This window comes from Salvelinus alpinus, chromosome 18, assembly GCF_045679555.1.
Source record: "Salvelinus alpinus chromosome 18, SLU_Salpinus.1, whole genome shotgun sequence".
Taxonomy (NCBI): Eukaryota; Metazoa; Chordata; class Actinopteri; order Salmoniformes; family Salmonidae; genus Salvelinus; species Salvelinus alpinus.
Genome location: NC_092103.1, coordinates 38,204,020 through 38,347,478, shown reverse-complemented (window position 1 = coordinate 38,347,478; position 143,459 = coordinate 38,204,020). Strand labels below are relative to the sequence as shown.

At 43.0% G+C, this 143,459-nt stretch overlaps 6 protein-coding genes, 1 long non-coding RNA gene and 4 other non-coding genes across 21 annotated transcripts; 8 read left to right on the top strand and 3 right to left on the bottom strand.

Moving 5' to 3' along the window:
* The first annotated feature begins 42,327 nt into the window (after positions 1–42,327).
* Positions 42,328–46,957, top strand: ntmt1 (N-terminal Xaa-Pro-Lys N-methyltransferase 1). Of its 4 annotated transcripts, none has more exons than XM_071351241.1 (5): positions 42,328–42,488; positions 44,352–44,492; positions 45,024–45,187; positions 45,431–45,683; positions 45,921–46,957. In XM_071351241.1, the coding sequence occupies exons 2-5, from the start codon at positions 44,408–44,410 to the stop codon at positions 46,175–46,177; spliced, it is 759 nt and encodes a 252-aa protein (XP_071207342.1). In that variant the 5' UTR covers positions 42,328–42,488; positions 44,352–44,407; the 3' UTR covers positions 46,178–46,957. The 4 variants fall into 4 exon arrangements, with proteins under 4 accessions (XP_071207342.1, XP_071207344.1, XP_071207343.1 ...); XM_071351240.1 differs by having other exon boundaries at positions 42,364–42,478; XM_071351243.1 differs by lacking the exon at positions 44,352–44,492 and having other exon boundaries at positions 42,351–42,488.
* Positions 46,958–47,030: 73 nt separating this feature from the next.
* Positions 47,031–58,190, bottom strand: ndor1 (NADPH dependent diflavin oxidoreductase 1). Of its 2 annotated transcripts, none has more exons than XM_071351238.1 (15): positions 58,038–58,190; positions 56,156–56,295; positions 55,280–55,357; positions 54,998–55,095; positions 54,579–54,677; positions 54,278–54,379; positions 53,961–54,164; positions 53,640–53,767; positions 53,272–53,489; positions 52,952–53,059; positions 52,611–52,725; positions 52,245–52,391; positions 48,040–48,158; positions 47,868–47,962; positions 47,031–47,653 (listed from the first exon to the last, which is right to left on the bottom strand). In XM_071351238.1, the coding sequence occupies exons 2-15, from the start codon at positions 56,288–56,290 to the stop codon at positions 47,509–47,511; spliced, it is 1,791 nt and encodes a 596-aa protein (XP_071207339.1). In that variant the 5' UTR covers positions 56,291–56,295; positions 58,038–58,190; the 3' UTR covers positions 47,031–47,508. The 2 variants fall into 2 exon arrangements, with proteins under 2 accessions (XP_071207339.1, XP_071207340.1); XM_071351239.1 differs by lacking the exon at positions 58,038–58,190 and adding an exon at positions 56,883–57,019.
* An 80-nt stretch (positions 58,191–58,270) lies between these two features.
* On the top strand, positions 58,271–76,570 carry fkbp15a (FKBP prolyl isomerase family member 15a). Of its 5 annotated transcripts, none has more exons than XM_071351245.1 (26): positions 58,271–58,419; positions 62,366–62,472; positions 62,783–62,852; positions 63,052–63,121; positions 63,831–63,905; positions 64,004–64,102; positions 64,729–64,878; positions 67,833–67,901; positions 68,185–68,325; positions 68,480–68,619; positions 68,721–68,769; positions 68,911–69,039; positions 69,272–69,353; positions 69,447–69,547; positions 69,678–69,756; positions 69,866–69,975; positions 70,186–70,287; positions 70,488–70,582; positions 73,253–73,355; positions 73,465–73,633; positions 73,809–73,945; positions 74,302–74,439; positions 74,616–74,738; positions 74,829–74,939; positions 75,339–75,446; positions 75,659–76,570. In XM_071351245.1, exons 1-26 carry the CDS (start codon positions 58,373–58,375, stop codon positions 76,034–76,036), a joined length of 2,982 nt encoding a protein of 993 aa, XP_071207346.1. In that variant the 5' UTR covers positions 58,271–58,372; the 3' UTR covers positions 76,037–76,570. The 5 variants fall into 5 exon arrangements, with proteins under 5 accessions (XP_071207346.1, XP_071207348.1, XP_071207345.1 ...); XM_071351247.1 differs by having other exon boundaries at positions 68,908–69,027; XM_071351244.1 differs by having other exon boundaries at positions 68,908–69,039.
* Positions 76,571–76,950: 380 nt separating this feature from the next.
* On the bottom strand, positions 76,951–92,927 carry lrsam1 (leucine rich repeat and sterile alpha motif containing 1). Its single transcript, XM_071351250.1, has 24 exons — positions 92,448–92,927; positions 91,770–92,015; positions 90,972–91,028; positions 90,620–90,664; positions 90,355–90,432; positions 89,748–89,816; positions 89,182–89,266; positions 88,875–88,996; positions 88,676–88,766; positions 88,257–88,366; positions 87,932–87,961; positions 87,691–87,813; positions 85,021–85,160; positions 83,595–83,639; positions 83,267–83,337; positions 82,988–83,087; positions 82,541–82,628; positions 82,035–82,109; positions 81,407–81,487; positions 80,536–80,730; positions 80,109–80,240; positions 79,354–79,429; positions 79,060–79,235; positions 76,951–78,986 (listed from the first exon to the last, which is right to left on the bottom strand). Exons 2-24 carry the CDS (start codon positions 91,839–91,841, stop codon positions 78,864–78,866), a joined length of 2,184 nt encoding a protein of 727 aa, XP_071207351.1. The 5' UTR covers positions 91,842–92,015; positions 92,448–92,927; the 3' UTR covers positions 76,951–78,863.
* A 3,168-nt stretch (positions 92,928–96,095) lies between these two features.
* On the top strand, positions 96,096–99,011 carry rpl12 (ribosomal protein L12). 2 transcript variants are annotated; one of them, XM_071351251.1, is made up of 6 exons: positions 96,096–96,289; positions 97,551–97,624; positions 97,924–98,022; positions 98,125–98,206; positions 98,529–98,615; positions 98,856–99,011. In XM_071351251.1, exons 1-6 carry the CDS (start codon positions 96,253–96,255, stop codon positions 98,972–98,974), a joined length of 498 nt encoding a protein of 165 aa, XP_071207352.1. In that variant the 5' UTR covers positions 96,096–96,252; the 3' UTR covers positions 98,975–99,011. The 2 variants fall into 2 exon arrangements, with proteins under 2 accessions (XP_071207352.1, XP_071207353.1); XM_071351252.1 differs by having other exon boundaries at positions 96,115–96,405.
* On the top strand, positions 97,304–97,425 carry LOC139544714 (small nucleolar RNA SNORA65). The gene has a single exon (XR_011668951.1). It is a non-coding gene; the product is annotated as a small nucleolar RNA SNORA65 (small nucleolar RNA).
* Positions 97,696–97,819, top strand: LOC139544713 (small nucleolar RNA SNORA65). The gene has a single exon (XR_011668950.1). It is a non-coding gene; the product is annotated as a small nucleolar RNA SNORA65 (small nucleolar RNA).
* Positions 98,294–98,419, top strand: LOC139544711 (small nucleolar RNA SNORA65). The gene has a single exon (XR_011668948.1). It is a non-coding gene; the product is annotated as a small nucleolar RNA SNORA65 (small nucleolar RNA).
* Positions 98,669–98,790, top strand: LOC139544712 (small nucleolar RNA SNORA65). The gene has a single exon (XR_011668949.1). It is a non-coding gene; the product is annotated as a small nucleolar RNA SNORA65 (small nucleolar RNA).
* A 2,616-nt stretch (positions 99,012–101,627) lies between the features above and the next one.
* On the bottom strand, positions 101,628–106,296 carry pole3 (polymerase (DNA directed), epsilon 3 (p17 subunit)). The gene is made up of 4 exons (XM_071351253.1): positions 105,509–106,296; positions 103,741–103,826; positions 103,428–103,546; positions 101,628–102,782 (listed from the first exon to the last, which is right to left on the bottom strand). Exons 1-4 carry the CDS (start codon positions 105,572–105,574, stop codon positions 102,598–102,600), a joined length of 456 nt encoding a protein of 151 aa, XP_071207354.1. The 5' UTR covers positions 105,575–106,296; the 3' UTR covers positions 101,628–102,597.
* Positions 104,765–110,554, top strand: LOC139544298 (uncharacterized). 2 transcript variants are annotated; one of them, XR_011668843.1, is made up of 2 exons: positions 104,765–105,384; positions 109,589–110,554. It is a non-coding gene; the product is annotated as an uncharacterized lncRNA (long non-coding RNA). The 2 variants fall into 2 exon arrangements; XR_011668842.1 differs by lacking the exon at positions 104,765–105,384 and adding an exon at positions 106,359–106,732.
* The last annotated feature ends 32,905 nt before the right edge of the window (positions 110,555–143,459 follow it).

The following is a 143,459-nucleotide window of genomic DNA, read 5'->3' as shown; positions in this document are numbered from 1 at the left end:
GAGGGATAGAGAGAGAGAGGAGGGATAGAGAGAGAGAGGAAGGATAGAACAGGGAAAGGGTGTGGGGAGGGAGGGAGGAGGGAGGGAGGGAGGGAGGGAGGGAGGGAGGGACAAATGAAAAAGAGTAGGAATCAGCAGAAGGGAGTTGGAGGTCCCTGAGCTGGTGGGAGAAATCAATAACTCATTTCGGTGCTGAGCTGCAGTGGGACTGTTTTCCAATAAGCCCTGGACATAACGAGTTAGCTTGAATAGCTGTAGTCCTCCTTTCCTCCTTCCTTCCCTCTTTTTCTCCCTCCCTTCTGTCTCCCAGGACCGGGGCTAGCTAGCTACCTCTGGCTGGATCGATACATCCACAGGCCTGGCTCTGAAATGAGAGGCAGGGGCCTCACCTACTCTGTCTGCCTCATAAGAGGTGGGCGGTCGTTGGGTAGCACAACTGTCCATACAGCCTTTACAATAAATGGAAGAGACTTATTATATCATCGCTGTCTGATGAAAACCTCTTATCTCCAAAATAGAAATTGAGAAAAATACCATGTTTTCCCTTTAACGAACATAGAATTATGAAACTTCAGAAGCTATGTTGAATAGATTTTCTTGTTCCTAGAAACATGAAATGTTCAGAGTACATTGAGGTGAGTTCCTGCCTTCAATAAATGTAAAAAAAAATGTTTTGGCAAAAATGGAGTTACCGGGTTTTCATCAGACAGCGACAATATGTGGTTATTGGTGTGTGTGTAGAGAGAGAGGAACTAACTGTAAATTAATGGGATTAGTACAATGCATCCTCGAAAGCCCCCCTCCCATCTACATGTGCCCCCCCCCTCTTACCACACACATGTCTGCCACCCTGGGACAGCCAGCCAGTCGCACCAACAGACGTCCTGAGACAAGAGGGCAGGGCCTGGTGCCAGACCCTCCAACCTCACCCTGACACACACACACATCCTGTGAAGCCCCTGTACCCAGAGAGGGGGGGTGCCAGCTCGGGGGGCTGGCATTGGGACCACAAGGCTCAAGAGACCTGACAAGGTTGTTTGTCCTCTGGCAAGTTGCCAACATGAACACCCTCCATGCACACAGTCATTTTTATTTAACCTTTATTTAACTAGGCAAGTACGTTAAGAACAAATTCCTATTTTCAATGACTGCCTACACCGGCCAAACCCAGACAACACTGGGCCAATTGTGCGCTGCCCTATGGGACTCCCAGTCACGGCCAGATGTGATTCAGCCTGGATTCAAACCAGGGACTGCAGTGACGCCTCTTGCACTGAGATGCAGTGTCTTAGACCACTGCACCACTCGACCACTGCCTAGAGCCTCCCAAATACTTGCTTATGGTGTATGTTGAGACGTGTTGAGACATGTTGCGACACGTTGTATCATCAATGGTCCTCTTAGAGATGGGTGGTTGTATCAAAAGGACAACTTGTGTGGATACATTTTCGGTTCTTTGGTTTTCAATGGTACAGGAGCTGCGATGTGTTAGTGATGGGTTAGAACAGGAATGTTCACCCACCGCAGGTCCCTCAGGAATGGATTGAGAGCGGATTCTCTTTGGAGGCTGCTAACTGCATCCACCAGTCAACCAGTAGGGGCTGATACACACAGCAAACACAGGGCTCCATCCCCAGTGCTAGCGGTCCGCAGCGTAGGCTTGGTAACATCTCTAGCTGCATGGCTCACCAGAAAAAATAATGGGAGGAGGCCAGTTGGGGAGAGGGGGAGCAGGGGTGCAGACAGAAACAGCCGATGCCAGAAAACCTTGGGGCTCCTTGTCTAGTCTGGTACCAGGCTGGCGCTCGCCCACTATGCTCTCTGTATTTACCACAACAAACAACAAAATGGTCCTGTGGAGAAAGAGAGAAAGGCGGATGGAGGATGCTCAGTGCTCATCAATTACAGCCATTTGCTTCTGCAGGATATCATGCTGTGAAACAGGTCACGGGCACAAACCATCCATCGGTTTTCTGAAAAGAAATTACAATCATGACTTGCAAGGAATTGAAATGGGCCCTCAGAGAGTTGGGCTAACGTTGGGCTAATGTTGTGCTCACGCCACAGAGAGACAGATGACAGGGCAGATAAGAGGATAGCCTGAGTAGCATGTGAGACAGTCAGACAACAGCTGCTCTTCCTCAATCATCCCAGAACTGGGTAACCTAGCCAGAGAGCAAAGAGGGCTAATTCTAAACCTAACCCTAACTCTAACCATAATCCTCATCCCAGAACTGGGTAACCTAGCCAGAGAGCAAAGAGGGCTAACCCTAAACCTAACCCTAACTCTAACGCTACCCCTCTTCCAAGAACTAGCCAGAGAGGAAAGAGGGCTAACCCTAATCCTAACCAGAGAGGGAACAGGGCTAACCTTAATCCTAACCAGAGAGGAAACAGGGCTAACCCTAATCCTAACCAGAGAGGGAACAGGGCTAACCCTAATCCTAACCAGAGAGGGAACAGGGCTAACCCTAATCCTAACCAGAGAGGGAACAGGGCTAACCCTAATCCTAACCAGAGAGGGAACAGGGCTAACCTTAATCCTAACCAGAGAGGGAACAGGGCTAACCCTAATCCTAACCAGAGAGGGAACAGGGCTAACCCTAATCCTAACCAGAGAGGGAACAGGGCTAACCCTAATCCTAACCAGAGAGGGAACAGGGCTAACCCTAATCCTAACCAGAGAGGAAAGAGGGCTAACCCTAATCCTAACCAGAGAGGGAACAGGGCTAACCTTAATCCTAACCAGAGAGGGAACAGGGCTAACCCTAATCATAACCAGAGAGGAAACAGGGCTAACCCTAATCCTAACCAGAGAGGGAACATGGCTAACCCTAATCCTAACCAGAGAGGAAACAGGGCTAACCCTAATCCTAACCAGAGAGGAAAGAGGGCTAACCCTAATCCTAACCAGAGAGGGAACAGGGCTAACCCTAATCCTAACCAGAGAGGAAAGAGGGCTAACCCTAATCCTAACCAGAGAGGGAACAGGGCTAACCTTAATCCTAACCAGAGAGGGAACAGGGCTAACCCTAATCCTAACCAGAGAGGGAACAGGGCTAACCTTAATCCTAACCAGAGAGGGAACAGGGCTAACCCTAATCCTAACCAGAGAGGGAACAGGGCTAACCTTAATCCTAACCAGAGAGGGAACAGGGCTAACCCTAATCCTAACCAGAGAGGGAACAGGGCTAACCCTAATCCTAACCAGAGAGGGAACAGGGCTAACCCTAATCCTAACCAGAGAGGGAACAGGGCTAACCCTAATCCTAACCAGAGAGGGAACAAGGCTAACCTTAATCCTAACCAGAGAGGGAACAGGGCTAACCCTAATCCTAACCAGAGAGGGAACAGGGCTAACCTTAATCCTAACCAGAGAGGGAACAGGGCTAACCTTAATCCTAACCAGAGAGGGAACAGGGCTAACCCTAATCCTAACCAGAGAGGAAACAGGGTTAACCTTAATCCTAACCAGAGAGGGAACAGGGCTAACCCTAATCCTAACCAGAGAGGGAACAGGGCTAACCTTAATCCTAACCAGAGAGGGAACAGGGCTAACCCTAATCCTAACCAGAGAGGGAACAGGGCTAACCCTAATCCTAACCAGAGAGGGAACAGGGCTAACCTTAATCCTAACCAGAGAGGGAACAGGGCTAACCTTAATCCTAACCAGAGAGGGAACAGGGCTAACCCTAATCCTAACCAGAGAGGGAACAGGGCTAACCTTAATCCTAACCAGAGAGGGAACAGGGCTAACCCTAATCCTAACCAGAGAGGGAACAGGGCTAACCTTAATCCTAACCAGAGAGGGAACAGGGCTAACCCTAATCCTAACCAGAGAGGGAACAGGGCTAACCCTAATCCTAACCAGAGAGGGAACAGGGCTAACCTTAATCCTAACCAGAGAGGGAACAGGGCTAACCTTAATCCTAACCAGAGAGGGAACAGGGCTAACCCTAATCCTAACCAGAGAGGGAACAGGGCTAACCTTAATCCTAACCAGAGAGGGAAGAGGGCTATTGTATAAAAATAAGGTATTCTCCTTTTTCCTTCTGTTTTTCTTTAAGCAAAGGTTTTTTCCACCTCTAGAGTTGCGGTACGGACCATTGGCTAGCTTTCTCTTTGCCTGCAGTCCTACAGTACAGATTCTAGCGTGGTGGCTGCTAAGAGGGAGTTTGCCTCTGCAATATTAATGAGAAAATGGGCCATGCATTTTTAACAATGCACCAGCCACCACTGGAGCCCCAGCCTTCTCTCTCTCTCTCTCTCTCTCTCTCTCTCTCTCTCTCTCTCTCTCTCTCTCTCTCTCTCTCTCTCTCTCTCTCTCTCTCTCTTTCTCTCTCTCTCTCTCTCTCTCTCTCTCTCTCTCTCTCTCTCTCTCTCTCTCTCTCTCTCTCTCTCTCTCTCTCTCTCTCTCTCGCTCTCTCTCTCTCTCTCTCTCTCTCTCTCTCTCTCTCTCTCTCTCTCTCTCTCTCTCTCTCTCTCTCTCTCTCTCTCGCGTATTCTTTAATTTACTCTCTTTTCCTTATTCTTCTGTTTACTCTCTCTCTCTCTCTCTATTACTTTACACTCTACCTTGGATAAGAGCATCTGCTAAATGACTCAAATGTAAATATCTCGCTTATTCTTTCCTTTACTCTCTCTTTTACTCCCTCTCTTTATTTTACTCTCTCTCTCTCTCTCTCTGCACCAAGGCCATTACTCTGACTTTCTCTTTCTGTGTGTCTCTCTACAGTCGTGGCCAAAGGTTTTGAGAATGACACAAATATTAATTTTCACAAAGTCTGCTGCCTCAGTTTGTATGATGGCAATTTGCATATACTCCAGAATGTTATGAAGAGTGATCAGATGAATTGCAATTAATTGCAAAGTCCCTCTTGCCATGCAAATTAACTGAATCCCCAAAAAACATTTCCACTGCATTTCAGCTCTGCCACAAAAGGACCAGCTGACATAATGTCAGTGATTCTCTTGTTAACACAGGTGTGAGTGTTGACGAGGACAAGGCTGGAGATCACTCTGTCATGCTGATTGAGTTTGAATAACAGACTGGAAGCTTCAAAAGGAGGGTGGTGCTTGGAATCATTGTTCTTCCTCTGTCAATCATGGTTACCTGCAAGGAAACACGTGCCGTCATCATTGCTTTGTACAAAAAGGGCTTAACAGGCAAGGATATTGCTGCCAGTAAGATTGCACCTAAATCAACCATTTATCGGATCATCAAGAAATTCAAGGAGAGCGGTTCAATTGTTGTGAAGAAGGCTTAAGGGCGCCCAAGAAAGTCCAGCAAGCGCCAGGACTGTCTCCTAAAGCTAATTCATCTGCGGGATCGGGGCACCACCAGTGCAGAGCTTGCTCAGGAATGGCAGCAGGCAGGTGTGAGCACATCTGCACGCACAGTGGGGCGAAGACTTTTGGAGGATGGCCTAGTGTCAAGAAGGGCAGAAAAGAAGCCACTTCTCTCCAGGAAAAACATCAGGGACAGACTGATATTCTGCAAAAGGTACAGGGATTGGACTGCTGAGGACTGGGGTAAAGTCATTTTCTCTGATGAATCCCCTTTCCGATTGCTTGGGGCATCCGGAAAAAAGCTTGTCTGGAGAAGACAAGGTGAGCGCTACCATCAGTCCTGTGTCATGCCAACAGTAAAACATACTGAGACCATTCATGTGTGGGGTTGCTTCTCAACCAAGGGAGTGGGCTCACTCACAATTTTGCCTAAGAACACAGCCATGAATAAAGAATGGTACCAACACATCCTCCGAGAGCAACTTCTCCCAACCATCCAGGAACAGTTTGGTGATGAACAATGCCTTTTTCAGCATGATGGAGCACCTTGCCATAAGGCAAAAGTGATAACTGAGTGGCTCGGGGAACAAAACATCAATATTTTGGGTCCATGGCCAGGAAACTCCCTAGACCTTAATCCCATTGAGAACTTGTGGTCAATCCTCAAGAGGCGGTTGGACAAACAAACAAAACCCCACAAATTCTGACAAACTCCAAGCATTGATTATGCAAGAATGGGCTGCCGTCAGTCAGGATGTGGCCCAGAAGTTAATTGACAGCATGCCAGGACGGATTGCAGAGGTTTTGAAAAAGAATGGTCAACACTGCAAATATTGACTCTTCAACATCAACTTCATGTAATTGTCAATAAAAGCCTTTGACACTTATGAAATGCTTGTAATTATACTCCAGTATTCCATAGTAACATCTGACAAAAATATCTAAAGACACTGAAGCAGAAAACTTTGTGGAAATTAATATGTGTCATTCTGCACGACTGTACTTCTCTTTCTTTCTCTGCAGCACAGACTGGACATGCTGTAAAATATCACTTTTACATTCAGAGATCACAGACACCCCTGAACCATTTCCCCCTGGTAGAGAGAGATCCCAGACACCCCTGAACCATTTCCCCCTGGTAGAGAGAGATCCCAGACACCCCTGAACCATTTCCCCCTGGTAGAGAGAGATCCCAGACACCCCTGAACCATTTCCCCCTGGTAGAGAGAGATCCCAGACACCCCTGAACCATTTCCCCCTGGTAGAAAGAGATCCCAGACACCCCTGAACCATTTCCCCCTGGTAGAAAGAGATCCCAGACACCCCTGAACCATTTCCCCCTGGTAGAAAGAGATCCCAGACACACCTGAACCATTTCCCCCTGGTAGAAAGAGATCCCAGACACCCCTGAACCATTTCCCCCTGGTAGAAAGAGATCCCAGACACCCTTGAACCATTTCCCCCTGGTAGAAAGAGATCCCAGACACCCCTGAACCATTTCCCCCTGGTAGAAAGAGATCCCAGACACCCCTGAACCATTTCCCCCTGGTAGAGAGAGATCCCAGACACCCCTGAACCATTTCCCCCTGGTAGAGAGAGATCCCAGACACCCCTGAACCATTTCCCCCTGGTAAAGAGAGATCCCGGACCCTCCCTGAACCATTTCCCCCTGGTAAAGAGAGATCCCGGACCCTCCCTGAACCATTTCCCACTGGTAGAGAGAGATCCCAGACACCCCTGAACCATTTCCCCCTGGTAAAGAGAGATCCCGGACCCTCCCTAAACCATTTCCCCCTGGTAGAGAGAGATCCCCGAACCCTCCCTGAACCATTTCCCCCTGGTAGAGAGAGATCCCGGACTCTCCCTGAACCATTTCCCCCTGGTAAAGAGAGATCCCGGACCCTCACTGAACCATTTCCCCCTGGTAGAGAGAGATCCCAGGACCCTCCCTGAACCATTTCCCCCTGGTAGAGAGAGATCCCCGGACCCTCCCTGAACCATTTCCCCCTGGTAGAGAGAGATCCCCGGACCCTCCCGGAACCATTTCCCCCTGGTAGAAAGAGATCCCAGGACCCTCCCTGAACCATTTCCCCCTGGTAGAGAGAGATCCCCGGACCCTCCCGGAACCATTTCCCCCTGGTAAAGAGAGATCCCGGACCCTCCCTGAACCATTTCCCCCTGGTAGAGAGAGATCCCCGGACCCTCCCGGAACCATTTCCCCCTGAGAGAGGGGTTTGGCAGGGGGTCTGGGGGGGATCATTAGCACTGGGAGACCTAGCACCCCATCCTCTCTCTCTCTCTCTCTCTCTCTCTCTCTCTCTCTCTGTCTCTGTCTCTCTCTCTCTCTCTGTCTCTCTCTCTCTCTCTCTCTCTCTCTGTCTCTCTCTCTCTCTCTCTCTCTGTCTCTCTGTCTCTGTCTCTCTCTCTCTCTCTCTCTCTCTCTCTCTCTCTCTCTCTCTCTCTCTCTCTCTCTCTCTCAATTCAATTCAATTCAAGGGGCTTTATTGGCATGGGAAACATGTGTTAACATTGCCAAAGCAAGTGAGGTAGGTAATATACAAAAGTCAAATAAACAATAAAAATGAACAGTAAACATTACACATACAGAAGTTTCAAAACAATAAAGACATTACAAATGTCATATTATATATATGCAGTGTTGTAACAATGTACAAATGGTTAAAGCACACAAGTTAAAATAAATAAACATAAATATGGGTTGTATTTACAGTGGTGTTTGTTCTTCACTGGTTGCCCTTTTCTTGTGGCAACAGGTCACAAATCTTGCTGCTGTGATGGCACACTGTGGAATTTCACCCAGTAGATATGGGAGTTTATCAAAATTGGATTTGTTTTCGAATTCTTTGTGGATCTGTGTAATCTGAGGGAAATATGTCTCTCTAATATCTCTCTCTCTCTCTCTCTCTGTGTCTCTCTCTCCATCTCTCTCTCTCTCTCTGTCTCTCTCTTTCTCTCTTTCTGTCTTTTTCTCTTCTCTCATTCATTGCTCTCTCTACCAATCCCTTAGTACTCTCTTTCCATTGACTATCTTCATTATTTATCTCTCACATTTTCTCCTCTTCTTTAACCATCTATCTCTCTATTTATCGTTTTCCAATGGAGGTTCCCAGGTTTAGCTCTTTCATTCCCAGGTTTAGCTCTTTCTTCTTCTTCTTGTTTGCCTATCCATATCCTTACTCCTTTCTCTCTCTCCCTTCATCCTTCCCCCTCTTTTTATGGCATGCACACAGTCAGTCATCTTCATGACTTTGAACAAGCCATTGACTTTAACCTTCCACTGACTATGGGAGGTTAACTAATGCATAGCACCTTGCATTCTGATAACGAGCACACAATGGCTGGAAAGTAACAAGATTTGATGTAGTGATTTCACTACTTCCGGTTCCATGTGAATAACAGGCAGCCTAGGGTGTAGTTCTAATGGTTCTATGGGTTTCATGTGAATAACAGGCAGCCTAGGGTGTAGTTCTAATGGTTCTATGGGTTCCATGTGAATAACAGGCAGCCTATGGTGTAGTTCTAATGGTTCTATGGGTTCCATGTGAATAACAGACAGCCTATGGTGTGGTTCTAATGGTTCTATGGGTTCCATGTGAATAACAGGCAGCCTATGGTGTGGTTCTAATGGTTCTATGGGTTCCATGTGAATAACAGGCAGCCTAGGGTGTAGTTATAATGGTTCTATGGGTTCCATGTGGATAACAGACAGCCTATGGTGTAGTTCTAATGGTTCTATGGGTTCCATGTGAATAACAGGCAGCCTATGGTGTGGTTCTAATGGTTATATGTGAATAACAGGCAGCCTATGGTGTGGTTCTAATGGTTCTATGGGTTCCATGTGAATAACAGGCAGCCTATGGTGTAGTTCTAATGGTTATATGTGAATAACAGGCAGCCTATGGTGTGGTTCTAATGGTTCTATGGGTTCCATGTGAATAACAGGCAGCCTAGGGTGTAGTTCTAATGGTTCTATGGGTTCCATGTGAATAACAGACAGCCTATGGTGTGGTTCTAATGGTTCTATGGGTTCCATGTGAATAACAGACAGCCTATGGTGTGGTTCTAATGGTTCTATGGGTTCCATGTGAATAACAGACAGCCTATGGTGTGGTTCTAATGGTTCTATGGGTTCCATGTGGATAACAGACAGCCTAGGGTGTAGTTCTAATGGTTCTATGGGTTCCATGTGAATAACAGGCAGCCTATGGTGTAGTTCTAATGGTTCTATGGGTTCCATGTGAATAACAGACAGCCTAGGGTGTGGTTCTAATGGTTCTATGGGTTCCATGTGAATAACAGGCAGCCTAGGGTGTGGTTCTAATGGTTCTATGGGTTCCATGTGAATAACAGGCAGCCTATGGTGTAGTTCTAATGGTTCTATGGGTTCCATGTGAATAACAAGGAGCCTATGGTGTGGTTCTAATGGTTCTATGGGTTCCATGTGGATAACAGGCAGCCTATGGTGTGGTTCTAATGGTTCTATGGGTTTCATGTGAATAACAGGCAGCCTATGGTGTAGTTCTAATGGTTCTATGGGTTCCATGTGAATAACAGTCAGCCTAGGGTGTAGTTCTAATGGTTCTATGGGTTCCATGTAAATAACAGGCAGCCTAGGGTGTGGTTCTAATGGTTCTATGGGTTCCATGTGAATAACAGACAGCCTATGGTGTGGTTCTAATGGTTCTATGGGTTCCATGTGAATAACAGACAGCCTATGGTGTGGTTCTAATGGTTCTATGGGTTCCATGTGAATAACAGGCAGCCTATGGTGTAGTTCTAATGGTTCTATGGGTTCCATGTGAATAACAGACAGCCTATGGTGTGGTTCTAATGGTTCTATGGGTTCCATGTGGATAACAGACAGCCTATGGTGTGGTTCTAATGGTTCTATGGGTTTCATGTGAATAACAGGCAGCCTATGGTGTAGTTCTAATGGTTCTATGGGTTCCATGTGAATAACAGGCAGCCTAGGGTGTAGTTCTAATGGTTCTATGGGTTCCATGTGAATAACAGGCAGCCTAGGGTGTGGTTCTAATGGTTCTATGGGTTCCATGTGGATAACAGACAGCCTATGGTGTGGTTCTAATGGTTCTATGGGTTCCATGTGAATAACAGACAGCCTATGGTGTAGTTCTAATGGTTCTATGGGTTCCATGTGAATAACAGGCAGCCTAGGGTGTGGTTCTAATGGTTCTATGGGTTCCATGTGAATAACAGGCAGCCTAGGGTGTAGTTCTAATGGTTCTATGGGTTCCATGTGGATAACAGACAGCCTATGGTGTGGTTCTAATGGTTCTATGGGTTCCATGTGGATAACAGACAGCCTATGGTGTAGTTCTAATGGTTCTATGGGTTCCATGTGAATAACAGACAGCCTAGGGTGTAGTTCTAATGGTTCTATGGGTTCCATGTGAATAACAGGCAGCCTAGGGTGTAGTTCTAATGGTTCTATGGGTTTCATGTGAATAACAGACAGCCTATGGTGTGGTTCTAATGGTTCAATGGGTTCCATGTGAATAACAGGCAGCCTAGGGTGTAGTTCTAATGGTTCTATGGGTTTCATGTGAATAACAGACAGCCTATGGTGTGGTTCTAATGGTTCTATGGGTTCCATGTGGATAACAGACAGCCTATGGTGTGGTTCTAACAGTTCTATAGGTTCCATGAATTGCACAATAAAATATACTGAACAAAAATATAAACGCTACATGCAACAATTTCAAAGATTTTACTGAGTTACATACAGTTCATATGAGGAAATCAGTCAATTGAAACAAATTCATTAGTCTCTAATCTATGGATTTCACGACTGGAAATACAGACATGCATCTGTTGGTCACAGATACATTTTTTAAAAGGTAGGGGCGTGGATAAGAAAACCAGTCAGCATCTGGTGTGACCACCATTTGCCTCATGCGGCGCAACATATCTCCTTCGCATAGAGTTGATCAGGCTGTCGATTGTGGCCTGTGGAATGTTGTGCCTCTCGTCAATGGCTGTGCGAAGTTGCTGGATATTGGCGGGAACTGGAACACGCTGTCGTCAGGGCCGTCACCAGAGTTTCATAACAATCAGGGCTCAGTCCTGAAGACCATGGGTTTGTGGTTCCGGAAAAAAATGGCCTTTTCTAAAACAATTTCCTGCTATTCCTGGATTATATAATTTGGCAAATTTATTTCAATTAATCTGCAGCACTTCCTGCAGCGCTATGTTTTCTTTCATGTGCTGTGCTCTCCCCATGGCCAAATTAATTAATTAATTTTTTTTATTATTCATTCAATCGATTGTGGTCAAAAACCTCATATGATATTATTGTGTAGGTAGGCCTACTGTTACAATCATATTTCAAATAATCTATCAGCTGGTAGCCTAGCCTACATTTACGAGAATAAATTCAGTAAGTCAATGAAGCCAATGGTGACTTCAGCTACAGTACCAGTCAAAAGTTTGGACACACCTACTCATTCAAGGGTTTTTCTTTATTTTTACTATTTTCTACATTGTAGAATAATAGTGAAGACATCAAAACTATGAAATAACACATATGGAATAATGTAGTAACCAAAACTGTGTTAAACAAAACAAAATACATTTATATTTGAGATTCTTCAAAGTAGCCACCCTTTGCCTTGATGACAGCTTTTTCTTGGCATTCTCTCAACCAGCTTCATGAGGTAGTCACTTGGAATACTTTTCAATTAACAGGTGTGCCTTGGTAAAAGTTAGTTTGTGGAATTTCCTTCCTTCTTATTGCATTTGTGCCAATCAGTTGTGTTCTGACAAGGTAGGGGGATATACAGAAGATTTCCCTATTTTGTGAAAGACCAAGTCCATAAGCATAAGTCCATAAGTCCATAAGCAAAGAGAAACGACAGTCCATCATTACTTTAAGACATGAAGGTCAGTCAATGCGGAAAATGTCAAGAACTTTTAAAGTTTCTTCAAGTGCAGTCACAAAAACCATCAAGCGCTATGATGAAACTGGCTCTCATGAGGACCTCTGATTGCAGCCCAATGGTCGAATTGCTGCAAAGAAACCACTACTAAAGGACACCAATAAGAAGAGGAGACTTGTTTGGGCCAAGAAACCCGAGCAATGGACATTAGACCGGTGGAAATCTGTCCTTTGGTCTGATGAGTCCAAATTTGAGATTTTTGGATCCAACCGCCGTGTCTTTGTGAGACACAGAGTAGGTGAACGGATGATCTCCTCATGTGTGGTTCCCACCGTGAAGCATGGAGGAGGAGGTGTGATGGTGTGGGGGTGGTTTGCTGGTGACACTGTCAGTGATTTATTTAGAATTCAAGGCACACTTAACCAGCATAGCTACCACAGCATTCTGCAGCGCACACGCCATCCCATCTGGTTTGCACTTAGTGGGACTAGCATTTGTTTTTCAACAGGAAAATGACCCAACAGATCTACAGGCTGTGTAAGGGCTATTTGACAAAGAAGGAGAGTGATGGAGTGCTGCATCAGATGACCTGGCCTCCACAATCACCCGACCTCAACCCAATTGAGATGGTTTGGGATGAGTTGGACCGCAGAGTGAAGGAAAAGCAGCCAACAAATTCTCAGCATATGTGGGAACTCCTTCTAGATTGTTGGAAAAGCATTCCAGGTGAAGCTGGTTGAGAGAATGCCAAGAGGGTGCAAAGTTATCATCAAGGCAATGGGTGGCTATTTTGAAGAATATTAAATATAAAATATATTTTCATTTGTTTCACACTTTTTTGGTCACTACATGATTCCATATGTGTTATTTCATTGTTTTGATGTCTTCACTATTATTCTACAATGTAGAAAATAGTAAAAATAAAGAAAAACCCTTGAATGAGTAGGTGTGCCCAAACTTTTGACTGGTACTGTATATTGTTATTGAAATGATGTAGGCCTAATTACCTTTTTATGCAATAAAAGAATATGTAAAATTACTAGAACAGCCTTTGGGAAAAGTGTACAAATGTGTATTCACATCAGTAGGAAAACATCAGGGAAGCTCATCAAGTAGGCTATAGACCTAATGTGTATGTGTGTGTGTGTGTGTGTGTGTGTGTGTGTGTGTGTGTGTGTGTGTGTGTGTGTGTGTGTGTGTGTGTGTGTGTGTGTGTGTGTGTGTGTGTGTGTGTGTGTGTGTGTGTGTGTGTGTGTGTGTGTGTGTGTGTGTGTGTGTGTGTGTGTGTGTGTGTGTGTGTACAGAAGATCTGCATTGCTTTCAATTGCTAGACTAATGATCATGAGCACTCACCTACACTTAGATAACATTTCCCAGCTTCATTGTAAGCAAATATACAACCGGCCTAACCAATCCAATTCTAGAGCAGATGGAGTTTAACACAGCCACCGCAGGAGAAAAAAAATATCTAAATTTCAGTACAATCATCCTAAATTGAAAGAAATGACATGGTGTTTTTGGTATAACAGTAGCCTGGCATTATCTTGCTATTATATTCAGTTTGTTATGTAGAATACTAATGAATAATGAAGTGATCTTGGGAGACACAGCCCATTCTGCACCGACAGCACTACACCCCTGATTATAACGGCTGGATGACTTCAGGAGTTTCACGTAACAACAGCTCTATGAATTAAGTGGCGCATTCTGTTGATTATAATTTTCTTTACACTGTTGCAGCAGCGATAAAGATTTGGGGCTGACCCAAAATCGTTTGGGGCTAAAGCCCCGAAGCCAGGTTCTGGTGACTTCCATGGCTGTCATACACATCGATCCAGAGCATCCCAAACATACTCAATGGGTGACATGTCTGCTGAGTATGCAGGCCATGGAAGAACTGGGACATTTTCAGCTTTATTAGATGTCCTAATTTTACCAGGTAAGTTGACTGAGAACCTATTGTCATTTACAGCAACGACCTGGGGAATAGTTAGAGGGGAGAGGAGGGGGAATTAATGGGCCAATTGGAATTCCAGGAATTGTGTACAGATTCTTGGAACATGGGGCCGTGCATTATCATGCTGAAACATGAGGTGATGGCGGCGGATGAATGGCATGACAATGGGCCTCAGGATCTTGACACGGTAGTTTTGTGCATTCACATTGCCATCAATAAAATGCAATTGTGTTCGTTGTCCGTAGCTTATGCCTGCCCATAACTCCACCGCCACCATGGGGCACGCTGTTCACAATGTTTACATCAGCAAACCGCTCACCCACACAAAGCCATTCACGCTGTCAGACATCTACGCTGTACTGTTGAAATAGAGATTAATCCGTGAAGAGCAAACTTCTCCAGCGTGCCAGTGGCCATCGAAGGTGAGCATTTGCCCACTGAAGTCGGATACAATGCCGAATTGCAGTCAGATCAAGACCCTGGTGAGGATGACGAGCACGCAGATGAGCTTCACTGAGACGGTTTCTGACAGTTTGTGCAGAAATTATTTGTTTGTGCAAACCCAGTTTTTTCAGCTGTCCGAGTGGCTGGTCTCAGACGATCCCACAGGTAAAGAAGCCGGATGTGGAGGTCCTAGGCTGGCGTGGTTACACGTGGTCGTGAGGCCAGTTGGACGTACTGCCAAATTCTCTAAAACAACGTTGGAGACGGCATATGGTAGAGAAATTAACATTCAGTTCTCTGGCAACAGCTCAGGTGGACATTCCTGCAGTCAGCATGCAAATTACACACTCCCTCAAAACTAGAGACATCTGTATCATTGTGTTGTGTAACAAAACTACACATTTTAGAGTGGTCTTTTATTGTCCCGAGCACAAGGTGCACCTGTGTAATGATCATGCTGTAATGATCACACCTGTCAGGTGGATGGATTATCTTGGCAAAGGAGAAATGCACTAATTTGTGCACATCATTTGAAAGAAATAAGCTTTTTGTGCATATGGAAAATAGCAGGGATCTTTTATTTCAGCTCATGAAACATGGGACCAACACTTTACATGTTGTGTTTATATTTTTGTTCAGTGTAATTCAAGAATGCTACTGAGGCTGTATATGTGAATATTTTGCTGTTACTCAATGGCTCATGCATGTTCCACCATTTCAGTCTGTGACAAGTCAACCTGGGTTGATCATCTTCATGGCCTATTTGGGGGAGAAAGCTGCCAATGTAAAAACACTAGCGTGTTTCCCCCATTGTCACCCATGGTTAGAGCGTTGGACTAGTAACTAGTAACGAAAGGTTGCAAGATCGAATCCCCGAGCTGACAAGGTACAAATCTGTCGTTCTGCCCCTGAACAAGGCAGTTAACCCACTGTTCCTAGGCTGTCACTGAAAATAAGAATTTATTCTTAACTGACTTGCCTAGTAAAATAAAGGTAAAAAAAATATATAATAATTTGTGGTAAATTATCATTATACCACAGCTAAGGGCTGTATCCAGGCATTCTGCGTTGCGTCGCGCATAAGAACAACCCTTAGCCGTGGTATATTGGCCATATATCACACCCCCTCTGGCCTTAAAGCTTAAATACAATACTTAAAAACAGGAGATACTTGTAAGTGAAGGTCCATGCATTGAATGCTCACCGGCAGAGGGTTGAATCCAAGAACTGGAAACCCGCAGCAGGATATAATAGTATGCTCACATCACCCAGCAATCCGAAGCCAATGATTATAATTTAAATTAAATTATATATATTATATAAATTATAAATGTTAAAGCATGATGAAGCACAAAAACTCAGGCTTCGTGGTTCAAAGGGCAACAGACAAAGCTGGGGATGAGTGATCACTCCACGATGCTTAGTTAGCTACTACAAATTAGCCTTCGCTAAATCTTGGGGGATTCATAGTGGGACGGAGGGTGCACGTTAGGTTCAATGCACTAGTTTACAAATAAGGAGCACTAAGCGGACACTGTCCTTACCTTGACCACTTGATTTACCATCCCCTCTTTCCTCCTTCCCATTGGTTTCTCCTCCCCTATTTCCCCTGTTCCCCCCATTCTCTCCATCTCCAAACCCTCACACCAACTCTCCCTGTTATTTATTTATCCCATTGATCTCCTCCCACTTTCTCATCTCTCTCTCTTTTGTTCCATCCCTCTTTCACTCTCTTTGTAGCTACCTCTCTCTCCCTTCCCTGTCTCTTCTCTCTCTCCCTTCACTGTCTCCTCTTCTTTCTCTCCCTTTTCCTTTCTCTTCCCCTCTTCTGTCCTCTTCGTCTCCTCATCTCCCCATTTCTCTCGCTCCCTGTCTGCCCTTCTCATCTCGCTCTCTTTTTCTTTTGGTCTCCCCCACTCTCTCTGTATTCACCTTCTCTTAACTTCTCTCCATTTTACTCTGTCTTCTCCTCTTGTCCCTCATTCTCACCCTAACTGTCCCTCTATCTGTCCCTCTCTCTCTCTCTCTCTCTCTCTCTCTCTCTCTCTCTCTCTCTCTCTCTCTCTCTCTCTCTCTCTCTCTCTCTCTCTCTCTCTCTCTCTCTCTCTCTCTCTCTCTCTCTCTCCCTCTCCCTCTCCCTCTCCCTCTCCCTCTCCCTCTCCCTCTATCATTGTTTGGGCTGTAATCAGAGTGTGCTGGGCAGATTAGAGCAGACAGGAGAGTGGAGCGCGTCCTCAGCCCGCCTCCGCCTGTGACCTAGAAAACATCAGCCTCCAGCCTGAGAGAGAGACAGTGGAAGAGAGAGGGAGAGAGAGAAGGAAGAGGAGGAGAGAGGGAGTGTGTGTGTGAGAGAGAAATGGGTTAGACATGCACGCTGGGTTGAGGGCGGGGTTGAAATATTGTGTAACACTCTGTCCTATTTAATCCTGTAAACACGAACACGCACACAAACTCATGCTACCTCCCATTCTCTGTATTGCTTTCACATAGACACACACAAAATGAACCAGACACCGATCTTACACACAGCTAGGGCTGGGTCCAGCAGGTTGAAACAAAACATTGCAGATAGACTTCCTCACATAGAAAGAATGCGATTGCTCTAGGTATTCCAAATCTGGCCCCAGGGGTACGCGCAATGGCGTCGGGGGTACGCCAAATAAAATAGTGATTCACATAATTGTTTTGTTTTTTAAGACAATTTTTGTAACATTTTTCTTTCTTCACATTGTCAAACAGTCCATTAATATTTTCCAACAGGGCTATACATTTGGGTGAGTTTTCTTTATCGCCTGAGTAGCCTTGTTTCACTGCCAAAAATTAAATTAAACCTTCTAGTGTTCAGCAAAATAACAACACAATGTCAAATACAGGTAGCCTAGTCAAATAATTAACATCCAATCACATTAATCGTTACTCTCTCGTGGGAATTCCACTAACGGTCCGTATGTAGCCAAACGTAGCTGCTGCTCACGTTGTTATCTGTACTGATGGCGCAAAAGCCATGACAGGGAGACATAGTGGAGTGGTAACGCACGTGCAAGCAGTTGCTCCCGACACCAATTGGGTACACTGCAGCATCCACCGAGGGGCTCTTGCTGCCAAGGGAATGCCTGACAGCTTGAAAGACGTTTTGCACACTACAGTGAAAATTGTTAACTTTGTTAAAGCAAGGCCCCTGAACTCTTGTGTATTTTCTGCACTATGCAATTATATGGGCAGCAACCATTTAACACTTTTACAACATACGCTGGTTATCAAGGGGCAAAGTATTGACACATTTCTTTTAAATTGAGAGCCAAGCTTAAAGTTTTCTTTACTGACCATAATTTTCACATGTCTGACCGCTTGCATGATGACAAGTTTCTCACACAACTGGCCTATCTGGGTGATGTTTTCTCTCGCCTGAATGATCTGAATCTAGGATTACAGGGACTCTCCGCAACTATATTCAATGTGCGGGACTAAATTGAGGCTTTGATTAAGAAGTTGGAGCTCTTCTCTGTCTGCATTAACAAGGACAACACACAGGTCTTTCCATCGTTGCACGATTTTTTTGTGTGCAAATTAACTCAAGCTTACGGACAATGTCAAATGTGATATAGCGAAGCACCTGAGTGAGTTGGGTGCCCAATTATGCAGGTACTTTCCCGAAACGGATGACACAAACAACTGGATTCGTTATCCCTTTCATGCCCTGCCTCCAGTCCACTTATCGATATCTGAACAAGAGAGCCTCATCGAAATTGCAACAAGCGGTTCCGTGAAAATGTTATTTAATCAGAAGCCACCGCCAGATTTCTGTATTGGGCTGCGCTCAGAGTATCCTGCCTTGGCAAATCGTGCTGTTAAGACACTGATGCCCTTTGCAACCACGTACCTATGTGAGAGTGGATTCTCGGCCCTCACTAGCATGAAAACTAAATACAGGCACAGTGTGTGGAAAATGATTTAAGACTGAGACTTTCTCCAATACAACCCAACATTGTAGAGTTATGTGCATCCTTTCAAGCACACCCTTCTCATTAACCTGTGGTGAGTTGATTCACAATTTTCGATGAACAAATAAGGTTTTATGTGTAAGATTGATTATTATTATTTGTGCCCTGGTCCTATAAAAACTATTTGTCACTTCCCACGAGCTGCATTCTTGTATCGTATAGTGTATGTGTGTGGCAGGCTTACAATGATGGCAGAAAACAACATTTGCGAGTGCGCTGACCCTGGTGCTAGAGGGGGTACAGCTGGAGTGTGCTGACCCTGGTGCTAGAGGGGGTACGTAGCTGGAGATTGAATGTTTGAAGGGGTACGGGACTATAAAAAGTTTTGGAAACACTGCTCTAGACGTTACATTTCCATCTGAACTATTGGAAATCACTCTCATATCAAATGCAACTAATTTCACTGTATTGAAAAAGTCTTAAGAACAAAGCAGAAGGCAACTTTCCAATGTAACAGTTGGCTTGTATACATACAGTACACACACACAGTGGAGTTAGATCACCGGTAGCATTGGCTGCTGTTGTGAGGTCCTCCGTGGTCTTCAGCCTGACGTACAGCTCAGACTCGGGTACCACAGTGTGAATATAGTGATACAAACCCTGACACACACACACTCCTACACACACACATCAGTGGCGATCGGTGCCGTTTAAGATGAGGGGAGGACAAGTTGTTTTTTTATGAGCATGGCCTTATTTCTATTACAGCATATTGGATGACTGACATTCTTATTCCATTCATCCAGTTCAGTGTAACATTGATAGGTTTAGGCTACTACATGATACTCACATTTTCCCTGTACCCATGATGAGGTTGCTACAACCTAGCCTATGAACGAGAGTTTACAACGTACACTAGGAGCACAGGTCGAGAGAAATTTGAGCAATCAAGGTGACAGACATTGAATCTAGCCTGCATCTAGCTGATCTAGGGTGTAATATTTAGTCCAACAGTTGCAAATGAGAGTTTTTATTGGACATATTCAGGTATGTTTATCCCAGTTTCGTTTAGTTTGCTTCCATAAAAAACGTTTTTCAACAGAGTCGGCGGATTGACTACACCCGTGATCACACACAAACACAGTTCACTTTCATAGCAGCCACATACAAACAGCATGGATAATTCCTTCTCACATCTATGCCGTCTCCTCCTCTCACCTTTTCCCTTCACTTTTGGACTTTAGTGCACAAAACATTAGCTGATTAGCTGTCTGTGACCAGGCAAAAAAGCCTTTCTCAGCAAAACCTTCATATCATAACTGCTATCCGCTACACACAGCCTACATTGTTGTCATCATATCAGCTAACGTCAAGTCAACATAGCTATTAGAACTAACACATTAGTAAACCCGCTACAATCATACAGTACAGTGTGCATTTTGCGGGCCCTGGTGGCAATAAATTAATAAACCCAAAAGCTTACCTTATCTTGGAAGAGTTCCAGTGTTGAATAGCCATAGCCAGCTAGGTAACATTTTTATTTATTTATTTCACCTTTATTTAACCAGGTAGGCAAGTTGAGAACAAGTTCTCATTTACAATTGTGACCTGGCCAAGATAAAGCAAAGCAGTTCGACACATACAACAACACAGAGTTACACATGGAGTAAAACAAACATACAGTCAATAATACAGTAGAAAAATAAGTCTATATACAATGTGAGCAAATGAGGTGAGATAAGGGAGGTAAAGGCAAAAAAAGGCCATGGTGGCGAGGTAAATACAATATAGTAAATAAAACACGAATGGTAGATTTGCAGTGGAAGAATGTGCAAAGTAGAAATAGAAATAATGGGGTGCAAAGGAGCAAAATAAATAAATAAATAAATACAGTAGGGGAAGAGGTAGTTGTTTGGGCTAAATTATAGATGGGCTATGTACAGGTGCAGTAATATGTGAGCTGCTCTGACATCTGGTGCTTAAAGCTAGTGAGGGAGATAAGTGTTTCCAGTTTCAGAGATTATTGTAGTTCGTTCCAGTCATTGGCAGCAGAGAACTGGAAGGAGAGGCGGCCAAAGGAGGAGCTGGCTTTGGGGGTGACCAGAGAGATATACCTGCTGGAGCATAGCATCCCTCTCTGTTTGATCCGGGTGTTTGAGCAAGCTAGCTAAGTAAGTGAAAGTGAAATTGAAAAAATGTAATATAGCTAGCTCTCTCTCTCTTGCTTCTCCTTCATTTTTGAAAAAATAACTAACTATTATCTTTCTCTTTCTTTGAGTCAACTACTCACCACATTTTATGCACTGCAGTGCTAGTGTAAAGGACGTCACGCCGGTTGCTTAATGAGTACCATTTCCTCCCGATTCGGCCCATACCTGGTGCAAACTCGGGACCGCTGCCTCACAAACACACATGACCGCCTTCCTCAAACGTCTTAGCCGATCGCGCCACCTCAAAACCTAGCTAATGATGTGACGCAAGCGGGACACTTAATGTTGAGGAGTAAGTTTCACACATCTTCATGTGCTACACTAACTAGCTGTAGCTTATGCTTTCAGTTCTCCGATCCTTTGATTGGGTGGACAACATGTCAGTTCAGGCTGCAAGAGGTCTGATAGGTTGGAGGACATCCTCCAGAAGTTGTCATAATTAATGTGTAAGTCTATGGAAAGGGGTGAGAACCACAGCCTCCTAGGTTTAGTATTGAAGCTAATGTACCCAGTGCAGAACAGAAGCTAGCTGTCCTCCGGGTACACCATGGTGCTACCCTACAGAGTGTTGCTGAGGCTACTGTAGACCTTCATTGCAAAACAGTGTGTTTTAATCAATTATTTGGTGACGTGAATATATTGAAAATATGAAATTCACTTAGGAAGATGGTCCTCCACTTCCTCCTCTGAGGAGCCTCCACTGACACATGGCTTTATACACACACACACACATTTACCCCCCACAACCCCAAATTATCCCCAAAACACACAGCACACTTACGTAACTCAAACACCCAGACAATGCCACAAGCACACATATGCCTTAAAACACACACACACACACACACACACACACACACACACACACACACACACACACACACACACACACACACACACACACACACACACACACACACACACACACACACACACACACACACACACACACACACACACACACACACACACACACACACACACACACACACACACTCAACCCCACTCATTCATATATAATTTCACTCCACCATGCGAATACCCTCTGAATCCCTCTCCCTCTCTTTGGTACCACATTCCTTTCCTGTTATTCCTCCCCATTCCACAGCATCAAGGCCAGGTGCCCCCTCCACTCAGCCATGATGTAATGTCACGGTAATGCTGCACATCAAACGAGCGCAAGGCGCCGCAGACCTGCCCAGACACTGTGCGTGGGGGGATCTGAGACTGACACACACACACACACACACAGGCAAGCAGGCAAAGTGCACGCACGCATGTTTTCGCAGGCACACACACTCAGTCCTCTACTCTGAAGAATGGAGTTGGGTTACTATGTTGCTTTAAATGAGCTGGTAAGGCTGTGGAGTAGTGGGTAGGCCGACAGCCATTGCTTTTTGGGCCATTAACATGAAAAGCAACACTTCTATTGAACTTTCGATCATTAACTTCAATAGGGAAAGTAGCATGATGTTTTACTCACCAAAGTAACAACACAGTGTGGTCAAAGACTTAATAACTTAGTTGTAGTCACGATCTGGTTGGTTATAAGTACAAACATAGTTATGTTTTTGGGGTTATTACAAATGTATTAACTTATTTCCGGATATCTTCTAAACTACCCACAATGCATTATTTCTCAACATCATATGGAGGACCTACTCTGTGCTACCGAGTTTGTATGCTAGTTAGCTAGCTCAAGCTGGCTAATGTTAGCCACTAACCATGCTAGCATGTAATTAAGATACAAATCAAATTAAGATTAAGATTAACTTTATTGGTCAATTGCACACAAGTTCCAAGGACTTCCGCTTTTTACCCAAACACTCCGAAAGAAACACATGCATGTTTTGGAGAGGTGTGGGGGCTGCTACACTTGATGCCCGGGGAGCTGTTGTTGTGGGGGTTTAAGTGCCTCTGTCAAGGGCACAACGGAGGCAATGGCATCTATGATTTTCTACCAGCAACCTTCCGGTTGCCAGCTCACTTTCCAACAGATTTTTCCGGTGGGATCCAGGATTTGAACTGGCAGCCCTCCGGTTGCTGGCTCGCCTCTCTAATTTATAGCTAACGTTAGCTGGCTGGCTAACTTGCTGGCTAAAATAACTGCATATACAGTGTCTTCAGAAAGTACTCATACCCTTTGACTTATTGCACATTTGTTGTGTTACAGCTTGATAAATTTTTCTCTCTCACCCATCTCCACGCAAAACCCCATAATGACAAAGTGAAAACATGTTTTTGGAATTGTTTTGCTAATTTATTGAAAAAGAAACACAGAAAAATCTCATTTACTTAAGTATTCACAACCCTGAGTCTGTGAGTCTGTGAGTCTCTAAGAGCTTTTCATACCTGGATTGTGCAACATTTTCCAATTATTATTTTCAAAGTTCTTCAAGCTGTGTCAAATTGGTTGTTGATCATTGCTAGACAACCATTTTCCGGTCTTGCCATAGATTTTCAAGCAGCTTTAAGTCAAAACTGTAACTCGGACACTCACAAACATTCACTATCTTCTTGGCAAGCAACCCCAGTGTAGATTTGGCCTTGTGTTTTAGGTTATTGTCCTGCTGAAAGGTGAATTAATCTCCCGGTGTCTGGTGAAAAACAGATTGAACCAGGTTTTCCTCTAGGACTTTGCCTGTGCTTAGCTCCCTTCTGTTTATTTTTTATCCTGAAAAACTCCCCAGTCCTTATTGATGACATGCATACCCATAACATGATGCAGCCACCACTCTGCTTGAAAATATGGAGAGTGGTACTCAGTAACGTGTTGCATTGGATTTGCCCCAAACATAACACTTTGTATTCAGGACAAAAAGCTAATTGCTTTGCCACATTTTTTGCACTACTACTTTAGTGCCTTGTTGCAAACAGGATGCATGTTTTGGAATATTCGTATTCTGTACAGCAGAGGTGGGACCAAGTCATTGTTTTACAAGTCACAAGTAAGTCTCAAGTCTTAGCACTTACAAAGTTGGAAATTGTTGCGCCTCCGTCTGTAATTTTCTTCCCGCATGTTTTGCAAGTTGCAATCCGTTTTTTGTTGATACAGCGTCGTCTTTATATCCCAAAAAATATTATTTTGGGTATCATCTTACCAAGGGCTCCATCTGAATTCACCCCCCAACGTTCCTCTGCACCGCCACGCAAAACTTTTTCTCAGCTGGCACAATTTGATTGGCTGCTGTCCGATTCAAACTGTAATCCGTTAAAATGAAGAGTTGATGCGCTGCACACTTTTTTTAATAGCATAATTTTTCATATTTGGGCTTGGGGAGGGTATCAAGTCAGGTCAAGTCATAAGGCTCGAGTCCAAGTCATGTGACTGGAAAGTCACGAGTCCACACCTCTGCTGTACAGGCTTCCTTGTTTTCACTCTATTAATTAGGTTAGTATTGTGGAGTAACTAAAATGTTGTTGATCCATCCTCAGTTTTCTCCTATCATAGTCATTAAACTCTGTAACTGTTTTAAAGTCACCATTGGCCTCGTGATGAAATCCCTGAGCAGTTTCCTTCCTCTCCAGCAACTGAGTTAGGAAGGATGCCTGTATCTTTGTAGTGACTGGGTGTATTGATACACCATCCAAAGTGTAATTAATAACTTCACCATGCTTGTCACGTTCCTAAGCTTATTTCCTTTGTTTAGTCTTTGTTTAGTTGGTCAGGACGTGAGCTGGGTGGGCATTCTATGTTTTGTGTTTCTATGTTGGGTTTATTGTTTGGCCTAACATGGTTCTCAATCAGAGGCAGGTGTTTGTCATTGTCTCTGATTGGGAACCATATTAAGGTAGGTTGTTTCTCACTGTTTGTTTGTGGGTGAATGTTCCTGTTCGTTGCGTTCATTGTCTCTATGTTCACATGTTCAGGTCTGTAGCGTCGTTAGTTTCATTTTCTGTTTATTGTTTTGTTCGTGTTGTTAAGTATTCCAATAAATATGGAAACGTACCACGCTGCAATTTAGTCCCCCTCTCTTCCACAATACGACGATCGTTACAATGCTCAAAGGGATATTCAATGTCTGCTTTTTTTTTTTTTACCCAACTAACAATAGGTGCCCTACTAGCTGGCCTGAAAAATACTTTTAGTTTTTTGAAAAATATAACATTCCTAAAGAAAATCAGAAGACTGGATAGTAATTTGATTTCAATGTGAAGCCATGAGAGATTCTGATGCGTTTAGACAATATTGATATGGATAGAGCAATGACAAGATAATCTGGCAGCCCTGTTTTGAGTGATATCTTTCTTTGCTGCAGATGACCATATAACTGGACAGTACTCTAAGTGTGATAGGACCAGGGATTGACCATTTAACCGGACAGTACTCTAAGTGTGATAGAACCAGGGATTGACCATATAACCGGACAGTACTCTAAGTGTGATAGAACCAGGGATTGACCATATAACCGGACAGTACTCTAAGTGTGATAGGACCAGGGATTGACCATATAACCGGACAGTACTCTAAGTGTGATAGGACCCGGGATTGACCATATAACTGGACAGTACTCTAAGTGTGGTAGGACCAGGGATTGACCATATAACTGAACAGTACTCTAAGTGTGGGAGGACCAGGGATTGACCATATAACTGGACAGTACTCTAAGTGTGATAGGACCCGGGATTGACCATATAACTGAACAGTACTCTAAGTGTGATAGGACCAGGGATTGACCATATAACTGGACAGTACTCTAAGTGTGGTAGGACCAGGGATTGACCATATAACTGGACAGTACTCTAAGTGTGGTAGGACCCGGGATTGACCATATAACTGGACAGTACTCTAAGTGTGGTAGGACCAGGGATTGACCATATAACTGAACAGTACTCTAAGTGTGGTAGGACCAGGGATTGACCATATAACTGAACAGTACTCTAAGTGTGATAGGACCAGGGATTGACCATATAACTGAACAGTACTCTAAGTGTGGTAGGACCAGGGATTGACCATTTAACTGGACAGTACTCTAAGTGTGATAGGACCCGGGATTGACCATATAACTGAACAGTACTCTAAGTGTGATAGGACCCGGGATTGACCATATAACTGGACAGTACTCTAAGTGTGGTAGGACCCGGGATTGAATCACCTGATTCAGAGTGCTAGATGTTACATACTCTGAACATTTTCCTGTGTCTAAAATGATGCCTAGTAGTTTCATTTTTTTACTTACTCTACATGCGATAAATTCATCGACACATCAGCAAGCATATATCTTCAACCAAATACAATACATTTCGTTTTAGAAATGTTCAACACCAATTTGTTCATATCAACCCACTCAAGACACCATTCTTAGTTCACTGCTCATCTGTTAGCTCATTACATTCTGATGCTGCGCTATATTGTAGAGTCGTCAGCATACATTATCACTCTTGCTTTGTTCATTACTGAAGGTAAATCATTAGTAAAGATAGAGTAGAGAAGTGGGCCTAGGCAACTTCCTTGAGGGACACCACAGTGTATATCTTTACTGTTTTAAAAGCTACCATTAAATAACAATTTTGCTTTCTCCTGGATAGATAGCTTTCCATCCATGATAGAGCTGCAGACTTAAAAACATAACATTTGGGTTTACCTAGTAACAGTTCATGATCAATTACATCAAAAGCAGCACTGAAATCTAGCAACACTGCACCAACTAACCTCATGTCATCCATACTCTTTAACTCTTTATGTACGACAGTGACAAAAAACATCTAAATTGAATCCATTTTAAATTCAGGCTGTAACACAACAAAATGTGGGGAAATACCTTCTGAAGGAACTGTTGCTAATATTCTTTGATAACTGGTTAGATGGAGTTACATATTTCTAAAGCTTTGGTTTACTTTAATGTAGCTGTAAGCTAGGTGTTGATAGCAACTGACTGGCTGAATCATTCAGCGTTAATGTAATGTTAGCAGGCTGGTAGGGCTAATGTTAGCAGGCTAGTTGGTTAGCAACCTTACAAGTTGATTTGTCACAATAAATTCATAAAATATTTGCTTGTAAGTTGACTGAAAATGTACTTGAAACCAGTAGTGATCAGTTTCAGTTTCATTTGAAGTTATACATTTGAAGTTATTTCTGTTGCAGTTTACATTATAGGGAATAGGCTGGCTTGCCGGGTCCTCTATATTACTTCACACCCCGGAAAATAATTTTCCAACATGACTTAGGCATTCTTCGGAATTCTGATCGGTTTTATGTAATAACTCGTAAAATAGAAATGTGAGGTGTAACTTTGTATTGGGATGTTGATGTGTATACTAATGCAAATCCATATGTTACATGTGGTTACGTTTATGCTACTTACCCTTTAAGTTGTCTTTACTGTGTCATAAGCATGGCATTACTGATATAATGCTATATACTGTATTAACACTTTACCCAACTTTCAACTGAGTCATAATGCTTTACAATGGAGCCATGAACGCCACATACTTTGCTGCAGTATATGACAACTGTCAATATCATACGACACTGTGTCATAGTGCATTATACAACGGGTGGGTCTAATCCTGAATGCTGATGGGTTAAAACCGCATTCCAGCCTGTGTCTATTCCACAAGTTACCACCGGCTAAATCTATGCCATAATGCAACAAAACATATAGGTCATGACAGGCAGTTATATAAGTCATATCTCAGATGACAATAATCATTTACAACATTTTTAGTCACATTTTGTCATGTGTTATGACACTTTATGATGCGCTTATGACATTGTTATGGATGCATCATGAACAACACTGAGTATTACCGTCAGTTGTCAAAACCTGATATCAGTTATGACTGCTTATGAAATGCTATGTCATGGTAATGACAGTGCATAGACAGATTCATGACAGGGAATCAATAAAAGTAACAGTTACTGAACAATATACAAATAAATATGTCTGAACATGTCTGCCAATATATTTTGCTATTCTACTCCCACTCCCTTTTTATACACTGATAATAAAACATCTTATGTGGATGATACAATGGTGTCTATTTAAATCCTGCCATAGAATGTCAGCTTGTAGCTGTATAGAGCCTACAGGGGCAAACTGGAACAGCTCTATATTGTGTGGGAAGAGAGAGGGAACATTCTAGACTCAAAATGCTATGTGCTGCAGACTTGATGTGTTTGTGCTCAGCTGTAAAAATGGATAGACTGTGTGTGTGTGTGTGTGTGTGTGTGTGTGTGTGTGCGTGCGTGCGTGCGTGCGTGCGTGCGTGCGTGCGTGCGTGCGTGCGTGCGTGCGTGCGTGCGTGCGTGCGTGCGTGCGTGCGTGCGTGCGTGCGTGCGTGCGTGCAGGGTAGCAGTGTGTCAGTGATTTGCCAGCTTTCTTGTGTGTGAACAGCGCTAAAATGTTTGATACTTTCATACTTCTCTCATGTATGTGGGTGTATTGTCTATACATGTAATAACTAGACTGGCCAAGTAAATATGCAGCAATATATGCATTTATAGCCGCCGTTTTGTTTTTGAATTTTATTGAAGCATTTTTAATGGTTTTGGAGAATTTTGAATTGTCTTGAAACATTTTGGATTGTGTTGAAACATTTTGAATTGTCTTGAAGAATTTTGAATTGTCTTGAAACATTTTGAATTGTCTTGAAACATTTTGAATTGTCTTGAAGAATTTTGAATTGTCTTGAAGCATGTTCAATTGTCTTGAAGCATGTTTATTTGACTTGAAGCATTTTCAATTGTCTTCAAGATTTTGAATGGTATTGAAACACGTTCAAATCAAATCAAATGTATTTATATAGCCCTTCTTACATCAGCTGATATATCAAAGTGCTGTACAGAAACCCAGCCTAAAACCCCAAACAGCAAGCAATACAGGTGTAGAAGCACGGTGGCTAGGAAAAACTCCCTAGAAAGGCCGGAACCTAGGATGAAACCTAGAGAGGAACCAGGCTATGAGGGGTGGCCGGTCCTCTTCTGGCTGTGCCGGGTGGAGATTATAACAGAACATGGCCAAGATGTTCAAATGTTCATAAATGACCAGCATGGTCAAATAATAATAATCACAGTAGTTGTCGAGGGTGAAGCAAGTCAGCACCTCAGGAGTAAATGTCAGTTGGCTTTTCATAGCCGATCATTGAGAGTATCTCTACCGCTCCTGCTGTCTCTAGAGAGTTGAAAACAGCAGGTCTGGGACAGGTAGCACGTCCGGTGAACAGGTCAGGCGTCCATAGCCGCAGGCAGAACAGTTGAAACTGGAGCAGCAGCACGGCCAGGTGGACTGGGGACAGCACGGCCAGGTGGACTGGGGACAACTTTGAATTGTCTTGAAGCATTTTGAATAGTCTTAATGCATTTTCAATTGTGTTTAAACATTTTGAATAGTCTTGAAGCATTTTGAATAGGCTTGAAGCATTTTGAATAGTCTTAATGCCTTTTCAATTGTGTTTAAACATTTTGAATAGTCTTGAAGCATTTTGAATAGGCTTGATGCATTTTCAATTGTGTTGAAACATTTTGAATAGGCTTGAAGCATTTTCAATAGTCTTGAAGCATTTTGAATAGGCCTGAAGCATTTTGAATAGTCTTAAAGAATTTTCAATTGTGTTGAAACATTTTGAATAGTCTTGAAGCATTTTGAATAGGCTTGAAACATTTTGAAATGTCTTAAAGCATTTTCAATTCTGTTGAAACATTTTGAATAGTCTTGAAGCATTTTGAATAGGCTTGAAGCATTTTGAAAATTCTTAAAGCATTTTCAATTGTGTTGAAACATTTTGAATAGCCTTGAAGCATTTTCAATTGTCTTCAAGCATTTTCATCTGTCTTCAAGCATTTGTTTTCTTGAAACCCCATAATGAGTCCTACATACTGTAACCCTGTCATAGTGACATAACATAGGACATCAACAGTCATTAGAAGTGTAAAAAAGATCTGATGTGGAGAACAGTTTGATATAATGTTGAGTTCTTATTATCTTATAAACTCAATCAATCAAAATGAATATGTTGTTGTTATCCAAACAGACTAGATGTATAGAGAGAGGATTTCTATTTCGGTCAATGTCTATTTCGTTCCTCTCCCATATCTCTTTATTTCTCTCTCTTTATCTGTCACACACACACACACACACACACACACACACACACACACACACACACACACACACACACACACACACACACACACACACACACACACACACACACACACACACACACACACACACACACACACACACACACACACACACTAGTGGTGTGAGGGTTAGCTGTTTCTTCATCCGCACCCGTCCGCAATTGCTAATAACCCATCCGCAACCGCCCGACTATGTGATAAAGTGGAAATCTGAGGCCCATACCCAACCCTAAAATGCGCTGTAGGCTATAGTCAGAAACAGTGGCCATTTTTTTGACATTGGGTGCAAGATATTGTTTTGACTAATGTTTCTGCTTATAGTTTCCATGATTTTGGCAGGATATTTGTTAGTCAAAGTGTCTATAGTTAGATACATGCAGCTTCTCTTCTGTCATTCATTATATGTTGCCCTAGACGACTAAATAAACCATTGTTCACCAGAATAATGTCATAAATGAATGAATGAATGAATGGTTCAATTTCTCTGTCATCTCTGTTTCCTTCAGGCAGCAAAAACATTTAGGGACCAGGGAGAAAATGCAAGCCTATTTGAAGATGCAGTCTTGTGACTGTCAAATTTGTATAGCGCCTGACAATCATCACACATAACAGAGGCATTGCTATCATCCTCTTTTACCCCTTCACCAAATATTTTCTAAACATTACTTTTCTGGCCCTCCCTTCTCTTTATTTTAAACTCTTCATTACACAGCTTTTCTCTTTTCAAATTAAATTCAGACATTGTCCTTTTTGCCTCAGTGGATCAACATGAACTTTTTCTGCCTGTTCCCAAAAGCATTTGGCGATTGGCGTGTAGGCTATTTGGAGTAGGTAAAGTTAGGCTCTAAAGCCTCGTTCACATTACAGATAAGCCCTCTATTATATTGTGCCAGATGTCATGCATTTCAATGGGAACGTCCACAGCGGAGTGGAAACGCAACGCCCCCTTGTGGTTGAAGGCTCCGTTGTGAGACGGACACCGCATACTTTGACATTTTTCAAACTTTGCTTCGTCTTCAGTCCAGCCAGAGTCCATCAAAGAACAGGAAGTTACCAAACCACAGAAGAAGATGAATGTGGTGGTTTTCGGTGATGGCTTTATGGGATAGCTAGCAACTTGTAAACAATTACCTATTCCTTTAAGTTAGTACTATTTTAATAGTAATGTTAAATAAAATACATTGGCTGTTATGCCAATTGTATTATATGTGTCACGTTCGTTGAAATGAGCGGGCCAAGATGCAGCGTGGTATGTTTCCATCCTTTATTTCGGAAGAGAAACTATAAAGAACAAAACAACAAAACGAACAAACGAAACGTGAAGCTATAAATAATGCTCACAGGGAACTATACATAGACAAGATCCCACAAAGCACAAAATGGCTGCCTAAATATGATCCCCAATCAGAGACAACGATAAACAGCTACCTCTGATTGGGATCATACCAAGCCAACATAGATATATAATTGCCTAGATGACCCACCCTAGTCACACCCCGACCTAACCAACATAGAGAATAACAGGCTCTCTATGGTCAGGGCGTGACAATATGACTGTCGCCTCCCGTTTAAGTTTATTGTGATGGAAATGACGTTTGTTTTTTAGTATAATTACTAGGCTAGCTAGCTGCTCTGCAATGCAAGCCAATGTTACTTGCTATAAAGTTATAGAAACAAGTTGTGGAAAACCAACATGTTTTATTAGCACCTGAAACAATATATTTATCCTGCCTTGAATGAAAAAGTCATTTTTTGAAATCTCTCAAAACAAATGCAATCTCTGATGAGACATGTTCTCCTCCAAACACTACACTTCTTCATTCAGTAGCTTCGCAAGACTCTGTGAAGATGATGTATGGCTTAATGAAATACTTCACAATGATAACAGGGCATAAAACTAAAGGCGTCAGCATGCTTCAGTTCGGCTGGTGCCTAGCCGACCCGAACGAGTGTGCACGCATACTCCCTTAAAAGCGGAAATAGTACTGTTTGTCCATTTTGAGACACCGTAACCAGTATGCACTTCCTCAAAATAGTCAGAATGAATCTAAGATAACTCAAGAAATCGGTCATACATTTTTACACTTTTGACGAAGAGATCTTAGTCGGACAATTTTACGCAACTAAGATGTTTGGTGCAGTATTTTTCAATAAAAAAATGTGCATGAAAACGAGTCGTTTGTAACGTTGATCGTCGGAATGAGACCAAAGCACAGCGTGGAAAGTGTTCATGATTTAATGTTCACAAAAACACTCAAACAAAATGACAAAAGGAGAAAACGAAAGCGCACAGTTCTGTCAGGGAACCAACCTAAACAGAAAACAACACCCCACAAAATCCAAACGACAATGACAACTTATATATGATCCCCAATCAGAGACAACGATAGACAGCTGCCTCTGATTGGGAACCACACTCGGCAAAACAACAAAGAAATAGAAAACATAGATTTTCCCACCCGAGTCAAACCCTGACCTAACCAAACATAGAGAATAAATAAGGATCTCTAAGGTCAGGGCGTGACAACGTTTCTCGTTGAATGACAACAAAGACTTTATTGAAGAATCCTTACTGTTGACCAATCACCGACCAAGGGGCTTAGACTTCGGCTCCGAACTTCGGCTTGCTTGGCTTGCCTCCATTAAAAAAATTGTCTGCCCGAACAGCCGGGAAAAAACTCACTGAAGTCCAAAACAAACAAAAACATCACAAAATAGTGTGACAATATATGTATGAACTCTACCTGTTTGGGCTGGCAAGCATGCAGACGCCTTTAGGCTCATGCACTAATGCCAGATAGCCTAAAAATAATGAAAGAAAAACCTCATCCACACAATGTATCATGACCCTCCACCCACCCGCCCTTCACCCACACAATGTATCATGACCCTACACCCACCCGCCTTTCATCCACACAATGTATCATGACCCTCCACCCACCCGCCCTTCACCCACACAATGTATCATGACCCTACACCCACCCGCCTTTCACCCACACAATGTATCATGACCCTACACCCACCCGCCTTTCATCCACACAATGTATCATGACCCTACACCCACCCGCCTTTCACCCACACAATGTATCATGACCCTACACCCACCCGCCTTTCACCCACACAATGTATCATGACCCTACACCCACCCGCCTTTCATCCACACAATGTATCATGACCCTACACCCACCCGCCTTTCATCCACACAATGTATCATGACCCTACACCCACCCGCCTTTCATCCACACAATGTATCATGACCCTACACCCACCCGCCTTTCATCCACACAATGTATCATGACCCTACACCCACCCGCCTTTCACCCACACAATGTATCATGACCCTACACCCACCCGCCTTTCATCCACACAATGTATCATGACCCTACACCCACCCGCCTTTCATCCACACAATGTATCATGACCCTACACCCACCCGCCCTTCACCCACACAATGTATCATGACCCTACACCCACCCGCCCTTCATCCACACAATGTATCACACTCCCCCTCTAGCGTCATAAGAGGAGCGAACACACTCCCCCTCTAGCGTCATAAGAGGAGCGAACACACTCCCCCTCTAGAGTCATAAGAGGAGCGAACACACTCCCCCTCTACCGTCTTAAGAGGAGCGAACACACTCCCCCTCTCGCATCATAAGAGGAGCGAACACACTCCCCCTCTAGCGTCATAAGAGGAGCGAACACACTCCCCCTCTAGCGTCATAAGAGGAGCGAACACACTCCCCCTCTACCGTCTTAAGAGGAGCGAACACACTCCCCCTCTCGCATCATAAGAGGAGCGAACACACTCCCCCTCTAGCGTCATAAGAGGAGCGAACACACTCCCCCTCTAGCGTCATAAGAGGAGCGAACACATTCCCCCTCTAGCGTCATAAGAGGAGCGAACACACTCCCCCTCTAGCGTCATAAGAGGAGCGAACACACTCCCCCTCTAGCGTCATAAGAGGAGCGAACACACTCCCCCTCTAGCGTCATAAGAGGAGCGAACACACTCCCCCTCTAGCGTCATAAGAGGAGAGAACACACTCCCCGTCTAGCGTCATAAGCGGAGCGAACACACTCCCCCTCTAGCGTCATAAGAGGAGCGAACACACTCCCCCTCTAGCGTCATAAGAGGAGCGAACACACTCCCCTTCTAGCGTCATAAGAGGAGCGAACACACTCCCCCTCTCGCATCATAAGAGGAGCGAACACACTCCCCCTCTAGCGTCATAAGAGGAGCGAACACACTCCCCTTCTAGCGTCATAAGAGGAGCGAACACACTCCCCCTCTAGCGTCATAAGAGGAGCGAACACACTCCCCCTCTCGCATCATAAGAGGAGCGAACACACTCCCCCTCTAGCGTCATAAGCGGAGCGAACACACTCCCCCTCTAGCGTCATAAGAGGAGCGAACACACTCCCCCTCTAGCGTCATAAGAGGAGCGAACACACTCCCCCTCTAGCGTCTTAAGAGGAGCGAACACACTCCCCCTCTAGCGTCATAAGAGGAGCGAACACACTCACCCTACACACACATGCTTTTACTGTGTTGTACAGCACACGCACACAGTAGCATATGTCTAATGGCTGGGCAGGCAAGGTTGAATACACACATGTGGAAGCACAGACAAAGACACATACACACACACATAGGAGCACACACACGTAAGAGCACACACACACGTAGGAGCACACACACACTTAGGAGCACACACACACGTAGGAGCACACACACACGTAGGAGCACACACACGTAGGAGCACACACACGCGTAGGAGCACACACACACGTAGGCGCACACACACACGTAGGGGCACACACACATGTAGGAGCACACACACACGTAGGAGCACACACGTAGGCGCACACACACATGTAGGAGCACACACACATGTAGGAGCACACACGTAGGCGCACACACACACGTAGGAGCACACACACGTAGGAGCACACACACGTAACAAGAGGACAGTTGGGTGATTGTAAACATGAGTTCCCCCATTGAACCAATCATTGCTTTAACTAGAAATAGTTAAATAAAGGTTAAATAAAAAATACAATAAAAAATGTTTATGTTTACATTTTTATTATTTAGCCTTTATTTAACTAGGCAAGTCAGTTAAGAACAAATTCTTATTTACAATGACGGCCTACACCGGCCAAACCCTAACGGCGCTGGGCCAATTGTGCGCCGCCCTATGGGACTCCCAATCATGGCCGGTTGTGATACAGCCTGGAATCGAACCAGGGTCTGTAGTGACGCCTGATACCGCTGCACCACTCGGGAGCCCATGTTGCAGGTAACTGGCCTCCATTTGCATATTACACTGTCTTCAGGGTAGGCCTTGTTCCACGGTAGCATTCTAATACGACTTTCCAATGTAAAGCATGGCATTGTGAAGCTAGTCAAAAGTTGGAAACTAGGTAATAAGCAATCATGGAATTGCTTATGACAGAGTGATATTTCCATCGTACATCAATGATAAAGACAAACTGTAGAAAAAATGCAGGCACAACTCCCATTCACATTCACATCCAATTGAATCCTAATATGCATAGTGTCCACTCCCCAGCAGTAGCTTATTATCATTCATATGCTATGATATCAGCAAATGTATACATAGCCTATGACATACAGTCCCTTCAGAAAGCATTCATACTGCTTGACGTATTCCACATTTTGTTGTGTTACAGCCTGAATTCAAAATGGATTAGATAGATTTTTTTCAACTATCGACATACAATACCCGATGATGACAAACTGAAAATAGTTTTTAGAAATTTCTGCAAATGTATTGAAAATTATATTCATAAATATCTAGTTTATGGAAGTATTCACAACCCCTGAGACAATACATGTTAGACTCACCATTGGCAGCAATAACAGCTGTGAATCTTTATGAGTACGTCTCTGAGATCTTAGTACATTATAATTTAAAAAATTATTCAAACTCTGTCAAGTTGGTTGTTGATTATTGCTAGACAGCCATTTTCAAGTCTTGCCATAGATTTTCAAGCTGATTTAAGTCAAAACTGTAACTAGGTCACTCAGGAATATTCAATGTTGTCTTGGTAAGCAACTCCAGTGGATATTTGGCCTTGTGTTTTAGGTTATTGTCCTGCTGAAAGGTATATGAAAGGTGAATTTGTCTCCCAGTGTCTGTTGGAAAGCAGACTGAACCACATTTTCTTCTAGGATTTAGCCTGTGCTTAGCTCTATTCCATTTCTTTATATCCTAAAAAAACTCCCTAGTCCTTGCCGATGACAAGGATACCTATAACATGATGCAGCCACCACCCTGCTTGGAAATATGAAGAGTGGTACTCAGTGATGTGTTGTGTTGGATTTGCCCTAAACATAACGCTTTTTATTCAAGTTAATTTCTTTCCCATATTTTTTGCAGTATTACTTTAGTGCCTTGTTGCAAACAGGATGCATGTTTTGGAATATTTTTATTCTGTAGAGGCTTCCATCTTTTCACTCTCTCATTTAGGTTAGTATTGTGGAGTAACTACAATGTTATTGATCCATCCTCAGTTTTCTCTTGTCATTGTTATTAATCTCTGTAACTGTTTTAAAATCACAATTTCGTTCCTCTCCAGCATCTGAGTTAGGAAGGACGGCTGTATCTTTGTAGTGACTGGGTGTGTTGATACACCATCCAAAGTGTAATTGATAACTGCACCATGCTCAAAGGGATATTCAATGTCTGTTTAAAAAAAAATATCCACCAATAGGTGCCCTTCTTTGCGAGGCATTGGAAAACCTCCCTTGTCATTGTGGTTGAATCTGTGTTTGAAATTCACTGCTCGACTGAGGGACCTTACATATAATTGTATGTGTGGGGTACAGAGATGAGGCAGTCATAAAAAAATCCTGTTAAACACTATTATTGCACACAGAGTGAGTCCATGCAACTTATTATGTGACTTGTTAAGCACATTTTGACTCCTGAACTTATTTAGGCTTGCCATAACAAAGGGGTTGAATGGTTAAGACCTTTAAGTTTTATATTTTTTATTAATTTGTACAAATTCCACTTTGACATTATGGGGTATTGTGTGTAGATCAAAATATAAATTTAACCAATTTTAAATTCAGGCTGTAACACAATAAAATGTGGAAAAAGTCAAGGGGTATGAATACTTTCTGAAGGCTCTGTATGACAGATACACGTTTTACTTTTTTTATGAGGAAGGCCATCCTACTCTTCCTTCCTGGATGAGCCTCCTCTGTTGTGTGGTAGACTTTTAGCCTTTCTAGTGTATGCCCCTTACACATCGTAGATAAATAAGCTGTATAGTGGTCCGAATGACTATCCATGTCCTTTCAAAGTCCTCCAGGTAGAAACGTCAACAGTGCAACCAAAGTGGTGCCTAAATGAGCATTTAAATTTGGTCCAAAAGGGATTTAGCCATGTCTAGCCAACATGGAAAATGTGTAATATCTCACAGTTATGGTGGTTATGACTAAAACTTCTGAAAGTTAGAAAATCACTTAGGAGCGCAGTGCTACGTTTCAGTGCCCTCACCTGGCCTATTTGCCAAAGTGCAATTCTCCTCACATTGATTTGATAAGCATTTGTTGTTCCCCCACCGGTGACTTTTTCACTACAATGACCTTACAGCAATCTAGGGGTAGAACATAAGTACTTTCATTACCGAGAATAATAGATAGTACTAATATACACTCCTAAGTTTCAATGAACCACGGACAACTACTAATGATGTTGACCTTTGCCCTCTGATGGCTATTGTGGGTGGATTGAAAATCTTGTAAAAATGTGAAGGTTGAAAACTGAAAGTGATCGCCTCACAACTTCTTTTAATTGGGTGTTCGTAGACTTTTTCATTTTTCAGTGGGACAAGAGGGGAATGTTTAATGTAGCCTACCAAAAGCATGCAAATCGATACATTTAGGAAATAGGTTTTGGAGTCTTAAAACCTATTTGACACATGTAAGCATAGGTCTATATTCAATAGGCTACAGACACTAAAGTGACTTTTAGATGTACACAATAAATGGTTCAGTTCTTCTTTTTCAGTGGGAGAAGACAGTTTTACTAGTTTACAATCAGTGGAGGCTGGTGGGAGGAGTTATAGGAGGAAGGGCTAATCATAATGGTTGGAATGGAATAGTGGAACGGAGTCAAATATGTGGTTTCCATATGTTTGATGTGGTTGATACCGTTCCATTAACTCCATTCCAGCCAGTACAATGAGCCCGTCCTCCTATAGCTCCTCCCACAAGCCTCCAATGTTTGAAATGTCCCAAATTCAACATTCAGTGCACAAACTGTAGATTAAGCTCTAGTAGACACCAGGGATGCATTGACCGAGAATACCAACTGCATGAAGCACAACATTGCCATCTAGCGGTAGCCTGGAAGAAAGCAGATAGGTTGTTATTATCTATTAAAGATATAAGCCTGTATTATTCTCTGATCTACTTTATGTCATTTTCTTTTATCAAAAGTTCCATCCATATCCCTCTTTTTTTATTTTTACAATTCACCCTCTTCCTTGTCACAAAGTCAAATGTGTCACAATCACATAGACTCTTTCAAGCTAACTCCAGCCTGGACAGTGCTGTTTTTTAAAAAGAGCTATGGTAGAATCTCAATGAGGTCTTCACTGCGGCATCAGCTAGTGAATTGATGCAGATTCCTATACATTTCATTTAATTGATATTATCTCTTCACATAGAACATAGAGGCATCCTTGTGTGATGATACTGAACTAAGAATTCTGATACTGAATGGAATTGCGTTTGGTTTTATTATTTCGAAATGCCACAAAATGAAGAAAAGATATTCCACATCAAGCTCTCAATTGAAAGAGGTGCAGCAAAATTTCTGTGTAGCTCATTTCAGTTCATGTGTGTCAGGTGTTGCTAGAAGCAGTCCCCTCCACAGTAACAGTAACACAGCATAACCCTTCAGAGGGACCAATCACATTTAGGGCTGGTCGGTGGTTGGGACATCATCGTCTGATAGACCTAGGCCTGTATTCATAAAGCGTCTCAGAATAGGAGTGCTGACCTAGGATAAGGTCCCTGCTGTCCATATAATCTTATTAATTATAATCTAAAATGCTAAACTGATCCTAGACCAGCACTCCTACTCCGAGGCACTTCATGAAAACGGTCCCAGGTAATGCAGACCTCTTGGAGTAGCAGCTAGGGTGTTGGACTTTGACCGACAGACATCAGTAAGATTTATGAATTTAGCCCAGCTACAAGACATAAACAATGGACTAGAACAGACTTAGATACTGGATTATGATAGGATAAGACAGTCGTACTAAACTCTAAGGCATTCATAAGTTATATTCTTCAAGAATCAAATTACCGTTGAACAGCAGAAAATATTGTAGATTTTGGATTTAACCAGTTTAGATCGTCTTCTTGGAGTTACCGAAATGCCTTCAGAGAACATTTAGATGACAGTCCCACAACATTGTACAATAAATTACACCTAGGAAGACCACAGTTATGTTCTGCAACCACAATGTTGGCAAAACATTTCTAAAATATTAATATCTCAGTATTAGGTCATGGCCTTATTACAACATTAAGAGAACGTTATTGTTGGGTTGCCATACTAACCTGGGCTGTATTCAGAGTTGAAATATTGAGAATGTTGCAGAAAGCACTGTAATAGATCTGACACAATGTCAGTCAATCCTATCTGTTCATATGCATTTCTTTTTGAACGTTCTGTAACGTTTCACCCTCCCGAACAGGCCCTTTATTGGCAGACAGTATTCTTTGCCATTAAGTTTGATTGGCTCCGAGTTTTCCTGCTTCCCTCTAATTGAACGTCTTCCAGATCTCAAGCAACGAGACTGTAGATCTGTCAAAGCTCAGTGTAATGAGATTTTTATATGGAGGAGACACAAATAAGTGTCACCTATATTGATGAGGCCTCTGCACTTCACACGTATTTCACACTGCATTGATAGTCACGTAAACCATAAGGCAGCACTTTGGTTTATATTTCAGATATACTTCTCGTGTATTATATGGGAGTCTAGTATATTTCTCATGTAAATTTGGCTCTGTGATATTGGTAATACCCTTGGGTTGGAATTTATTTTGCCTGTTGTAATATTTAAATACAGTCTGAGCCCAAAATTCATCTAACTACGGAGTATACTACAGACAAAGAATGGATTTGAAATGAGTGTGCAACTAGAAATACTGTGATTTATACCTAATTATTGTTGATTTATTTATCAACAAAACAAAATACTTCAATTTTGGATTCCAATCCTCAAATCGAGGGTTGAGTGAGTCACAATGGGGCATATGACACTTGGGGAAAAATGTGTATTCTGTAGTAATAGAAAGCTCTTGATGAGATCTACCCAATAGCAACAAATCTACCATAACATCAATCACATGAACTCAGCAAGGTGTGGGACAGGGGCTTAGTAGTCTTGGCATGTTGGTATGCATCCGCCATGTGAAGTGACGGCGTCGTATGTAAGTGTTTCCCGTGTAAGCGAGTGTGCGTTTGTAAGCATGTACAGTATGTAGATGATGGCCCGGCAAGGCTGTGACCTTGTGCTTATGTGGATGGTGGGGGGATGAGGCGAAGGTCCGGATGTGATTAGGATGATGAGTGTCGCCGACTGACCTCAACCCCTAGTGAGCACCAGCTTACCCATCAGCTACCCCCTACCCAACCCCCTTCTCTCCATCTGCCACCTCCCAAACCCACTACCAGCATTCTAAAGATGGTGACCTTGGAGAAGTTCCTTGTAAAGTACTCTTTCTCAATTCATCTTTCCTCGATTCCTTGCATCATCTCTCTTCACCTCCTTTTCAAAAAGCATAGAAAGAGAGGTGGGACCTTGGACCTTCTCTTCCAGTACTGTTGAGAAGGAGGCAAGGACAGGAAGGGATCGCGGAATCTCACATTGAGATTGATTTGTCAGCATGTTGATCTGCCCAGACCTAAATCATCGTCACACAACTTCAATAAGTCACATAATTTCTATTTAATTCAGGACGTACAGTGCAGAAATATACTAGCAACCACCTATAAAATGACGTGGAAGATGCAAACAATCAAGTCGAAGACAGACACCGCGAGACAACAGGAGACACAGAAGGACACAAGAAAGGACAATTATTTGAAGAGGATGTCTGTCGAGAGAGCAGACGGAGAGAAAAGCGTGGAGAGAGGAAGGTAGGGAAGGGATTCTCAGGCTGGCGTTGCTGACTAAGGACTATCTGATAAAAGTGTTGATTTCCTCTCCATTTCCCTGCTGCTGCTTTGTAATTCTAATGAGCAGGGAGAGTGTCAGGCAGAGACAGAGAGAGCAGATCAGATTAGATATCGACTGACTTGGGGCTGTCCAACTTCCTGACAGGCAAGCGTTGCACTGAGTCATCAGTGAGCACCGCCAACAGCTGGTGAGGAGGACAGAGAGAGAGACGCAGAGACAGAGAGAAGCAGAAAGAGAGATAGATGGATAGATGAATAGATGTACGACAGACCATGTATACACCCTGCACACCCATTGACAAACAAACAAAACAAAAGCAAAGTCTCCTTCTCATGCTTTGTTGATTTCAAAAAAGTTTTGACTCAATTTGGCATGACGGTCTGCTATAGAAATTTATGGAAAGCGTGTTGGGGGGAAAACATATGACATTACAAAATCAATGTTCACAAACAACAAGTGTGCAGTTAAAATTGGCAATAAACACACAGATTTCATGCCAATAAAGCCCCTTTGAATTGAAATTCAATTGAGAGAGGCAGGGTGAGAGACCGAGAGTGAGGAGAGTGAGAGACCAAGACAGGGAAATTCAGAGAGAGAAAGGGATAGAAAGAGAGAGAAAGCGAGAGATAATTTCTGATTGCTCAAGCAAGTGAAATAAACAATGTAAACATTTCCCATGCCAATAAAGCCCTTTGAATTGAATTGAGAGGCAGAGAAAGAAAGCAAGCGAGGGAGAGAGAGAGAGAAAGAAAGCAAGCGAGAGAGAGAGAGAAAGAAAGCAAGCGAGAGAGAGAGAAAGAGCAAGATAAAGAGAGCAAGAGAGAAAGCGAGAGAGAGAAACCAAGAGAGAGAAAGGGGGGGGGGCTGATTTAAAGTGGAGAGAGGTGGTGGAGAGCATAGACAACAGAGAAATGGACCAGAGGGAATGGGTGGAGAAAAGGGTGAGAATAGTGGGAGACAGAAAGAGAAAGAGGGAGGTGGAATAGAAGCAGAAGTAAACAGTTATAGTAGAAAGAAGATATGGAGGCAATGACTGATAGAGGGAGAGATGACCATAAGAGAGGGTGATGGAGGGACTAGGGAGAGAAGGGTAAGGAGAGACAGGCCAGACAAACCCAGCTTCTACACGACACAACCAAATTCTCATGAATTATGATGTCTGCTGATGCACACACATACTGTAGCCCAACACATAGTCTACCTGTAATTCCGCGATAAACCACTGGGTGGGGACAGTGAACTATCTCATGCCACAAGCGCAAGCCAAATAAGGAAATTACGTGTACTGCAAGGCGTTTGGCAGTGTGGTGTACAGGGATGCTTTCGGCAAGCAGAAAAAGCACGTTGGCACTTGATTTGTGACATGATCGAGGTGTTTGGTGATTTAGGACTAAGACGTACGTGAAGGTAAATTGCCGCATCCCAGTTTGTAAAGATTAGCTTTGATTGGGGTCAGATGTTGGGCGCATTCAACTTTACAGCCTTGTCAACTCACTGATTCAACATGCTACCTACCGGTAGCTAGCTAAAGCTACTACGTGCTAGCTACTTTATCATTGATGGCTAAGTCAGTGGTTATCAGTCCTCGACAACTGTCTGCTTCCAAAAATAGATCCTTAAAGTAAAGTGCCTTGCTGTCATAACCACTTTGCTTGCTAACCTCCCAAATAGCTAAACTAGAAAACTATTGGCATTGCACTTCAACAAACAAGCTTGCTTCCAGCTAGCTAACGTAGCAGTTTCAACGTGCACATTTGTTACTAGTTAGATTTGTTTTCAACCCAGTAAGCTTTCTTCAATATTGGTGCATGTCACTAGTCGTGTCTGCCTTGTATATTTTGTTAAGGTTGGCTTGATCATAGACCCTGATCTGCGGAGGTTCGCCAACCCAGCTAGACCAGCGAGCTACACTACTTGGCAAAAAGTATGTGGACACCCCTTCAAATGAGTGGATATATCAGACACACCCGTTGCTAAAGGGTGTATAAAATCGAGCACACCGCCATGAAATCTCCATAGACAAACATTGGCAGTAGAATGGCCCGACTTTCAACATGGCACTGTCATAGAATGCCACCTTTCCAACAAGTCAGTTTGTCAAAATCCTGCCCTACTAGAGATGCCTGGTCAACTGTAAGTGCTGTTATTGTGAAGTGGAAACGTCTAGAACAGGGCTGCCCAACCCTCTTCCTGGAGAGCTACTGTCCTGTGGGTTTTCAGTCCAACCCTAATTTAACACACCTGATTCTACTAATTAGCTGCTCAACAAGACCTTAACTAACTGAATCAGGTGTGTTAAATTAGGGTTGGACTGAAAACCTACAGGACAGTAGATCTCCAGGAAGAGGGTTGGGTGGTCATGGTCTAGGAGCACAATAACTGTTTGTCAGAATCTGGGTTTCCATGGCCGAGCAGCCTCACACAAGCCTAAGATCACTATGCACAATGTCAAGCGTTGGCTGGAGGGGTGTAAAGCTCGCTGCCATTGGACTCTGAAGCAGTGGAAATGTGGTCTCTGGAGTGATGAATCACGCTTCACCATCTGGCAGTCCGACGGATGAATCTGTGTTTGGCCAATGCCAGGAGAATGCTACCTGCCATAATGCATAGTGCCAACTGTAAAGCTTGGTGGAGGAGGAATAATGGTCTGGGGATGTTTTTCATGGTTTGGGCTAGGCCCCTTTGTTCCAGTGAAGGGAATTCTTAACGCTACAGCATACTATGACATTCTAGACTATTCTGTGCTTCCAACTTTGTGGAAACAGTTTGGGGAAGGTCCTTTCCAGTTTCAGCACGACAATGATTTGTGCACAAAGAACTGACCTCAACTCCTTTGAACACCTTTGGGATGAATTGGAATGCTGACTGCAAGCCAGGCCTAATTGCCCAACATCAGTGCCCGACCTCACTAATGCTGTTGTGCCTGAATGGAAGTCCCGCAGCAATGTTCCAACATCTAGTGGAAAGCCTTCCCAGAAGAGTGGAGGCTGTTATAGCAGCAAAGGGGGGACCAACACCATATTAATGCACATGATTTTGTAATGAGATGTTTGATGAGCAGGTGTCCACATACTTTTGGCTATGTAGTGTACTTGGGTTCATTCACTGCCATGCCCCACATTGACCCTGGTCACAAGATGAGCGCTGACAGCTGAACTGGGGCCAAGTAGGGCCACATTTGGCTACTCTGTGTGTGTGACAGGTGAGGATAAATGCAGACCTCTCACGTCATCACTAGGACTTGGGAGTAAGGTTAAACGTGTCTCCTAGGGTTTCCCGGGGACACATGCTGGAGAGAATACAAGAGGTCAGCTAATCATACCATCATGAATAACATCAAGTCGGCGTCTCGGAGAGGAGTGAAGAAGCCTGGGAGGGGAGTAGGCAGTACTTCAACCAACGTAACACAAGGTGCAGGGGCCTACTAAGGCAAAAAATCTGATGGTCAGGTAGCCAGAAACTTACTACCTACCTAAGTTAGCCAGAAGTCAACCTAGATGTGGTATGTTCCCTGCATTGCTCGCAATAAGGAGAAATAACTAAATAACCTTCTCCAAAGTCGTGGGTCAGACCTACTAGTTGCTTTGTTATTCTTTCACTCTGTGTGACTTTAGCTTTAGTCATAATAATCAACTTTATAATGAACCAATAAGGCCCGAGGGGGTGTGGTATATGGCCTATATACCTCTGCTAAGGGTTGTTCTTATGCACAACGCAACATGGGAGTGCCTGGATACAGCCCTTAGCCGTGGTATATTGGCGAAACACCAGAGGTGCCTTATTGGTATTATAAACTGGTTACCAATGTAAAAATGTTTTTTTCATACCCGTGGTATACGGTCTGATATACCACGGCCTTCAGCATTCAGGGCTCGTACCACCCAGTTTATAATGATGCATAAGTGGGCAGTCCTACTTACCTCAGCCCCTTGGGTTCTTCAGATAGGATGGGTGACGGTGTGCAGAATGAGACCGTTTTCTACTCCAAGGCTGAAAACTACTGGAGAGAAGTGGAGCCCACCGTGGATGGCATGCTAGGAGGCTACGGCAAGATCTCTAACATTGATATTGACGGCTCCAAGAAGTTCCTGCAGAAATTCCTTGGCGTAAGAAACAGTTTCCAAACTTCTCTGTAAAAACACACTTAAAGCGCATCATGTTAGGCTATTTATTTGCATGCATACTTTGTTTGCACACATAATGAAACATAATGGGGGGGGGGGGCATGACTTAAAACGTTTCAGAAAAATAATGGGCCAAGTATAGAGCATTGGCGTACCTCTTATGCAGTTATCTGGTGCTGACATGTCAAGAAACCCACTCTAACCGCTCCCTCCTGGCACTAAAAGCAGGGTGAAGGGAAGACCGGCAATGGCTGCGCCCTGGACTGTGGCGCCGGAATAGGGCGCATCACTAAGCGACTGCTGCTGCCCCTCTTCAGCACTGTGGACTTGGTGGACGTGACTCAGGAGTTCCTGGACCAGGCTAAGGTCTACCTGGGCGACGAGAGCAAACGGGTGGAGAACTACTTCTGCCTCGGCCTGCAGGACTTTATCCCACAGGACAGACGCTACGACGTCATCTGGATCCAGTGGGTCATTGGTGAGTCCTCTCAATTCTAACATTTTTCGGAGTTAACTGACATACTGTCAGACAGCTCTAACTTGCTTAATTCTCAGTGTTAATCATTTATTTTGATTAGCTTTGTAATACAGTAGTTTCTGTATTTATTTTACGCAGGCATATTGCAATTCAGCTGCAAATGTGTACAACATTATGCAATAAAACCAAACTGTTAAGCTAGAGCTAGCCGCCCTTCCCTCTTTCCCCTCACCTCAGGCCACCTGACTGACGACCACCTGGTGGAGTTCCTGCGCCGTTGCCGCGGCGGCCTCCGCCCTGAGGGACTAATTGTCATCAAGGACAACGTGGCCTACGAGGGCGTGATCCCCGACGACGTCGACAGCAGCGTGTGTCGGGAACTGGCTCTGGTGAAGAGCCTGGTGACCCGGGCAGGCCTCACTATCGTCTGTGAAGAGCAACAGATGAACTTTCCTGACGAGATCTACCAGGTCCACCAGCTGGCCCTCCGATAGGGACAGAGATGTAGACGGATGGGAGTAGAGGTGTGGAGGATGGGTGCCAATGCCAAAATGCTGCTGCCCATGCTCAAGCCATGGGACCTTCATGACAAGCCTCCTGTCTACTGAAAGTTGGACAGTCCAGCTTAGTGTGTAGGCGTGTTTGGCTAATATATGACCCACTCTGTGTGAATACATCATCAGGTAGAGGTTTTATGAATCTTCAGTGTAATTTACTAAAGGATAATTGTGACTGATTCTGGGATCACCCTTAGGAATTATGGATGTACTGTATGGGGGCAGATCATGTAAGGCTCAGAAATGCAAATGCCACTGAGTCAATTATTTTAGTTGTGGTACTGTGGAGGACATGAGTTACAGCACTTGAGTTCCTATAGGACAGGGATGAGCAATTATTTTCAGGGTCATGTTCCATAGGGCACAGTTTTGCAATGGAAACTACACAAAAACGTATTTGGTCAAGTTCACGTACCTTATTGTAAATGACCCAGGTTCTCACTTTTGCCTAACTCACAATTCATTCATGTCACTGAATGCTCAGAGTATCTGTTCACGCAAGTCAGAATTAAATATTGATTTGATAGAGCAACAAATCAGGAAGTTTCCCATCACTGCCATACGTCCCTCCACATACCCGTTTATGTAATTTACTCACAGTACCAAGAATACATAGATTGGGCTGTTTGTAAGATGTGGCAAATACTGATGAAATGTAAGTACTGTATATGTTTCCCATGAGCGTTTGAATGTCAAATTAAACAACTTTTCATGAAATCTGTCATTGTTTTGTGGTTTAGGTTACTGGTTGTGTGATCAATCTTTTGTCTAGTAGTTTCTACAACAAAGGTATGTTTTGATACCTTTATTTACATCAAGATAGACAATGGTCAGATCAATGTATATATTGTATCCCAATTGGTCCACTAAAGGGACCCTGTATTTGGGACAATTCAAATGTTAGGACCTTCAGTGTCTCAACTCAAACATTTTTTTTTGCACCTGATATTTATCAGCTGCAATATTACAGATAGTATGTACACGTCATGGTTTTTCATTAAATTCTTGGCAGTCAAATGCACTTTGGAAACATTTAATAGCACTATGCAGTGCTGCTTGTAGTATATCTAGTAATATTTGACACCTATTTTCTAAGCCGGTACCTAAACCTTGGTACAGAAGTGGTATGGTGTTGATTTTGAATTCCTCTGCAGTGAAGTCACCACTGATTGTCAAATGAAAGCACTTGGAGCAGTATACTGCCCAAACAATATGTCAAACTGATAAAGCTTGCTGCGTTTGAATAGCACCACTCTGTAGCCATGTGATCAGGACCAGGTCTCGCTCTGGAATCGGCCTGCCCTCTCCATGGCGACCAGCATCTCGTCCGCCTCGGCAGAGGACACGCCCCCTTGGCTCTGAAAGCCCTCCTTCAGGGCGTCACACACTGTCGTCGGCATCTGTTTGGCGTTGCTGGATACGAATGATAGAAGATATGCATCAGTAAAGACCAATCTGGGGTTGTGTTCATTAGGGCACCATGCGCATTTTGATTGGGAAAACATTCTGCTCTGTATTTCATTCCATTTTGTGTCTACTGAACACGACCAGGGTAAGATGCCCACACATTTACCAAGCACCATTTTATCAGTGTAGCACACATTTCAGCACGTTAAAGTATACTCACCCTGCGATGTAAAAGTAGCCTTTCTTATTGGCGATCAGATCCCACAGCAGCTCAGCTTGCTCCTGCACACGCTGTTGCACATAAATCTTGTCTTCCTACAGAAACATACCCATCCATTAGAGTGAAGTGTGTGTGTGTGTGTGTGTGTGTATGTGCAGCCTGGTCTACCTACCTGATCCCTGGAGAAAGCTGTGAAGAGTGTCAGCTGCCCTGCTTTCTCCATCTCCTCCCATTCTGAGCAGCAGTAGAAATCCTTAGACTGGGACCGGCAGCCAAAAAACAGCACATTGGCTGATATACAAGAGGAGAAACAGGATTAAATTTGCTAACCGGTATACAAACAGAAGGAAACAAGTATAGCAACAAGGTACAAATGTCTGTTTGTTACTAGGTAGAACACAAATTGACTGAGTCATACAGGAAATGATTGACGAGAGTGGGGAGAAAGCTATGACTAAAAATAATTGACAAGGCCATCGATGACATGACACCATTCACTCCTATGGGAAGAGTCAACAGCGCATTTGAAGCCCAGGAAGTCGGTTTTTAGCTTGCTAAGACTGCATCTCATGGAGACAACATGTGTAGTTTGAGCTACTCCAGGAAGTGACGTTGCAGGCTCAAGGTGCTGCCCCCTCGCATTGAGGATAAAAAATTAACTGAATGGAGCTAACCACAGACAAAATCCTAGAGGAAAACCTTGTTCAGTCTGCTTTCCACCAGACACTGGGAGATTAATCCACATTTCAGTGGGACAATAACCTATAACACAAGGGCAAATCTACACGAGTTGCTTACAAAGAAGACCGTGAATGTTCCTGAGTCACCGTTTTGACTTAAATCTATGGCAAGACCTGAAAATGGTTGTCAAGCAATGACCAACTTGAAGAAATTTGAAAATAATAAATGGGTAAATGTTACACAATCCATGTGTGGAAAGCTCTTAGAGACTTTCCCAGAAATACTCACAGATGTAATTGCTGCCAAAGTGCTTCTACAAAGTATTGACTCTGGTGTGAATACTTATGCAAATTAGATATTTCTGTATTTCATTTAATACATTTGCAAAGAATCCTAAAATATATATTTTTACTTTGTCATTATGGGGTGTATTGTGTGTAGATGGGTAAGGAAAAAATATATATTTAATAAAAAAAATTAATTCAGGCTTTAACAACAAAATGTGGAATAAGTCAAGGGGTATGAATACTTTCTGAAGGCACTGTATATTATCCTTAACTTCTCTGTGCGATTTTTAAATAAAAAAATTGGTTGAAGGACACACTACCGTTCAAAAGTTTGGGGTCATTTCGAAATGTCCATGTTTTTGAAAGAAAAGCACATTTTTGGTCCATTAAAATAACATCAAATGTATCAGAAATACAGTGTAGACATTGTTAATGTTGAAAATGACTATTGTAGCTGGAAACGGCAGATTTTCTATGGAATATCTACATAGGCGTACAAAGGCCCATTATCAGCAACCATCACTCCTGTGTTCCAATGGCACGTTGTGTTAGCTAATCCAAGTTTATCATTTTAAAAAGGCTAATTGATCATTAGAAACCCCTTTTGAAAGTATTTTAGCACAGCTGAAATTAGCCTTTTAAAATGATAAACTTCGATTAGCTAACAATGTGCCATTGGAACACAGGAGTGATGGTTGCTGATAATGGGCCTCTGTACACCTATGTAGATATACCATTGTTAAAAAATCTGCCGTTTCCAGCTACAATTGTCATTTATAACATGAACAATGTCTACACTGTATTTCTGATCAATTTGATGTTATTTTAATGGACCAAAAGTGTTTTTCTTTAGAAAACATGGACATTTCTAAGTGACCACAAACTTTTGAACGGTAGTGTACATCTAGTGTATTAGAAGTAATTATTGATACCATGATTGTCTTCGAATTTTTTTTTTTATCTATACGAAGATTGGAAAAATGGCAATATTCGTGGCCATTCACTGTAATGGGGAATCCTGTTTTCTGCTAACAATGCCTGCAGTACCGCTGTCTGCCTTGAACTACCGTGGATTCAAATGTGTATTTTATTTTTATTTAACTATAAATTCTTATTTACAATGACGGCCTACAAAAGGCTAAATGCATCCTGCGGGGACGGGGGATTAAAAATAATAATATAGGACAAAACATCACAAGAGAGACACCACAACACTACATAAAAGAGAGACCTAAAAACAACAACATAGCATGGTAGCAACACAACATGGCGCCAGCAGCACAAAACATGGTACAAACATTATCAAAGGCAAGAAGGTAGAGACACAACAATACATCATGCGAAGCAGCCACAACTATCAGTAAGAGTGTCCATGATTGAATGAAAAGATAAACTGTCCAGTTTGAGTATTTTTTTTGCAGCTCGTTCCAGTCGCTGAGAGGGGGCAGTTCTTCTCCCCTGCTAAAAAGGATTGGTTCGGAATTGGGGCCATATTTAATTCAGTAAATGTACAGTGTTGTGTTAGAGGAGTAGTGTTAATTTCATTAACAATAACAAAAACATTTCGCCAACCACCTATTTTTCCTGACATACTAATGACCATATCGAGACGCCCTGAAAAAAACATAACCATTAAATAACTTAATTTAAATCGACAAATGTAACGAGACGAGAATTCCACGAGACTAATGGACAGTTAATGTGACGTGAACCTTTTCATCGATGTTGCCCAATGAACATGGATGAAAAGGTATTCTGCCTTTCCAGAAAAATAAAATACACATTTGAATCCATTCTGCCTTTGCAGAATACCGGTATAATGCAATCCTCTCAGTAACCATGTTTTTATGAGATTAAAGTCCTACGGTATAAAACAAATTCATTATGACAGCTGTGATGGAAGTTTCCGTACAATTTTATAAATGCCGAAAGATCATTTGTTCGTTAACAAGGTGCGATGTTTTTGTGTTGGTAAAATGTATTATGCAAGAAATGGCGGTGGAAATGCCTTTAAGCAAAAATATTGAAATAATAACCATCATATCGAAGTAAACTTGGACTCACGAAATGTTGTATGGTCCTATCACTACGACTCATCGGGAAAACATGCACGTTATTAGGTTACACATTAAATAAATTAACTTTACAGGGTGGTAAAATTATACAGTGATCTTGATGCACCTTTCAAATAAATATATATTTTTAAGTCATTTAGCAGACGCTCTTATCCAGAGCGATTTACAGGGGCAATTAGGGTTAAGTGCCTTGCTCAAGGGCACAGACACATTTTTCCACCTAGTCAGCTCAGAGATTTAATCCAGTTTCCTTTCAGTTAGTGGCCAAACGCTCTTAACCGCTAGGTTATCTTCCGCCCTATATATCGAGGGTCTTATTCTGGTGACAAGATGATCGATGCTTGACTGCCGTTTGACAAATAAACATATTCTCGCTATTGTCTATAATAATCTCATCATGTTGACTAGCCAACCCGAACTGTATCTGCAAACTGTTGGCTAGAGCGCAGATGCCAAAACCAGAGTAGACACATTTGCTATTTAACTCAACAGTTTTTTTTGTCACAAAACTATCGGTAGAGTTGAAAATGCGATGCAAATACATACATTTTATTCGTTACATGAAAAAGTACATTTTGTGTGCACTACGTCTGTTTGGTGGAAACACCACTGGTGGTAAAATATGCATATTTTCGTTATGCATATTTTTTTATATTCACATGAAACCTAGCTATTGGCTTATTGAGCTGATCTGTCCGATATCCCACACAACTCCCATGAGGTCACTTCAGTCACTCGTCAATCTTTTGACCTGATGCGAAGACAGCCAGGACACTCCATTGTAACAAACCTCAACTAGAAAAAATCTTTACTCTCTTTCATGTAGCCTATTACCACGTGCACTGTTATTCATCAGTATTTCCGTTCTCGTGGTCCACTACTGCGAGTGCAGTTGCTTTTTTCGATTGGAAATACTCATGCTATTTGCTGAATATTTGGCATACTGTAATACTTCTGGCATTGTTAGAAAGCTCAGATTCTCCCCTTTGTCACTTATGTACCCCATCACAAGGCTATGATGGGGAGCAAATCAGAGCTGTTGGCCTAAATTGTTTAACCTGTAGCCAAGGCTTTGTAACCTATATGGTAAATCATGGCTTGCATTGGTTACAATCTGCCACAATAGCTATGTGCCAGCTATATGAAGGGATAGTAGGCCTAGTTGGACAAGGCTATCTTAATGTGCACATCATGGAAGTTACCAGTAAAAATTTGACTAAAAGTAGACTGAAATCATCCAGAGTTTTAGTCGACTGATAATAACTAAAACTAAATCTAAAATAACACTACAGGAGTGGTGAGTGGAGGGTAAAACCAATCCAAGGGTAACTCACCAGTCTTGCCCTGGGCTATCCTCTCCTGCAAAGCAGACCTGAAAGGAGCCACTCCCGTTCCAGGCCCAACCATGATCACAGGGGAGTAGGGGTCCTTAGGGAACTTCATACTCCCCTTCTTTACCCACAAAGGCACATAAACGTCCCCTGCAAAGTGGAAGAGTCAACAAATTGACTGATATAGCTACTGTGTTAATACCATTTCTTCTAATTGATTTTGATATCAATTCAAATTCAATTTATAAGACTTTATTTACCCAAAATGTGCTAGGCAGAACACTGAACGTTCAGTAGCTACTAGCTACCTGCATACTACATTATAGTGCCACTAATGCTAAAACCATGTAGTAGACAGTGCTACCAGACCTTGTTTGGGGTCCAGTGAGGCTAGCCAGGAGGAACACAGGCCCTTGCGTGGCAGGTGCATCTTGGTTTTGTAGTGCACCACAGCTAGCAGTATCTGGATCCTGTTGGGATGTGTCTGTGTGGAGAGAAAACGTAATGGTCCAAGGGCCAGTGTAGGTGCAGGTTTTTGCTCCAGCCAAACCAATAACAGTTCATTCAACTAACAAAGTCTTGGTTGAAGACAATTAGTTGAATCCGGTGCATTAATGCTTTGGCTGGAATAAAAGCCTGCACCCACAGCAGCACTTGGGGAACATCATTGCCCAACCCTGACATGGGGCCTTTCAGTGTTGTAACCTCACCAGCAGGGAGGAGGCAATGGAGAAGGAGCGAGGCTGAATCTCAGGGAACAGGTCCAGTAGGTAGTCTACACTCAGCTCTGCTGTCGTGTGGGGGAAGTCGGTCAACACCTGAGGACCATGCGCACACACACACGCACGCACACACGACCCAACACAGGGAATGGGAATCTGGACGCAGCCCTGTCGTATTGACCTTTGACCTGGCTCACCAAATCTATTGAACATAATATTGATTATTGTTGTAAGAAGTGGGATCAACTGAACTTCCATCCTGTGCCCCCAAGTGGCAGCATAATCACATCATTACAGGTCCCTCTAACCTCCAAGGCAGTGCGTCGCGGCCTGTTGCAGTAGGCATGCAGCTCGTCCTGGCCCTGGGCAGAGTTAAACTCAGACAACTTCTCCCGCTCCAGCTCATTGGTAGCAAAGGTGGCGAGGAGCTCGAAGAAGGAGCGACGAGGCACTGCCGCTATGTCCAGGAAGCTCTCCACCAGATGCCGAACCGTGCAAGGCTGGGCCAGGCGGGCTGGGACCGAACCTGGGGAGACAGTGGAGAGGGTGAGGGGGTAAAAGAGGGACACGGGTTATGTGGTTTAAGTATGGTGTATAGAAGTGGGAGCTTAGGTGGATGGATGTGACTGTATCTCACGTACACCGATACAGGCAGTCAAATGTGAGAAGCACAAACCTGTGTCGCAGTTTGTGGGGCTGAGGGTGAACTGGCGATCAGGGTCCAGTCTCAGGAGCTGACAGAACTGCTCCACGTCCTCAGGGGTGTTACAAGGTCTCATCATCACCACGTCCCCAGCAGTGAACCTGCCAATGACACACACACACTCCAGTCAACCAGTTAAACATTATCATCTAAAGTCTAATCCTTAGATGGTTTAACAACCTCAGAGCAAGATGGTTCACCATCACAAAATACATTTTAGACAGTTACAATTCAAGAAATCGGTCAATAAACAGGGTAGCAATTTCTTAAGGCACAGTACATTAGAGCACTCACTCAATATCTGAGCCTGTGATGTCAAACTCAATGTGTCGAACATCCTGAAAGTGGGAGGCGTGCGTAACCCTTTTACTGGATACCACCCTGCCTGGAAATGTGTGTGTCTGAGAGGGCGAGATCGGCGGCTCTGGCACTCTTAGCCTATCTGCCCTATTCTCAGTGACGTCATCCAGAAATCTGAAAACGTACCTCGGAGGGAGTCTGTAAAATGAACAACGGTAAGGGTACAGTTAAAGTACATCATGGGAGTTAGGCATATTCAGACATAATATTAGACACATTGATTTGTCAACAGTCAAGTAAAGGAGAGTTACGGTTCATCCTCCCTGATAAGACTCTGGCCTGCAGGTGTTGGATATAGAGCTTGCGCCCTCTCCCAGAATGACATGAGCCAGGGGTCAATCACCCCATCTGCACTGTTGAACACAAAGGTTGAACAGTCCGAAAAGTCAACTAAAGTTAAGAGAATTAAGTAATATAATGTACTGACTTTACAGGTTACAATATTGACCTAACATGGCATTATGAAGACTACAGAGTATATAAAACCAATAGAGGAAAGACTTAACGGGCCAAAGACAGATCCCTGAGGAACCCCATGCAACGGTCTCTCACCCCAGGTCGTGCTGGTCATCTGCCAGTCCCACAGGCAGCAGCACACTAGCCCCCAGCTGCATAAGGCGCTTTTGAAGCTTCTTCGCCACAAAGTTGAACCTACAAGTGAAAATCTAATTGTATTATTCACAGCTAGGGTATGTTATTTTCCAGATAGTGCCTCATATAGGGTACAGGGTACCGTTTCCATTTAAGTTGAGTCAATGCGGGAAGTGACTTCACATAGAAGTCCACATAGAAAAACAATGAGGAAGTTTTGATTCATTTATCAATTTTCACGTCATCTCTCTTCCCGTCATTGACATGCGTGCCGTGATCCATGTTTGGGTTGGTCACTAGATAGATTTCAATGGTGTGCATGTATAGACAAAGGGATTTCGAATGATTTATGTGGTTGAATTTTTGATGAAAGCCCTCACTTGGGATAGGAGGAATCACCCAAGCCCAGCACGGCACAGTCTAGGCGACACAGAGATCCAGCGGGCAGAGACTTCCTAAACACGAACCGCCAGAAATTCTGCAAAGGAAGTGAAGAAAAAATGATATGTAAAAACGCACGCATGACTAAGTCCAAGTCACTTTGGATGAAAGCGTCTGCTAAATGCCATATTTTATTAAGTGTAAATTGTGAGAGATGCATAGAGACACAGCAGCTTTTACCACAGACACACACACACAGTTTGGGCACTATTATCTGATACCTTCATGTTGTCTGGTGGATCTCCTTGGCCAGTGGTGGAACACACAAATACAACCAGGGACTCAGAGATGAGGTTAGCCTGTTGAAGAAAGACAACCCTCAGATGCATGCCAAATACAACACCCTCTTTAATTGAGCTGAGATCTAACCTTATCAACTGAACAAATCCTATTTCAAGCACATAGCTCAGCCTCAGAAATATCATAAGCTATACACTGAGAATAACAAACATTAGGAACACTTTCCTTATATTGAGTTGCACCCTCCCCTCTCCTCCCTCAGAACAGCCTACATTTGTTGGACATGGACTCAACAAGGTGTCAAAAGCGTTCAACAGGGATTCTGGCCCATGTTGACTTCAATGCTTCCCACAGTTGTGTCACATTGGCTGGATGTCCTTTGGGTAATAGACAATTCTTGATACACACGGGAAACTTTTGTGCATGAAAAACCCAGATTTGCAGTTCTTGACACAAACCGGCATGCCTGGCACCTACTACCATACCCCGTTCAAAGGCACTTAAATCTTTTGTCTTGCCCATTCACCCTCTGAATGGTACACATACACAATCCATGTCTCAATTGTCTCAAGGCTTAAAAATCCTTCTTTAACCCATCTCCTCCCCTTCATCTACACTGATTGAAATGAATTTAACAAGTGCAAGTGACATTAATAAGGGATCATAGCTTTCACCTGGATTCACCTGGTCAGTCTGTCATGGAAAGAGCTTGATGTTTTGTATACTCAGTGTATTCAGCTTTAACAAGGCAAGCGGATTCAATGGAGAACACTTGTTTTTCATAGTAGTGCTGTATGTTTTATTTATTTAAATGATTTATGCACTGTGTGGCTATCTTATCTCGCTTGCCAACTGACCACATTGTAACTGTCAAGAGCCTCCGCTTTGACTTGCATTCGCCTCCTTTGCGCCTGGCGTCCAATCCGCTCGGCCGTGTCCTGGGCAGTGCCCGTCTGGCTCCCATATAGAATCAACAGCTTTGGGGCTGACATTCTCACTGTGGATAAAGATGGGCAGTTAAATTATGATTCTTCCAATATAGAGGGCTGTACACACTAATCAGACATGTTGGACATACTGTAACAGCAGTATGTCAAGTGTGTCAAATCAAAGTTTATTTGTCACGTGCACTGAATACAACAGGTGTAGACCTTACAGTGAAATGCTTACTTACAGGCTCTAACCAATAGTACGAAAAAAAGGTATGTGTGTGTGTGTAGGTAAGTAAAGAAGAAATAAAACAGTAAAAGTACATTTGAAAATAAGAGTAGCAAGGCTATATACAGACACCGGTTAGTCAGGCTTATTGAGGTAGTATGTACATGTAGGTATGGTTAAAGTGATTATGCATATATGATGAACAGAGAGTAGCAGTAGCGTAAAAGGAGGGGTTGGCGGGAGGTGGGACACAATGCAGATAGCCAATGTGCGGGAGCACTGGTTGGTCGGTCCAATTGAGGTAGTATGTACGTGGATGTATGGTTAAAGTGACTATGCATATAAGATAAACAGAGAGTAGCAGCAGCGTAAAAGAGGGGTTGGAGGGGGCACACAATGCAAATAGTCCGGGTAACCATTGGTTACCTGTTCAGAAGTCTTATGGCTTGGGGGTAAAAACTGTTGAGAAGCCTTTTTGTTCTAGACTTGGCACTCCAGTACCGCTTGCCATGCGGTAGTAGAGAGAACAGTCTATGACTGGGGTGGCTAACTTAAAGAAGCATCCCATTGTTGGTCTACACAATGGACGCTTGATATGATATTGACATCCTTGAAAGTTAGTTAGCTGTCTTTAGACTGTCTGGACTCTTTTGGCAATTTACTTAGGTATTGACAAATGCATATGTAAGTTGCACCGAAGGTTATCTGTTTACACAGCCTTAGTTACAATCGGACTCGGCGCATGGTTATCTGCAAAGTTAGTTACTGTTACAAAACTCAGCTGGAGTGTATCAGGACCACCATGTGATTACAGGTAAAGTATACAACACTACCTCCAGTGCCGTAACCCACCCTGCAGAGGGTGGGTAAAATTTGTGTTACATTCCAACAGGAATCTGTTCCAAAAACTTCGTAAATAACAAGGTTGCCAACAAACAACGCATACAAAGTTGTATAGCGGCAGAATAAGACACCGGGTAGGGAGTGGACTACTTCATTAAGTTTTTCACTCACCACGTTTATTCCAAAAATTGTCTGTCCTCACTCTGGTAGCCTATGGATAAACGTTAAGAATAAGCTACGTGGTGAGTTGATGCCTATTCGGCAGCTAGTTAGCTAGGTGAATTGATCAGGCTACTTTGTATGCGTTTTTTGTTGGCAACTTTGTACTTCACGAAGTTTTTGGAACAGATCACTGTTGGAACGTTCCACAAATTACCCCCTGCAGAGCTTTCTCCAGGTCAAGATTCATGACAATAAATGCCAACCTGCTACTGTAAACCCAATGCGAACAGGGTCGTAGGTCCGACAAAGGGCTGAAAGAGATAGCAGAATTATCCCACAGCTGCCATCAATTTCACCTGACTGTTAGTTTCATTTAGTTAGTTAGCTAACCTCTAGCTCTCGAGAATGGAGCCCAAGGTGGTTTACAGTCTATTTGAATGGGCTAGCTAGCTTCTCGAGCAGTACCAGTGGCTAGTTAACTAACTAGTGGATACGTGACAGATCCCTCGTTCACGAAATACTTCCATAACATCCATAAAAGCCGGATAACAGTCCTGCTCAGTTCAAGATGCTCACCTACGGTAGCTATAACAGATTATCCTAGGGGTCTTTGACAATCTCGAGAGTGAATCTAATAATACTGAAAAAGTCCTTTCTTCGACTAGGACTACACTCCTCCAGCGCGTTGTTGTGTTTGCGCTTTACGACTGCAGAGCTTGAGTTTTGATTGGTTACTGGGCCGTTTTACGACAGTGAGTTGACTAGTCAGCTGAGGCCATTCTACATGAAATGAAGGATGGAGGCGTGTTTGAAGTTAATCACTTGAACGTGTTGTTTGTGTGTGATGTTTCGCTAGACATAAAATACCCCTGTATTTTTCTATTCGAAAGGTACGACACAGACTTCTAGACATGTTTTGCGGTTATCAAGAAGGGGATTTTCTGTTGCCTAAAGGCGGGTGAGTTTACAGAGAAAAAGTAAATGCATGTGCAGTTTTTTTTTATTAGTTTGCGAAGCGCATTGTCTTTTGATTGGATCATTCTTCATACACTGAGAAGAGGGAAAAGTCATGTTTTTCATTGTTTTAAAAAAGAAACAACGTTTACAATGTGTTACAATGTAACTAACAGTATCAACGTTTATTAGGCTACAGACTATATTTAGAGATGCATGAAAACAATTCAAATAATTGAAAAGTAGTGTTGCAAGCCTAAAAATAATATAGAATTAAATAGTGATTTAGATATATATCTCATCTTCCTCCCAAATTGTGTTGCAGTCCTTAACCACGTGCATTGGATAAATCTTAACTAGAATTTGTGAGTCTGGAGATAAGTGGCTATGTTGAAACAGTGGTGCCCTATGGACTCAATCAAAGGTGGCATTATTGAATTTGGGGAAACTCATTTGGTGGAATGTGTGAGAGCCTCATAGCTTGGGTAGACTAAACAAACCTCCACTAAAATATGTGGTGTATAATGTTTGTTACTACTAGCCTATACGTGTTCTTCCAAGAAGTGTCAACAGTGTTTCCCTCCAAATATTTCCAAGCGGAGTGCAATAAAAGCCACCACATCAACATCTAGGGCCTCCTTTTAAAACAAAAACCATTCAATTTAAACCAATGGATTATGTAAGGGATAATCAACAAGGGACTCTGGGAAAATAATGAACTCATAGCCCCTCGTTGATTATCGCTTACTTGGGATGTGACAGAGCTAGGCTGAGAAGCCTGTCCCACCTATGCAATGGTAGGGAAAACAATGAATGGGAATATACCAATTAGACCACCTATGCTTTCTAACAATGTTTTCGGGTATGGCACCATAGCAGCATGGACCATACTGCTATATGGGACCATGAGGAGGAGAGAGAGACCTGGCAGGGCACACAATCTGTTTGCCAGCCAGCTCCTCTCCTACCTGCCCTCCCCTTCTCGGTGTCTTCTTCTTCTGGCACAGGGCCTCTGTCAGAAGCTACAAACGGGTGACAATGTCTGCAGTGTGGCATACTGACTACCTGTGGTGGGAGTTCCATGGGTCAGTATGTTCTGTGTTCTTTGAGAGAGAACCTAACCTCATCCCTAGGCTATTGTGCACAGAGGTCTGGAGTGTGAGACTAGAGATAACCTATCCGGTAAGTAAAGATGGGGTGACTGGCTGTTTGTCTATTGGTTGAGTGTTGAGTTTATTTAACCAAAGGTTCACTGCTTTGAGTGCTGCTGTAGTTAAAAATATGTTTTAGCTTTCTTGAGGAAGGGGCCACCAGGGGTGGGTTTAATAGATGTCATGGGATGCTGATCTCTATAGAGAGTGGATAGGCTTGCCTGGGGATGTCATGTTTATGTCATGTGGGTCTGATGTTCCCTCCTAGTAATGCACTTTTATATTGCATTTAGCACAGAGGGTGAGGAAAGGTTATATTTTGAAGAATGTCAGTAGTGTTTTTCTCTTTTCTAATCTTTGGAATATGTGGAAAATGTTTTGCATAGTAGAGATCATGTTCATTTGTAGCCTATTGTCTTGTAGCGCATCACATTATACCAGAAAAGACTTGTTCAACTTTCATGCAAACATTCATGCTGGGCACCGACTGTCTATGATATTTTATGTTGCTCTGGATAATATTGGCTTCTAATCGAAATGTAATGTGAGCGAATTGAATCAATCACCTAAGCAAACAACTAGAAAGCTATGCTGTCTCTTCTCTCTACCCCGGGAAGTAAGGTTAGGATGATAGGCAAGCTATGATAGAATTGTTTACATCCAAACAGATACTAAGTGACTGAATGGTGATGATACAAATCATGATACAAGTATTTAACCCTGTGTTGATGCCATCATCGTCTCTGCTACCTCTTCATTGGGCTGTGAGTGGATTGCATTGTTTCGACTAGATTGTGTCATTCCAAGCTACGCGTTGTGATGAAGTGATCAAAACATACTCATGCTTGTGTAAGTTCCCATACATGCACATACATTGTGTGTTCGTGCGTGCATTTGCACACGCACACTAAAACTTGTATGTATTGTTGCCATACACATATGGTCAGTTCCATGTAAATTAACCCATGAGTACCAGCATGTCTTAATGGACCCATGAGCACCAACATGACTTAATGGACCCATGAGCACCAACATGACTTAATGGACCCATGAGCACCAACATGTCCCTGAGCACCAACATGTGAAGTTTATAGGAGAATGTCAAATGAAAGCTAAGAGACACGTTCTGAGAAGTTTTAAGGCATACACATGCATTTTTCAACCATTATCCATCCCAAAAAAATTGAATTAGGAAAGACTTTGATTTGTGGTCAAACAGATGGAAAGGGGGTCTCAGAAAACATCTACCAGGAAACGGTCTGAAAAGGTATTAGAAATGCATCCAAACACAATGTTGAGGTGAAGACCCCTGCCAGCTAATATCAACACTTCTATTTAGTTTTGGTGAAATTATTCTGCCTTCTGTAAGTTTAAGAAACATTGCCTTGTGCCTTGAAATTCTGTTACTGAAAATACACATACAGACATCGTGAGTGGCGCAGCGGTCTAAGGCAGTGCTTGAGGCATAACTACAGACCCGGGTTAGATCCCAGTCTGTGTCATAACTGGCCGTGACCGGAAGTCCCATAGGGTTGCGCACAATTGGCCCAGCGTCCGGGTTTGGCCGGGGGGGCTTTACTTCACTCATCTCGCTTTAGCTACTCCTTGTGGCGGGCCAGGTGCCTTTTTAGGCTGACTTCGGTTGTGTGGTGGCATATTTCTGCTTTACCAAATGAGGAGAGTTACAAACTACACACCAGTCAGAGTTATACTTAAACAACATCTTTAATAATAATAAGCTTTGCAATAGCATTTTTTGACTTTCAATGATGCGCTATCTCTAATGAACCATTGAAAAGTACCAACAGAAAAGTACAAATCTTTTATAGCCAAGATACACCCCTCTCAACTTACACTGACGAACCACAGATCTTAGGTACAGTTCACAAAGGTTAAGATTTGTATGAAAGATATCTATAAAACATAGCAGACAGTTACTGCTGTGTCAACAGTTTTCATTGTAAAGACCAGTGTCTGGCCCCCTTACTCCAAAAGGGAACCGTCTCTCCCTGGTACAGCATAGAACAGAACCATTAGCTCATGTTCTCTGGAATGCTCTTTAGGTTTTATCACCCAAAGGATGCATGTTTTGTACAGATTTCGGTCTTTTCACTCTGTCAATTAGGTTAGTATTGTGGAGTAACCTTACTGCTTGACTGAGGGACCTTACATATAGTTTTATGTGTAGGGTACAGAGATGAGGTAGTCATTAAAAAAATAATGTCAAACACTATTATTTCACACAGTGAGTCCATGCAATTTATTATGACTTGTTAAGCAAGGTCTTACTCCTGAATTCTAGGCTTGCCATGACAAAGGGGTTGATTTCTTATTGACTCAAGATGTTGTTATTGACTCATTTTTATTCATTTGGAAAAACATCATTCCACTTTGCCATAATGGGCTATTGTGTGTAGGCCAGTGACAATTTTTTTCTTCTAAATGTAATAAATTAAATTCAGGCTGTGACACGACTAAATGTGAAAAGGGATGTGAATACTTTCTGAAGGCACTGTACATGGATTTAACAAAGTTTTGGAAAAAGGTGGACTTGTAAAAAATAAAATAAAATGTTACCAAACTTTGCATCTGCCTAGTTCTTCCAGTAAATGTGTTTCTGTAAAATGTTCTGTGTAAATAGTTAAAAGTATTCCTTGTGCATAGTTGTATGGTTTGTTAAACTTTTTAATTCAACGGTTTTTGTTTGGCATACATTTTAAAGTGAAAAATCAGTCTCAGTGCAATTCTGATATTTTGGAATTACCCATATACAGTATCATTGTGTTTGTGTGTTGACAGAGCAAAGCTAGCCTCTCTCTTTGATCTGGATCAGGCTGCCAGTCAGGGCAACGAGTCCTTCCAGTTCAGAGCCCCCAAACAACCGAAGAAAACCCCCACCGCTCTGAGTAAGACAAGTCCGAGGCCCTGTTTAAACACTGGTGAAATCCATTCCGTCCTTCCTTCCTCCCTTTGACGTAAACACTGATCCGACATGATTGGATAGATGAAAGTTATGACTCCTAGACAGCAGGAAGGATGCATTTCTTCAGTATTGTGGCTTGTAAAGTTTAAACAGACTTCAGACCACGTGTAAACGCTAATGCAATTCTTCCAATCCATACATTAATGGATTGGTGCAAAAGTTCACGTTATGGAAGTGTTTGAATATGGTCTGCCTGTTTTGTTTTTTTGTTAACTCTGTGTGTGTTTTCAAAGGCCCATCTCCTCAAAAGCCTGCATCAACTCCTTCTGTCCTTTTGGCTACTGCTGTTCATGCATTCCGCTTGTGAGTATGTCCACCAACAAGCACCTGAAATCCATATCACTAGATAGAGTTGATATGTCTCTCTCAGAGTTGAATGTGTATGTGAGTATGTCCATTACTAGTGTGCTTGAGGTGGTGCGTGCGTGAGAGCATATGCGTGTGTTTGTTGTTGTGTTCACAGGTCCTGTTTGATCTTGTCGTCATGGTTTTGTGTTTGCAGTGTGAATGGCCAGTACACAAAACAGGGGAAGGTGGGCGCTGCTATCCTGGGAAATCATCCAACCAGAGAGGTACTTGAGCTGTGAAGGATATGTAAAACTGGTGTCCGTTAAGAATAAACAAAGTCCAGGTGACGTGAAAAGGAAGTCTCCATCTCTTCACATTCAGTGCTTGGACTGAAATGGGTGCTGGTACTCATTTTGAGTGCTGTTTTTATTTTGGTGCTGGAACTCTGCAATGTTTTTTAAGTGAATATTCTATAAGAGGTGCCGGAACTCAAGCAGTAGAACATTTGAGGTGCTTGTGAGCTCCGCCCCAAGTCATGCACTGTTTACATTTAATCATATGATTTTCCAACTCAATTAATGCAGGGTCATGTATTCTGCTCTAACCACTTAATAAGAAATATGTGACTCAGTTAATTGTATGATCTTGAGATACTCTAGGCTGTTTTAGTGTAGGGTGAAAAAGGCTCATGATAAATTGTTTTAATATGTCTTGATACAGTAATAAATCTATGGCAAGAGTTTTAGCCACATTTTAAATTGAGTTTGTTTACAAATCTACTACACTTGATCATAACCAAAAGGTAGAAAAGTGATACAAACTATTGCATAAAAAGATTGTGTAAAACATAATGTAAGCCTGCCTTTGTAACTACCACATAAATACATGTTATTGTAAAGTGGGACCCAAGTTTATTCTGTTCATGCACACATCAAGTTTGTTTGCCTAGTCATTTGTCTGTCTTTTTCATCTCGTCTTGATTGTCTTCTTCAGTACATGATCCTGCTTTATGGAAGCCAACAGAAACCAATCACAACTGCCAAGATCCATCTAGGATTCATCTTCACAGTGAGTAGTACATCTTCCCATGATGTGTACATGCTTGTGTAGTTTTAACTGTGTGTGTGGTGTGTTTTACCTAGACTATATCTGATTTGACTTCTCAGGTTCAGCCAGGTAACTATGGAACATTCTACGATGACCTGAGGCACAACTGGTCCCTGATGTTTGACTCTGAGAAAGCTGGAGTGGACTTTTGCAAAGAGGTGAACGACGGAAGTAATTTTTTTTCTCATACTAGACAGGTATACACGGAGTGTACAAAACATTAAGAACGCTTTCCTAATATTGAGTTGCATCCCACCCCCTTTGACCCTCAAAACAGCCTCAATTCGTCAGGGCATGAACTCTACAAGGTGTCAAAAGCGTTCCACAGGGATGCTGGTCCATGTTGACTCCAATGCTTCCCACAATTGTGTCAAGTTGGCTGGATATCCTTTGGGTGGTGGACCATTCACAGGAAACTGTTGAGCATGAAAAACCCAGCAGCATTGCAATTCTTGACACAAACCGGTGCGTCTGGAATCTACAACCATACCCCGTTCAAAGGCACTTAACTTGTCTCAAGGCTTAAAAATCCTTCTTTAACATGTCTCCCCTTCATCTACACTGATTTGAAGAGGATTTAACAAGTGACATTAATAAGGGATCTTAGCTGTCACCTGGATTCATGTGTGCATAATGATTTGTACACTGTGTATATAGATCTCTATATATGGCTCTGGAAAAACAGATGGATGGACACATGGATAGTTTGTTTTATTGAGTTATTTGCACACAGTAAAAATCCATTGACTTGTTTTAATGTTTAAACCTTTACCCACCATTACAGCTGTGTGTGGCCAGATGGAACAGTGAGACCACTGTAGATACACTACTGACCCAGGACCTGCTGTTAGGAGAGGGACAGGCGGTGGACTATGGTGACACGGTAGAGGTGGCCTTCACAGGCTGGCTTCTACAGAATCACAACATCGGACAGGTGACAAATAACTCTGAATACAGCCAAAATAATTGTGCTGTATTCAGAGAAAATCAACTGGTTCTGACAAAATCAACTGCTTGTGACAAAATGAATAAAGGCTCAGAAAAGCTCAGAGCATTGGGCAATTTGATTTGTGGCTTTATAATTTATTTATTTTTTAAATGCAAAAGATCAGAAGATATTCAAACATTGACAATATACTGATATTCTAGATGCTGGATCCTATATTTCCACAATGCACCCTTCCTCGTACGGTGCTCATTAGTTTACCTAATGAGGATCGTGCTGGCAGAAATTATGACTCAAACTTTCTGACCAGTAGCTTAGCCTAGTATGGTCCTATACTCGTCATGTCAAACAGACTGACAAATGCTGATAATAATGTGAATAACCACTCCATTGTACAATTTGTGAATTTAAGTCTGACTTTGAATGTAGAGATGATCAGAGGGAAGATTTCACCATCAGGATTAGGATTTGGGCCAAGGTATGGATAGAGCGTTTCTGACGTTGCAGTCAGTGAAAGAGTAGATATGAGACCAGGCCTCCACATCATAAAAGGAGACCTGACCCTCCTCACAATCCATTAACACCCCCGCCTTCTGTGGTGTGTCTCTCAGAAAGATGGGGACAGGGTAGGTGTCACTGGCTTTGTACTCACACCCATACCTCTGCATAGTCCAGTATCCATTCTGAGGCCTTGGTGTTACATCCCTCTTCCTGTTGACAGACTCACTGTCTACTCCTAAATCCTACTCAGTATTGCCCGTAACCATAACCTCATAGTAAAATCTCCCTGAAGAGAACCCCTCAATTCCAAGGACATTGACAAAATAATCAAACCTCTCTGGGTAGTTTGGGAGATCATGTTCTTTGCCTCTGTTTTTAATTTGCTTCCCATCCTAGACAGGATGAGGTAAGGAGGTGCTGTATCAGGGTCCAGGGTCACATCTACTGCTGAATTCCCTCCAGCTCAACATCACCAAACCTCTTCACTTCACTCACAAGTGTCTCCTCCAGCACACAGCTCTCCTCACAGTCCCCAGACACCAATCACTGTGAACACTGATCTCAGACCAGTCCTTGGTGGGTGGAGGGCTGCACAGGGATGAGAACCTCTGGAGGAGTTGAAGGTGGCCCTGAGTGTGTGAGAGCTGTTCCAGCTCATTGCTTCTCCTCTGTAGCTCAGTGATTTCCTGCTCCAGCTCTTTAATGAGCCCTTCAGCTTGCCTCTGCTGCTTTCTGCCTCTCCTCAATCACCTCAATGATTTCTACCTGGCTTCTCTCAATGGAGAGCACCAGGGCAGTGAAGACCTGCACGTTGTCTCTTTCCATTTCTCTTGCTGAGATATGAGTGTTTGATCTCCTCAACCTTACTCTATCTTGTAAGCATCTTCTGGTCTACCTCTGCCATAACCTTTCCTAGTTTAGCCATTTTCTCTCTATACTCTTCTCTAGAGGGACAGTGTCATGTGGTCTGTTTTCAAGCAAAACACACGCAGACATGTCTGGTCACTTCAACAGAACAGATCCAGGAGTCTCTCGTGCTTCTTACGCATCCTGTCTTCCAGGTTCTCCACAGGGTCGATCAGCTTGTCTCTTTTAACCGGTGACTCTCTGAGGCTTCAAGTGAGTCTCACGGAAAGATGTCAGACACCAGGCAGGACTTCAGGGACTTGAGCGTTGTCCCAGTACAGATGTCACAGGAAACTTCTAGGGGTTGAGCAGGGCTTTGGGCTGGGCCTTGGTCTAGGCTTGGTGGCTTTCCCTTGAACTGACTTCCTGAACTGAGTAGCCATCTCAGAAATGAGAGTATTGATGCAAAGCTCCGGTTTCCTGTCGAATTTCTCCAAACACATGGGACGCCGGCAAGGGTCACTACTATCCCAGTACTCTTTGATACAGGCCATGCAGAAGTTGTCCACATGGAATGGTTACTGGCTCAGTGAACACATGCAGACAGATGGAGCACAGGAAGTGCTCCCCAGACAGCAGACTGCCGGAGGTGGCCATATCTAAACTGAAGGTGAAACCATTATCAGTCAGTTCGAGATCATTTCAGTTTGAGTCAACATGGTACGATGTTGCGATCCCTATGTGATCGTAACAAATCGTGACACATGGATCCTAACCAATTGTAAAGCATGGTTTTACCTTTACAGGGCAACATTGTGCACATCCTTAGATATTCATATTATGGGTCTTCATTGACAAAACCACAAAATGCTATAGAACAGAGGGATGGGGCTGGAGAAATTTAACCACCTAATTATATCTACTATATGGAGAAAAAAAACAAAAGGACAAGGTCAACATGATAGTTTCTAGACAATTTGAAGCTGTACATTAATGTATGTTTATGACATAGCTTACAAACAATGGAGTAAAGCAACCTTATATTTTGGGTTATGATCGAGTTATCATGAATCAGCGGCCATAATGTATATAATTCATGATTTAAAAAATTGCTGTGTATATCACAGGGCCTTAAACATATGCAGCAAGCAATAGAGTTTGGAAAAATCCGTCTCACCTCTGTTGGGAATGTCTCTGTGCTTTCAAGAGGCCCAGATGAGGCCCAGATAAGGCTGACCCTAGTAAATGTTTTATCAGAGAGGAATAGAGGAGGCCTAGTTAAATCTTTAGATTTACTTCTTTGAAGTGATGTTTAATAGAACATTGTTGTCCCCACCCACTTTTCTCTTCCTTGAGCACTTAACCCGTTACATGGCTGAACTCTCTCCCACCTTGTTTACTATTGTCTGGAGAGAGTCTAAAGGGCATGGATTTTACAACAAGAATTGTAGTTTTTTTTTTTCTTCCAGTGAATGCGTTTGTGTGACTGTCCTATTTCTCTCTTTCTCTCACTCACTTATCCTCTTCACAGTGCATGTCAATGCCAATTTGATCACCATTCAGCTGAATGTATTATATTGTTTTCTGTGTGTCAGATGTTTGACTCCAACGTGGGCAAAGACAAGCTGCTGAGAGTGAAACTTGGCACCGGTAAAGCCATTAAGGTAGGTTGTAGACCAGGCTGGTGGGAGGAGCTATAGGAAGACGGGAACGTATGGAACGTATGGAACGTATGGAAACCACCTGTTTGACTCCATTCCATTTATTCCATTCCAGCCATTACAATGAGCCCATCCTCCTATACCTTTATCCACCAGCCTCCACTGGTGTGGTGGTCAACTCAGCAATATGACATCACAACACATAGTGAGGCAACTTCATGCTTACAGAAAAAAACAAATATAGAAGAATGTGATGTTTCTCTCTCTCCTATCTCTCTCTCTTTAGGGATTGGAGGACGGGATGGTAGGGATGCAGAAAACTGGGCGTCGCCTCCATATTGTGCCCCCCACCCTAAGCTATGGGTCAAAGGGCATCCCCAACCGCGTCCCCTCCAGCACACTGGTCTACAATGTGGAGATCCGCCGGGTGGGCGCACACACACACACACTCACACATTCAGTTTCAAACGTCAAACAGTATCTCACTGTAGCCACGTGGAACTGTTTGTGTACCGAAGCTAGAGGGCGTAATTGGCTAAAGATGGCTGTCTAGATGTTCTAACTCTGTGTGGTGTATTTAGGTGAAGTTTGCTAAGGACAGTGGGTCGGAGCGACAGAATGGGGGATTAACCACCAACTCCCCCTCCCCAAGTGTGGACAGTCTGGGCTTTGGGATGTCCCCTCAGTCTCAGCCCCCCACCTCTATCCCAGCAGAGCCCAGGTATGTACCACTACCTTCACTGTTCCTCAGTGGGGGAGTTAGGAGGGTTTTTTATTTGGAGGTCAGATGGCAGGTTAACTCTTTGACTTTTCTGCCAATAGGGGGAAGCCTCTGAATGTGAAACCCAATTCAATAAATGAGCAACTGATAGTGAGTGTTATTTTCATTTAGTTTAACTTCTTTGCATGCTTACACACACACATTTTCACTCACATTTGCGCACACAAACTCACTCACTCACAGTCAAACAGACACAATCTCTCTCAAACAGTATTATCTTACATACAGCAGCCGGATACAGCCAAAGCCAAGTTGATCTCTCATATGGCCAAGATGGGTCAGCCCATGCTGCCCTTCCCAACAGGAGCCATCTCCGCCCAGCCAGACCACAGTGACTCCAAGACAGAGGTGGGCTCCATAGTGAGTCTGTCTGTGTGTCTGTCTGTGTGTGTGTGTGCCTTCTGTTCTGTATGGAATTGTGCATTCCCACAATTCCAGTTTTTGACCAAGTTAATGCTTTTATTTTGGAACCTGTTTGCCAGGTATGCTGGAAAAGGAGTACAACCTACAAACCTTTGTCATGTTTGACACCCATGACTGTGCCACTGACCTGTTAATATTCTTCTGTGTCTGTATCTGTGTCACCCTGCAGGACCCAAGTGAATCTCACCCTTCACATCACTGTCTGCTCCCCCAGCCAGTCCAGATGTCAGCTGCACCCCCTGTCCATGCAGGTAAGACCTCTAGTTCAGTGTCCATTTACATCCATATGTTTGGTAGATCCACCAGTCATTTGCTTATATTCAGGGTTATATTTTCTGTTTCAGTGCCTGAGGTCGTTGTGCCAACTGCTGCCCAGCAACCAGTGTTTATGGAGACAGTGGTCCCACAGGCTGTGGACTGTGGTGGAAGCAGTCATGCCTTCCAGGTATTGAATTTTAATTGAATAACCAATATTGATCTCCAAAGGGTAAATTTGAAATGATCCAATATGCTTATCCCTCCCCCCCCCCCCCCCCCCCATTTAACGACGTACTTTGGTACTACTCCATTCACAGCCATACCCATCCTTTCAGTCTGCCTTTGGTCCGTCCTACCTTGGTCAGTTCCACCCTCATCATGCAGTTTCATACCAGGGTAATGAAAATAAAATTTTCACGGTCACCTTGTCTAAGTGCAGTATGGCAGACATACTATTGTAATATGTTTTCAAGCTTTTATCTAAAACCACATTTGACCCGTCTAGCACCTAGTGACGTCACTTCCTTGTTGATGACGGAGGTGCGACAGCACAACACTGAGATCGGACAGGCTGTGGGGAAAGTGGCAGATAAAATCAATCTGTTGGTCTCCAAGGTCAGCAGTGGACTTGTTTGTTGTTCTGGTAACACTTTCTTGTATTGCATTGTTTTGTGTAAGTATGTATGACCTCCTCGTAATTTCTTTTAATGTCATAATGATCCTGTCAAACTGAGACATTATAAGGGCTCATAGCCTCATACATGCTTGTAACAAGTAATAAAGCATTGTAACAGTTTTAAGTCATGTTAACATATTTTATACCAGGTGGATGAGCTCCAGAAGCATGGTGGCGGCAACTCTCTGGGTCTGTCCTCGGTGTCCATGGAAACAGCCATGATCCTGCACAACATCCAGAGAATCACCCAGGTCAGTCAACTGTCCCACTAATCTACAGTGTCCTCCTCCTTTTCTGCTCTCCCTCATTCTGCACTGGTCTGGGAGAAAAAAAAAATTATTGTCCTGGTCTGCCATCCTTCAACTGCACTGGTGTGGGGAAGAGTAGGACTGGTGAAAGCAATTACCTGATAGGCATTGACCATTATAACTTCTCCATTTGGGTTCCACAGGAGAACTTGTTTCTAAAGGAGATGGTTCTGGAGAAGAGCACCCGAGTGGAGGAGCAGAACTGGAAGATCAGAGAACTCCTCGAGCAGAACCAGAGGTCTGTGTGTACTGTACTGTGTGTGTGTGTGTGTGTGCTTGTTCAATGGATTCTGTAGATTGAAAAAAAAAAATATATATATATATATACAGTACCAGTCAAAAGTTGACACACCTACTCATTCAAGGGTTTTTCTTTTATTGTTACTATTTTCTACATTGTAGAATAATAGTGAAGACATCAAAACTATGAAATAACACATATGGAATCATGTAGTAACCAAAAGAGTGTTAAACAAATCAAAATATATTTTATATTTGAGGTTCTTCAAAGTAGCTACCCTTTGCCTTGATGACAACTTTTTACACTCTTTGCAATCTCTCAACCAGCTTCATGAGGAATGCTTTTTCAACAGTCTTGAAGCAGTTCCCACATTCTGAGCACTTGTTGGCTGCTTTTCCTTCACTCTGCGGTCCAACTCATCCCAAACCATCTCAATTGGGTTGAGGTCGGTTGATTGTGGAGACCAGGTCAACTGATGCAGCACTTATCACTCTCCTTATTGGTCAAATTGTCCTTGCACAGCCTGGAGGTCTGTTTTCAGTCATTGTCCTGTTGAAAACCAAATGCTAGACCTATTAAGCGCAAACCGGATGGATGGCTTATCACTGCAGAATGTTGTGGTGGCCATGCTGGTTAAGTTAGCCTGAATTCTAAATAAATCATTGACAGTGTCACCAGCAAAGCACCATCACACCTTCTCCTCCATGCTTCACGGGGGGAACCACACATGTGGAGATCGTTCACCTACTCTGCGTCTCACAAAGACACGGCGGTTGGAACCAAAAATCTCAAATTTGGACTCATCAGACCAAAGGACAGATTTCCACCGGTCTAATGTCCATTGCTCGTGTTTCTTGGCCCAAGCAAGTCTCTTCTTCTTATTGGTGTCCTTTTAGTAGTGGTTTCTTTGCAGCAATTCGACCATGAAGGCCTGATTCATGCAGTCTCCTCTGAACAATTGATGTTGAGATGTCTGTTACTTAAACTCTGTGAAGCATTTATTTGGGCTGCAATTTCTGAGGCAGTTAACTCTAATGAAGTTATCCTTTGCAGCTGAGGTAACTCTGGGTCTTCCTTTCCTGTGGCGGTTCTCATGAGAGCCAGTTTCATCATAGCGCTTGATGGTTTTTGTGACTGCACTTGAAGAAATTTGCTAAGTTCTTGACATTTTATGGATTGACTGACCTTCATGTCCTGAAGTAATGGTAATGATGGACTGTAGTTTCTCTTCACTTATTTGAGCTGTTCCATAATATGGACTTGGTCTTTTACCAAATAGGGCTATTTTCTGTATACCACCCCTACCTTGTCACAACACAACTGATTGGCTGAAACACATTAAGAAGGAAAGAAATTCCACAAATTTTACTTTTAACAAAGCACACCTATTAATTGCAATGCATTCCAGGTGACTACCTCATGAAGCTGGTTGAGAGAATTCCAAGAGTGTGCAAAGCTGTCACCAAGGCAAAGGGTGGCTACTTTGAAAAATCTCAAATATATTTTGATTTGTTAAACACTTTTTGGAGTTACTACATTATTCCATATGTGTTATTATTTTAGAATGTAGAAAATAATAAAAAATTAAAATCCTGGAATGAGTAGGTGTGTACAAACTTTTGACTGATACTGTTGTCATGACGTTGGCCTGTGGGTAAGGTGTATGACCCCCCCACCCCCCCAATAAATACCTTTCTCCCTTTCCTCTCTCTCTGACTACGGAAGGACTCTTGAATAGCCTTTGTTAAACATAGAGAGTCTGGGAACATCAAACAAGTGGGGGGAAAGGAACCATATTTCGGTAATAGAACCAGTTGAAAACATGCGTTGGTACTTAATGAATATGATGTCAGTTCGGTTGTCATCTGAGACATTATGACTGATGACAGGACGACATAAACTGTATCTGGGAAAGTCTACACATTCTAGTTATCAGATTCACATGGAATTGTTGTGCAATTTAAATGTTTCAATATGAAACAATCTGTGAAAAGATTAAATGAAATATATTACAATTCATACATATCACAGTCAATTTATTTATAATTTCACAAGGAAAAGGTTTGGAAACCAAAGTTGAATAAAATAAACATACACATAGTTTACATGTACACACATCAACACCTCAGCCTCCATATGATTCATCTCATGAGGATAATGTAGAACTCTCATTACTTACACCAATAGAAGTTTGTCGCCCTGTCCCTAGGGGTCCACCGCCCTGCAGCACCCCAAACCTAACACACCCACACTTCAGGAGCTTAGTGAAACATGTGTACTAGGCCAGAGCCAGAGTGACAATCCACAGGACGGTAGACCCCCAGGGCCAGGACAGAGCGGCCTAAAGAGGTATCCACCCTGACATGGGTATGTTTTCAAAACAGACTCCTTTTTGTCTTACGGTATTCAATACAAGGCCTCCACACCTTATGAAAGTCGCCTGGTATACTCTTCATCTGGTAATAAATCAAATGTAGTGGGTCATGGCATTTCTATCTTCCCATTGTGGGAGGATAACCAGCCTTCCAATTAATGTCAATGCATTTCTTAGCCGCTGTGAATGCTAGGTAAGGTTGCACAGTATTTCCAAGTAAATAAAACAACGGGAAGATAGAATGTGAATCTGTAGACATCCTGAGATAAAAAAAAAGATGGTGTGTGTGACAGGTGTATGGAGCAGAGTGGTTTACTGTTGGAACAGAGGAAAGACGTGCTGAAGACCAGCAACCAACAGGACCAGACCAGCCTGCTGGAGGCAGAGCAGGACAAGGTAGGAAAGAGCAGAGGAAACTTACTACATTCACACAGTCTCAGACACACATGCACACACACTTAAGTCCCTCCCCCCACCTCTCTTACTGTCTCTCTCTCCATCTCAGCCGCACCTGACAGAGTACCTAGCCGCCTACTCCACCCTGGTCTCCAAGCTTCGGCTGGAGTCCTCTCTGCAGCGCTCTGTCTCCTCTCTGCAGACACAGCTCAGCCAAGCCCTGCAAGACAGGGAGAGCCACTGTACTCAGTTCAGCTCATTAGAGAGACTAGTAGAAGGTACAGGACTGGCAGAACCACTGCACTTGGATCCGTTTATTAGAGAGACTACACAATTTTGAATATCTTTTGAGTTGTGTCCAGCGTGCCGGGTGGGCATGGTTTAAACTTTTGGGAATGTTCTATTGGGTCATTACACCATGCTAACTAAAGAGGTGTGTGTGCGTGCGTACAGGGCTAAGGAAGGGAGAGGGGAGGGCGCAGGCCCAGTGGCGTACAGAGAAACTGAAACGTAAAGAGATGCAGCTGAGAATCGCCAACACGGAGGAGGTGCTACAGGACCTGAGGGCTGGGAAAGGCAACCTGGACAAGGTGTGTGTCTGTGGAGACGAGCAGGCTGGACCAATGAGTATTATCAGGCTGCAATACCACTGTCCCACATGGTGCCAGTATTCTTGTAATAACTGTTTGGTATAAAAAATAATCCCCTGACATTTCTTCTACAGAATATAGTACACTTACCCAATTCTGAATATACCCCTTGTTCCCAAAGTGTGCTCACTTTCACTCACTCCCCCTCATTTATACTAATCCAATGCGTTTAATTCATTGAGTGGGAAGCGGTATAACCTCTGTCGGAGTCCCCATCACACTTCACAGAGGAGAAGGGGGGGAGAATGGGAATTGGACTTTGGTCTTGATCTTGTAACACTGTCGGTCTCTGTCAGATGCTGTCGGAGAGGAAGAGGAGGTGGCAGTGTGAGCATCAGCGTCTGTCTGAGGAGGTGGAGGAGGCGAGGAGGAGCAGCCAGAGGGAAACTGACAACCTGAGGGCCAGGAGAGGAGAAGTAGAGCAGGGGGAACAGGTATACACACACACACTCTCTCTCACACACACGATGATCCAGACTAAATACCAGCCATATCAGTTGAAATGTTGCTACATACCCAACATTATTATTAATAATTATTTGCATGTAATTATGCTTAACATTATGTAAAGCATTAAACCTGCAGGCTTTAAACGTGTGTTTATCTAAAGGTGGTGCTGGATGTGAACTGGCAGCAGGGTGGGTATGAGAAGGAACTACATAGCCGTGAGCTAGCAGAAATCACACAGCAGAGAGACATTCTGGCCAGGACACTGTCAGAACTACAGGAACAGGTGAAGGACATACTGAGTGTGCACACTCCCTAAACATTAGGAAATGTAAACGATTCAAACAGTTGAATTCCAATGCTCTCTCGCTCTCAGTATATGGCAGCACAGAGCAGGGCAGAGACCACCAGGAAGCAGCTAGAAATGCTATTGGTTGAGCAGAAGAGGCATGCCCAGCAGCCCAATCAGGATGCAATGGCAGAACAGGTGAGTGTTCCAACATTCACCTCAGACTAGTCTGTACGTGATTGGAGTAGTGTTTCTTAATCCTGGTCCTGGGGACCCACCATTTTAGTTTGTCCCTAGCACTATACACCTGATTCCACTAATCACCTCATCAAACCTTTAATTAGTGGAATCAGGTTTTTAGTGCTTGGGCAAAAACTAAAATGTCCCTAGGACCAGTGTGAAGAACTACAGGAGTAGAGAAAGCAGACTTTGGGTGGGGGGGACTGATTTTTTTTTTTTTTTTTATCTACCTTTGCTCTAACAAACTACTCCAATGAGCAACACCAAGAGAAATTAACTTCCACCTTCTATATTGCTCTCATTCCTACATCTCTCTGATCAGTGATCGTTTCAATGGTTTACATGTGTTCCCTCCAGGTGAAGAGAGTGATGAACGGAGTGTTCCATTCTCTGAGAGAGGAGTTCGGCCTGCACCAGTCATACCAAGGAAGCGATGTTCTAGGAGTCATGCTAAGCACCATCAAGGTACAGTGCAACCAATACCTGGTTTCCATTTCACATTGCCCTGCAGATAGTGAGGCTGGACCAACAGTTGATCATCGCTGCTTATGGGTGGTGCCCATGTTAATCCTTTTAACACCCATGGGTTGTCCTGCACCAGTCATTTGAATCCAGAGTATGACATTGAGCATGTTGTTAATGTAAAATATGTTGTGTTAACGCTCCCCATCCTACAGAGTGTCACCCTGGATCTGCTAACAGCTCACAATCCAGAGGAAGAAGAAAAGGTGGAAGAGGAGGAGAAATGGACAAAAGCTGTGGAGCAAAATAGGAGGGATGATGACGATAACGAGATGAATCGATCCAATGGATCAATACAAGAAAAAGAGGACAGTGGAGTTACTCAGACAGCCTGGACCTCTATTGTTAGGTCCTTGTGGTCTGAGGTTCAAGTGGAGGAAGAGTCCATCTATTCAGAAGGCCTAGAAAACAAAGCTGAAGACACACCAAGTACATCCAGAGAAGAAACGTCTTCTAAGGCTTGGACTGGCTCAGAGAATGGCCTAACGCCATCATCTCTCGTGGTTCTTACAGCCTCTCGCAGTCCAAATTGACCAATCAAAGCAGATGGAAGTTGTACCTCCCCCACCATTGTAAAAAATATTTTGGAAGCTATACAAATGCATTTATTAATGTCCACATTCGTTTTATGCCATGCTTATTATTTGTTTTAACATTTTTATTTAACTAGGCACGTCAGTTAAGAACACATTCGTATTTACAATGACGGCCTACCCTGGCCAAACCCCAACGACGCTGGGCAAATTGGGACCCTCAATCACGGCCGGTTGTGATACAGCCTGGAATCGAACCAGGGTCTGTAAAGACGCCTCTAGCACTGAGATGCAGTGCCTGAGACCGCTGCGCCACTCGGGAGCCCCTATTACAAACACCTTATTTGGGTTTGAGTTAACAATATTAACTTTTGAAATTGAGATTTTCTTGGACAGTATAACACATTCAGTATATTTCTGTTCAGGGCAGCTAAAAAATATTTGTTTTAAAACACATCCCTACAACTTCATAAAACATGTGTTTTTTGTCTTGTAGTTCAGGAATTCATGTCTGAATTAAATGATCAAAACGAACTTTCACATGTTTGATTTGCGGCCAGAGTACTATCAAAATGCAGTTTACATTTTATTCAAATGTCAGTGCATTAAATGACTAAGATAATGCACTGTCAAATCACAAACCAAGGAAAGGGTAGAGCAGATTTGCATAGGCTTTTTCCATCAAACTACTAGTGAAGAGAAGTGACGGTAACCGTTACTCCACGTATCCTGCAATAACATTATCACAAAAGTGACAACATGCATGGCATGAAATAATTCAATATAAGCAAGGCTACATGAACATGTCTTTTTAATGCATATTATAGCAGGATACGGAGTGTTACCTAAGTGATGACAACCCATACTTACCAACACTGGAATGAAAGAAATATACATGAAATAGACTGAAGTGATTTAACATCTAGAAAGTTCAGCATTTAATGCATAGAAGACCGAGAGCGATGCAGGCATAAATCTGAGGCTGGAGGCCTGACCATGTGATACTCTTAAATTAGCGATATGGTTTACATCGAGTCTTGATACTAGGCTAGGTGCCAGGCTATGCCCACTGCATCAAATAACACCCACACATATGGTATTTTATCTGCCCATTTCGTTTGATATAACTGTATTTTAAGGATATACACTATTGGAAGGAAACTAAACAATCTATGCAATAAGTAAATATTAAACAGGTGTGTGTGTGTATAACATGCTATTGTATGCAGTGTAACTATTATATTTGACACTACCATATACAAAGCTGTTTGCATACAAATGAAAGGATATATTCTATACATTTTTCTGTATATATTTACATTCTAGAGCAGCTTTAAGTGATCATGTACCTGACACTGATACTCTTTTCACACAATTTTGCCAACCCTAACCAGAGATTTTCTTTTGACATGGTGGACGCCTAACCAGACCAGGCCCCGGGTTTTCCCGATAGCGATGCAATTTAAGCTTACGAATGTTTTTAACGATGGATCGTTCCTATAACGACCGAAGAACTCTCATGTTTCCCAAAGCACTACATTGGGAACATTCACTAAGTGCGTCGTTGGAGCATTTTTTTTGATACTGGTGGTGTCGAAACAAAGGCAGTGCTGCCCTTGGATCAGCTTTCTCCATTCAAATTGTTCCACAATACGACGACGGATCAGCTCCGAGATATCCCCATATGGCTGCAAATATTGAGACGGCTTATTCCATTGCTGAGGCTACCCTAAAATAATGCACAGTTGTAGCTTTGGAACATCAGTGCGCACGTTACACATTAAATGGAGGCAAATTAGCTAAATATAACTCAATGAAATTGATTTACATATTGGCCTATGTAGCCAACACATCTCGGTTTTCGCTTGTATGTAACAATTGCAAAGACATTGGTAACTTGGTATTTGTAGTTATCGGCGGTCACAGATAAACATCCGTAGATCTTGTGTATAAACTGAAAGGGCAAAAAAAAATGACGCACTTAGACCACTTGTAGAACAGCTGAGGCAGCCGTTAAATAACAAGCGTTAAGTGCATCTTTAGTAACGATGGTTTTGGGAAACAACGCTCCTGCTAAGGTTCTTGCGATTAACTTAGCCACAAGATGATTTTGGGAAACCGGGCCCAGCCCAGTTCGGCTCAGTGCGTGAAAAGCCATTGACAGTACATATAGGTGATCTATGGCAAATGCTAGGAGAGAGTATGATAGCGTCTATTGAACCAACCAAGAGAACACATTCAGAAGCTGAATACACACAAGTTGAAAGTGATCACATAACCAGCTAAGGAACATTATAACACATCACAATTAAATGTCTTCATATTCAGCATATTTTTAACACTCAGATTGTTTGATGGTATCATTCCGTACAATATAAGTTTCCTATAACATGCTATGTTTACAAATGACTATAAGAGCACTTGAATGGAGAGAGAGAGATCAGAAAAGTGTCATTGGTTACCATTTGATGTATGATATGTATGATGATGCATTTTAAAGGGTGGCCAACCACTATTTTAACTATGAAGAGAAGAGTGAGCAAAGGTACTACACAGTTATTTCCCTAAGGCAAGACATCTCTCCCTCACCACACCTAACAGTCATTGACCTTGTCCCTTTTGGGTCACAAAATGTGATTAAAAAAAGTGACTTGGTTGACAGAGTTAAAGATGAGAAAACAGGCTATTTCCTAGACTTGTATGATAAGAGTTGCAGATATTGCCAGGCATAAGATGAAGTGAGTGCTGGAACAAAAGCCTGCAGGTAGAGTGCTTGTGGCTCTCCCAGGCCACATTGAGGCCTCAGAAGGTTGGAAAGAAGGTCCCTTTAGCCGTGGTAGAGGCGTAAGTGCTGGGCGATGTTGCTGCGACACAAGGGGCAGGTCTGGAGGGCATCGCTGCACATCTGGCAACAGCACACGTGGCCACAGGGCAGGAAGATTACCTGAGACTGAGAGAGAGAGACACAATGAGAGGGAGACAGAATTAAATTTACTGGAGTGTCTGAATGTCTGCCTGCTTACCCCTGTCTCCATGCACACCACACACTCTGAGCTACCCGGGCCGTCGATGAGGCTGGGGGCTGAGGGGTTGACGGGGGTCAGTGGAGGGGTGGAGGTGGGTGTCTCGCCGGGGGCGCTGGGTAGAGAAGATGGTGACGGGACAGCTTCCTCTACCTGAGGATCGGCCTTGCAGGCCCCTGGGGGAGAGAGAAACAGAATTAGGTGACACACTAATGGATAAAAAATGCATTTGTAGCACATTCTATCACCCCATAGTGCAGTAGATGACTTGTTTTAAGCAGAGTGTGTGCATACCTTCAGAAGGCGCGGTGGGCTGCTCCCTGGCCCAGTTGAGAAGAGCCTTCTGGATACCCATCTCATTGATTCCCAGCTGGGAGAAAAGCAGAGGGGGGAACACAATCATTTGAACACACTGACATTAAAAAGGTGCTACACATTATTTATTTATTTCTCCAGAAAATGTTTCAAAATTCTACACTGTTCACTCAACTTTAGTTTGAGAAAACAAGCACTGAAGTGTACGATCTAAAATCGCTGTGTAATATCTTTTAAATAACAAAAAATATGATATTTTACAGCTGTTTGAAGCTGGTGAACCAAAAGTTGCTTTCAGTTTTAGTCCACCAGCTTCAAAAACAATTTTTTTGTTATTGAAAATATGTTTCACAGCGATTTAGATGGTACAATGACTCCCTACACTATTCAGTGATCGTTTTCTCACAAACTGAAAGAACAGTGTAGAATTTTAGCAACTAGGAAATTACCAATTTCCACTAGATAACACAGCCACAAAGTCATAAATTTTTCCCCCGTTTGACAACAGATGCCGCTCAGGCAGGAGAAATCAATAGGCAAATATCACAGCCAATCACAACACTGGCAGGTAAGTAATACTGTGAAACAATATCATTCCACTATAACTACAGATATATTATGGACATTTTCTGAAATGACAATGCAAAAATATCCTATGTGTATCACCTTTAAAACATGTTATGGAATTGCCATGTCTGTGTTGATTCTATGACACAAACTTCATTTTTACACACCTTGCGGAGGTCTTTGGTGGTCATGTGGCGCAGGGCCTCGGAAGTGACTCTGTGGTGGGCCATGATGGGGAGATAGTGCTGGGCTGACAGCTTACACAGCAGACTGACAAGGTCACTCTCCACACCAACCTCCTGAGACAGACAGAGAGAAGAGTTTAGGCCAATTCAATATTTTTGGGGAGGGGGACAAAATTTAAAAAATAATCCAGGGACATTATCCTTCATTAAAGAACTCTTAATGCTTTGGAATTTATTCCATGTATAAATTTTGGTAATATAAAAATAATAACATACACCATTTAGCAGATGCTATGCGACTTTATTGAATGGGCTGCCCCAGAACCCACAATCCTGATGCTGCAAGCGCCATGCTCTACCAACAGCCACACAGGTGGTTTATTATGGTGGTATAAGGTAGTGTAGCTACCTGCATGCGTAGCAATAGAGGCTTCGCATCCAGCAGCCTCTGGTACTGGATCAGCCAGTAGTTCTGCTGGTTGGAGTCACTCTTCAGCTCCATCTCCTGGAGGACCTGTCTCAGCTCCACCTCTCTCTGGTCCTTCTCCTTCAGCAGCTGCTGCAGCAGGTCACTGAGAGCCGATCGCTGCTCCCACAGCACCTCCTGCGCGCACGCACACACACGTCATTGGAGAGCACTGGCAGTTCCTCATGCACAAATGCTCACTAACCTGCCTAAAAGAGCTCACCAGAGAAACTAAGAGAATATTTGGATAATAATCCCAATCTATACGAATAATTAGTCACATACCGTCATGCATAATGCTGTGTAATATCTTATCCAAGCTCAATGCCCACACCCTGTCCTCTTCAAATAAGAGGCATGAAATGTACTCATGGCAGAATGACATGGAGGGGCTAAACCAAGGTAGAATATTCAAGAAAAGAAGCCGGGGTAGGGACAGGATAGAAGCCGGGGTAGGGACAGGATAGAAGCCGGGGTAGGGACAGGATAGAAGCCGGGGTAGGGACAGGATAGAAGCCGGGGTAGGGACAGGATAGAAGCCGGGGTAGTGACAGGATAGAAGCCGGGGTAGGGACAGGATAGAAGCGAGGGGGATCTAGTTTTGTAGTGTACGTCAAATAGTCATGACATATTCTCGTAATTTAGCAGACACTCTTAATCTAGAGCGATTTACAGAAGGAATTTGGGTTAAGTGCTTTGCTTAAGGGCATAGACAGATTTTCACGTAGGGATTCGAACCAGCAACCAGCAACGCTCTTAACCGCGAAGCTACATGTCAGTGATGTCAAACTATTTGCTTATATCTATGACGTACCTGCAGGTTCTCAGCGTCCAGATTGTGTCTCTTAACCTCCAGTTTAGTCAGCTGCATTAACTCTCCTTCTATTAGCCTGATCTAGAAACATATGAACATAACAGGGAGGTGAGCTGGAGGCTCCGGCAGCAAACTCGGTAGGGGGATGATGGCATGTAATGCAAAAAGCACTGGGATTAATGGAAACCGCATGATTCTACCTTCAGACAAGTGGTCTTCCCCAAACATAAAACAACAGAAAAGGCTGTGTGGGATCAGCTGTTAGTTAGTGATGGGCTGGAACAAAAGCCTGCACTCCCAGTTGGTTTCCACAGCCTAAAGTTTGTCTAAACCTTGATATTCAACGTGTGTGATTGAATGATACAGACGTCATAGTGGAGATGTCCAAAAATGATTACAAATAAATAATAATGTTGTCCAGGGTCTATAGATCTAACACAGGACTAATACATCTCAGTATTGCCAGAGTTGTTGAATAGTGTGTAGTATTCCTGTTAATGATATAAACATTGAATGTGTGTAATATTGAAAGATACTGATTGTTATATAAAATGACACTGAATGTGTGTATATCAAATGATACTGAATTCATACTGAATGCATGTTGAAGGTGTGTTACCACAGGTACCTGTTGTTGGATGTAGCCGTGCACACTGTCCTTCTGCAGCTGCAGTGCCTGGAAGGCTGCCTTCTGCATCTCCTCCTGTAGAGGGCCACAGAGAGTAACTAATGTCAGCTCATTCAACTGGGCTGGGTTTCCCTGTTTTCCACATTTTACAATGGAGTTGAATGGCGACTTGTGTGGGCAAACTAGAGATCTAACATCACATAGATTGACGTTGTTTTATCAAAAACTTTCAGCACCCAAAGAATAGCCTGCATTTACACAGGACAATGTCCAGTCTGACCACCACAAGTCACCGCTCAACTCCACCGTAAATCGTGGAGTTGAGTTTAGTCGGCTACCTGTTTCTATACTCTTTCCAACGTATGATCCAACCTTACCAAAGTGCAATGTCAGTACCTAGTGTTTCATGTAACACTAGACATTCTCACTACCTTGTGAAAATATTGTAAATCTTTGTTTACTATCTATCTGTTTGTGACGCACATAGCAGTAAATATATATTTTACCTCCTGTAGGATACAAGCGATGGCTTTGGATTTGTCTAGCTGCTGGAGCGAAAGCACCTGATCGAACTTCCTGTCCTGACTCTCCAGACTACAACGAGAGGAGAGAGGTGGACATGCGTTTCTAAACAGGAACCTCCTACAAAAATAAAGTGCTCACAGAGAACTAGACCAAACAATATCTCATTGATAAAGCGTGTGGTGTGTGTGTGCGTGCTTTGGTTTTACTATCCTTATGGGAACCAGAAGTCCTCAAATTCTGACAAGAATTTTGCTGGTCCCCACAAGTAAAAAAAGCTATTTTAGACTGGGGTTATGTTTAGGGTTAGGATTAGAATTAAGAGTTAGGGTTAAAATTAGGGTTAGGAAAATAGATTTTTGAAAGGGAATCAATTGTTTGGTCCCCACAAGGATAGTAAAACAAACGTGTGTCTGTCTGTGTGTACTGACCTCCTGCAGGCCTCAGTGACCAGACTTTGTCTGCGTGAGTCACTGGCTTCCTGCATCAGACGCATAGAGCAGCTCTCTGACAACATCTTCTGCATGGCCACTGGAGAGAGAAAGAGAGACAAGAGAGAGGAGACAAAGGAAATACAAAGATAAGACTTTGAGAGACCCCATTCCTTATGCTAATTGCAATCCGTTCAGAGGTTATAGCTTCAATCCACATTGCCCTCCTTCCAAACTTGCGCTTGACTTTTTCTTGAAGACTACATTTCCCATGCTCACCTGCTACCTCTCTCTTCCTGAGTGAGTTGGTCTCTTCTTGTGTGATGGCCGTCAGATGCTCCATCCGTATCCTGCACAGAATAAGGGAAAGACATCTCACACTGCAACAATTCTTTTTCAGCAGTATTCCGTTTTAATATATTTTTATTTTAATACGTATTCTAGAAGGAAATTTTGCCCTGCAGCTTCCAGTCAGTCTATTTGGAATACGAGTCAGATTGTTGAGCACCTCAGTCAGCGTAAGAGCTGTAATCTTTTTAGCTTCTAGGATCATAGATGGATTGCTCCAGTAAGGGTGGATCGATAAGAAAGGCTCTCTCCCACTTACCGGTCCTGCTCCAACTGTTGGAGAAACTCTGCACTTTTTCTTTGTCTGAAAAAGACACACACAAACACACAGTGAATCAGAGATGGAGTTAAGCCCAGAGCGCTTGAGACCCACGCCCAGCCTCAAGACCCATGTTGCAGTCCAAATGGCACCCTATATAGTGCACTTCTCTTGGTCAAAAGTAGTACACTACATAGGGAATAGGGTGCCATTTGGATGCAGAGCCTAGTGCCCAGCTGCCACATTAGTGAGCCAAGGTACCCTGGCAATTGTTTGCTATGTCACCCCTATTTAGCCACAGAACACTGACAAAAAATATGTATTGGGTAAAGTTTAGTACCAACAACATGGTCTTGTTTGAGACTATTAGCTGAGACAGAGACCCAGACTGCATTTATGTGGTCTCAAGACCAAAAGATCAAGATTAATGATACATGTCAACAAATGTCATCATCCATTATTTTTTAAATCTTAAACATGTCTCCTTTTTTCTGCATCTCATTGTCCACTTTTATTACGAGTAAACCTGGCAAACGTGCGCACCCCCCTCTCGCTAATCCTGATAAAAGAGTTTATTAGGTTTAAATATAAATGACTAAATAATTATACCCAGAAACTTAACCATTAGGGATTAGAGGTTATGTAGCATGGATAAGGAGTAATTAAAAGTATTAAACATAAGTCCAACTAGGTTAGACTGGGAGAGAGAGAAATGTGTGTATGCTTAAGAAAACACCTAGATACAATTAAACTATGGTTGAACCGACCCGGCTATAACTCTGGGAAGATAAGATAGGACAGGGAGCACCCCTCCAGGTTTCCTTAATCTGGGGGGGACTGGAACTGTCAGCTGGGTAGTGAGAAACTGTGGTGAGAATTGTAGAGAAGAAGATAGCGCTCCTAATGTTAGTGTGTATGCATGTGTGTAGGATATCTACTGTTAGTGTGGAAGTATGTGTGTAGGATATCTACTGTTAGTGTGGAAGTATGTGTGTAGGATATCTACTGTTAGTGTGGAAGTATGTGTGTAGGATATCTACTGTTAGTGTGTATGCATGTGTGTAGGATATCTACTGTTAGTGTGGAAGTATGTGTGTAGGATATCTACTGTTAGTGTGGAAGTATGTGTGTAGGATATCTACTGTTAGTGTGTATGCATGTGTGTAGGATATCTACTGTTAGTGTGGAAGTATGTGTGTAGGATATCTACTGTTAGTGTGGAAGTATGTGCGCAGCTATAAAATGGATGTCTTTGTATTCTTGACTTTAGAGCGCTCTCGTGAATAAACATTTGACTATTGTAGGCTGGGCCTCTGTCTGTTTTCATTTCAACCTGTATCTTGTAAATTCTGGGTTGCAGACTGAGTAGTTAATTGAAGTTCAGTTTATGAACATTGAGAACATAATTCTCTTAACAAGTCCTCACCGTTTGTTGTCCAGTAGCAGGTTGCTGATGCGGTTAGCGATGCCCGTCTCGGCCTGGCGGACCTTACCCAGAATCCTCTGCCTCTCAACCTCCTGGAACCTCTGCTGCACTGACACGCCTAGCTCCAGACGCTCCTGCTCCTGGAGAGGGGGAGAAGACATGACTACCTACCGCCGTTGTGCCCTTGAGCAAGGCACTTTACCCCGAAGTGCTACAGAGGTGCTACTGTGTACTGTGACAGCAAAAATAAATAATATCTGTGCAAATGCACCAATAAAGCAATTATTGTATGTCAACTTTTAATAGGACAATGAAAGTCTGCTTTGAAAATAAATATTTCATTATTAAACCCAACACGTTTCAGCAAATGCCTTCATCAAGGTAGAGAAGTGCCGAGGCAGGGAGTAAAGGACTGGCCAGCTCAACTCTACATTCTTTTCTTGCACATGATCATCTGATGATTTATCACTCCAGTGTTAATCTGCTAAATTGTAATTATTCGATTTATTGCCTACCTCATGCCTTTTGCACACATTGTATATAGATTCTCTTTTTTTCTACCATGTTATTGACTTGTTTATTGTTTACTCCATGTGTAACTCTGTGTTGTCTGTTCACACTGCTATGCTTTATCTTGGCCAGGTCGCAGTTGCAAATGAGAACTTGTTCTCAACTAGCCTACCTGGTTAAATAAAGGTGAAATAAAAATAAATAAAATAAAAAAAATTCTCTGACATATAGTAATAGGGCAGTGGTATTGAAACTTTTTCAGCAGGGAACCCATTTCTTCTACTAGTTCTGGGGACCCCATTTTTTCCCCCAAGAATTTTTTGCGACTTCACCCCAAATCTAATGACACAATCTTTAAAAAATCGGTACAATTCGATTTTACGTCAACAGATAACATCTCTTATCAAAATGTAAAGAAACCAATAAATACATTTACTCAATAAACAGTGCCTTCGGAAAGTATTCAGACCACTTAACTTTTTCCACATTGTCGGGTTACAGCCTTATTATAAAATGTATTAGTTCCCCCCCCCCCTCATCAATCTACACACAATACCCTATAATGACAAAGCAAAAACTGTTTTATAGACATTGGTTAATTTATTAAAAATAAACTGAAATATCAAACTTCCATAAGTATTCAGACACAACAGTACTTTGTTGAAGCACCTTTGGCAGCGATTACAGCCTTGAGTCGCCTTGGGTATGACGCTACAAGCTTGGCACACCTGTATTTGGGGAGTCTCTCCCATTCTTCTCTGCCAATCCTCTCAAGCTCTGTCAGGTTGGATGGGGAGCATTGCTGCACAGCTATTTTCAGGTCTCTCCAGAGATGTTTGATCGTGTTCAAGTCCGGGCTCTGGCTGGGCCACTCAAGGACATTCAGAGTCTTGTCCTGAAGACACTCCTGCATTGTCTTGGCTGTGTGCTTAAGGTCATTGTCCTGTTGGAAGTTCAACCTTCGCCCCAGTCCGAGGTCCTGAGTGCTCTGGAGCAGGTTTTCATCAAGGATCTCCCTGTAATTTTCTCCGTTCATCTTTGCCTCGATCCTGACTAGTCTCCAGTCCTTGCCGCTGAAAAACATCCCCACAACATGATGCTGCCACCACCATGCTTCATCATAGGGATGGTACCAGGTTTCCTCCAGACGTGATGCTTGGCATTCAGGCCAAAGAGTTCATTCTTGGTTTCATCAGACCAGAGAATCTTGTTTCACTCTACCAGAAAGTCCTGATTGGTGGAGTGCTGCAGAGATGGGTGTTCTTCTGGAGGGTTCTCTCACCTCCACAGATGAACTCTGGAGCTCTGTCAGTGACCATCGGGTTCTTGGTCACCTCCCTGACCAAGACCCTTCTAACCCGATTGCTCAGTTTGGCCGGGCGGCCAGCTCTAGGAAGAGTCTTGGTGGTTCCAAAATGTTCCATTTAAGAATGATGGAGTCCAATGTGCTCTTGGGGACCTTCAATGCTGCAGAATTTATTTTGCTACCCTTCCCCAGATCTGTGCCTGGACACAATCCTGTCTCGGAGCTCTACGGACAATTCCTTTGACCTCATGGCTTGGTTTTTGCTCTGACATCCACTGTCAACTGTGGGACCTTATATAGACAGGTGTGTGCCTTTCCAAATCATGTCCAATCAACTGAATTTACCACGGTGGATTCCAATCAAGTCGTAGAAACATCTCAAGGATGATCAATGGAAACAGGATGCACCTGAGCTCAATTTTGAGTCTCATAGCAAAGGGTCTGAATAGTTATTAAAAATAAATAAATTTGCAAACCCTTCTAAAAACCTGTTTTCGCTTTGTCTTAATGGGGTATTGTGTGTAGATTGATGAGGAAATTGTCTTATTTAACCCATTATAGAATAAGGTTATAACGTAACAAAATGTGGGAAAAGTCATGGGGTACGAATACTTTCCGAAGGCACTGTATATATATTTTTGTGCGACACCATTAGGGGTCAAGACCCCGACTCTGAATACCACTGTAGTAAGGCATATGTAGTCTTATACTAAATGAAGTTCTAATGAAGGTTGCCACTGAACGCTAAAGACTATTATGGGCTTTCCAAGGGTCTTTCCAATGAATGTGATGGTTGCTATATTAGAGATTGTGTGTCTGTGTGGTGCGTGTGTGTGTGTGAGCCCAGCAGTCACCTGTCTGACAGACAGCAGGATGTTCTCCTTGTGGGAGTTGTTCATGAGGAGGAGCTGGTGGTGCTCCTTCTGCTTCTCGTCCAGCTGACGCTCAAATGCCAGTTTCTCCTGGTGCTTCTGCTCCTGTGTGTGTGTGTGTGTGTGTGGAGACAAAGAAAGAAAGTGATAGAGACTGTCATTAACTCTGAGTCATCAACCATTGAGTGACGATAAAAAGTGATTAAAAAGTCTCCTACAGTACCTTTCTCTTCTCAAAGTCATTGAACTTACTCTGCAAATGGAGAGACAGGGAAACAAGCGGTGTAATCAGTCAGACAGTTATGACAATAATGAAAATAAATCATTACTAATGAGATTGTCATGGTGTGTGTGTCCATCTCATGGTGTGTGTGTCCGTCTCATGGTGTGTGTGTGTGTGCTTTCATGTGTGCGTGTTTGTAAAAGAATGAGACAGAGAGCTCCTTCATGGCTCTGTGAAAGGTTGGTGTATGTTCCTCTCTAAAATGTCCCTTGCTACTCCACAGAACTAAGATGGCTGCAAGGTGACAGCCCAGGCCAGCACTCACCTGCCAGGCCACCTCCAGGCTGTCCACATTGTCCGGGCTCTGCTTCCCTGAGTCACTCTCCAGCACGGGCAGCAGGAACTGAGACGAGGGGCAGTACTCCTCCCCCAGCTCTGTCAAAACACAGACAGACAGAGACAGAGACAGAGACAGACGAGACAAAATGTGTAAATGAGTGGGTAGAAGTGAGAGTATTGACTGAATTTCCTCTGGCTTGACTAGGGACTTCCTTATACTTATGTCATGTTCTGTTGACATTTTCTTGGAAACTGAGCAAGTTTGTTTGGGGTGTCTGAATCAGTAGTCCTGAAGTTATGGAATAACTGCACTGTTTTATAGTACAGTAGGGACCACATGTCTACATTGCAATTCCACCAAAATTGTCTGAGTAACACTATACTAATAATACTTTTCTAACTCACCAGTGCAGAGGAACCGTTGGATGTCCTCAGTCCCCGTGGTGCACACCGAGGCAGGGGGGTAGGACATCAGAGCAGCGTCCAGGGTCAGGCTCTGGTGTGAGAACACACAGACCGGTTGTTAACAGCATACAGAATGTATATGAGTGTTATTACAATAAAGCAACATTCCTTCTGGCAATGTACGAGTACACACACACACCTCTAGAGTGCGTGCCAGAGCCAGGTCCCGGGGTAACTCCCTCACACTGTTCTCACTCAGGTCAAGTGTGCGCAGGCTGCTCATACGGCCCACAGAAGTAGGCAACTGACTTAGACAATTACCTATGGAGGAAGATAAAGTACTTTACAAACACACACACACGCAATACCGACAGACACATACCCCAACAAATCCATATCCTATTCAAACTAAGTCAAAATCCATGCATCCTTTTCCTGAATAAAATATACTTCCTAAGTTGGCTTCCCCTGGAAGGCTACCCCATTCAGACCAAAGGTAAACAAACCTTTCACATTGAGGGTCTGCAGAAGTCTGAGATCCCCAATGGAGTCCGGCAGGGCCTTGATCTGGTTATTTTCTATATTCAGCACCTAAGTGGAGGATTCAAAATGGCAGCGGGTGAGCATCCATTTAGGTACAGTATGTTTCCATTGATATCCTTCTGTTATTAAAGCTAGAATCGTTACTTGCTACATCCATTTTTGGACTTAAATATTAATGATGTATACTCATTGATTCTTAAAGAATAACTTCTAAATGCCTCATTAGTTTAGTTCAACTGTTGTACCCCATCGGAACACAAAATATAAGCTTGTTTAACTCCAATGTTTGTAAACAACGTAAATGTAAACAAACACTGAATAGCCTCAAAATATAGTTAAAACTATACATTTGATAGTCATGGATGGTCATTCCTTGCATCCATAGCTCTGTCTATGACTGTGAGAGTGGTTACATTTCTCCAGCAGCATCACTCAGCTTTTTAGCGAAACAGGGGATGGGAGCACAATTTCTTAATGTTTCATTTAAGGATTCTAGCTTGAAAGGCTATTATATGTATAATGATCTGACCTGCAGGGATGCTAGTTGCCCTATATCGTCAGGGAGGGCGGTCAGCATGTTCTCGTGCAAATCCAACACCTATGAGAAATGGACAGGGAGAGTGGGAAGGGTAAGGATGTACCTCGTTGGAAGGAGTCATCCGATTGAATGTTTGCTGAATCATGCAGGTAGTTATGGGTAAGTCATTGACTAACTAACCCCTTATGCTTATTAGGTCAAACACAACTCATCAAATGTAAATATAGTCAACAAAAAAATACTAGTGCCTTCAACTCGTAATATCACTAAATTAACATAGTGATCAACTAACAACAGGTATTCATTTTCAAAAAGACAGTATACTGAATGTAATTTCTAATGTTTGTTTTTTTCCAACTTAATGACTGTATTGTCATGTGTTTGATTTGTCCTTTGTGCTCATCCAGTACAGTACAGTACATGTCTTGCCCTATCTAATACTACCAGTGTCTAATGTAATGCTCCCTTTGTCCATACCTCGCTTCTGATGTTTTTGTCCTGTGCAATGTGCAGTGTCCTATGCAATGCTTAGGCCTACTGTGTCCTATACAGGCTAGGTAATGCCTACTTTGTCCAATGCAATGTTTTGTCTTCAAACCTTTAGTGTGACCAGAAAGTTGATGCAACAGCCTTTGGGCACCATGGACTTCAGCTGGTTTCCATGGAGAATGAAGACCTTGGTAGAGCAAAGAGAGGGATGTTATTGGCTTACCAGTGTTCTAAAGAGCAACACTTCTGCACTTTGTAACCTATAAACCTGAGATTAGGTCAATTCCATTCAGTAAATTCAGAAAGTGATATTAAATTAAATTCATCAAGTTCCTTTATCGACCCAGACTTCCACATATAATTGGTAGTCTTACCTTCTTCTGTAGCACCTTGCATATGGAAAACGCACTGGTTGGAACCTGGGCAGAGGGGACACCAGACAGATGTTTTACTCTTCATGTCAACAAGACGATCGATGTTATCTAATAGCTACATGATGCTGATAGTACTGCTGTCATTTCAGAGATTAGATTTTACTTTGAAGAACTTGGTATACTTAAAAGGCACACATGGAACTTTTAGTGTTGACTAGACTACAAGACAGCCCACAAAAAGATTCTTACATTCTCCTGTCCTCCATTTTCAACATGACTTGAGCGTTAATTTATCATTAATACCTGCTATACTACACATCTATGCAAATTTGTAGACCTACATCACACTTACCTCTGTGAGCTCACAAGCGGAGATGTCCAGAATGTCACCAGCCCCTACTTCTTTAGACTGCCAAAACAAAGAAAATGGCAATGCAAGATGTCAGTATGGATCAAGGAGGGTATTCTGATCTGGTGCATAGAAGAGGGCATGTCCACTCATTGTTTTGCTTTCCCAAAGGTGATTGTTTAATCCATTTTAAGGTCATTAAAAAATAAAAAATTTGACCCACATTGTCTTCGGCAGTTTGGACATTCCCTTTTTTGTATGCATTCCTTTTGTCCAGCTACTGTTATTATGTTTGATGTGCATTCAAAACCCTATTTTTGTGATATTTGGAACTAGGCCTCAAGGAATGCAGTACTGCTAGTTCTTTTCTCCCTCCAAGTTAATTGTGTCTATAGAGTCCACTTACCAGGGCCTATATTCACAATGTATGAGTACTGACCTAGGATCAGTTTTATTTATTTGCACACAAGAGAAAACATAACAATATGATGAGAGTTTTAAAGGCAAATGAAAAGAGCATGTGCAGGAGAGGTAGAAAACCCAGAGAGGCTTGTAAGGCACCTCCCCCTTTCAAGTTTTTATAAAACAACTTGAAACAGTTCAGCTTTTTAGATCATAATGAACAAGACATGGGGGCCCTGATCATAGATCAGCACTCCTACTGTGAGACACTTTGTAAATTCAGGCCCTGGTGACCCAGGTCGGAATCAGTCCCTGTCAAGAGGGGGAGCATGAAAACCAAAAGTGCTGCTGACTTCAATACCCTGATTACTCACATACACAGAGAGATAAAGATCCTACCAGGCACAGTTGATACTCCAGACGCTTCTTGGAGTCCTCACTGGGCTTCCTCTTTCTGAAGAACAGAGGCATCCTGATGCCTGTCTGTCCTTCTGCCAGTCTGTCTGTCTATATATCTGTCTGTCCGTCCCTCTGTCTGTATGAGGCTGAATTTGTGCGCCCTCCTCTCGGGTATTGAACTCCGAGCAGAGGGCAGGTGGCTTGAGGTTTGAAATTACCAGTGTGTTGAAATCAGTCTCACCAATACTGTAGAATAGAAAAATACATTGTTATGGTTCACATAACCAGTTTTCAGCTTACTATCGTTTAGGAGTCATTGTCAATACATAAGTTAGGCCTAAGAACAATATAAAGACACAGAAACACACAAACCAACAAAATCACAACACGTGATGTTGCCAAAATACGCTACTGTATCAACAAAACATTACAGTTGTCGTATCTAAATGTTAGAAGGACTTCTAGCTAGCTAGTTTAGGCATCTGAATGCCTATATATAGTATAGCTAGCTAATTTAGCTAGCAACAATCCTGTTGACAGACCAAATTCTTCCAATGATGTATGCTAGCTACTTAAAGTAAGCTAACATTAGCTAGCTAACAAGTTACCACAGTTTTCTAATGTATGATTTAACTGGCTAACTAACGTTAGCTTTCGGTTTAGTCATTTTGGACAAACCTTTAACTAGAAACGACTAGTTTTGAGATAAATCCGAGTTCTAGTCTGAATATAACGTTGAGTACGCAGGTCAATATTTCGATAGAGACATAGTTTGCTGTTTTTATTTGATGGTTCTTCTGTTTGTCTATTTATGTTTCGTGTTCCCGTTGTCAAAATGAGTCCTGCCCAATGGGCGGATTCGATTATGCTGAACCGCTGGGCACCGGGCATAGGCTGGTCACGTTACCGGGCCAAAACGGGGAGAGGCGCGTCCTTCTCAAATCGAACAGTAATCTGCATCGCTCCGTCATTTTGGCAACATGGCGCATCGTCCAGAAACATACATCTATTTTACATTAAATACATGTTTGAATTGTCTAACTATTTTTAATTTGGAAGGCATATAAGCGTTAAAGGAAAACACAGAATCCTAGTAATTAAGTCATTTTTGTTTTGAGCCGACTTCGCAGTGGCTTTGAACGGGGATTTAGAAACCCCGACGAGCGCCACCCTATGTCTACAAAGGAAGCCTAGTGGTCGGCAGTGTGAGAAGATGGAACGAGATGGATTTTGGACGACATTATGCACATTTTCTCATCGACGAAACATTTGATCTCAATACAATTTTCTGTTCCCAAAACTAAAATATGTTATGCACAGAGTGGACTATGTTTTGTAGAATTTACCCTTTGCCAAAGTTTTACAAAATGGCGTTATTTAGAAGGAGTGAATAGGCGAATTGTGTTATTGCACACGCGCACTTCACAGAGTATGCGTTCCTTAACGGAAATATGCAGATGTGTACTAGAACATGCCAATAGGATGTCGCTAGGCTCTGCCCACCTCCTTGCTTGTTCTGCCCACTATTTGTTCCTATTTGAAACGACGGGCTGTGGTCTATCTTGGTTTAGTTATACAAATATTTGCCCTTATCATAACCCTTACCATTTAAAATGTAAACTTCAATGGCATAGGGACGTCTGAAGGATTCCGGATAGCACGGACCCTGGACCAATGACGCATTGGTCTGGCTTCTGTGTGGGCTCTTAGACCGGCACTGCGTCTCAGTGCTAGAGGCGTCACTACAGACAGCCTGGTTCGAATCCAGGCTGTATCACAACCGGCCGTGATTGGGAAGTAGAGGCAGGTTGATTTGTTGCTAAATGACGTTATGATGTCATTGCGTAGAATACACAATAACGTTACTCAAATTGACTGGCCAATACAGCGAAAAATATGATTTGACATTTGTTCAGGTACAGACTCCCACTCTTCTGTTCTTCTGGCTGTATAATTTTGATTGAGACATGTTGATTGATGTTGTAAGTTCTGTTCAAGATCAAACATGCGTGACCAACTATATTCATTGGGTTTGAATCGTCGAACCCGTTCTACTGTTGCTGCAGTCAGCCAACAATGATTTGCAATTTGCTGAAATTGCTGCTGCCTGCAGCTGACGTCACTAACAATGCACTTTTGCAGCCAGGCACGTGTGTTGTGACTGAGTGTGTGACAGAGAAAATCGTTTTTGTGTCATTAAGAGGGGAAATGCGTGCATTTTAGCATTTTAATCACTTTTCAAACATTCAGCAGGCAACATCCTGCTGAATACAACATCCTGCTGAAACAAGGTTCGTATTGCTCTGTTGTTGAATGGACCAAAAGAGAAACAAATCCTTCCTACTGATGAGTCAACAGGGTCAATAGAAGGTAGGCTCTGAGGGTCAGGTCTTGACACGTTCCTGAATAATAGAGCAACACCTGAGGGAATGGCATCTAAAACAATTGCAAAATCTTTCGGTGTTATAGAGACCTTGTAAAGTGATAGGAATCCTTATAACTGAGTAAAAGACACTCTGCATTTACCAGTTGGCTCACCAATAGGATATTATTTCGTAACCAATATTCTAAAAACAAAGTTTTTTTTTTACAATATATCCCATATATAATATCTGTGTGGAGAAAAATGGTGTTTATAAATGTAAGGGGTGCGTAACTGGTGGCAGGGAAGTCAGACGCAGGAGAGCAGAACTAGGTAATAGCCGGAGCAGTTTAATTCCAAAACCAACGGCATCAAGAAAATAACAACTTGGGTACAAAACCCGACGCCCAACATGTGTACAAGCACTTACAAACAAAACCACACAAAGACATGGGGGGAACAGAGGGTTAAATACACAACACGTAATGAGGGAATGAAAACCAGGTGTGTGGGAAAACAAGACAAAACAAATGAAAAATGGATCGGCGATGACTAGAAGACCGGTGATGTCGACCGCCGAACACCGCCCGAACAAGGAGAGGAACTGACTTCGGCAGAAGTTGTGACTAAATTAAGGACCGTGACAAGAAAACCTGCCGAGGAAAAGCAGAACGTTTCACTGGAACTTTGTCAATATTATAATTGCAAAACAACATGAAGTTAAGGCCACCAAAAGTAGAGAAGACATGATGAGGAATAAAATTCTAGATAGAAGTGGGTCTTCTTAGGAATTGTTTTATCCAATTGATCTTAAAAGTATTATTTAAGGTAGTAAAGTCCAGAAAATTCAGCTCACCATTCTCATAAGTGTTCATTACAATAGTTTTCCTAATGTAATGGGTACGGTTTCTCCACAGAAAGTTGAAAAGCATCTGGTCTATCTCCTTGCTTATTTTACTGTCAAGATATAAAGATAGAGCGCCATATGTTAGTCTAGAGATACCTTCAGCCTTGGTTATTAGGGCTCTACCTTTTAAAGATAAGTCCCTCTGTAGCCATTGATTTAGCTTCTTCTGTTTTTTTTTAATAAGAGGGTTAAAATTTAGTAAGCCTCTAGACTTCTGATCCTTTGTAATGGTTATGCCTAAATATGTAAGTTCTTCTTTTACTGGAATACCATAATATGAAGGTGTCACACAATCTTTGACAGCCATGAGTTCACATTTATTAATGTTAAGGTATAGACCACACGCTTTGGAAAAGGGTCACATTGATCGATATGGGAATTTGGTTAGCATCTTTCAGAATATGTGTAGTATCGTCAGCCAGCTGGCTTATAATAATTTCTTTACCAGCTATGGAAATACCTTGTGCAGGACTATTATTTCAAGAATTTGCAAGAAATTGGGTGATTAATAAAAATAGGTACGGAGAGATAGGACAACATGCCTAATTCCTCTCTTTAAATCAAATCTAGGTGAGGTGCCATATTTCAATTTGATAGAGCTGTTAACATTTGCATAGAGAGTCTTAATAGCCTTACAGAAAAAATTCCCAAAGCCAAGTCTCCCAAGGGAGTGGAAGAGGAACTGATGCTCTACTGTGTCAAATGCTTGATAAAAATCTAAAAATAATAGGATGCTATCCTCGGTTATTAGGTCTGAGTAGTCAAGTATGTCTAATACTGACATTGTTAGAAATATGTCTGTTCCTCATGAAGCCAGACTGTGTTTCATCAATGATTGCATCCAGGACTTCTTTAATTATTTTTGCTAGTAGTAAGGCTAATATCTTAGCCATTCGTATGGGTAAGAGTAAACGCATGGTTTAGGGTAGGGACGTCCCAAGGATCCCAGATAGTACTGACCATTGGGTGATTGTTGTCTAAACCGCTGCCTCAGCTCATCAACTGTGTGAATGACGTACAGACATGACAGAGCGTCATTTCGGCCAAATCTCGCGTTATTCTCTGTCTATAAAATGTCACGCACCCTATTTCTCGTTCTTTCCTTTATCACTTTAGCGGTGAAGGTGCAACAGTAATCGGTCGTCCCGAATCCGGGTTCATCCGACACCCTCACCAACTCAAGCTGAACTGAGCTCAACTTCTACTGCAGCATCATGCCTCCTAAATTCGACCCCAATGAGACTAAAGTTGGTATGTGTGGCATCTACTGTAAAATTGTTTGTTTCAGATGAGATCCAAAATGGAGTCGACTTCTGTCTGGCGCGTCCATGCAGGGGCAGGCATTTCAGCAATGAGCTGATGAAATGGTAACGTTAGTTAGGATGAACAACTATCTCTTGAATGTAATTGTAAATGCGAAATGACATATGTTCGTGATTCGTTCTAACGAACATGGCATGATATGCTATTCTGTTGAGGGAACTATTTTTGGGTTGCCGCTATGTAACCAACGATAGCCCATTTTATTTATTTTATTTCACCTTTATTTAACCAGGTAGGCAAATTGAGAACACGTTCTCATTTACAATTGCGACCTGGCATTTCCATGATGCTGTTGGCCTAGCCAAGTAGTTGCGGCTCAGCTGCCACCACGTGGTTGCAAGTAACACTCTTTCTGACGCGACTGAATTGTTAAGTGAAGGATATTGAAATTAAGTGCTTATTTTTGTTTGACTACCAAAATCAACAAATTCCCATTAAATTTAAACACGTGACATGGGCTGGATAGACTACAAGTTCGCAGCTAACATTATTTTAAAGCAACTACAATCTGTTTTGGCATGCAAATCAAATGTAGCAACCTAGCAGGTGATGCATTTTGACTGACTGATTTTGAGGCAGGTCTTGAGTCTTTTTGTGAATGTCTGCCTGGGTGGCCTACTTATGTGAAAGTTTGCACGGACCTACAAAGGTACTTGCTGTTCATAGGCATTTGGCGTCTACAGCAGAATTTCAGTAGGTAACGTTTATTGTACTCCGATGCATTAACCTTCTGATTGTGGTCCACAAATGTATCTTGTCATATTTGCCACTTACACAGTAATGCATTAGATGGTTGAAATTTGTCACAGAAATCCAGTTTTCACCGTAGTGGAATACATGTGATGGCGTATTTTTGGTTCACTGGCACCCCAGAGACAAATTCTATAAAATACCTTAAGCATTGGGACAGTCAATGAATCGCCTGCTATTAGGATTCAGCCTCCCGCCACTTTGCCAGTCTGAGTGACTGAGTGTAGTCCAGTGGAGGCTAAGATGGACCCAGCTCTAGGAAACAGGGCTGCCCAGGTGGTGGGCAACTTTGTGCCGAAAGGCCTGGAACAATGGTGCCCTCATAATAATGGAGGGTTCTCTCATTTGTGATTTATAAACTCTTGACTGGTGAACCACCGTCCATAAGGATGTTTCTTCCCCCTCAAATAACCTGTTTATCCTGTTTAATCCCATGCAGTGTACATGCGATGCACAGGAGGAGAAGTTGGCGCCACCTCAGCGCTGGCCCCAAAGATTGGACCCCTGGGTCTGGTAAGTGTTACATTCCTCCCAATTTAATTTGATTGGTGTGGTTTGATTACCCATTTTCTACAGATCAGCCTCCCGCCACTTTGCCAGTCTTTGAGTGACTGAGTATAGTCCAGTGGTGGCTAAGATGGACCCAGCTTTAGGAAACGGGGCTGCCCAGACAGTGGGCAACTCTGTGCCAAAAGGCCTGGAACAATGGCCAATATTGTCATTTGTCTCTGAATTTGTCACTGTTGAGCAAGTTGATGCTTGATGCCTTTTCTGTTATTTTAAATCTGTACATTCCTTGTTTGGGCTTTTAGTCTCCTAAGAAGGTTGGTGACGATATCGCCAAGGCCACCGGAGATTGGAAGGGCCTGAGGATCACTGTCAAGCTGACCATTGTGAACAGGCAGGCAGCGGTACGTACCAAGTCTATTCCCAAACAACGTCCCTGAAAATGGATTGACCATTGAATGTTTATCAATCATCTGTTATTAACATGGTTTGTCGCTCTATTGTAGATCGAGGTTGTGCCCTCTGCTTCAGCGTTGATCATCAAGGCCCTGAAGGAGCCCCCTCGTGACAGGAAGAAGGTCAAGAACAGTAAGTTGCCCTGTGTTTTTTCCTGTGTCTAATGCCACTTTAAACATGTGGCTTTGAGTTTAACCTGTAGTGGGTACATTCCAGCCTCCCGCCACTTTGCCTGTCTGTCTGAGTGACTGAGTATAGTCCAGTGGAGGCTAAGATGGACCCAGCTCTAGGAAACAGGGCTACCCAGACAGTGGGTAACTCTGTGCCGAAAGGCCTGGAACAACTGTGCCAAAAGAACCACTTATCTAGTACATAGCTGTCCCATCTGTTTTTACAACCAGCAATGATTCATAGATCCAGTGTACGCATCTAAGCCTTCTGTCTTTGTTTCCAGTCAAGCACAGCGGCAGCGTGACCTTCGATGAGATTGTGACAGTTGCCCGCACGATGAGGCCCCGCTCCATTGCCAGGGAGCTTTCTGGTAAGAGCCCCTATCCCCTCAGCGTCACTGAATCACCTGCTATGATTCCGCCTCCCGCCACTTTGCCTGTCTTTGTGACTGAGTGTAGTCCAGTGGAGGCGAAGATGGACCCAGCTCTAGGAAACAGGGCTGCCCAGACAGTGGGAAGCTCTGTGCCGAAAGGCCTGGAACAAAATTGCCCCTTTCCCATACAATAGAAAATGTTGTCCCCTGCTGGTCCTAATGCCTTTATTTTCTCAGGAACTATCAAGGAGATTCTGGGAACTGCCCAGTCTGTGGGTTGCACCATCGATGGCCGCCCTCCCCATGATGTCATTGACGACATCAACAGTGGCAAGGTGGAGTGCCCATCTGAGTAAAGCATCAAATGGAGAAATAAATAAACATGAATATTCATTTTGTCTTATTTTATTGTTGCCAGTTATTTACCTTTCTGTCAGCCTACTATTTACACACTTTGCATGTGTTCTGTGAACTCCAGTGTTGGGCGGTGTTTGTATTTTCTGGTTAAAAGCTGTTAATGTTTGACCTTGAATTATACATAGGATAGTTCACTCAAAGGACAAATTGGTTTCTCAGAGGCATAGGTGCAATGTGTTCCACAGTGGGTTGAGTGCCTGCAGGGTTTCATTTCATCCCTTGTTCATGATGAATTGAGGTAACTTAAGGAATTCTCCACCTGGTTGTCTTGGGCTGTAATTGTAGGGTTTTAAAAAAAAATCGCCATTTGGGGATGCAAACTGTGTGCCTTGAAGTGAAATTTGACGTTTTTAATAAAATTGGTGCCCTAATTCGTTTAGAGCCGATAAGAAGTTTGGGGGGGTGGCTCGGGAAAGACTGCGGGAGAGTGGGCAGGCAGTTTGCCAGTTAACAGCGTGTCCTCTGAACAATAAAGAGGTTGGTGTGGTTACTTAACGGATCAAATTGAGTTTATGGTGTGAAAATTAGTTGGCTAATAGTTAAACGGCTACAGTAATGTTATAACAGATGAGCTAGTGTTAGTAATCTAACCAAGTCACAGTAGTATCAACTGGTACAGTAACGTTATGACTCTTGACATTCCTCAAGCTATAATGTGTTGCTGGGGTCCAGTAGAAAATATGAAATGTGACCTAGGTGGTTAGCTACCTATCTGTAAACTAATGTTTTCCCTGTATTTGGTTAATTTTCCAAATGAGGCATTGCTAGTTTAACAAGTGGAGCTGGGCCTGGCTTAAGCAGGATGCCACTGGCGGTGAAGAACACCACACTTTTTCAATACAGTGGCTAAAGCGATGCCAAGTCTATGCCTGAAAGATTATGCCAATTTAGGGTATCATGCTCTGCTGCTGGCACATTGTAGAACAGATGTCCACAGGCAGTGTAGACAATATATTGTTCAACTTGACAGTTGTGAGTTAATGCTACTAGAAGTGTATGCTGCTAGAAGTGGCAAAATGGCATGCTAGCTGTTGTCATTGAGGCAATGACAAAGTATCTATTTAAAAGCCTGTCTCAACAGATTAATATTTTAAACCCTTAAAATCGTTTTTGCAGTATTGGCAACAATGTAGCAGTGGTGGGCCACTTCTAAATATAGGGGAATATGGTTTCTTACCCTGTGAGCAGTCTGCTTTAAAAACCTGGCCCTATAAGCAAATGCTTGAATTCTAATCTTTGTTGCACATATCTAATGGAAGTTAGTGGTACATGTACCTTCTGTGCTTGTCCACATCTTAAGGTAACTTGCGCTACACAAATTTAAGATACGTGAGAGTTTGGATGGTTTATGGAATTTCCAGCGTCTGCATTGACCAGATAGTATTTACTGCACTGTGGCCTCTGCAGGAATCAGGGTGTTCACACTACTTGCCCCTCTGTATTTGTTACATTTGGGAGGTGTACAGCATTTGATTTGACCACAAGCCTCTGGAGGCTCCCAAATTGCTTCACACCCTCTGTACTGAGCCTCTGGACCACATTGCCAGGTCAAGCATAAATCTGCTTTAAGGAAAGTAATTTTGTAATTTGGGAGAACTGTCTCTTTTAAGAATTTAATCTGTGTTTACCCCAATGATTGGCACTGTGGGACATTTAATAAGTGGAGTGCACTAACGTGTAGAAAATTCAGCACCAATTTTTCTAAAATTATCCACTTAGTGTCCCAAGTCCCCTGTGTTCGAGTCAAGAGTTGAGTCTGAGTCAGTCACCAATGATTTAGTTGAGTCCAATTTATAACAGGTAATTAGGCATTTGTTTCTAGTTGCCGCTCCCTAATGAAAACAAGTGTTTTTCATCACTACCTCTTCAAGTTCTACTCTGTTTCACTACTTATTTACTACATACATGAATGGTAAGTCAGGTGCTCAGCTACTTTTTTGTTGTAATTTCCTATTTGTCAGAACTTTGCTATGGGATGCAGGGGGGTAGAGGAAGATGACATTCAAACAGGCTATTTTTCTATTCTCAAGGGGAGAGAGAGAAATAGCTAGACTTTTAATATTAAACTAGTATCGTATTCAATTTCGTAAAGAAGTTTGTGTTTCTCATCCAGGCAAAGCTAAATAGTAAACTGGTGATTACGGGGAAGCAAGAGTCGCTTGAGCGAGCGGAGCCTGCCTGCCCACAATCATCACTTGCTCCCCTGTAGCGCACCAGCCAATGTGGGCTGCGTGTGCCTGGTGCGGCGCATCTTTCCCACTGATAGAAAACATATTTCAGTGCTGCTAATATTCTTGTCATAGTAGCCTATCCAGTGCAAGTCACCAATGGTCTAACCCAAGCTGAGTCACAAAAATCTGGATTAGAGTACACTTGTCAGCATCTGTAGAAGGTAATGGAAATAATACCCAAGAATGGTGGGCTTTTTCAGTGAGTCAACTTGCAAAACCTACAGACACTAGGCCTTCCATGGAGTAGGTTTGACACCCCTGCCCTAGTTTTTCAGCAGCGGTGGAAAGGGTAGTGGACACCGGGAAGTGTTTGATGAGCTAACTTCACAAGTAATTTAGCAGTTAAAGGAAAAGCAATCAGTGCTTTATACAAAAAGCTTTATTGAAAAAACAGTGTATCCAACGCTACAAAAGTACACAGTTTAATCCCCTGAAGACAAGTCTTCACTGGAGGCCTTCCGTTGAAAAGAAAAGTTATTCACCTACAACATATGAATATTAGCTCACTTTTGGTAATCTGTAGCCTGACAAGGACATGATAGTTACTTGCATGGCTGATTTTGAAAGCCTTAATCCTAGTTTGTCATCTCCCAAGATTCCAGACAGACCAAATCATTAATTTCAAAGCCAGAGTTTGAGTCATGACCAACAACCACACAGCCTATGAACATTTTTTACATTCTCTGCATCATTCTTTTAAGGTCAAGCATGGCTGATCTCATTTGTGCCAAAGACTAATATTTGGATGTCAGGTACACAAATCTATGAGTTGCATCCTTCAGAGTTCAGTGAGGACGGAGAGAGTCAGTCGACACCAAGTCTACCAAAACACATGAGTAACTGGGTTGCTATCAAATCTACATTGGGATAATTAGTACATCTGAGAACATCAACAAATTATATCAATAATGGTCTTAAAACTGGTATAAGGCCTTTCTGATCAGAATACAGCAGGTTTGCATTGTGCTTTATTCCAGCAAATAACTGATGGAGATGGTTGTTGGTCTAAATACTACTCCCTTTATTCAGAGTGAGCCAGTGGCTGGAAGACAACAGAATAGAACTATTACATTAATGCCACGGCACTATTTGTTTACCTTGAAAAAGCACCCTTCATCAAAATAAAATCACTGATCTGACAACTGAATCTGTGAATGCTGTGTATTAGAGTATCTGTTGCTGGATGGAACATGTTCATGTGTTTAAAATGGTCAAACTAAGAGACTATTATATTTACATATTAGTGTGCCTTTTCAAGTACTCAAACCGGGCCCCTGACTTCACATCTGTGTTCTGATCAGTGCTCTACTACATGAAGAATAAGTCAGTTATCAATTCTCAACTTCTTCCTCTTCAACCTCATTGTCTGCGTCCTGGTCTTCCTCCATGCGCTCTTCCTCCTCCTCTTCCTCCTCCCTGCTCTTGTCGTTCTCTTCCACATCGTTCTTTTTCTCCTTTGCATCTTTGCGTTTTTGTTCCGATGCCTCTTTCTTCCCCTTCTGGCCCTTCTTGTAAGCTGTATTGGAACAACATTCAGTTATAAAAACAGCATTCACTTAAGTCACAGTGGTTAGCAAGGTGGACAATTGTAGTCGACACTGGTCACAATTTTCCATAGCTTTATAGAGTACTATAAATATCCACCCCATAATAAGAAAAAACGTGCATTGTTCCAATGAAGGGGAAATTAGATAAATTAGGTTTAAATGGGACAACTAGGCCTACACCCAGCAACCTCTGCTACTTATAATCCTCTGTGGTGGCAGTCACAATTACATTTTCCCATTTTGTCAGGTTCTCTAATCAAAACAGAATGTAATACAACCAGAAGTGTCCCCATTAATTCAGAACATTGTTCCAATAGGCTAAAATGCATCAAGCAGTCTGCAAGAACTGACCACAATGCATTGCTGTGCCATTTTCAGGCCAAGCCAGCCAATGGCCATGTTTGAGAGTGTCAATACTGCTCAGTTGCTGTTGAGCAGACAGACTGATCTACAAATCATAATAAGTTCTTATTTAGTGTAGATCTGTCCCGTCTGCTCAGTCGATGATTAGCGACTGATTATAATTGATGCGCTCAAACACGACCAATGTCTCCAAAACACACAGGCTGTTAAGAAATTCAAAGTTGATCGGTGATGATCATTTGAACATTTACCCTCCAAAGATTCACGTAGAGGCTGCAAGAAGCGTTCAAACTCCATCTCCTCCATCGCAGACATCACATCTGTTGCGTTTAGAGTTTTCCGTTTGGCTTTCATGGCAAAATTGTTTGCACTGTTGGCAAAGGGGGGGTCAATTAATATTATTTGTTGCACTCAGAAAGATACCTTTAAATGTATATATTCCAGGTGCTGAAAGCACCTGGAATTTATACATTTAAAGGTATCTTTAGTATGTATTATAAAATGGCCAATTAATAAGTGTTTATTGCATAAACCTGTTGCACCGGCACATGTAGTTTCTCTTACCAAGATGTTGCATAGAGGACGAATACACTGGCAGCTTGAGATATGGCTCGTCTGGCTTCTTTTGACACGTTCACCCCATCTGGTAGCTATTTACAATAAAATGGTGAGGGTAGTGTTACTAGATTAGCTGGCAGTGTTGTCATTTGCAAGCATGAGTTGTAACTAAACACACGAGCCGAAAGTGGACTAAAAGGAGCCTTACGTTGCTCCCTATAGTCCAAGGACCTTAAAAATGTTGTTTAAAAGGGTTGAATTGGCTCTGAAAACCTCCCAAATACCCCAGCTAAACGTGAATTGATTTAATTGCGGTACAGTTCTACAAGCATATATCCCTCTACTTTCATATCACATCAGAATTATCTACAAAAAACAAATACAAAATACACATTGTGTACCGTTTTAAGTGGTTAACACAGTTGCAGCCGAGAGTATTTTTCAGTGATTAAACGGAAGACTGACACCACAAACGTGTTCACACAGATAGTCGACTGTCTTCCGTCCGTTTTCCGTAAACACACACTAACATGGAGATATGGCCGTGTGGGAACACTGACCCTATAAATAGGTGTATTAATTTAACCTTTTGTTTTTTGAAATTATTTCTTGCTGATATGAAAGAGAAGGTCCTTATGCGTGTTAATGTTCAGAGCGTCGGGGCTCTTAACAAAACTCCCCCGTACAGAAGACGTCTTGGTCCAATGACTTGTGTAATGTGGAACTGAGTCATGATCAAGGGCTATAAACACACAAGACTTTGGGATTTGGGTATAGGCTAGGTTCAGAATGAATTTATAATGACATTGTAGGTACCCACAAAAACACTAGCTACTCCATCCATGGTTGTTTTATGATACAGCATTTATTTACACACACACGCCAGTTTATTAGGTACACCACCCGTTCATCCTACACAGTGAGTCACGTGGCTTGCTATATAAAAGCAGGCAGACAGGCATCCAGTTACTGTTCACTTGAACAGTTGCATGGGCAAAACGAGTGACCTAACCAACTGAGCGTGGAATGATCGGTGCCAGGCGCGCTGGTTCCAGTATCTCAGAAACGGCCGGCCTCCTGGGCTTTTACTGAGAATGGTGCAACAAACATCCAGTCAGCAGCAGTCTTGTGGGAGAAAACAGCTCGTTGATGAGAGGTCGAAGGAGAATGGCAAGAATCGTGCACGCTAACAGTTGGGCCAAAACAAAAACAGTTAAAAAAAACAACAACTGCAATACAACAGTGGTGTGCAGAATGGCATCTCGGAACGCACAATTCGTTGGTCCTTGTCACGGATGGGCTATTGCAGTAGATGACCAGATCGGGTTCAGCTAAAAACAAGAAGCAGCTCTAGTGGGCACACAATCACCAACACTGAACAATTGAGGCGTGGAAAACATAAAAAGATCCCACGAATCCCGGTTCCTGTTGCGTCATGCTGATGGCAGAGTCAGGATTTGGCGTAAGCATCATGTGTCAATGGCCACATTCCTGCTTGGTGTCAACGGTGGTGTAATGGTGTGGGGAATGTTTTCCTGGCACACGTTAGGTCCCGCGATACCAATTGAGCAACGTTTGAACACCACAGCGCATCTGAACATGGTTGCTGACCAGGTGCATCCCTTCATGACTACAGAGAGGTCCGACCAGGTACTAGATGGGTGTACCTAATAAACTGGCCATTGTGTATATGCCATTTAGCATTTGTCCCATCGTTGATTTACCGGTATGTTCCTATTGAAACAAAATCTGTAGAAAATGTGTGCGCACTCACCGCCTCCTTGATGATGCGCGTGATGACAGCATTGGGTAGATTGAGGTCCTCGGGTCTTTCTGCCATTACTTTGTTAGTTAGCTAGCTTACGCGTATTTTAAAACGAACTAAATACAATTGTTGCAATTTCGAGGAAGCCTTCGCTCTTTCTCCCCTAAATATGAGAAAACAGTCGTCTTGAGCTGTAAAATAGCTAGCACGTTACAATAGAATTAACGTTAGCAAAATAATCTAGGCAGCTAGCTATCATGTCCCGGCAAAAAAGACAACTACAACAAATAAGGTATTCGTGTAACACAAGCTTGTTCACTCTGTCCAGAACTGAATAGCCTAGCAATTTTACTTTAATAACAAGCGAACATGTTATTGACTTTAACTTCCTAGCTAACAAGCTCAGAACTCTGTCACATTTGTTTTTGAGATACTCTTTCGCGCGTATCTTCCAACCACGTGGTTCTCCTATCAACTTTCAACTTTGACCTTTAAAAAAAAAATATTTAACTTGACTTTGCGCATACGGCCTCTGTGCAACTTTGTTTGTGCAAATGAACATAACATTTTATAAAAATAAGTATTTAGCTGTTGTTGGAAATAAATGGCTAGATGGAATAGCGTTTGTCAAATTGACGTCTATAACGTTTTATTACATTAATTTTTTTGCTAACCTTAATCACATGTTCCTAACCTGCTACATTAATTATCCTAACCTGCCGCGTAAATTCTAACCTGCTACGAAAAGTCAATTCTGGTCAGTTTTGACTATCTAAATTGTCAAAACCAGGAAGTGACACACACTGCTCATGCGCTGTAGACCCTTTTAAATCTTCACCCGATTAGACGACAATCACCCCATTAAAAGGTGTGATTGGTAAAGTGATTTCCTTTTAATGGGGTGATTGTCTAATCGGGTGGAATCTTGGACCCTTGACCAGACCGTTGTGTGGCGGCCAAGGCATATTTTGGTTATTTTGGTTGTAGTGAGCACAGTCAAACAGTTGTAGAGAACGCTAGCTACTGTTGTAAAATGAATTAAACTTTGAATATCAAGATGATGTCATCACAGGGGTCTTGTTGCTGTGTTTTCGGGTGTTCGTTGAGACCTGCAACAAACTATAAACAATTCAAGTTTTTAGATTTCCGAAAGAAAGTGGAGCACTGCTATGAATAGAGATGGTTGGCTACCAACAGCAAATTCGAAGATTTGCAGTGCACGCTTAATTACGGGTAACGTGAATGTGTTTTGTTTTGTCTTATCTGCTATCTGTTTTCCTTTTAGTGTTTGAGAGCCTGTTAAAAAAGCTGTCAATGTCTTTATTTATTTACCCGTATTTTACACGGTAAGTTGACTGTGAACATGTTGGGTGCGTTAGAGCAGATCAATTTTGTCTAGGCCAGGGGTGTCAAACTCATTCCTTGAAGGGCCGAGTGTCTGCAAGTTTTTTTGTTTTTTCCTTTCAATTAAGACCTAGACAACCAGATAAGGAGTTCCTTTCAAATTAGTGACCTTAATTCATCAGTCAAGTATAATGGTGGAGCGAAATCCCTCAGACACACTGCCCTCCGTGGAATGAGTTTGACACGTGCATTATGGGGATAAAAATGATCACAGGTCATGCAGTTTTTGATTAAGTCGCCTTCAAGTTGCTTCTCACCAACTGCACCATGCAGCCATATTTGTCAACCAATAATTAGGATGTTTTTAGATGACTCACGTGAAAGTGACTAAAAAGGGAAGCAACTTTTACCATGATTCTAAAGCTACAGGGGATACAAATGAAGGTAATTGAGACCTGTTATGTTTTTCGTCTGGGAGTGTGATATGGGGGTATAGAAATGTTTATTTTGAAAAGCAGAAAAAGAAAAAAAATACAGTAGCAGCTACAGTTGAAGTTGGAAGATTACATACACATTTGCCAAATACATTTAAACTCAGTTTTTCACAATTCCTGACATTTAATTCTAGTAAAAATTCCCTGTCTTAGGACAGTTAAGATCACCACTTTATTTTAAGAAAGTGAAATATCAGAATAATAGTAGAGAGAATGATTTATTTCAGCTTTTATTCCTTTCATCACATTCCCAGTGGGTCAGAAGTTTACATACACTCAATTTGTATTTGGTAGCATTTCCTTTCAATTTAACTTGGGTCAAACGTTTCGGGTAGCCTTCCACAAGCTTCCCACAATAAGTTGGGTTTAAGTTTGGCCCATTCCTCCTGACAGAGCTGGTGTAACTGAGTCAGGTTTGTAGGCCTCCTTGCTCACACACGCTTTTTCAGTTCTGCCCACAAATGTTCTATAGGATTGAGGTCAGGGCTTTGTGATGGCCACTCCAATACCTTGACTTTGTTGTCCTTAAGCCATTTTGCCACAACTTTGGAAGTATGCTTGGGGTCATTGTCCATTTGGAAGACCCATTTGCGACCCATTTGCGATGTTGCTTCAATATATCCACATAATTGTCCTTCCTCATGATGCCATCTATTTTGTGAAGTGCACCAGTCCCTCCTGCAGCAAAGCACCCCCACAACATGATGCTGCCACCCCCGTGCTTTACGGGTGGGATGATGTTCCTCGGCTTGCAAGCGTCCCCCTTTTTCCTCCAAACATAATAATGGTCATTATGACCAAACAGTTCTATTTTTGTTTCATCAGACCAGAGGACATTTCTCCAAAAAGTACGATCTTTGTCCCCATGTGTATTTGCAAACCGTAGCCTGACATTTTTATGGCGGTTTTGGAGCAGTGGCTTCTTCCTTGCTGAGCGGCCATTCAGGTTATGTCGATATAGGACTCGTTTTACTGTGGATATAGATACTTTTGTACCTGTTTCCTCCAGCATCTTCACAAGGACCTTTGCTGTTGTTCTGGGATTGATTTGCACTTTTCGCACCAAAATACGTTCATCTCTAAGAGACAGAACGCGTTTCCTTCCTGAGTGGTATGATGGCTGCGTTGTCCCATGATGTTTCTACTCGCTACTATTGTTTGTACAAATGAACGTGGTACCTTCAGGCATTTGGAAATTGCTCCCAAGGATGAACCAGACTTGGCTGATTTCTTTTGATTTTCCCATGATGTCAAGCAAAGAGGCATTAAGTTTGAAGGTAGGCCTTGAAATACATCCACAGGTACACATCAATTGACTCAAATTATTTCAATTATCCTATCAGAAGCTTCTAAAACCATGACATACTTTTCTGGAAATTTCCAAGCTGTTTAAAGGCACAGTCTGGAATTGTGTACAGTGAAATAATCTGTCTGTAAACAATTGTTGGAAAAAATACTTGTGTCAAGGACAAAGTAGATGTCCTAACCGACTTGCCAAAACTATAGTTTAACGATAAATTTGTGGAGTGGTTGAAAAACGAGTTTTAATGGCTCCAACCTAAGTGTATGTAAACTTCCGACTTCAACTGTATGTTGACACTGCCATGTTGATCTGAGCCTTGCTGTCTGACTTTCAGCTGTCACAGATGCATCTCCCTTGGCTGCACTCACCAACTTTCATCTACATTCGGCTTCGTTAGGTTTATTACTCGAACACATCATTCTCTTTTACAGCAATGACCTGGGGAAGAGTTCCAGGTGGAACGTGAGATGATTGAAAGCTAGGGATGAATAGGTCTATTGAAAATAATAATCCCTATTTAACAATCGTTAAATATATTCTCAGATTGTGGGTTGCTAGATCAGGCCTTGCGACCCAATTATGCACCCTTTTCCCTGAGGTATGCACTTGTCCACCACCCCACATGGAACTCACCTGTAAGCAAAAGCCTATGCTTACACCAATCCTATGCTTTTAATTCCACGAATGGGAGTGAACAAGTGTGCAGTTCACGGAAAGCGTTGATGTTTGCCTACATCCAGCCTCAGATTATAATAGATTGGGAGAGGTTAAGGGACAGAGAGAAAGACAAACATCTATTGTAATAAATGGACAAATTAAGTATTTTCATCTTAAGTCAAATGTCATTACCAAATTAGTATTACTTACTTTTATCTAATTACATTGCCATCCAATGCTTCTGCGCTCCTGTCTTTTGGAGAGATAATAACCACTACTTTCTATTTTCAGGTAAACCATCCAAGGATGCCGTGCACCCAACTTTTGTTCCTTCTAAACTCCCTGACAAAGATGGGGACCACGGAATGGAGAGGTAAAACAGGTCATTGAATAGAGCGGCTCAGAAAGACAGCCTGCTGATGGATGAGATTAGAGTGGCAGTGCAGCAAATAGAGGAAGCGCCTCAGTTTACCAATGTTGACATGCAACTACATTAGCATGTTGAAACTGTATATATTTGCAGTCACTATTCAGTCTGACACAAAGGCATAAACTTTCCAGAACACATTCTCTCACGAGCTCTGCAGGTCAGAATGTTGAATATAATAAAATTTGAACATACTCTACTAGTTGTCCGCTTGGTTCATCCTTATGCAGTCAGAAATTTAAGACAAAATATCCACAGGAAAACCTTATTAAACCAACTTTTAAAAACGCTGGTACTGATGTGAGGCATGCACACGCAATGTAAACCGGTGCACAAGCTCTGCTATTGTTAACCATATCTTGTGCATGTATTTACAACGCAAGCCTCAGATGGACACAAAAACGTCAGTATCAGCATTTTGAAAAGTCGTTTTAATAATACTCTCCTGTGGATATTTTGTCTCAAGTTTCTGACGGTGTATATCCTGGGCTAGTGTCACGGCTCCTCCTCTGCAGTGCAGGGGGCGGTTCCTCCTGCAGGCAGAGGAGGGTCGTTAGTGATTGGAGCCACCTGGGCTCAGGGTATAAAGCTGTCACTAATCACTTCTCTTTTTCTCTCTCTCTCTCTCTGCTCCTCCAGGTATGCTCATGATTTGTTTGTTCCTTTGTAGTTTTGCATAGTTTTCACTCAGTCATGTTCACACACACATATCCACGCATCCATGCACTTTACATACACCTTACATCATGATACTTCCACACCTCATTCCTTTTTCTTAGTTTAAGTTAATAGTTTGTTTATAATAAAGAACACTTTTAAATTGGCCTATACCTGTTGTTCGTGTCCCCTCATTTTTGTCACAGGCTATGAGCCGGCTTGTGACAAGTGGCAGACAGAGGGGTAAAGCTTTGGTTCAGCAGGGAAGCCAGAATGTTATTTTGGGAACAAAATGAGGTGTTTGCCCACAATAAGAATTACTTATGGGTGTTCCATTTTCATTTAATTGCTACAAAACTGGTCTGCTAACTGTGGACCAAAATATATCAAGCTGCTGTTTGAGCGTGTGAATCAAGTAATTTTGAGAAGGGTTGTAAAAAGAGACTAGGGGAAAGTTGCAACAGAAAATTCCCCAGTAATTCTTACCATTCTATATCCCCCCTCAACCATTGTGTTTATTTTCATGCTGGCAAGCCTCAGCAGTGTTAGTGTGTACACTTACCAAGATTATCATCTGGGAGTCCAACTGTGGCAATATCATTTAGATTAACACACTTTTCTCTCCAGCTGTGTCTAATGATAAGCATCAATCAATGGCATCTTAATTTAGTGGGACATACTGCCAACTGCATTAGTGTCAATAATGAGGTTATTTATTTGATCCTTCTTGGGAAATGTCTGAACCGTACTTGCCTGTGTGGGAATTCATTTCAAGAATGGAGTTAAATGTCAAACGTCTTGTGTTGTACTGACACATTGTACTGAAATAACTTTGTGAAAAGGGCAAGGAAAATGAACTAAAGAATGTATATTTATTTTGTGAGAAAGCAGCACAGGGAAAGGGCTGTGTTGGTTATAATATCATTACATTGTAGACTCCATACTTTAACACATGCACACCTGAATGTTAGATTGATTTAAAGATGGAAGACTTTATTATCAGAAAAGTCCTTTTTGCAGTCTTTTATTTTTATTCCTTACACCTGGACCACACACACGAGGCTGGAAGCAGCACAGAGTCAGCTGCAGAGCAGGTTTGGGGTTAAGTGCCTTGCTTAAAGGGCACAATGACAGTCAGTGGCACCTGAGGTTCTGATGCCAGCAACCCCTTAAATCCCTTAAATCTAACACGTTGTTTTAGAGAATTTTGCAGTATGTCCAACTGGCCTCACAACCGCGTCGTGTGGGCGAGCAGTTTGCTGATGTCAACGTTGTGAACAGAGTGCCCTATGGTGTCGGTGGGGTTATGATATTGCTAGCTTACTCTCCCAGGTTCTTCATGAGCCCTGGGATTCAAACCGGCAACGATTCCTCTATTCCCAAAACAAACTACTCTTCCATATATGGTTCTAGAGTTACCTCATTTACTGGTACAGGCTTCGAACTCTGATCTCAAGTTGTGTGTGGCCTTACCCCAAGTTTAAGAGTTCATAATAATTTGCATGTGGAATTTTCACAAGAAATCTAATCTACACATTGCAATAAAACAAGCAACAAAGGGCCGTTGTGTCATTTGCGCTCAAGCAACACACTTTACTATTTACATGACCTCAAACACTGACTTGTGGTAAGTATCATGAATTTCCATGACCTTTTCTTTTTAATGGTTTTTCAAAGTTTCCCTTTATCCAAAAGCCCTGAGGATAATGTGATATATTTACTTAGAATGCAATGATCATATTTAACCCTATGTTTTATTGAGCTGATGTAATAACTTTTTTCCACTCTGTCAATGGCAGGGAAGTGATGTCATGGTGAAGTACAAAGCAGCCTTGCTTGGTTGTACAGTAAGTGCGGCTGAGAAGCTGAGAACAATAAGACCGCACTGTTAACCACCTCTCTCTTTAATTCTGCTTTGCTGTCAAAATGGTTTAGCGCATCATGGCCATTCAGCTTGTGAAAACATATTGTTACATTTTTGCATCTGATCTGTTGCAGGTGGCAATGTTATGGCGTTGGATACCCCTTAAATCTAACACGTTGTTTTAGAGAATTTTGCAGTATGTCCAACCGGCCTCACAACCGCGTCGTGTGGGCGAGCAGTTTGCTGATGTCAACGTTGTGAACAGAGTGCCCTATGGTGTCGGTGGGGTTATGATATTGGCAAGCTACGGATAATGACCCCAATTGCATTTTATCGATGGCAATTTCAATGCACAAAAATACCGTGACGAGATCCATTGTGAGGCCCATTTTTTAATTTTTTAATTTTTATAAATGTATCTGACCAACCGATGCATATCTGTATTCCCAGTCATGTGACATCCATAGATTAGGGCCTAATGTATTTATTTCAATTGACTGATGTCCTTATATGAACTGTAACTGAGTAAAATCTTTTAAATTGTTGCGTTTTATATTTTTCAGTATAATTCCAGATGATATGTAATGAAGGATGCATACACATTATATGGGTTTAATACGTGCAAGAGTATCTCTTTAAACGGTTCATGTTCAAAGGAAAATGCATAATAATACAGTTTCTCAATAGCTTAGACACAATTCCTGGAACTACTCACCATTTTCACAAATCTTCACACACAATTTTAAAAACTCACCCAACGGTACAAACATCTAACTTCTGGGTCCACAATTCAGACTTGTCCCTCAGACAACACACACAACCTGTCAAAAACACAGACTACATGATTGTTTGTTACATACTGGAGGGATTCATTCAAAACACTGCTACCAAAATGTTTAGAATAGGTTTTCAGAGAAATAATTTGAAACTGTAAAATCACAGCACTGACTATCCAGATAACCCTTTCAGGATCACCCTGGTGAGAGAACTTAAACAGTACTGTAATAAATACCTCTTACATTAGTCGATAAGGGAATACTACTGGATATGCTGTTTTGGTCAAAAACCTGACCTTTGAAATGTCACACTGACAAAACATGTAAGGAAGAGTCCATGCACAGTAAAACACGATATTTCCAAAAGCTTTATTTCCAAATGCAGCAAATGTACAGATTACTCAGCTATTATGGGTCAGGCCATAATATCTCATCAACGTCACACATGTTTTCTCTTGCCAGGCAGCGTGGGGAAAAATGCCCTTGTGTGCCTTAGAAAACCCTGGATTGACTCCACAGACACATCACCACAGGTGTCCACCATTGCCTCCAGGAGGTTTTGCTGTGCGTAGGGGTTACGGTCATACACTCCACCACCATGCTGAGAGAAATTCCTCAATCGGATTCAGAAATGGGGAATATGCTGGCAAAAAAAGAACGGTGAACCTGGGGTGGTCATTGAACCAGGCACGAACCAGAGCAGCCCAATGGAAACTCCCTTAATCCCAAATGACAACATCTTGGGCTTGCTCTGGTTGCCCTGGCTCCCATTCCTGTTGAGGAATGTTATTATGCAGCTGATCTAGAAATTGAAGGAGTTGTGCCGTGTTGTATGGACCCCCTTTGACATGGCGGTGGAGGACGCCACGATTGCTGATGGCTGCACATAGAGTGACTTTGCCTCCTCTGGCCATGAACTTGTATGATAGCACTGTGAACAATGCACCGCGTTTTGCTAGGTTGAACCCTACTTCGTCGATAAAGATGTACTCCTGTGGGTCTGCCATGGCATCCAGCTCAAAGATTCTCTACAGAAGTAATTTTTTTTTTTACTGTACTACAAATACAGTACTGTAGTGTACAACTGTACTGGAATGAAAGATTGTGTACTGCAGTTGCTGTAACACATTACTATACAGTACTGTATTGATATGCTGGAGAGATGGGCCATACTCTACATACTGTAAAAATTCTGTACAGTAAAGCAATTACCTGCACATATTGGAATCGTTGCTCCTTAACTGTTTGAATTCCTTTCAAAAGGCACATGGTACAGCTGCTTTGTCCTTATGTGGTTCTTCTGAACGACCCGGTCAATGGTGGAAATGCTGATGCTGTCAATTCCTTGGAACACTACCTGGTCTTCAACTATTTGGGTTTGAATTTCCCTCTAACAGATGACATTATTGCCAATAATCACCATATTCACCAGGGCAGTCTCCTGCTCAGCTGTGAGAAGTCTCCGCCTACCTCCAATAGATGGCCGCCTCTCAGTTCTGCAACAATTTTTTTTTTGACCATTACTGACCTATGGTCATCCATTACTGACCTATGTTAATCCATTACTGACCTATGGTCATCCATTACTGACCTATGTTAATCCATTACTGTGGTAAAAACTACCCTGAGAACAAAGTGGAGATTCAGTCTATATGCACTACAACATTACATGTATCACAGTAACAACAAGGCAAATTACCTGTTTTCCTTTCTGAAAGTACGGACAATGGATGCAACCGTGTAATGGGTTAGGTTGGGTTCCACTAGCTGTCCAGCTTCTCTCATAGTCCTCCCATGTATGAGCACATGATGATCTAGGGTGGCATGGATTTCATCTGAAATTACTTGTCATTGTTGTTGTTGTCTTCCTCTGTTGTCTTGCAACTTCGGCATTGTTAGGATCCATTGTTCCAAAGCACGTGGACATGTCTCTAGGCCCTATTTCTGATTGGTGTGTTAATAATTTTGACGCTTAGTGTTTGCACCTGGAGAAAGGTGTGCTCTTTGAGTTTAGGTTGTGATGACTTGAGTAAATTATATTGAGATGTGTTTGCTGAATATAGTACAATTAATGATTTATTTGGGCACTTTTTTGTGTAAGGTTTTGCAGAAAGCGTTTTGAATATTGAAACGTGTGGAAACGGGTGAATAGTGTTTACGGTTATGGGAAATGTGTGTGCGTTTTTGGGAATGACGTAAGGGTATGTGTTTTTGTGCTAATGGAACCAGTTTTTGTGTTTTAAGTAATCGAGAAAAACTGTAATAGATACACAATGAGTAACTTGGCTAAATACAAGGTGTAACGAGTCAATGTGCAGGGGTACGAGGTAATTGAGGTAGATACAGTTGAAGTCGGAAGTTTACATACACCTTAGCCAAATACATTTAAACTCAGTTTTTCACAATTCCTGACAATTAATCCTAGTAAAAATTCCCTGTCTTGTGTCAGTTAGGATCACCACTTTATTTTAAGAATGTGAAATGTCAGAATAATAGAGAATTATTTATTTCAGATTTTATTACTTTCATCACATTCCCAGTGGGTCAGAAGTTTACATACACTCAATTAGTATTTGGTAGCATTGCCTTAAACAATTTAAACTTCGGTCAAATGTTTTGGGTAACCTTCCACAAGCTTCCCACAATAGGTTCGGTGAATTTTGTCCCATTCCTCCTGACAGAGCTGGTGTAACTGAGTCAGGTTTGTAAGCCTCCTTGCTCACACATGCATTTTCAGTTCTGCCCAAAAATGTTCTATAGGATTGAGGTCAGGGCTTTGTGATGGCCACTACAGTACCTTGACTTTGTTGTCCTTAAGCCATTTTGCCACAACTTTGGAAGTATGCTTGGGGTCATTATCCATTTGGAAGACCCATAAGCGACCAAGCTTTAACTTCCTGACTGATGTCTTGAGATGTTGCTTCAATATATCCACATAATTGTCCTTCCTCATGATGCCATCTGTTTTGTGAAGTGCACCAGTCCCTCCTGCAGCAAAGCACCCCCACAACATGATGCTGCCACCCCCGTGCTTCACGGTTGGGATGGTGTCCTTCGGCTTGCAAGCCTCCCCCTTTTTCCTCCAAACATAACGATGGTCATTATGGCCAAACAGTTCTATTTTTGTTTCATCAGACCAGAGGACATTTCTCCAAAAAGTATGATATTTGTCCCCATATGTACTTGCAAACCGTAGTCTGGCATTTCTATGGCGGTTTTGGAGCTTCCTTGCTGAGCGGCCTTTCAGGTTATGTCAATATAGGACACATTTTACTGTGGATATAGATACTTTTGTACATGTTTCCTCCAGTATCTTCACAAGGTCTTTTGCTGTTGTTCTGGGAATGATTTGCACTTTTCACACCAAAATACGTTCATCTCTAGGAGACAGAACGCGTCTCCTTCCTGAGCGGTATGACGGCTGCGTGGTCCCATGGTGTTGATACTTGCGTACTATTGTTTGTACAGATGAACGTGGTACCTTCAGGCATTTGGAAATTGCTCCCAAGGATGAACCAGATTTGTGGAGGTCTACAATTTTTTGGGCTGATTTTCTTTTGATTTTCCCATGATGTCAAGTAAAGAGGCACTGAGTTTGAAGGTAGGCCTTGAAATGCATCCACAGGTACACCTCCAATTGACTCAAATGATGTCAATTAGCCGATCAGAAGCTTCTAAAGCCATGTCCTAATTTTCTGGAATTTTCCAAGCTGTTTAAAGGCACATTCAACTTAGTGTAGGTAAACTTCTGACCCACTGGAATTGTGATACAGTGAATTATAAGTGAAATAATCTCTGTAAACAATTGATGGGAAAATTACTTGTGTCATGCACAAAGTAGTGTCCTAACCGACTTGCCAAAACTATAGTTTGTTAACAAGAAATTTGTGTAGTGGTTGAAAAGCGAGTTTTAATGACTCCAACCTACGTGTTTGTAAACTTCCGACTTCAACTGTATGTACATATAGCTAGGAATAAAATGACAGATTGCAAGCAGTAGCAGCGGTGTATGTGATGAGTCAGAGTTAGTGCAAAAAGGGACAATACAGATTGTAAGTGTAGCTATTTGGTCAACTAACTATTTTGAGGTCTTATGGCTTGGGGGTAGAAGCTTGTTGCTTCCAGACTTGGTGCTTTGTTACCGATTGCCGTGTGGTAGCAGAGAGAACAGTCTATGACTTGGGTGGCTGGAGTCTTTGACAATTCCGTTGACACGTCTGGTATAGAGGTCCTGGATGGCAGGGAGCTCGGCCCCAGTGATGTAATGGGCCATCCGCACTACCCTCTGTAGCATTTGTGGTCAGATGCCAAGCAGTTGCCATACCAAGCGGTGTTGCAGCCAGTCAAGATGCTCTCAATGGTGTAGCTGTAGAACTTTTTGAGGATTGGAGGGCCCTCTTCATGATTTGAGGCATTGTGCCTTCTTCACGACTGTGTTGGTGTGTTTGGACCTGATGGATCCTTAGTGATGTGGACACCGAGGAACTTGAAGCTCTCGACCCGCTCCACTAAAGCCCCATCGATGTGAATGGGGGCATGCTCGGCCCTTCGTTTCCTGTTGTCCACAATCTTTTTTACATTTTTACTTTGAGGTAGTGGTTGTTGTCCTGGCACCACACTACCAGGTCTGAACTCACCATAGGCTGTCTCGTCGTCAGTGATGTGCACGGCCACGCAGTCGTGGGTGAACGGGGAGTACAGGAGGGGACTAAGCACACACCTGATGGGCCCCTGTGTTGATGGTCAGCGTGGCGGATGTGTTGTTGCCTACCCTCACCACCTGGGGGCAGCCGTCAAGGGACTAAGCACACACCCCTGAAAATCTCTGTAAATGTATTCCGTTTTCTTCTGTATGTTTTCCTTTATATGATGTTCTCTTTATGTTGATGATTTTATTGTACTCACAATCAAAAATCCAGTGAAAAACAAACGTGCTATAACTTCAATAAAGGATCAACGGTTCAAACATGGTAAGTCAGTAACCCAATTAAGCTGATTAAACATGACATTTTGCCTGTAAAGATGAATAGGGCTGATACTTCCTTACTCCTCTGAGATAATTTCAGACAAATATCTATGATAAACAGGAACTTGACTGTAAAAGCTGAGGCACAGCAACAGCAAAGAAAACACAGATAGCGGAATGCCAGTGTTGGTGGGCAGGTTAGCATTTTCTCGTTATGAAACTTGTTCTGGCGGCAGCTCTGCAGAGTGGTCACTAGCTGGCACAACCACAAAGTCGTATAATTAGATTTTAAATGTACACTCTTAGAAAAAAAGGTTCTATCTACAACCTAAAATGTTCTTTGGCTGTCCTCATAGGAGAACCCTTTAAAGAACCCTTTTTGGTTCCAGGTAGAACCCTTTTGGGTTCAATGTAGAGAGTTCTACCTGGAACCAGAAAGGGTTCATCCTATGGGGATAGCCGAAGAACCGTTTTTCCTAAGAGTAACCTTACATTTAATTCATTTTTACAATATAGCCATTTTTACTCTGCAGCTGACCTATCAAAGGGGAAACAACTCAGTTCTTCCTCCAGGACAAGACTCCTGACAATAAACATCAACCTGCTCTTGGTAGTTGTGTTGCTGGGCTCTCTTGCCTGAGTCATTGGGCCCAATATGGTGCAGGCATAGGACAATGGAAATTAAATCCTTAGTGAATCCCTCGACAACATGGGTGTCCTGATCGATCCCTTGACGAACCGAGCAGCAAAAACAATCTCCCTGGAAGACATCATCGCGATGCAGATTAAGATGGCAGACATGGAAGCCAGGCTGAAAGCCACCGAGGACACAAAGCATGAAGAATAACATCTAAAGAATGACAATGCAGGTAATGTAAAATTGAATATTAGTTATCAATGTGGCTATGACTTCAAAGTGATGAATTGTTGTTATCATTGTGGTCAATGGGGATTGGTCTTAGAATAGATTGATTATGTACCTTATATTTTTGTAGTTCTGGAATTGAAGCTGAAATTGCAGGATAACCAGATTGAAGAACTAAACGTGTTGGATTCCAAGTTGGTATCCCTGCAGAGAGAGACTGAGGGTAGGATAATGTAGTCATTTTGGGTTTGCTGAGAAGTAGTCAGAATAAGTTTGAATAGTTCTCAACTATTGGTGTTCCATTCATTACAGTTCAAGTGAACGAGATGGACCAGCTGAAGAAAAATAATCAAGGTGAGTGTATTGTATGTATCCCAGTTACATATGTATATAACAGCATACTACCACTAAAGGAACAAGGAATCCACCAGTAGTATTTATATAATTCATACAAAAATCTATTTAGAGTCAAACCCTATTGATTGTCTCACACATTTTATATAAGGGCTCAATGCAGTCTGTATCGCTGACATGTTAGCTTGCGTGATAGAAATGTCAGTTAATTTCAGATTGAGCTGACATTTTTTATTTCACCTTTATTTAACCAGGTAGGCCAGTTGAGAACAAGTTCTCATTTACAACTGCGACCTGGCCAAGATAAAGCAAAGCAGTGCGACACAAACAACACAGAGTTACACATGGAATAAACAAACGTACATTCAATAACACAATAGAAAAGTCTATATACAGTGTGTGCAAATGAAGTAAGATTAGGGAGGTAAGGCAATAAATAGGCCATAGTGGTGAAGTAATAACAATTTAGCAATTAAACACTAGAGTGATAGATGAGCAGAAGATGAATGTGCAAGTAGAGATACTGGAGTGCAAATGAGAAAATAAAAAAAGGGGGGATAGGGTAGTTGGGTGGGCTATTTACAGATGGGCTATGTACAGGTGCAATGATCTGTAAGCTGCTCCAAGACTCCAGCTTCAGTGATTTTTGCAATTCGTTCCAGTCATTGGCAGCAGAGAACTGGAAGGAAAGGCTGCCAAACGAGGAGTTGGCTTTGGGGGTGACCAGTGAAATATACCTGCTAGAGCGCATGCTACGGGTAGGGGCTGCTATGGTGACCAGTGAGCTGAGATAAGGCGGGCTTTACCTAGCAAAGACTTATAGATGACCTGGAGCCAGTGGGTTTGGTGACAAATATGAAGCGAGGGCCAGCCAACGAGGGCATACAGGTCGCAGTGGTGGGTAGTATATGGGGCTTTGGTGACAAAACGGATGGCACTTTGATAGACTGCATCCAATTTGCTGAGTAGAGTGTTGGAGGCTATTTTGTAAATGACATCGCCGAAGTCAAGGATCCGTAGGATAGTCAGTTTTACGAGGGTATGTTTGGCAGCGTGAGTGAAGGATGCTTTGTTGCGAAATGGGAAGCCGATTCTAGATTTAATTTTGGTTTGGAGATGCTTGATGTGAGTCTGGAAGGAGAGTTTACAGTCTAACCAGACACCTAGAATATGTGGACAACTACAAATACCTACGTCAGAACCGTCCAGAGTAGTGATGCTAGATGGGCGGGCAGGTGCGGGCAGCGATCGGTTGAAGAGCATGCATTTAGTTTTACTTGCATTTAAGAGCAGTTGGAGGCCACGGAAAGAGTTGTATGACATTGAAGCTCGTCTCATTGCAGCGTTTACCATAAATGCAATCTCCGCTAACGTTTGTGTATGTTTGTGAGTGTGTGGACACGTATGCATGTCAATCCTAATCTCTCAATTCTTCCCACTGAGATAGGCAACTTCAGAGCACTAGTGAGAGGAATCTATTGCTTTACCTTAAGCTGCTTCAAACATAATGACTACATAATGAATGTGCACTTGATGAAGGACGGAGTTGCCATTGCTGGTGTGTATGATCACAGTGCTCCTGGTGGGGGTGATGGGTGACCAACGGAGTTACCGTGTTGTTGAGTTTGGGGAACAGATCTATGCTCGCTTAATTAGCAGGACACATGTCATTGGTTATGACCTACAAATCACCTTCAGTGGTTTCCTTCTGTTCCCCATGTGAGGAAAAAGCTGGTAGAGGCAAAGAGCCATCCCAAATAAATTTGGTTCACAGAAAGTTAGCACAATGTTTTCTTGGTGTTCTGTGTAAGTTTGTTTTTGAACATTTTGTTCTAGCTGGGATATACAGTAACTCTGAACAACGATTAAAGTCCTTTGGTAATTATGTCTGTCTGTGTGGTACCGTGTAGCTGAGTTGGTAGAGCATAACGCTTGTAACGCCAGGATTGTGGGTTCGATTCCCAAGGGGGATCAGTATGGGAAAAAATATATAAAAATGTATGCACTCACTACTGTAAATCGCTCTTGATAAGAGCGTCTGCTAAATGACTAATATGTACATGGTACAGGTGGGAGACCTGTACCATTATTTTTTGTATGTTCATATATTTTGTTGCAAATGCATTTTGTGAATGATGGAATACAGTGAGGCCTATGTCTGTTACAGATGTGGTTGTGTTTGGGTGCATCTTGTTACTGAGTGACATCATTCCAGATGACAACACCAGGTGTCACTAATGACTGTGGAAGCAAAGGGGATCTGAGAATTACGGGACCATGGTAACTGCCAGCTGCCAGTCCCAAATCCACCCTACTGTAGGCTATAATGTTGTAAACTATAGCTGTGAAATGCAGAAAACAGACACATTTATAAACAGGTGCACTCTAAATGTATAGAATAATATTCTTCTTTTACCCACAGTCATCTTTAAAAAAAAGAAGATTTTTTGACAATCTACCAATACCCAAGAATAAGTAGCAATGAGTAGGTAGTGTGTGTGTGTGTGTGTGTGTGTGTTACACCCTACTGGAAATGAAATGTGCATGACGTGAAGCATAGATCTCTGTTGGTTTACATAGCACATTTGAGGAGAAACGTCTGTGCTAATGTCTTCTGTCATTTTATGAAAAAAATCATGTTCTCTACTCCTCTTGGGGAATTCAAGCAAAGTGACAGTGGCATCACCATAGCAACTGTTCTAATGACCGGAGCGAGTCTGTAAACAAACCAACAACACAAATTGCATCTTCGTTAAGTGATTAGTCTAACTCAAGTCCACTCCTTATTATGTCACTTAGATACAGTGGGCACGGTGAAGTTTTGAGTGTTGTGACATGTTATGGTACTTTATCATAGACTCAAAGATGTTTAGATGGGAAGGGCTGGTTTTCTAGACAGAATGTAAACAACACAAATTGTTGTCATCTGGAATGTATTCAGGATTCAAAGATGGGCACTCTGCGAACCGCATTCATAAGTACTGTACATTGCACATTTTGCAAGTGGCACTATATTTCTCCCATACCTTTATTTTTTAGATTTGATCTTATTCCACCCAGCTCCTATAGTGATAAGCATATGAAACCCTAACAATCTAGGTTATCTTTGCTATGGAAAATTAGGAAGAAACCCTTGCAGGAACAAGATGTTTGAGGGGGGGAGTTGCCATCCTCCTCTGGTTCAACAAAAGTTGAGCACTCACAATGCCTTGCCCTGTGGAATTGTCCAGCAGGACAAAGAGGACCTCAGATCATTGCTCCACACGTGCTTTCCATGCCCTGGATGCTGCTGGGAACCGTTTAGTAAACCACAGCCCTAAACAGGTTTTCCATCAAACAGGATCAAGAGGTCCTCCCTCCTGCTGGTTTTTTCCTCTCTCTCACAGACCCATCCTAACTGCAGTAACGTCTCAAGCAGGATGATGAAGTAAACTTTTCCCTCCTTTTTCACCACAATGCTACCTTTTCCCCTGCACCCTCAGTACCCACATTGCACCATTGAGTGAGGATAGGCCTTTCAAAACAAACCCCCCTAAGTATGCTTTAATTTTCTTTCTCTCTCTCATACACACACACACACACACACTAATGATCGTTCCTTGAGCTTATGTTGAGTCTTTGAACCAGAGCTTTGAACTATGGGAGGGGTATGTCAACCAAGTGACAACATGGAGAACATTTTTATGAAGCCTCTGCCACCAGTTTAATGCCTCCACCATGCCTCCTTTATTTATTTCATAATTAGAAAACAATGGTAATTACGCCTCATGAATTGTTACGAGATTCCACAATAAAAGCCCAATGCTGGTCACTTAAGTCTTCCTTTGATGAATATATTCAATATGGAACAATGGAAAAATTGGGGAGCGCCCTACCAGTGTTTTAATTGTCATTCCAAAACCGCCTGATGATTTTAGAATTGCCTCTTTAAAACCAAAAAGCTTTATACGATCCTTGTAGTTATTCTCATTAAGTCCAATGATTTATGCTAGTGTAGTTGGAGGGTTTTGTGTCATTCTGACTGAATGATTCAGTGTGACTGGATCAGCAACACATGAATTAATTGAGTTATAGTAGATGACATCAGTAGAGTTACCCAGTATGCACTCCACTGTCCAATCAGAATAGCCTACAGGGAAGCTGATTTTAAATAAGAACTCATTAAATAATCTTACACCAGTATACTAAGTTAGATGTATTGGCACATTTGATCGAATACGTGCATAGAGAGGGAATTGTATTATATTACTGATATTACTATGATATTACTCACTATTATTGCTGATTTGAGGAAGATAAAAGAAGCCCAACCTAGAAATAACATCTTTGTATCATCTTAACTTCGCCCGCCTGCTTATTTGACCTCCTCTCCCGTCTAGCCGTTCCTCAGGAGAGAAAGGAAGTCTGAAATCACTTCCTCCCCCACCTTCTGCAGAGACTAGGTTGAATAGAAACAGGAAGATCTGTTCATCAACCAACTTCAATACATATACTCAGGACGCGGGCTGACTGAACAAAAATACTAAATAAGCTCGTTACTGTCTGTACATTTGTCTGGCGTAAAATATCTGCTGCGGAAATCCCCGAGGGGTCAAATAAAGGATTTTCAAGGCCCACCCTGACAACGAAGACAAAATGGCCACCAAAAGATACTTTGTTCATCAGGGAGAAATATTATGCATTTCAGCTGATTTAAGAGAAACAGTCAGGGTCTGTGACCGTGAGACCTTTCAAGCCACCTCAGACCAGCAGGTTGTGGTTGGAAATACTATCTGTAGACAACATGTACTGTTGATGTATATGACTTGAATATTTAAATGGCTGTCTGGTGGGAGCATTTTTCAAATCTCTAAGTGAACTGAAAAAGTGTTTAAAAAAATTATAATTGTGCAGAAACTGCACATCACTAGAGTAGATCATGTATGACACTGATCTAGGCTGAACTGGGCCAAACATAAAGGCGGAACTAGGCCAAACATCAAGGCTGATCTGGGACAAACATCTGTCCTAAAGATGGAGGAGAAGTATTTTCTTTTGGTTACCACAATTTGAAACCTATAAAATCGCGGCCAAACTTGCCTGTGCATTAAATTCTCCCCTATAGCGGCAGCTGTCTTGAGAAAGTGGAGAATGAGATTACACTGTACGCTGTTGTTCACCAATCTGAGTGAACAGCGAAGACGCTAGCCAAATTCGATCTCTTCAAAATTAATTTATGTCCGAGCGCAATTCAAGCTGGCTTGGCAGTATAATAAAGGAAAACATTTACATTTAGACAACTATCTTATCTAATGGAAAAACAAGGTTGCCCTCTTTTTACTGTATGTTGTTACACAGAGCTACACCAGAGTGTTATTTTTCCTGTTGAAAGGTAAAGGCCTCTCGCTGCGTGTTTCCTCGCGGAATGCTCTGGACGTCCTGTGGTCAACCTAGCCTTGTACCTTTACCGTGTCTTGGCGTGTATCGCAGCGCCGCACAAACATTTAGCTTTCCTCCGGATGGGATGGTTGACATGGGTGTCAGCGGGCAAACAGAGAGGGCACCACACAGCTGGGCACTGCGAGGACCCAGTCCAACTGGTATTGGAGCATGTCCATTTTGGAACAGGCTTCATCACAGGCTTAGGCAGCCAAGCATTAAAGAGCAAATGTGAAATGAATATTCCATGTAAACATGACCACTTGGCCAGTCCAGTTGCACTGGTGTAGGTAAGCCCCCCTCACACTGTTACCCCCTGTTACAGATGTCCTTGTCCAGGGCCACATTGCTCCTTTGTGTGAGGCTTTTGTGTGTAGAAGATGTGAAACTTGCCGGAAGCATGTTGGTTGGAGTACATCGGTGACGTCAATCAATCCACCTAGCCGTCCATTGATTTTGGCGTATTAAATGTGATGGCTGAGAAGACAAGTTCATGTGAAACATACGTCAAAGTCCATATCTGCCTCGTCCTGAGGCCTCCCCAGGTGGCATATTGAACTAAGGTAACAGCGTTTACAAGGCAGTTAGCAGGGGAACTACAGCAGGAGTAATGCAATCAGCACAGTTCCCTCTTACAATCCTCCCACCACACACATACTCCTCAGGACCGTCGACCTAGAAATCCCACCAGAGCCTGGGAACGATGGGGGGTCGTGTGTATGTGTATGAGTGTCTCTGAGACACATTCCAATGTTTTGATCCAAGGAAGTCGTCTGTAGCCCCAGTCAAAGGTGCTTTGCTTTTCTCCCCAAATGAGAAGTCCCAAGGCCATACAGAGAGACATTGAGCTTAGCAGTGCCCTCAAAGAAAAGCGAGTGTTGGTGTTAACAAACTCTCCGCTTTTTAATCCCCCCGGCGAGTGAATGGGACATCTGTGTTCCACACTGGACTGTAGGTGGGGCGCTGGCCCTCTCTCTGAAATACTAAACAAACAAACCAACTGACGGTGGGAGGACGATGCCCACCGATGCCTGGCTGCCCCTGCTGATGCACGGAACAACAGCTTCACGTTTGCCCTCTCCCTCGGTGCCAAGCTAGGCTGCGAGGTAGTGAAGGACTTCAAGATGCTGGACAGAAATACATCTGTGTTTAATATACCAGTGTATATGCTTACTGTTTTCATGTCATCCTTGACATTATTTGAATTACTCCATCCAAAACATTACATATTTTTAAGGTGAACATACTAAGTATGTTTTTATAAATTTTATTTAACCTTTATTTAACTTGGCAAGTCAGTTAAGAACAAATTCTTATTTACAATGACGGCCTACCCCGGCCAAACCCGGACGACGCTGGGCCAATTGTGCACCGCCCTATGGGACTCCCAATCGTGGCCTGTTGTGATACAGCATGGAATCAGGGTCTGTAGTGACAACTCTAGCACTGAGATGCAGTGCCTTAGACCGCTACTTCGCTCGGGAGCCCATTATACGTTACATTATATGCAGTTGTTAACTGAGGTTTTGGAAGGTTTATATTATGTGCTGGTATGTTTGTTGATCAGTAGTAGAGGATAGCTCTATGTTCCCCTGTGTAGGTGCTTTCTCTCTCGATCTGCATCCCTCTCTCAATCTCTCTCTCTCATGCTAATGGGTGCTTCAGAGCTCCATGTCACCCTCTCAGCCAAACCCACAGAGGCAGACTCCGGTAAGTAGCTACTCCTCTTTCATCTCTCCCTCCCTCTAACATAACGTCCTCTGTTGACCAACCTCACCATCAGCTCCAACTCTTTAAGTCCTTTAACCTTTTGGTGTGTCTGTGTTTGTTTGTGTTTTGTGTGTATTTAGTCCAGTAAGAGTGAATGGGGAGCAGTATACAGTTGAAGTCGGAAGTTTACATACACCTTAGCCAAATACATTTAAACTCAGTTTTTCACAATTTCTGACATTTAATCCTCGTAAAAATTCCCTGTCTTAGGTCAGTTAGGATCACCACTTTATTTTAAGAATATGAAATGTCAGAATAATAGTAGAGAGAATGATTTATTTCAGCTTTTATTTCTTTCATCACATTCCCAGTGGGTCAGAAGTTTACATGCACTCAATTAGTAGTTGGTAGCATTGCCTTTAAATTGTTTAACTTGAGTCAAACGTTTTGGGTCGCCTTCCACAAGCTTCCCACAATAAGTTGGGGGAATTTTGGCCCATTCCTCCTGACAGAGCTGGTGTAACTGAGTCAGGTTTGTTCGCACATGCTTTTTCAGTTCTGCCCACAAATGTTCTATAGGATTGAGGTCAGGGCTTTGTGATGGCCACTCCAATACCTTGACTTTGTTGTGCTTAAGCCATTTTGCCACAACTTTGGAAGTATGCTTGGGGTCATTGTCCATTTGGAAGACCCATTTGCGACCAAACTTTAACTTCCTGACTGATGTCTTGAGATGTTGCTTCAATATATCCACATAATTGTCCTTCCTCATGATGCCATCTATTTTGTGAAGTGCATCAGTCTCTCCTGCAGCAAAGCACCCCCACAACATGATGCTGCCATCCCCGTGCTTCACGGTTGGGATGGTATTCTTCGGCTTGCAAGCCTCCCCCTTTTTCCTCCAAACATAATGATGGTCATTATGACCAAACAGTTCAATTTTTGTTTCATCAGACCAGAGGACATTTCTCCAAAAAGTACGATCTTTGTCCCCATGTGCAGTTGCAAATCGTAGTCTGGCTTTTTATGGCGGTTTTGGAGCAGTGGCTTCTTCCTTGCTGAGCGGCCTTTCAGGTTATGTCGATATAGGACTCGGTTTACTGTGGATATAGATACCTTTGTACCTGTTTCCTCCAGCATCTTCACAAGGTCCTTTGCTGCTGTTCTGGGATTGATTTGCACTTTTCGCACCAAAATACGTTCATCTCTAGGAGACAGAACGCGTCTCCTTCCTGAGCGGTATGACAGCTGTGTGGTGTTTATACTTACGTACTATTGTTTGTACAGATGAACGTGGTACCTTCAGGCGTTTGGAAATTGCTCCCAAGGATGAACAAGACTTGTGGAGGTCTACACTGATTTCTTTTGATTTTCCCATGATGTCAAGCAAAGAGGCACTGAGTTTGAACATAGGCCTTGAAATACATCAACAGGTACACCTCCAATTGACTCAAATTATTTCAATTATCCTATCAGAAGTTTCTAAAGTCATGACATAATTTTCTGGAATTTTCCAAGCTGTTTAAAGGCACAGTCAACTTACTGTATGTAAACTTCTGACCCACTGGAATTGTGATACAGTGCATTATAAGTGAAATAATCTGTCTGTAAACAATTGTTGGAAAAATTACTTCATGCACAAAGTAGATGTCCTGACCGACTTGCCAAAACTATAGTTTGATACATACAGTTGAAGTCGGAAGTTTACATAAACTTAGGTTGAGTTTATGTAAACTTCCGACTTCAACTGTATGTATCTGGGGAAAGGTGTAGTCCTCTGGGTCAGTCCTCTGTGTGTCAGATAGCTTCCTCCATTCCTCCCTCTCCTCCTTATAGAGTGCCTTTTGATGAGGTGATCTTCAGAGGAGCCTCCTGAGATGCTGTCATGCAGCTCCTTCTGAGAAAGTCGTATTTATGGACTTAGGATGTGTTTGCATTCATGTGGCGTGCGTTGGAACGAGGTAGCCTGGTCTAATGGGAAGCCATTTGGTGCAACATCCAACTAAGGCTAATGCCTGAACCGAAAACAGCCCGGATCCCACTTCTAACACCATGTTACCTTATAAGCTATATGGATGAGCAAGGGAGACATTAGTCAAGTTAACATGTTTACTGAGAAAATAATATGGCCACTATGCAGGTTATACATCTGTGTCCTTGAGCTTGACCATTGCAGAGTTAACCCTTTACAGGATACTGGCATCCATGGGTAGCCCACTTGACAATCCTTTCCATTACCTTGTCACTGTTCTGTCCTCCTCCATCTTCCTCTTCAAACTCATTATTCTTTTTCCAATGTGGTCGTTCATCTTGTACCATGGCACTTAAACACTTGATGGAATGTCCATTTAACTAATGAACCAGCTGCAGGAGCACACCTGGGCACGTTCACCCCACAATAGGGAGTCTATGGCCATGCAGGGGGTGGGAAAGTTGGGGACTTAAAGAAGCTTTTTCACCACCCCTCAGCTTTCATCGCTCACATTAAGATGGGTGAAGGTATGTATAGCCTACAGTGTAACTTGCAGTGTCATATCACTTCAAAAACACCCCTCTCATTGGGAAAGGATTGGAGGACAGAAGCTAAATGAAGGCTTCCATTGTACCCTCAGGTGCTCGTGTCCTAGTCCCACCTGGAAGGCTCTTGAACACTTGTGTGAGGCTATGAGGAGGAGGACCTCTAGGTGAGGTTGGACAAGGCTGGTGTCATCAGCTGGAGAAGGTGATTCACCACTGCCATGGCGAACCTGAGATTTGAACCAGCGTTCTCAAAAACATAATGAACTCCACAAAGCTATGGACATTACTGAAGAATAATTCTTCACTGCTAGCATCCCATCAGAACCATGGCAGTACTTCAGGTTTCAAGAAGGTGACATCACTGCATGATGTGAATTTAGCTCTATCGCTATAGATACGAATGTGCATGGATTGGACATTGTTGCCCTCATTGCTGCCATCTGCGGATCTTCAGGTTAACCTGGTGAAATTGTACAGCAGCTAGCCTATTGGCTGCAAGCGATTTGGGCTTTGAATTCATCTGATATAAACTTGAGTAGATTCCCATTTGTACAGTATGTGTGTGTTAAAACCTGCAACCTGTGGTTGCTTCGTCTGCTGCTGCTACAGATTTCCAGTCAAGTCCCGTTCTGAGGCGCTGTGAATCCAGACATTTCCCTAGTTACTGTGGAAGAGCTTTGATGCATTAGACTCATGGTAGAGATTTTTGTGAATACAGAAAGCCTTGAGTGTGCCAGACAGCACCTGTGTTCCCCAACTACGCTGTGACATGGAGACACAGACTCGACCATTCACATGCTGACACACGCACCCACACACTGACTCACGTATACTGAACAAAAATATAAACGCAATATGCAACAATTTCAAATATTTTACTGAGTTACACTTCATATAAGGACATCAGTCAATTGAAATAAATTCATTAGGCCCTAATCTATGGATTTCACATGACTGGGAATACAGATATGCATCTGTTGGTTACAAGTACCTTAAAAAATTTTTTGGGGTGCTGATCAGGAAACCAGTCAGTATCTGGTGTGACCACCATTTGCATCATGCAGCGCGACACATCTCCTTCCCATATAGTTATCAGGCTGTTGATTGTGGCCAGTGGAATGTTGTCCCGCTCCTCTTCAATGACTGTTTGTTTGAGGTTGCTGGATATTGACGGGAACTGGAATAAGCTGTCGTACACATCAATCCAGAGCATCCCAAACATGATCAATGGGTGACATGTCAGGTGAGTATGCAGGCCATGGAAGAGCTGGGACATATTCAGCTTCCAGGAATTGTGTACAGATCCTTGCAACATGGGGCCGTGCATTATCATGCTGTAACATGAGGTGATAGTGGCGGATGGATGGCACGACAATGGTCCTCAGGATCTCGTCACGGTATCTCTGTGCATTCAAATTGCCATCGATAAATGCAATTATCCGTAGCTTATGCCTGCCCATAACCCCACGGCCACCGTGGGGCACTATGTTCACAACATTGACATCAGCAAACCGCTTGCCCACACAACACCATACATGTGGTCTGCGGTTGTGCGGCCAGTTGGAAGTACTGCCAAAATCTCTAAAATGACATTTGGTAGAGAAATTCACATTAAATTATCTGGCAACAGCTCTGGTGGACATTCCTGTAGTCAGCATGGCAATTGCATGCTCCCTCGAAACTTGAGACATCTGTGTTGTGTTGTGTGACAAAACTGTGCATAGTTTTAGAGTGGCCTTTTATTGTCCCCAGACCCTTTGCTATGAGATTCGAAATTCTGCTCAGGTGCTTCCTATTTCCATTGATCATCCTTGAGATGTTTCTACAACTTGATTGGAGACAACCTGTGGTAAATTCAATTTATTGGACATGATTTGGAAAGGTGCACACCTGTCTATATAAGGTCACACAGTTGACAGTGCATGTCAGAGCAAAAACCAAGCTATGAGGTCGAAGGAATTTTCCATAAATCTCTGAGACAGGATTGTGTCGAGGCACAGATCTGGGGAAGGGTTACAAAAATGTATGCAACATTGAAGGTCCCCAACAACACAATGGCCTCAATCATTCTTAAATGGAATATGTTTGGAACTACCAAGACTCTTCCTAGAGCTGGCCGCCTGGTCTAACTGAGCAATCGGGGGAGAAGGGTCTTGGTCAAGGAGGTGACCAAGAACCCGATGGTCACTCTGACAGAGCTCCAGTGTTCCTCTGTGGAGATGGGAGAACCTTCCAGAAGGACAAACATCTCTGCAGCACTCCACCAATCAGTGGCCAAACGGAAGCCACTCCTCAGTAAAAGGCACATGACAGCCCGCTTGGAGTTTGCCAAAAGGCACCTAAAGGACTCAGACCATGAGAAACAAGGTCTGGTGAAAGCAAGATTGGCATGAACTCTTTGGCCTGAATGCCAAGCAACCTTTCACCATCCCTACGGTGAAGCATGGTGGTGGCAGCATCATGCTGTGGGGATGTTTTTCTGTGGCAGAGACTGGGAGACTAATCAGGATCGAGGGAAAGATGAACGGAGCAAAGTACAGAGAGATCCTTGATGAAAACCTGCTCCAGAGCGCTCAGGACCTCAGACTGGGGCGAAGGTTCACCTTCCAACGACCCTAAGCACACAGCCAAGACAACGCAGGAGTGGATTCGGGACAAGTCTCTGAATGTCCTTGAGTGGCCCAGCCAGAGCCCGGACTTGAACCCGATCAAACATCTCTGGAGAGACCTGAAAATAGCTGTGCAGCGACGCTCCCTATTCAACCTGACTAAGGTTGAGAGGATTTGCAGAGAAGAATGGGAGAAACTCCCCAAATATAGGTATGCCATGCTTGTAGGGTAATAACCAAGAAGACGCGTGGCTATAATCGCTGCCAAAGGTTCTTCAACAAAGTACTGAGTAAAGGGTCTCAATACTTATATAAATGTGATATTTCAGGTTTTTCTTTTCATACATTTGCAAAAATTTATAAAACCTGTTTTGCGTCATCATTATGGGTCATTGTGTGTAGATTGATGAGGGAAAAATACAATTTAATACATTTTAGAATAAGGCTGTAACGAAACAAAATATGGAAAAATTCAAGGGGTCTGAAGACTCTGAATGCACTGTATCTCTTCACATTTGTTTGTCCCCCATGGGAATCGAACCCACAACCCCTGGCATTGCAAGAGCCAAGCTCTACCAACTGAGCCAAACGGGACCAATATACTCTGCATATACTGTACATGCAGACATACACTACCGTTCAAAAGTTTGGGGTCACTTAGAAAAGTCCTCGTTTTTTAAAGAAAAGCACATTTTTTGTTCATTAAAATAACATCAAATCGGTCAGACATTGTTAAAACTTCTTCAGGATTGGTGGGTCCCCTGCGAGACGGTTGAGCTAACGTAGGCTAATGCGATTAGCATGAGGTTGTAAGTAACAAGAAAATTTAGACATAGACATATCTGATATTGGCAGAAAGCTTAAATTATTGTTAATCTAACTGCACTGTCCAATTTACAGTGGCTATTACAGTGAAAGAATACCATGCTATTGTTTGAAGAGAGTGCACCGTTTTGAACATGAAAAGTTATTAATAAACAAATTAGGCACATTTGAGCAGTCTTGATACAAAATTTTGAACAGAAATATAATGGTTCATTGGATCAGTCTGAAGTTTTGCACATACACTGCTGCCATCTAGTGGCCAAAATCTAAATTGCACCTGGGCTGGAATAATACATTATGGCCTTTCTCTTGCATTTCAAAGATGATGGTATAAAGAAAATACAAAAAAACTGTTTTTTTTCTTTGTATTATCTTTTACCAGATGTAATGTGTTATATTATCCTAAATTCCTAAATTCCTTTCACATTTCCACAAACTTCAAAGTGTTTCCTTTCAAATGGTACCAAGAATATGCATATCCTTGCTTCAGGGCCTGAGCTACAGGCAGTTAGATTTGGGTATGTCATTTTAGGTGAAAATGGGGGAAAAAAGGGGCCAATCCTTGTCAATGACTATTGTAGCTGGAAACGGCTGATTATTTTATGGAATATCTACATAGGCGTACAGAGGCCCATTATCAGCAACCATCACTCCTGTGTTCCAAAGGCACGTTGTGTTAGCTAATCCAAGATTAGAATTTTAAAGGCTAATTTATCATTAGAAAACCCTTTTGTAAATATGTTAGCACAGCTGTAAACTGTTGTTCTGATTAACGAAGCAATAAAATTGGCCTTTAGACTAGTTAGGTATCTGGAGCATCAGCATTTGTGGGTTCGATTACAGGCTTAAAATGGCCAGAAACAAATAACTTTCTTCTGAAACTCGTCAGTCTATTCTTGTTCTGAGAAATGAAGGCTGTTCCATGCGAGAAATTGCCAAGAAACTGAAGATCTCGTACAACGCTGTGTACTACTCCCTTCACAGAACAGTGCAAACTGGCTCTAACCATAATAGAAAGAGGAGTGGGAGGCCCTGGTACACAACTGAGCAAGAGGACAAGTACACTAGAGTGTCTAGTTTGAGAAACAGAAGCCTGACAAGTTCTCAACTGGCAGCTTCATTAAATAGACCTGAAAAACACCAGTCTCAACATCAACAGTGAAGAGGCGACTCTGGGATGCTGGCCTTCTAGGCAGAGTTCCTCTGTCCAGTGTCTGTGTTCTTTTGCCCATCTTAATCTTTTATTTTTATTGGCCAGTCTGAGATATCGCTTTTTCTTTGCAACTCTGCCCTAGAAGGCCAGCATCCCGGAGAAGCCTCTTCACTGTTGACGTTGAGACTGGTGATTGACTTCATCACTACTTGTTTTTGTAACAAGAGGTGACAAACTGAATGCAAGGGTATGCATGGACACCCATGCATACCCCACAAGACATGCCACCAGAGGTCTCTTCACAATCCCCAAGTCCAGAACAGACATGGGAGGCGCACAGTCATACATGGAGCCATGACTACATGGAACTCTATTCAAATCAAATCAAATGTTATTATATTGCACATCAGGTAACTGATGCAAGCAGTAAAATCATATTTAAAAACATACAAATATACCTCATGGAACAGCGGGGATTGTGAAGAGACACACACAAAGGTACATACACACATACACACACAAGCGGTAGCACACGCACTCGACACACACGTACAGTACCAGTCAACATTTTGGACACACCTATTTATTCCAGTTTTCTTTTTAAATTGTATTATTTTCTACATTGTAGAATAATAGTGAAGACATAAACCATGAAATAAACATATGGAATAATGTAGTTACAAAAAAAGCGTTAAACAAATCAAAATATATTTTATATTTGAGATTCTTCAAAGTAGACACCCTTTGCCTTGATGACAGCTTTGCACACACCTAGGGATCCCTAATAAATACAAATACAGATACAGAGATGGCATGTGGACATTTTCATACAAAGATGCTATATACCCTTTCATATGAACACAACTATAAGTGAATAATACTCAGACAGGAATATGGAAGGTCATGCATGTATACTTGCAGGTTTGTGTAATATACATACCACAGCAGGTTGGTGGCACCTTAATTGGGGTGGACAGGCTTGTGGTAATGGCTGGAGCTGTGTAAGTGGAATGGTATCAAACACATGGTTTCTTTGTGTTTGATGCCATTTCATTTGCGCCGTACCAGCCATTATTATGAGCCGTCCTCCCTTCAGAAGCCTCCACTGATACATACACACACGTACTCACACAGTTTACTTGAGTTCCTGTTGAGTATTCGATAAGCCCAGTGACCTATCCCAGCGTCAACATTGGAAAAAAGGGATCAACACTCGATAGAGCACTCACTTTAGAACAATACTTTTATGGTCAGGAGCACATCACATAAATTAAGATGGAGCAAACGTTGCTTACAGTACGTCAGAGCTTTCTTAATGATCCTGAGTTATCTCCGGTATCTGCCGATGGTATTTTAAGTGACCTCTGAAATTCCGGTGAAGAAACGGTTGCTCGGTTGTCTTGGCGGGAGCGCTACATATTTTCCACATCAGTGCACCTCTGAACAATATCATAGAACCACCGTTACTGATGCAAGACTGGTCGGGGTGTTTAGAAATTGAAGGTGATTCAATGAAGATACATATTTAAGGAGTTAATGCTGTGAGGCTGTTTCCATCTTAGAATAGTTTCCTACTCCGCGAATGTGTTTTCTTCCCTGAAGTAGTGCTTAATGAGGGACTCATTGGGAATTGTGGGGCCTTCAGTCCTTCACAGTCGGGCCTAACAGCTTCGCGGGGGGGACACATCCCCTCTCTTCCTCCTTCCATCTCTCTCTATCCCTCCCTTCCTCCTTCCATCTCTCTTTCCCTCTCTCCTTTTTTATTTGTTTAATTTTTTTATTTCACATTTATTTAACCAGGTACGCCAGTTGAGAACACGTTCTCATTTTCAACTGCGACCTGGCCAAGATAAAGCAAAGCAGTGCAACACAAACAACAACAGAGTTACACATGGGATAAACAAACGTACAGTCAATAACACAATAGAAAAGTCTATATACAGTGTGTGCAAATGTAGTAAGATTAGGGAGGTAAGGCAATAAATAGGCCATAGTGGCGAAATAATTACAATTTAGCAATAAACACTGGAGTGATAGATGTGCAGAAGATGAATGTGCAAGTAGAGATACTGGAGTGCAAAGGAGCAAAAAAAAAGAATAATATGGGGATGAGGTAGTTGGGTGGGCTATTTACAGATGGACTATGTACAGGTGCAATGATCGGTAAGCTGATGCTTAAAGTTAGTGAGGGAGATATAAGTCTCCAGCGTCAGTGATTTTTGCAATTCGTTCCAGTCATTGGCAGCAGAGAACTGTAAAGAAAGGCGGCCAAACGAGGAGTTGGCTTTGGGGGTGACCAGTGAAATATACCTGCTGGAGCGCGTGCTACGGGTGGGTGCTGCTATGGTGACCAGTGAGCTGAGATAAGGCGGGGCTTTACCTAGCAAAGACTTATAGATGACCTGGGGCCAGTGGGTTTGGCGACGAATATGAAGCGAGGGCCAGCCAACGAGAGTATACAGGTCGCAGTGGTGGGTAGTATATGGGGCTTTGGTGGCAATGTGATAGACTACATCCAATTTGCTGAGTAGAGTGTGAGGCTATTTTGTAAATGACATCGCCGAAGTCAAGGATCCGTAGGATAGTCCGTTTTACGAGTGTATGTTTGGCAGCATGAGTGAAGGATGCTTTGTTGTGAAATAGGAAGCCGATTCTAGATTTAATTTTGGATTGGAGATGCTTAATGTGAGTCTGGAAGGAGAGTTTACAGTCTAACCAGACACCTAGGTATTTGTAGTTGTCCACATATTCTAAGTCAGAACCGTCCAGAGTAGTGATGCTAGACGGGCGGGCGGGTGTGGGCAGTGATCGGTTGAAGAGCATGCATTTAGTTTTGCATTCTCCCTCTCCCTCCCTCTCTCCCATAGAGAGGCCCCAGTACCTTATCTACACAGAGAGGCCCCAGTACCTTATCTACACAGAGAGGCCCCAGTACCTTATCTACGCAGAGAGGCCCCAGTACCTTATCTACGCAGAGAGGCCCCAGTACCTTATCTACGCAGAGAGGCCCCACTACCTTATCTACACAGAGAGGCCCCACTACCTTATCTACGCAGAGAGGCCCCACTACCTTATCTACGCAGAGAGGCCCCACTACCTTATCTACACAGAGAGGCCCCACTACCTTATCTACACAGAGAGGCCCCATTACCTTATCTACACAGAGAGGCCCCACTAACTTATCTACACAGAGAGGCCCCACTAACTTATCTACACAGAGAGGCCCTCTTACAGAATTTCCCTGCCAAGGGCGCTGTGGGGCTAATTTCCAGCGTGTGTGTTGCTGTTTATGTCTGGCTGGCACTATCTAGTCTAGTTCTCCCCCTCACGTGAGAGATATTGATCACCTCCAGCTCATGGCTTCAGCCAATCAGACTGTCCCCATGCACCCCACACTTTGCCCATGCATCCTGTGATTGGTCAGATGCTCATATCTAGCTCAGCACTGGCCAGTCGGGACCGTTGAATGCTCTTTCAAGTGTATGCATATTCCCCTGAGCTTGACGTGTGATCATGGGTGGAGTTATGTACATGGGATGCGTGCACACAAAGTAAGTTGTTGTTTAACTTTGCTTTGTATTTCACTATGTAGCTATTACAATGTTATATGCTGAAGTTGTTATTAGTATTGGCTATTATTACCTTTAGTGTCATTTCTATGTGTAATAATTGCTATTTATGTTGCCCATTTGTATAGCCTCACTGTATGGTATTACTGCTGTTATTATTGTCCTACTGGTTATTAGATACAGTCCTGTTATTATTGTACTACTGTTAATTAGACACCGTACTGTAGTTATTATTGTACTACTGGTTATTAGACACCGTACTGTTGTTATTATTGTGCTACTGTTAATTAGACACTGTACTGTTGTTATTATTGTACTACTGTTAATTAGACACTGTACTGTTGTTATTATTGTACTACTGTTAATTAGACACTGTACTGTTGTTATTATTGTACTACTGTTAATTAGACACCGTACTGTTGTCATCTACAAAATAGCTTCCAATACTCTACTCAGCAAACTGGATGCAGTTTATCACAGTGCCATCCGTTTTGTTACTAAAGCACCTTATACGACCCACCACTGCGACCTGTATGCCCTAGTCGGCTGGCCCTCGCTACATGTTCGTCGTCAGACCCACTGGCTCCAGGTCATCTACAAGGCTATGCTAGGTAAAGTGCCGCCTTATCTCAGTTCACTGGTCACGATGGCTACACCCACCCGTAGCACGCGCTCCAGCAGGTGTATCTCACTGATCATCCCTAAAGCCAAAACCTCATTTGGACGCCTTTCCTTCCAGTTCTCTGCTGCCTGCGACTGGAACGAATTGCAAAAATCTCTGAAGTTGGAGACTTTTATCTCCCTCAACAACTTTAAAAATCTGCTATCCGAGCAGCTAACCGATCGCTGCAGCTGTACATAGTCCATCTGTAAACTACCCACCCAATTTACCTACCTCACCCCCCATACTGCTTTTATTTATTTACTTTTCTGCTCTTTTGCACACCAGTATCTCTTCTTGCACATGATCATCTGATGATTTATCACTCCAGTGTTAATCTGCTAAATTGTAATTATTCGATTTATTGCCTACCTCATGCCTTTTGCACACATTGTATATAGATTCTCTTTTTTTTCTACCATGTTATTGACTTGTTTATTGTTTACTCCATGTGTAACTCTGTGTTGTTGTCTGTTCACACTGCTATGCTTTATCTTGGCCAGGTCGCAGTTGCAAATGAGAACTTGTTCTCAACTAGCCTACCTGGTTAAATAAAGGTGAAATAAAAAATAAAAAATAAAATTATTGTACTACTGGTTATTAGATATAGTCCTGTTGTTATTATTGTACTACTGGTTATTAGATACAGTCCTGTTGTTATTATTGTACTACTGGTTATTAGATACAGTCCTGTTGTTATTATTGTACTACTGGTTATTAGATACAGTCCTGTTGTTATTATTGTACTACTGGTTATTAGATATAGTCCTGTTGTTATTATTGTACTACTGGTTATTAGACACCGTACTGTTGTTATTATTGTGCTACTGTTAATTAGACACCGTACTGTTGTTATTATCGTACTACTGTTAATTAGACACTGTACTGTTGTTATTATCGTACTACTGTTAATTAGACACTGTACTGTTGTTATTATTGTACTACTGGTTATTAGATACAGTACTGTTGTTATTATTGTACTACTGGTTATTAGATATAGTCCTGTTGTTATTATTGTACTACTGGTTATTAGATACAGTCCTGTTGTTATTATTGTACTACTGGTTATTAGACACCGTACTGTTGTTATTATTGTACTACTGGTTATTAGATACAGTCCTGTTGTTATTATTGTGCTACTGTTAATTAGACACCGTACTGTTGTTATTATTGTACTACTGTTAATTAGACACTGTACTGCTGTTATTATTGTACTACTGGTTATTAGATACAGTCCTGTTGTTATTATTGTGCTACTGGTTATTAGATATAGTCCTGTTGTTATTATTGTGCTACTGGTTATTAGATACAGTCCTGTTGTTATTATGGTACTACTGGTTATTAGATACAGTCCTGTTGTTATTATTGTACTACTGGTTATTAGATACAGTCCTGTTGTTATTATTGTACTACTGGTTATTAGATACAGTCCTGTTGTTTTATTGTACTACTGGTTATTGGACACCGTACTGTTGTTATTATTGTACTTGTCACGATCGTCTTCTTGTGAGAGATTGGACCAAGGCGCAGCGTGTGCAAAATACATCTCTTTATTGTGGAAGAGAGAAAAAACACGAAAACGAACACTATACACAAACTAACAAAAACAACAAACGACTGTGAAGCTAAATAACGTAAGTGCACAGACAAGCAACAAACGTTCAACATAGACAATTACCCACAAACACATGATGCCCATGGCTCCCTTAAATATGGCTCCCAATTAGAGACAATAAACCACAGCTGTCTCTAATTGTGAACCAATCTAGGCAGCCATCGACATACAAACACCTAGACAAGACATTTCCCCATTAAACCTACAAACCCCTAGACAACCCAAAACACATACTTCCCCATGTCACACCCTGACCTAACTAAAATAATAATGAAAACAAAGATAACTAAGGCCAGGGTGTGACATAACCCCCCCCTTAAGGTGCGAACTCCGGGCGCACCAGCATAAAGTCTAGGGGAGGGTCTGGGTGGGCGTCTGTCCACGGTGGCGGCTCTGGCACTGGTCGTGGTCCCCACCCCACCATAGTCACTACCCGCTTTCGTAGCCTCCTCCAAATGACCACCCTCCAACTTAACCCCACTGGATTAAGGGGCAGCACCGGACTAAGTGGCAGCACCGGACTAAGGGGCAGCACCGGACTAAGGGGCAGCACCGGACTAAGGGGCAGCACCGGACTTGCTGGCGGATCCTGGCTGGATGGCTCCGGCGGATCCTGGCTGGACGGCTCTGGCGGATCCTGGCTGGGCTGCTCATGGCTGGCTGACGGATCTGGCTGCTCATGGCTGGCTGACGGATCTGGCTGCTCATGGCTGGCTGACGGATCTGGCTGCTCATGGCTGGCTGACGGATCTGGCTGCTCATGGCTGGCTGACGGATCTGGCTGCTCATGGCTGGCTGACGGATCTGGCTGCTCATGGCTGGCTGACGGATCTGGCTGCTCATGGCTGGCTGACGGATCTGGCTGCTCATGGCTGGCTGACGGATCTGGCTGCTCATGGCTGGCTGACGGATCTGGCTGCTCATGGCTGGCTGACGGATCTGGCTGATCCTGGCTGGCGGAAGGCTCTGGCTGATCCTGTCTGGCGGAAGGCTCTGGCTGATCCTGTCTGGCGGAAGGCTCTGGCTGATCCTGTCTGGCGGAAGGCTCTGGCTGATCCTGTCTGGCGGAAGGCTCTGGCTGATCCTGTCTGGCGGAAGGCTCTGGCTGATCCTGTCTGGCGGAAGGCTCTGGCTGATCCTGTCTGGCGGAAGGCTCTGGCGGCTCCTGTCTGGCAGACGGCTCTGAAGGCTCATGGCAGACGGGCGGCTTTGCAGGCTCAGTACAGACGGGCGGCTTTGAAGACTCATGGCAGACGGACAGTTCAGACGGCGTTGGGCAGACGGGCAGTACAGGCGCCGTTGGGCAGACGGGCAGTTCAGGCGCCGTTGGGCAGACGGGCAGTTCAGGCGCCGTTGGACAGACGGGCAGTTCAGGCGCCGTTGGGCAGACGGCAGACTCTGGCCGGCTGAGACGCACTGTAGGCCTGGTGCGTGGTGCCGGAACTGGAGGTACCGGGCTAAGGACACGCACCTTCAGGCTAGTGCGGGGAGAAGGAACAGGGCATGCTGGACCCTGGGGACGCACATTAGGCCTAGTGCGTGGTGCCGGAACTGGTGGTACCGGGCTGAGGACACGCATCTCAGGGCTAGTGCGGGGAGCAGCAACAGGACGCACAGGACTCTGGGGACACACAGGAGGCTTGGTGCGTGGTGTTGGCACTGGTGGTAAAGGGCTGGAGACACGCACCATAGAGCTAGTGCGTGGAGGAGGCACAGGGCTCTGAAGACGCACAGGAAGCCTGGTGCGTGGTGTAGGCACTGGTGGTACTGGGCTAGAGCGGGGAGGTGGCGCCGGAAATACCGGACCGTGCAGGCGTACTGGCTCCCTTGAGCACTGAGCCTGTCCAACCTTACCTGGTTGTATGCTCCCCGTTGCCCGACCAGTGCGGGGAGGTGGAATAACCCGCACCGGGCTATGTAGGCGAACCGGGGACACCATACGTAAGGCTGGTGCCATGTAAGCCGGCCCGAGGAGACGCACTGGTGGCCAGATGCGTTGGGCCGGCTTCATGACATCCGGCTCAACGCTCAATTTAGCCCGGCCGACACGTGGAGCTGGAATGTACCGAACCGGGCTATGCACGTGTACAGGAGACACCATGCGCTCTACTGCGTAACACGGTGTCTGCCCGTACTTTCGCTCTCCACGGTAAGTACAGGGAGTAGGCGCAGGTCTCCTACCTGACTTCGCCACACTCCCTTTAAGGCCCCCCCCAATAAATTTTTGGGTTGTACTCACGGGCTTCCAGCCTTGCTTCCGTGCTGCCTCCTCATATCGCCTCCTCTCGGCTTTAGCTGCCTCCAGCTCTTCACGAGGGAGGCGATATTCTCCCGGTTGTGCCCAAGGTCCCTTACCATCCAGTATCTCCTCCCATGTCCATGAATCCTGTGTAGGTGGGTCCTGTTGCCGCTTGACACGCCGCTTGGTCCTAGATTGGTGGGTAATTCTGTCACGATCGTCTTCTTGTGAGAGATTGGACCAAGGCGCAGCGTGTGCAAAATACATCTCTTTATTGTGGAAGAGAGAAAAAACACGAAAACGAACACTATACACAAACTAACAAAAACAACAAACGACCGTGAAGCTAAATAACGTAAGTGCACAGACAAGCAACAAACGTTCAACATAGACAATTACCCACAAACACATGATGCCCATGGCTGCCTTAAATATGGCTCCCAATTAGAGACAATAAACCACAGCTGTCTCTAATTGAGAACCAATCTAGGCAGCCATCGACATACAAACACCTAGACAAGATATTTCCCCATTAAACCTACAAACCCCTAGACAACCCAAAACACATACTTCCCCATGTCACACCCTGACCTAACTAAAATAATAATGAAAACAAAGATAACTAAGGCCAGGGTGTGACAGTACTACTGGTTATTAGATACAGTCCTGTTGTTTTATTGTACTACTGGTTATTAGATACAGTCCTGTTGTTATTATTGTACTTCTTGGCATTATGCAACAGAAGACCAGATCCTGGGATTCTTCCTGGCAGGGGAGCCTCCTCCAACAGGTTGCCGTGGAGAGCATGGGACAGTCATATGAAGGACAGCAGCAAGAAGTTGTCTCTTCTGCCCCGGAACTGTTGCCAGGTGTGACTGACTATCGGGTGTGACTATATTGTCTATCCAGCCCCGGCACCGTGGTCAGACACGGCTGCGTTTGAGACCGGGGCAGGGACACGTCAAGTCCTCGGCCCCCACTGGTTCTGAGGAGTCACCTGCTACGGAGACTGAGCCTACACCAGATATCATTCCCGATCCCCCCTCCGCTGTCGAGGAGTCTGGGGGAACCCTCTCCCCAACTCAGGCGGCCTATGAGATTCCTGCAGCATCGCCACACGGTAGTGAGCCTATATTGCTGACTGGATCCTATTTCTCACCACCACCAGATCATCAACAGCCAAATCTACCGGGGTGACCACCCAGACATCCCCCTGTGTCCTGTCCCAGAGGCACGACCCATTCCTGCTCCTGGGGTCCAAGCTGATCCACCATCTGCCCTGGACTTACCAGCACTGCCTCCTAATCTGGCCCTGACTCTGGGTCTACCGTTGGTGCCTGCTCCAGGGCTCCAGTTGGTGCCTGCTCCAGGGCTCCATTTGGTGCCTGCTCCAGGGCTCCATTTGGTGCCTGCTCCAGGGCTCCATTTGGTGCCTGCTCCAGGGCTCCAGTTGGTGCCTGCTCCAGGGCTCCAGTTGGTGCCTGCTCCAGGGCTCCAGTTGGTGCCTGCTCCAGGGCTCCAGTTGGTGCCTTGCCCTGGGCCCTCCTCTGGTTTCTGCACTGGGGGCACAGCCCACCTCTGTGGGGGAACCACCTCCGTGCCTGCTCTTCACTGCTGGGGCACAGCCCACCTCTGTGGGGGAACCACCTCCGTGCCTGCTCTTCACTGCTGGGGCACAGCCCACCTCTGTGGGGGAACCACCTCCGTGCCTGCTCTCCACTGCTGGGGCACAGCCCACCTCTGTGGGGGAACCACCTCCGTGTCTGCTCTCCACTGCTGGGGCACAGCCCACCTCTGTGGGGGAACCACCTCCGTGCCTGCTCTTCACTGCTGGGGCACAGCCCACCTCTGTGGGGGAACCACCTCCGTGCCTGCTCTCCACTGCTGGGGCACAGCCCACCTCTGTGGGGGAACCACCTCCGTGTCTGCTCTCC

Coding starts and splice junctions, on each gene's coding strand:
- ntmt1 (XM_071351240.1), top strand. CDS start 42,445: ATGATCGAGGTGTTTGGTGATTTAGGACTAAGAC. Junction 42,479..44,351: donor TGGTGATTTAGGACTAAGAC/GTACGTGAAGGT, acceptor CGTGTCTCCTAG/GGTTTCCCGGGGACACATGC. Junction 45,684..45,920: donor CTGGATCCAGTGGGTCATTG/GTGAGTCCTCTC, acceptor CCCTCACCTCAG/GCCACCTGACTGACGACCAC.
- pole3 (XM_071351253.1), bottom strand. CDS start 105,574: ATGGCAGAAAGACCCGAGGACCTCAATCTACCCAATGCTGTCATCACG. Junction 103,827..105,508: donor CGCGCATCATCAAGGAGGCG/GTGAGTGCGCAC, acceptor TATTGTAAATAG/CTACCAGATGGGGTGAACGT. Junction 102,783..103,427: donor TCTACGTGAATCTTTGGAGG/GTAAATGTTCAA, acceptor GTTCCAATACAG/CTTACAAGAAGGGCCAGAAG.
- lrsam1 (XM_071351250.1), bottom strand. CDS start 91,841: ATGCCTCTGTTCTTCAGAAAGAGGAAGCCCAGTGAGGACTCCAAGAAG. Junction 91,029..91,769: donor TGGAGTATCAACTGTGCCTG/GTAGGATCTTTA, acceptor TTGTTTTGGCAG/TCTAAAGAAGTAGGGGCTGG. Junction 89,267..89,747: donor GGCAACTAGCATCCCTGCAG/GTCAGATCATTA, acceptor TCCTCCACTTAG/GTGCTGAATATAGAAAATAA.
- rpl12 (XM_071351251.1), top strand. CDS start 96,253: ATGCCTCCTAAATTCGACCCCAATGAGACTAAAGTTG. Junction 96,290..97,550: donor CCCCAATGAGACTAAAGTTG/GTATGTGTGGCA, acceptor AATCCCATGCAG/TGTACATGCGATGCACAGGA. Junction 98,207..98,528: donor CAGGAAGAAGGTCAAGAACA/GTAAGTTGCCCT, acceptor CTTTGTTTCCAG/TCAAGCACAGCGGCAGCGTG.
- ndor1 (XM_071351238.1), bottom strand. CDS start 56,290: ATGTCAGCCCCAAAGCTGTTGATTCTATATGGGAGCCAGACGGGCACT. Junction 55,358..56,155: donor CTCTTGACAGTTACAATGTG/GTCAGTTGGCAA, acceptor TTTCTTCAACAG/GCTAACCTCATCTCTGAGTC. Junction 54,678..54,997: donor GGTGATTCCTCCTATCCCAA/GTGAGGGCTTTC, acceptor TTTCACTTGTAG/GTTCAACTTTGTGGCGAAGA.
- fkbp15a (XM_071351244.1), top strand. CDS start 58,373: ATGTTTTGCGGTTATCAAGAAGGGGATTTTCTGTTGCCTAAAGGCGG. Junction 68,620..68,720: donor TCTATCCCAGCAGAGCCCAG/GTATGTACCACT, acceptor TTCTGCCAATAG/GGGGAAGCCTCTGAATGTGA. Junction 69,757..69,865: donor TCATGCAGTTTCATACCAGG/GTAATGAAAATA, acceptor TGACCCGTCTAG/CACCTAGTGACGTCACTTCC.